General features: G+C 38.1%; 1 protein-coding gene across 1 annotated transcript; it reads right to left on the bottom strand.

Annotated features, from left to right (window-relative positions):
- Nucleotides 1-299: 299 nt before the first annotated feature.
- LOC121313932 (orofacial cleft 1 candidate gene 1 protein homolog) lies at nucleotides 300-59,923 on the bottom strand. Its single transcript, XM_041246708.1, has 10 exons — nucleotides 59,869-59,923; nucleotides 45,103-45,170; nucleotides 29,799-29,865; nucleotides 29,314-29,490; nucleotides 20,799-20,900; nucleotides 13,533-13,619; nucleotides 12,265-12,443; nucleotides 10,215-10,291; nucleotides 9,280-9,388; nucleotides 300-672 (listed from the first exon to the last, which is right to left on the bottom strand). Exons 2-10 carry the CDS (start codon nucleotides 45,121-45,123, stop codon nucleotides 409-411), a joined length of 1,083 nt encoding a protein of 360 aa, XP_041102642.1. The 5' UTR covers nucleotides 45,124-45,170; nucleotides 59,869-59,923; the 3' UTR covers nucleotides 300-408.
- Between the last annotated feature and the right edge of the window lie 61,973 nt (nucleotides 59,924-121,896).

The following is a 121,896-nucleotide window of genomic DNA, read 5'->3' as shown; positions in this document are numbered from 1 at the left end:
CATACCCTGTTCTCCCATTAAATGTAAAACATGACTTTTTGAGGTTTATCTCTTTTTTTCCTTGTATTTCCTGTTCTTTTTTTTTTTTTTTTTTTTTTAAAGGCTATATCTAGTTCTATATCTAACAACCCATACATGCATCAGGATTGTTAACATCTGACAACGAAATACCTTTTTTTCTAAATAATGACTCCTCAAGCTCCAGTGTTGGAATTACTTCAGTATCATAAATCCATGTTTTTATATTTGCATAAGCATCTAAAAATAATTGTTTGATTATTTCCCCAGAATCTTTTTAATAAAGTGAATCTTATCGAATGAATCACAGAACCACACATCACATCCTGTCATTCCCCTCTTGAATACAAACATATTTATCAAAATGTGTCCATTACTTGATGATTTTACTTATGTGAAACAGCTTGTGCTTACAGTGTACACACTCTGGTTGACCTGAAGCTCCAAATTGTAAAAGTTCCCGTTGTGTTGGACTGGCTGTGTTGTCCCAGCCCAGAGTTGTTCTTTTACTTTGGACCAGTAAAGGGCATAGCCTCCAAGTCGGTTGTAAAGTGAGACCTTGAGGGTGACGCTTCCTTGAGGCAGTTTGTCTTTAACACCCCGAAGGCACCATAGCAGGATTTCAACAGGCTGTGGTCTTTTACTCCACTCAACCTAAAAGAATAGATGTTATTATTACTTTTTGTTTAATAATCTGTTATTGAGAACACTCTACATATAAAATCATCCTCCACTGTTTTGTATATATAGACACCCTTTTAAATGTTTTCCCTAGTACGAACAATAGACAGGACCACCTCTCCCAAAAGATGAAGCCACCAAACCATGATGGATACAAATAATAACTGACGATGAACGCAACAAGTCACAATGGTGCACTGCCACCTACTCCCTAAAAATATGGGAAAAGGATAAATGAAAAATGAAGCAGCTGAGACACGGGCCTGCCCCCCAGAACATGACTGCACTGAGGGATAGAGACCAGCCTCTCCAGCCTGACCACGCACCCTGCAGAACTAAATACAAACTGCTCAGTACTCGGAAGGAAAACCCCCTTACTCGTATATTTAAAAAAAAAAAAAAATTGATGGTGGACGGAAACCTCAGGGCTTCCAGGCTCTAAGACAGTCTTCTCCTGTCTTTACCTCACCGCGCGTGACTGAGAGGCCAAAACAAGGGTAACAACATGATTGCAAGCCACATGGAGTTTTATGGAGCTTGGTGATGATGTGTTGGTTAGGGGTGGATTCTCCTTTTCAGAAAAGCAAACATTTTCAAAGAAAACAGGTTGAATTGTCGTCTCCCTGATTCACTTTCTTGTGAAGTCTCCTCTCCTAGATAATTACTTTCTGTGTCCTCACCAAGGCTATGGCTCTGCTTTCTCTTCTTCTATGGAAGCTGGTCTTTTTCCCTTTTCTCTTTTTCACGGTCTGCATCACAACCACCATTACCTATATAACCAAAAAGTTAGTTTGGCTTAATGAAGATGGACAGTTGTGAAAGTTTAATTTAAGAATACATAATTATGACATTCAATCCTGTATATTTCATCATCTTCTTGTTGGTCATCAAAAGGGTTGGTCAACCATATTAGCCAGATACTCTAAATGGTTTCTTCCAATCCACTGTTTTCAATGAATGGGTCCGTAGTGTTTTGTCTCAGACACTGATACCAGATTAAACCTTGCAGGCTGTTCATCAGTACTACTCTCGTTTTCAGTTTCAGCACACATGCAGGCTCTTATATGTCTTCCACTGAGGTAAGCATTGTGTCAAGATCAGAGAGGAGATTATACCTCCCCAGGTTCTCTATCTTCGTCAGTAGTCTCACTTTACCAATGCCATGTGGAAATTATCTTGTCTCACAACCTGTGATGCTGTGCCAGGCTGGAAGAATTTGGCACACATCTTCATCAAATCGGTTATGCACGGCTTTCACACTAACATTCCACTAATGGTCCATTTTCATCAGCCAGGTTTGCATACAGAATAAGCGTAGGTCAGGAGAACCAAGACATCTATATCGGTTGCTTTTATGATCATAGGGTCCTTAAACTTGGATTCCTGACAAACAAGTCTGGTGTCAGCTTTGTGTTAATTGCTGAAATCTAGTTTATAAATACTAGAGATACACTACCCTCCAATTCAGTCACAGTCAGTGGAATCTTTAGTTTGCATCTTACAGCATCATCTTTTTAATAACCAGCAAAAAATCTGATCAGCTGTCCTGTTTTATGCATTTTGTTGGAAGGAGTTGCAATATTTTCCCTTTGGTATACTCTGTGCAAGAGATCGTTGTGCACAAGTTCTTCATCCAGGGGTGTCATGACAAAGTTGAGTGAGCTCCTTCATCATTGTTGTGCTGTACGAGTCTGTAACAAGGGAGACCTGAGCTGGCTATCAGACGCAGGCATGATCCTGCAGGGGGAGGTCGACAGCCCTGTGGGATCCTCATATCAATCATGGCAATGACAGGTTGGGGGAGGGTGTGTCGCCCCTCTCTCTCTGTCTGAGTGGTTGGGAGTTGGGTCTTGGGGGCTCGCTTGACCAATAAAAATTATGCTTTGCTGTGCCTTTGCTCTTATCCGTGTAGGAGAAACTAACAGTGGGAGCAGGTTTTAAAAACCCAGAATAAACATCTGAATCAAAGTATCTAGCCGACAAGCATGGCTGAAGAAGACGCGGGCACCTTTAATAAATATCACGTCCCCACACTGGGACGTTATCTTGTCTTAGCTGGGGAATCCTGGGCAACCCCCTGTGTACTAGTGAAGGAACAGCAAAGCACCACAGAAACCTGAGCCGTACTGGAGAGTGGAGGCTACGGGATACTGTATAAGGCAGCACCTTTTGTTTGGAGTTTTAATACTGTGTTATATTTTCCTTTTTTTTTTTGCTTTCTGTTTTGATTATTATTTCAGCACCTGTGAGTGCATTATAGCTGGACATAGCGGGAATCTTAACATCGATGGTATTGTTCCTCCACGGGTTAACAGCGCCCTCTTGTGTATGCAGCAAAAATAAAAATTGGACTGGTGAGGTGGTCTCAAAAATAAATCTTCTGTCTCCCATGTGCTTAGTGAACCCCACATCCTCCCAAAGAGTCAAATATGATTTCTTGAGGGAAAGGTTTTGCGGGATTCAGCTGCATATTCTTTCGAGGTGTTCTGAGCAGGAACAGATTTGACAGCAGCCAGCAGTCTGATTCTGTTAATCACCAACAAAATCAGACTCTTCCATAAAGTAATTTCTCAATGATGCTTTGGGTCCTTGTCTCATGTGTCTTTCTGATGTTGCTAAAGCCAGTGGAACAAAGGTCAGGGATATGAATAGGCCTCTTCTGGGGAAGTTCCATTTCACACAAGTGAACCAAAGGCCTGTCTATCTTCTTTGAGGATTTTCAAGCCCTTAGTTTTTCCCAGCCTTCGACCTGCCTACAAAAAATAGTAAAGCACGGTAGAGCATAGGTAAGCATTGTAAAGCCCAGAAAGGTATGGAAAAGCATATTACAAAAAATGTCAAAAAAAAATGCAAAATTACAGTGCAAATTTACTGTGATAAACTTTTATAAGGGTATGCTGTGAATGATTAATGCACATTCATGAAATACAGTACATAATGAATGTATTGATTTCCATATTCTCCTAATTACATAACTGAATGCTATATATACTGTGACAAAGTGGGGTATGCGTTGCCACTTTTGGGACCTTTTTCATTGTCTTCTAATGTAAAATGAGAAGCACTCTGAACCACAGGTTGAAACAGGGCAGTGCCTGTATATGTATTTATTTACACAAAATTAAATAGACAAAACAAAAGTCTACGTCCACCAAGGAGCGCTTAGTTAAACTTTTCCGAGTCCTAGCTATCAACCATAAACCATTTACCAATAACCAAACATACTTTTTTATTACAAGTACCACACTACCTTTAGATTTTCCTGGTCTGTCCCCACAGGCTTCCTCCAGGCCTCATAAAGAAGTAGACAGACTACAAACATTTTAGACACTTTAAGTAAACCATAAAACACAATCAATGAAACAAGCCCCAATTTACATTATGCAGCTGTGTAATGGCAGCCACAAAACATGCATTCCTCAGTGTGCAGTGCCTCTGTCCTGTCACAATACATGAGGCCCAATTTTGATAAACGCTAAAAAAATTTAACACAATGCACAAACTCAAGAACACTTCATTGCGTCACTCCGTGTTTCCCATGGAAGGGCTAGGCACTGGCTCAACTTGCTTTTTGCTGTGCATGTGACTGCACAAGTCGGCCTGCTTTTAAATGAGCAAGAATGTACCAGAGTTTAATGGGGTTACTTGAGCCACTTTCATTCTGCATACATTATTAGATTGAATTAAAAAAACTAAAAATATATATATATATATATATATATATATATATATATATATATATATATATATATATATAGTAAGATAGCAGGGAGAGGGTTAGATTCCTCCCTGCCTAAAAACATGTGCAAATGCACATTGGTTTAATTTAATTAGATTTCTGTTAATTGTTTTATTATGTATTATTCATTGCACCTGGTGATCATTGTAAATTAGAGCCAGGTGCAGGGTATTTAAAGAAAGCAGCCGGTGTGCTCAGAGCTGTTGCTGTGTGGAGGGCCCGGTTGATGGTGCTTTCAACCGTTATGAAAATAAAAGTACCGTGTGAAAGCTTTTTTTGTGTTTTGTTAGCTGGTGTAACAGGTAAACAGCTTAGCTGTCCTGCTGTACAGTTTAGGTTCCTGTTCATGTTCAGTTAGTGCTCTAGTAAGAGCTAGGTGTTTGATTTTGTTTATTTTCTGTAATTAAAGTGAAATCAGTGCTGTTCCTTCCAATTGTGTGTGGGGTTGTGACTTTGTAGGGAAAAGAACCCGAGTGAGCCTGTGTGGGGAGTCTCCAGTTCACATATGGTGTCAGAAGTGCCTGTCTGACTCAAAACACAAAAAAGGCTTTCAAACAGTACCCTTTTTTCCTAACGGTTAAATCACCATCAACCGGGCCCTCCACACAGCAGCAGCCCTGAGCACACTGGCTGCTTTCTTTAAATACCTTGCACTGGTTCACTAATTTACAATGATCACCAGGTGCAGGGGATAATACAAAATAAAGCAATTAACAGAAATCTAATTAAATTAAACCAATGTGCATTTGCACATATTTTTAGGCAACAAGGAATCTAACCCTTTCCCTGCTATCTTTAACTAACCCTATATATTATATTATATATATACGATCCCCAATGATCATATATATAATATATATATATATATATATATATATATATATATATATATATATATATATGTATGTATGTATGTAGTGTATAGGTAGTGGACAAAAAAATGGAAAACACCTGGGTAAATGAGGGACACCAAGTATATTGGAAGCAAGGGCTTGTACACAGGTGTGGCTCATGTATTAATTAAGCAAATAACATCCCAGCATGCATAGGGTAATGTATAAAAATGTTGGACAGGCCTAGTTGCCTATAATTATGGCTAGCATAGCTGCAAGAGAAGACCTCAGTGACTCTGAACGAGGGGTGATTGTTGGGGTGCGTTTGATAGGAGCTTCAGTGACCAAGACAGCTCAACTTTCTGACGTTTCACGAGCAACAGTGTCTAAGGTGATGTCGGCATAGAACTCAGAGGGAAAGACATCATCAGCAAAGGGCAACAGTGGGCGGAAGCGCATACTCCAAGATCGTGATATCTGTGCATTAATTTGAAGTGCAAGGCAAAACAGGTGAGCAACTGCAGATCAACTAACTGCAAACTTTAACCTGGTGGCCAATTTTATCAAAAACGGTCTGCAAAGAACTCACAGAGCGGGATCCACAGTCGGGGCGTTAGAACTCCACAGAGCGGGATACCACAGTCGGGATACCACAACTGGCAATGCATGTTTGCGAGTCCAGTGGTACAAAGAGCAAACGCAATGGATACCAAGCAGTGGAGAAATGAGATGTGTTCAGATGAATCATCCTTTACCATGTTCTTGACAAATGGACGAGTGCATGAGTGGCACCAACCTAGTGCTTGGTTCCAACAGTGAATAGTTCTCATGGTTCCGTAATGTTGTGGGGCGCATTTTCCTGGCATGGATTGGGTGCACTCATTCCCTTAGAAGGCAAGGTCAATGCTAATCGCTAGTGAATGGTACTGAGTGATCATCTCACCCCATGTTGCAGCATTTCTTTCCTGCCGGGGAGGGGTGTCTTCCAGGATGACAATGCCCCCACCCACAGAGCATGTGTGGTCGCCCAATGGTTTGATGAGCATGACACTGATGTTATCCATATATTATGGCCTTCTCAGTCACCAGATCTGAACCCTATCAAGCATTTATGGAATATTCTGGAACGACGCAGAATGGTGCTGCATCCCTCCTGCAGAATTCCAGAGGCTGGTAGACTCTATGCCACGGAGCATAGAGGCAGTACTGGCCGCACGTGGTGGCACAACACCCTATCAAGTCACTTTACATTCCAATTTTTTGTCCACTAATATATATATATATATATATATATATATATATATATATATATATATATATATATATATATATATATAATATAGGGCTATAACATATAATAAACAAGCTATACTGAACTTGAAATATTGGGTAGGTATGAAACACAGTCAGATTCTCATAGTTGTTTCCCCTAAGTTTTTAGAACAAAAACATTACCCCTGTTCCTTTATCTCAAGGTAACATTTGCTCTTTGATTAGACTTGCTTGGATGAGATCAGTTTAAAATGCTAAGCAAACCTCTGCCCCATTATCAAAATCACTCAGTTGAACAAGTTAATGAGGCCACGCCCTGAACGTGCGACTGACACCTGGCAGTAGTGTAGGTGTAAAAACTCACAGCAAAGCATGGTACCAAAACCACATTTCAGGGCAAAGCCTGATTGTGCTTTTTTATGCCCAGGTATAACCCCATAATCATGTGCTAACAACATGTTCCTTAGTGTTAGTACCTTGTCCTGTCATCAAAAGTGGGCCCATACTAATTAATGCACAAGAAAATGTCAATTATTAGCATTGTTTAACCATTATTCCTGATTATTTTTGTATTGCCCCAGGAGCCAGACTACTAATATCTGTATGCATATATCTGGGTAGAATAACACTTCAGCTCTGGACAAATAAATACTTACAGGCAGTAGCCCAAATATCACCTATTAAAAGTACAAATCAATCTTCACTGTATGCATTTTAGATGTACATACAGTAAGATTAAGAACAACATATTTATTGTATTGACTGTAATCTAGTTGAACAAAATCCCCCCTCCCCTAACCTGCACCCGCCAAAAACTTAAACAAATTGCAGTAATACTTGAGCTACAAGAAACCAGCCTTGGTTTTCGACCTTGAGGTGTGAAGAGAGGAGACTATGAATGACGTAAGACATGAGTAGAATTTCAAATCGATGCTCTACTAATCTACTTGATAAAGTTGGACTTTCACACTGGAAACAGTCTGACATGATGCCTTGTTTTATGTTACAGGGAATTTACCATAAGAGCAAAGTGAGCTTGGCACTGTCCACTAAATCAGTAACAGTCAGTAAGTAATGATTAGCTTGAACATAATACTGTCGAATCTCCTTGCTGAGCATCCTTGCATACACAAAACCCTTTTAGTAAACTGAAATTAGTATAATTGGTGGTAAAGCGGTTTAGCCCACACATTGCATCCAGAAGGTTGGGGGCTTTAAGCTCGATATGGCTAAGACTAACTAACCCACCTGATATGAATTCTATCTAGATCAGGTTTTGAACAACCTGATCTAGATGCATTGGCTTTAGTATCTAGATACAAATGTTAAATCTTCATGGAAGGTAAAAGGTGAAATTAGTACATTTTCCATTTCAGAGCTAGTTAATTTGCTTAGAGTCCTTATTGTGCCTTAGGTGCCATAATATTACACCACTCCTACAGATGAGATCAAAGATGCTACCAAGTAACCTCAACATTTTTGACGGCCTTAGTTTATTTTTTATTTTTTCAGGGTTCACATTGAGTGATTTTTAAATATCCTTAATATACAGGAAACATAACATAAAATAAACGTATTTTCTTTCTAAGTATAGCCTAATATTTAAAGATTAAGCATTATCGTTAATTATTTTAATTTTAATTAGTCAATCTTAATTAACAATGAACATTTACCCTAAAAAATTTTGGCTGAGGAAATAAAATTTTAAAAAAAGTGAATAAATATGACAATCTTTTTCAAACCTCAAGGCAGGATTACTGATGCAGGCAGACTTGGTTATTAAACACATTCTAAATTAAATGCCTCCATGAATTTAGCACAGAAATATATTTTCATAGTTTTGCATACCAAATGTGACATTTTATATTTTAGATTCATCTGCTGCAGTAATTTTGGAGGTGTCGTATAAACAAAGATTTTGTCATTTACCAATGAAATTACTATGCATGGCAGGTTAGCCATTGCTTTTCTGGCTGTGCTGGTTGTTTCAAGTCAGCAAGCCATAAAAAATCTTTATCTCTCTGAAACACAGCAATTTGGGAGATAATCGAATGGTGACTGGGGGGCAGAAATGCCAGTCTGAGGAATTATACCACAATCTCTCTTGCATTTACAACCTTCCTCAAAGCAAGTTGTCACCCTGGCAGGAAAGGCTGATAGAAGATTCATTACATCTCTAAGCCTGAATAGTGGCATAGCAGCTAATTCACTAGGCTACTACTGAATCAATATTTCTTTTTTTTTTTCCTAAAAAAATCAAAACAAAATAGAAGATGTTATATTTTCAACCAGTGACAATGTAAAGATTTTTGTTTGTTTGCTTTTTTTTTTGGCACACCGCCTTTAACAGTACCTCTATGAACTATAAATTACGGAACCTGTTTTTTATTTCAATCAACTGATTGCTGGTATATCCATATGTTTTTCAATTTTCATTTTATAATTGTTATTTTTATTTTAACTTTTTTTGCTTACTTATATTTTATGATTTTATTTTAAAGGAATTGTTTTTTGAGTGCGTGATTTATTTTCTTTGTTTTAAAACACTATTAACAGTACCACAGTTTCCTCTGCATATTATTGTTTGTTTTGACTGCCATTACATATTTAATAACTTACAGAACAATTCATCATTGAAATAAAAACAAAATAGCCAATTAATCAATGCTCTCTAACCAACATTGAAAACAACATTTCCTGTTTGTTAATGTGTGTTACAGTTCTTACAATTCTTACCTTCCACTTCTTTCCTCGCATTCTGTCAGACCTAGGCTTGGTTTCAGTAAGTTCACCATAGTTGGCAATCACGTCACCTTGGTGTTTTTTCAACAACTGGCTTTCTCCACTGCAATATAACAATGCCTGTGTTAACAGCTACCTGCATTTGGTGGTCTCTTATAGAACACCATCTATTTCAAATGAACACATTGAACATTATGTAGAATTTCAGCTTTTCTCATCTTACTTTCAATAGCTAATTTTTCAAAGCTGTACATGGAATATGAAAACGATAACACTAGCCTTCATTTATGATGAAAGGCTTTACAGACATAATGGTAAATATTTTGTATAAATCTAGATAATGAACTGCTGGATAATTAGTCTCTCATGTCTTTTTAGTCAACTGGTTAAAGCAGTATTTTATTGGGGTGAAAAAGTATGTAGGTCACTTTGGGTTAACATTACTGCAAAAAACATTTCTGGTGTCTTCATTATATCAACAACAAAAAGCATAACACAGTGATGTACATTTTCCCGATTTCACTATTTCAGTCAGCATGGTGGCATAAGGATATTAAAAACTTAAACATGCTCTGCCTTCAGGGAAAGGGAGTAAATGTACATTTCTAGTGTGCATTGGATAAAACATACAGTTGATACTGCTTGTAAACAAAATACTCACAAGTCTACATATTTTACGTTATTACTTTATATTTTATTTATTGATTCAAAAAAAATGTATGACACATTTCATTACAATGAAACATTGTATGAATGAACGAGTGAATGAACGAGTCACAAAGGAACTGAACATTCCAACACAGGGCTCATGCCTAAAACAGGTGTTTACTTATTTAAGGTTCCTGTCAGTAAATTCTTTCCAGGGAGGAGCAGGTGGTCACTCAGTTCAGGACATACTGTATATGTATACAACAACAATTCAAACATACCTTTGGAAACCCACAGAAAGTTTATCATGTAATATACTTATTTTCTGCTGGTTAAGATCCCCTTGTAAATCAATTTCCTTTGAAAAAAAAAAGAAACAAAATGTTTCGATCAACCAAGGCATATGAAAGGACTTCTACCATTACTTAAGTCATCTTTCTATCTTGGCTGCAGTTCACTACCTTTGCATTACTCCCTTAATAATGACATCAGTCTTTGATTAGATTTGTATTCCTTTCTTAGCCTAACAGCCTTTTCTGCTTCACTAAGTGCTCTTCCTGAAATTCAAAACATGCATGTTTTTTAAAGCTATTCTTCTGTTCCAGGATTAGGCATGGCTTTTGCACACTATAAAAACAATATGGTAGGGCCATTTGTGTACCAATGCATTGTTTGGCCATAAACAGAACCTCTGATCGGTAAAAAATTGTTAACTAATTGTACAGAAAACCTTTTGGGTAACTATGAGTGGTCTTGCTATTGCAATTCAAGTACAAAAAAAAAAAAAAAGAATAGTAATCTGTTATCTTACTGCAACAGCTGTCATGAACAAGGTATGTTGGAAGTTATATAAAACCCTACTGCTTAAAAAATAATATTCCAAAATAGAAGCAAAACCTTCCAATGAATAACAAGTTATTTTCAGCATTATGTGGGGGTGGAATTAGTCTATGAGTGAATACAGCATTGAGTGGAATAACACATTTATTACCACTAGTGTAGAGAAAACCCATTATTATTCAACCATTTTGCCAAGCTGTAACAGGGCCGGGAGCCCTGTACATGAAAAGCGGACAGGACCATTAAATGTACTGTTTTGTTTTTATTTAGTATTGTGTTTTTTAGAATGGGGTATCCCCTCTGCCCCTGTGTTTCAATTGTAATATTTTGTATTTGTTTTAGCATCATGATTTATTTATTGTATTTATAAATATGAAGGCAAAGCTGTATGTTTGTTATTGTTTGGTATTTTGTGTTTGTTCTTTGTAAATATCTCGTGGGAGCGCATGACTGTCAGCTAGTGATTGTTAGATTAACCGGCAGTCACGCGTAATTAGTAAACTCGTGCAGATTGTGGCCGAGGGGTAATAGGATAATTAATAGCTAGTTAAGCCCTTGGCCATAGTATAAAAGCCTGCAGCTCCCCATGTTCCGTGTGTAGTGTTTTGGAGCAAGAAAGAGCCAGCGGAGAGAATCTGAAAGCAAACTAAATATAGGTACACTGAAGGCGATTGCCCAGCCTGACCTATATTGTTTAGTGTTCGTGATTTTGTTTTATTTAAAATATTTATTTTGCTCTGTGTGCTTATTTTTGTTGTTTAAAAATAAATGACGCCGTAGCGCCTTTTGCACTGCGGTACCTTGCCTTTGTGTTTTGTTCCTGCACCTGGTCTGACGTCACCACAGCAATATGGGGGGGTCAATAAAGGTCACCTAAAATGCCATATCTTTTTCAAAGTAGAAAGAAAAAATATACAGTATAGGCCCTTAAAATTATTTTGTAAAATCATTATTTCTTATAGCATCCCTTACTCAACTGGAATTATAAAACCTTTCTACAAAATGTAATGGCTTCTGCAAGGTGCTACACATAGTGTACTTCCCCCAGTGTGTATGACTCATTGCAAGTATGCAATTATGTGTAATTATAAACTACTTTTTTTAGTACATATTCAAATGAAACACCATTGCAACAACTGTAATTTTAAACAAATAAATATTGTTGGTCTAAAAGCATAAGTATAAAAGGAAAATGTGCACTGCTTCAAAAAGTGCCGTTGTCCAATGGTATAAGATAATTTACACGTGCCACCCGTCTACATGAACTTCCAATGTTTATCATCTTTCTGATATGTAATTTTCAGTCTTTGACAACACTATCATTCATGAATATTCCAACTGCTCTAATAAAACAAAACAAACAAAAAAAATAGTAACCAGGATATTTTAAGCTGATAAAGGACAAATGTATCCATTAGGTAGAGCACAGAATTGACATCCTAATGCCATAATAGAAACAGTGACATTGTAATTCCAATTTTTAACTCTGACCTGTTCCAGTGAAAGGCTGCCAACTGCGATCATGTCACCCTGCACACATTTCTCGAACTGCTCAACATAATGAGGAATCACCTCATCTTCAACCTCCTGCCGCAGGCTTGCAATACCAGGGAAAACTCCAGAGCATTTCTGAACTCCTGGACCTGCTCTTACCTCTTCTGTAATCATACCTGTGAAATCACAGTCACCAAGACCCTTGCTGTTTATAAGATTCATTCAAAGAACATTTCACACCTTTCACAGTGTATTTCATTAATCAGCAGCTGGCTGAAAACCAACTCGCCCTACTCTGACAGTCTACATGCCTGTGCTTTTATAAACACTGATAGTGTCATGGGAACTATTTATACTATATGTCATTTACAAACTAATTGCTAGGTGCAACGCTATGACGATAGATGCACACTAATATGTTTAGCTTCTTTTAAATACATTTTATTATTATTATTATTATTATTATTATTATATTATTATTATTATTATTATTATTATTATATTAACATATGACTATCTATAAGCACTGGTATACTCATATACACAACCTGAAAAGCTCTACTTTCAGTAGTCTACTGAGAACTTCCGACAAATAGAAAACTGACAATGCCACTTTCTGACAGCTTGCAAATATGCCCTTTAGCTTTTGATGACTACATTGCATCATTTTTACAGATTTTGTTTTGCTGCAACAAGCTGTACGTGGTTAAAGGGCTGAGGGTATATTTTTGCAAAGTAAAAAACGCAGAGTTAATTTATGAGCATAAAATAGACTTTGTAAATACACAGTTTAAAAGATTTATTTAAAGTATTAGCTAGATATTTTAATATATTGGTTGAATGGGTGAGTATTACTGCTCTTATGCTGGAAAAAACATGGATTAATGAGACAAACCTTCATTATTATGGATACCTGCTTATAATTGTTTATCTGTTCTATAACAGTAATACATTCACTGTCCTGACAATTTATTACAAATGTATCTGAAAATATTAGTTTTCTGTGCTGCCATGTAAATGCTTGTGTTACGGTTGTGATGAGCTGTTAATAGCTAGTGGAACTCCCAGTCCCAGAAGGGTGAAAAGCTGAGGACTTTCCATGTTAGTTTCTCCTTTTTAAAAAAAAACCCTAACCTTAGTGAACATTCATACTTACTCTTAAAAAATGTATTTAAATTTAAAGAATGGCAAATAGCATTTCTATTATATTCGTGTCACAAGTATCTGAACATGCAAGGAAATTCAAAATATTTTTTAAAACTTACCAGGTAGGTCTATGACTGTTGTATCTTCTTCTTCAAAAAACTTTGACAGCTTTTTATAGAACTCTCTTTCATCCTCTCTCACTGACCCTGGAGATTAAAAAAAAAAAAAAAAAATAGGAGAGAAACTCACTAAATCTCCTGTCTTGTAACTAAAGACTGGAAGCTGCTAGAGACTGGACAATGTTGGTTGATGTTGGATAACGGCTTATTTTCCCACCAGAAATTGCCACCACTAACCTTCGATCTGATAGTGTCTTGTGGTTTGGATCAGCATGCCTTGTTCACCTAGTAGAGTTAACAGTGCCATGGGAGGATGCTGTGGATGAGGCGTATGAAAGGAAGAAACTTCGGTACACTCAGCTAGCTGCTGAAGCAGAACAGCGAGGATGGAGAGTCCAGGTTAACTCAGTGGAGGTGGGCTGTTGAGGATTTGTGGCACACTCCACAACCCGGTATCTCAGAGACAACGGATTCAGTGATCAAGAGTTGAGAAGCATAGTGAAGAACTTATCTGAAGCAGCAGAGAAAGAGCAGCAACTGGCTCTGGTTGAGATGAAAAGATTCTGGGTGGGGAAGTCAACCATAGTAGAAAGAAAGCAACATCGATGTAAAGGAAGGTAAGTAAGCTAGGCTTAGCAGAGTGGGGGATGGAGGGAGGTGATGCTGGGATGCCAGAATCAATGTCGAGCCCTCTTAAGGTGTTGTGGGCTAGTGGACAAAACACCAAGGATGGAAGATGCCCACTTGAAGATCCCAGAGAAGTACCCTACTCAGCTCAGTCCAGACGGTTTTCATGCTGATGTGCAAGGGATGCCCTGAAGCCAGCATCGCAGCCATTGTGTGCTGATGCGCCAGGGAGGCAAATTAGGCTGATCTCTGGAGGCAGTCAACCTTGGATTGTTATTAACTTTCCTCACAATTCTTCTACTTGTTCATAGTAAAATAAACTTCTTTCTTCTAGACCACGGGAAAGTTGTGACAGTACCATGAGTCTTGCACTACTTGATAATAGAAACGATATTTGAAATTGGGATACTCAAATGTTCTTGTTTATTTCTCCAGCTTTATGACAATAAATCATTTTCTGCCTAAGTTCTTCAGATAGCTCTTTGCTTGTTCCCATATTGACTTTTTGGTTATGACAGCAAACATCCTATGCCTAACCCTTTTATACTTTCTATGACTGTTCACCTACAATCCAGCATTTTCTAGACTTTTCTAGAACTATTATAGCATCAGAGTACTTCAAAATTTTGCTACAAAGAATTTTTCCTGGAATTCTTTGTTTTTGAGAAATTCCTAGAAATTATAAATTTACATTGGGGTATGTAAACTTTTGACTACAACTGTGTGTGTATATATATATATATATATATATATATATATATATATATATATATATATATATATATATATATATATATGCGTATGTGTGTGTGTATGTGGTATAGTGACTTGTAGTGTATGGTCATCTATATATATATATTAATATATATATATATATATATATTATATATACCAAAACATAAGGGATTATGTTATGGGTGTGGGTGTGTCCCTAATACAATACATGGGTATGTCTGAAGAGTCACCAAAAGGGATACAGACTTATGCTGGGTTTCCCTTCTATGTCTACGACCCAACACACTAATTGAAAAGAATGTCATGATTAATTTTTTGTTATTGTAAACGGATCAAGGAACAAATAACGATCAATTAGCTCCTTCAGCAAGCGCTAATTAAACGTCTTGATCGATTCGATGACTGTTTATTAGCTGCTACTTACCTGACAAATAATAAACATACAGTTTTTTACCAAACACGCACACTCATTCACGCCCCTCGACAACTGTGACGCAATCACCTCACACATAGAACTAGAAAGCAGGGAAAATTGAGTTGCTTAATGAGAACCCAAAAACCTCACACAAAAAGTATTGGCCTTGCAAAAATAAGAATTTAAAATCTATATTTCAGGTTTAAATTTTTATATATATATATATATATATATATATATATATATATATATATATATAGGTATATATATATAATATATGTATATATATATAAAAACCTATATGGCAAAATAATACCCATCTGATTGTGTACGAACCTAGCATTTTGGTGTAGGTGTGTGCGATTTAGCGTAGTGTACTGGTCACACATGCATACTAAGAGTCACTGTCACGATAAATAATAAACACCACTACTAAGCAACCGCAACACTACATTGCGGTAGTTTGGATACTGTCATTTTATTTGTTATTAGTTAGAAATTTCCCTACTGCCAGGGAGGATATTGACGTGTGTTTGAAGCATTTCATTATTTCCTTTAATATATTTAGGGATGAAAATCCATATAACTGCAACACTAACTTTCTGCGTGAAGACAGCAATCCATCTGAAAAAATAAATAAATAAATAAAATAAGTGCACCAGCAAAAACAGACACAACAGTTGATGAGGAAAAGCTAAATGAAATAGAAGAAAACAAAGATTGACAAAAAACACATAATAAATAAATAAAAACAACTACAGCATGGGCTGGTTAATATACTTAAAGAAAAAAAAAAGGACATTCATTTTATCGAAATAAATCCAAAAAGATCTCAACAGCATAAGAGAATTTTATGCCAGTGGAAGAATGTTAAACTAAGGTCCAGTAAGGACCAGCGAGTTTAAAACCAGCAGTAATGTATCCATGTCAGTCAGTAAAACTCTTAGAAAAGCAGATAACGACAAGGCCAGACAGGACCCCCAGAATTACCGGCCTGGATTTTAAACATCTGCAGGAAACTGAGGTACTGTCCCCTGACACCGCGGTCGGATTAATGCATAAAGTCTAGTTCGATTGTCAACTTAATCTGGCACGACTTGGACGCGAGGGTGTCTGACTGTGACAGGACTGGAAGGAGTCCCTGTCGTAATTTGCCCTCCCGACCACCGGCAGCGCTGTGTAGGGTTGACCATGATTGGATCAGGAGGCTGAACTCTGACCATGCAGGAAGTTCTGGGTCAGGCAGCCATCTTGGCCCAAGGAAGAACCATGCTGCCGTCGGGTCCCATCATTGCAATCAGCTGTGCTGTTCTCGTTGATTGGCTGACGTGGGGCAGCGTGCTGATTGCAGGGGTGGGACTTGGCAGTATTTAAGCAGTATGGTTTTGCCATTTGCTCTCCCTGGGCTGAACTGAAAACACATGCTGTGCTTGTTGTGTTGCTTTCATTCACTGCTGTTATTCACAGAAGCTTGAAAACCTTGGACACTGTTGGATTACCGGAGTGAGGAACCGAGGACTGGCCATTAATCTGTGAAAGGGAGCTAAGAAGCGGTGAGAGGAAACCCACCGCAGTACCACAACGAAACCCAGTGCTTCCTTTGTTGTTATTTATTTTGTAACCGTGACATTTTTGTTTACTCTTTTTATTTCAAACCTGAGTTTACCATTGCTGGTATTCCAGGTGGTTTTCTTGTTTATTTTTTGCAATACTGGACTGTTCTATTTTTATTGTTTTTTGTAAAATAAAACCCTGCCCTGATAGCATTGATGGTACAAGGCTCTAAGGACTAATCTCCATTTCCGGCTCCTGTGTGCTGTCATTTCTGGTCCTTCCCAAAAGCTCCACCCACTACCCTCCCACACTGACAAATAACAAAAACATATTTTGAGATCCAAAAGAATGAAAACGTACTTGAATATGTATAAACTTTATGGTAAATGCTTGCATATAATGAGTTCGCAAACTCACTTCAAGATCCAGCTTCAATCTCTATCGCAGCTGCTCCCCTTAATTCCTTAGTGTAATTTGAAACTCCGCCAATCATCCATTTTGTGATCAGCACTCTAGTTTCTATTGAGATGGCACTTTTGATGCAGAAATTCACAATAAACGAACATGTGCAACATAAAACAATGAATTAAATTTGGGACTATATTACACTGTGGATGTATACACAATAAAAGTTTATGGTTTTGTCTTAATTTAAATATGTTTTAATTATTTGATATAATTTATCTTCCCAGAAATGACAGGTAGCCGTGTTATAAGCGATATAAACCACTTTCGGCCATGCGGTTCTGATGATATATACCACTTCTGGGGTATCACCACCGCATGGTATATATCATGGGAACGGCACTTCCCTTCGTGGTTTATATCTTACATATTTGGGACTATATTACACTGCGGATATATACGACGAAAGAATATGGTCTGACTAAAAAATGTATTTTTTCATAATGGCCACATTCTTTTTTCATATCAAACATCTGTCCATCTGTATAATATGTAGACAGTTATATATATATATATATATATATATATATATATATATATATATATATATATATATATATAACTATATATTATATATATATACATATATGTAACTTTGACTTTAACTGAAATTTTAACGGACGTTAAAATAAATATAATAATTTATGCATGGAAAAGGTACCAGGTGAATAAATGAAATGTACCTTTTAAAAACCTTGCTAGTGATTTTCAGGTTAGTAGTTTCTGCAGGGTTTATTTTCCACACCATTGAATTTTAGTTGCTTTGCAGTTAAAACACAGCTTTTTTTATTATGGCTTTTTATTGCTAGATTATTTCTCCCATACAAACCTACAGTAGGAATTTGGCAGTTGAATGCAATTATTTAATTTTGATTGAACAGGTGCCATAAAACTGTTCTTACTTAACCAGGGTTCAGCAAGTCACCTAAGTCTCAAAAATATATTACACTACTTCCAAGTTTTGTCAGGCAACACATTGTAAAACTATAAACAAAATGTTAAATACTGTTTTAAGAATGTTTTTAGAGACTGTTCTTTGAGACAAATTAATAAACAGTATGTTAGATTGATAGTGCCATGAAAGATGAAATTAAACATTTACACCCATCAAAACAGGAAAAAAAATTGGAAAAAAAAAATTCTTATAAAAAATTACTTAAAATCATCCTAAAGCTTTAATTTCTGAAGTCTATACATTCTTTATTAAGATCCAATTGTCGGGCTCCCGAGCTGAGCATCCAGTAAAGGCACTCCGTGTGGAGTGCAGGATCCGCCCTATAGTCTGGATCTCGCCGATTCGAGTCCAGGCTATTCCTTTGCCGACCTAGGATGGGAGCTCCCAGGTGGTGGAGCTTAGTTGGCCGAGCGCCATGCAGGGGGAGGGAAGGCTAGGTCGGCCAGGGTGTCCTCAGCTCACCGCACACCAGCGACCCCTGTGGTCTGGCCAGTAGCCGGCGGGCTTGCCTGTGAGCTGCCCATGGCTGCGTTGTCCTCTGACGCTGTAGCTCTGGGTGGCTGCATGGTGAGTCTGCAGTGTGTAAAGAAGAGGGCGGCTGACGGCACACGCATCGGAGGACAGCGTGTGTTCGTCTTCGCCCCTCTCGAGTCAGTGGAGGGTTGGTAGCGGTGGACTGAGCCTAAAAATAATTGGATATTACTAAATTGGGGAGAAAACAATAAAAATAATTGGCGACCACTAAATTAAAATTTAAAAAAAATAAATAAATAAGATCCAGTTGTCCACAGGCCTGACACTGTATTAACACTTGTGTTTATTGACAGGTCAGCAATATACAATTTGCATTATCACTTTGTATTTTACAGTGCGCTGTGTGGCAAAGTGACAAATTAATCTGATAACATAGAGGTATACATTTCCATAGCAATTGCAATCAAATCCCTTTGTGTTTGTCTATATTGAATAAAAAAAAAAAGTGTTATGTCCTTTGATCTAAACAGCAGGTTTACTCAAATAAGAGTTTTTCTTTCTTCCTAATCTCCTAATCTATTTTGAAAACTGATCAGCTTAGGCAAATGCTTTTACATACAGTTTTTGCTAAGATATAGATGGGTGTTTACACATTTGCATGTGCAACTATCCTTTACACGGTATTTAAACAGGTTCTTTTGTGTGTGTGAGTGGTGAACCAGTGAAAATTGTTTTAGACAGCATAGCTCTGTCCTTTGTTTCCTACCATGATGTGTGTTCCATATATTGACACAAATTACTGTTGAAAGTAAGTATTTAAAAATCAGAAGGGGTAAAGCAAACTTATTTGTAGAAAGATCTGCTTACAGGAATACTAGGTAAACTTGTCTCCTCAATACATAATAAGAATGCATAAATGCTATTACAAAAATGTAACATGAACCTTTTCCAAAATTTTGTTGGCAGTTAAACAATGGTTAAGAAAATGTTTATGAATAACACACGTTTGCAGAGCTGTAACACATAAATTGGATTTAGCTCACATTTTCACCTCCCAAACCTAAGCAACAGATGCCATCTAGCTACTGAACCCTGGAGGCGAGGGACCGGCCTGGGAAATCTCTGCCTGGACTCGTCAGGTGCCTGACCAGCAATGTTGCTGACTGTCCTCAGCCTCATTTTCTACAGACCCCACTGCCGCACAAAGGTCAATGCAGATCTCCCTGTGGGTCCAAGCCAAGACAGGCAACTCTGGGCATGAGCAGGTTTAGAACCACCTCCCATGACTCTCCCTGCACTCTAAAAATCCATAGTGACCCCAATTTTGCTAACATTTCAAAAATGAAATTTTATGTTGGCTACCTACAGTATTATTATAGAATGTAAAAATTATTTTTTAACAAACACATGACTACTTGCTGGTGCACATGTGCACAAAAAGGCTATATGTTTACAACTTTTGTATACTGTAAAACTGTACAAATCACATGACATCAGTGGCACCAAAGTACAGCGGGAAGATTTAAATCTGCACTTTTCATTCATACATGTTTATAGCACTATAACATATGCCTGTAAAATGACAGCTGAATTATTCTAAAATAAGCTAACTACATTATCGAATGCTTTATCTTTAAATGGTATGCCTGATATTACTCTACACTGTAACTCCACAAACAGTATTAAAATGCTTTTCAATAATAACCAACATTTCATTATAACATTCATATTTTACTTAGCTCCCAATAGCACATTTTTAATGGAGAGGGGGGTTGTAGATCTCACTATTGTAGGTTTTTTTTTTTTTGTCAGAGCTTGTGCTTCCTATAACAGAATAAGTGCACACAGGTACTGCAACTGACCAACTGATTACTGACCTTCGTCAATGACAGCTAGCTCTGTACCAATTTTAGTCCAGTCCCCATGCATGAGACATTATATTTACAAAGAAAGTCCCAAAAATGTAAATGATAGAGAATGAATGATCTTTTCACCTCATTTTAATGAACTGAGGAGAATATTATGACAAGAAATTGCATACTTAATTCCAACTCATCTTCTGTGCTGACCTCCATCCCACACTGCCTTGGGTTTATTTTCTCATCCATCGGTGGGTCAAAGTAATTTTGTCTGCGTTCATTTCCTGTGGAAAGTACATGAAGTGAGGGGTTATTGATTATTAAAAGCACATGAACTGAAATGTTAATTTTGAAATCAACACCAGCACGGCACGCCACTCCTGCTACCTGATAAGCTTTACCTTCAGTTCTCACAGACCCTCCGAGCTCAGGGGCCTAATTACCATGTTGCGAAAGGTCAGAAAAAGAAATCTTTTAAATATGATTGCCATATGTTACTTCTCTTGAAAAGAACTAATGAGAACATTTACAAGTTAAAGTACCTATGATTCAAAGACAATGCCCACCAAGTGTAGGGGGTCACATGTAAAGTGAAAAGCAGACACGAAAAACCAGTTTCTAATTCCAATGGCACTAATGATAAGTACTGCCCTGTTAGGTGGGTGCCAGGATGGCTCTGCATAATTGAGTAGTTTTTTTAGAAGGGACTTAGAAGTTACTTTGTGAACAGATGTACACTTGTTTTACTGTGCATTAGCACTGTATTTTATGACCACTAATGTTCACCATTCCAAATTTTTCAATCCCAGAGTATTTTAAGCAGTGTACTGGCAAAGTATTGCTGTATTATAACAAATGCATCCTTATATTATTTTCTCAATTACACTAATGTTAACTCTGTGGGGTTTGTAGGCCTGATTTCACCTGCCTATCATCATAACCCCCCTATTTAAACCCAGTCATAGCCCTGCTGCTCTTTCTCTTGCGTTTGCTTTTTCCTCCTCCTCCTCCTCATTTTTGTCATATGCTGTGTGTCTCTGTGTTGGTCTGGCGGGATAGTGAGTCTCACTTCCCTGACCTAGAGCTCCAGTAACTCCACAGGTTCTTCGTGTGGTCAGATGGGACCTCCAGCCACACTATTCTTTCACAGCTCATGCACTCTATCTTGTCTCAAGAAAAAGGCTCTTACTTCCTCCTTTATCCTCCCGGAACATGGCTCTCATACTCTCATAGCTCGAGTCCCATAAGTAACAATTATTTGTGTTCTTTAAGATTCTCTTTTCTTCCTTACGTCAAGGCATCATATGAGCCGCTCCATCCTCTGTGGGTTGAACCTGGTCGGTAACTGGAACACAGTCCTGAGAATCTACCTCTAACAACTCGCTGAAAAGTCAGAGGACTCTGTATTTTCAGGGGCCCGGAGGCCGATAGGGCTAGCCTCGACTCCATAGGAAAGGCTCCCTCAGTTGGAGTCCGGCCCATCCTTTTCTCTCTCACCTGTTCTAGAGGCCAAGCCTCCAATCCTAAGTTGCAAAAACATTTCCTTCCTATTGCAGCCTTGGCACCCGCCCCGTGAATTCACACTAATATTTACCTGGGTACTACACCAGCAACTGTTATCCCTCTTACTACTACACTATTTTTGTCTGTTGTTAGTATCTCAGTTAATAATAATAATAATAATAATAATAAATAATAATAATAATAATAACAACAAAAACAACACCATCATCAATGTAACATCTATAACATAAAGGGTCATATTCATGAAAAATGGTGGTAATTTCCAACCATTAAAAAAAAATTACCAGGCAGTATTTAACACGTGATTTATAAAACTACCACCTGTTTAGTTTACTGGCCAGTACTGGGCTTAGATGTTATTTGCCGTCATGGATTGCTACTCAGGGATTTTATCTAACCAGTTGTCAGATGTATAAAAAAGTGTCCCCTACTTAAGGCGTCAATGGCATACACCGTCTGTTTACATCGTCATGTTATGTCTACGGAACATGTCTGGAGAACATGTCTCAGAAATATCGAGAGGCCAGTTTTAAAAATAATAATAACTGCACACAGGTGCTGGACATGAGTGAGAAGTTATATAGCTTACATGCACACACCTACCTGAAAAAGAACTGTAATTTGTCACAGTTCATGATATTTTACTTTTTGTTGAGAAAAAAAAAGAATACTCTAAACACACATTTCCTTTATAGCGCACAAGATAGTCCAGATATGCACTGGAGTGTCAGCAAGCTCCGGTTATTTTTCTCGTAATTAAACGTTTAACACTTTAATTCGAATTACAAATAGCACAGAAAGGCAGCACCGTACAGTTACATTAAAATACAATTAATTGGAAAAATCAACTATGCTGTTATTTGTTACTGCATTCCCTCAGTTTGCAAATACAGGTCGGTGCCGCTTTATCTGGACGCCTCAGGAGAAGGTAAAATATCCAGAATAAGCTGCTGTCCCAATTAAACGAGGCAGCTAAGATGACCTTAGTCACACTTTTTTGATTCTTAAGGAAAAGAAAAAGAAAGAAATCACATCACATTATTATTAAATGTTAAATACATAACATAAAATACAACATTTTGTTTTTTTTATTCCTAAACAAAATTAATCACATCTGCGATGTTGACACGCCAACTTTCTTTGCAAATGCAGCCTCAAAAATCACAGGAGACTCCTCCTTTTTCAAGAGTGCAACGTGGTTTATTCAAGTCACAGCATAATCTAGTACTCAATGCACTGTGCTATGTGACCTGTCTCGCTCAGTTCATCATTTGAAAATACTGTATCCCAATTAAACAAAGTGACGTCCAAATTAAACAACATAAATAGCATTGGGAAGAACCATCCCCCAGAGTTGTATCTCATTTATGCAGCAATCCTGATTATCAAGGCGGCAACGACTGTACCTGCAGTCCATTCAAATACAATACATACAGTAACATCTTAAATCTGTTTATCATATAGTACACATCACCATACAGAAAATATGTAATAAAAAAAAAAACTACAAAATTATACCCCAAAAGTCTACTGGAAGCCATAATAGTAGTGCAGTATTTCATGTTAGATTTTACAATATCTTTTTAAAATGTTTGACAGTTTTTTTTGCTAAGTACAGTATATAGAATACTGCAATGTTGTATGGAATTCAGTATGTTAAAGTAACATTATTCAGCACGTTTCATTCGACTTAATGAAGCAAAATTAGTTCATTCTATAGGGTGATGCAAAACTTTTAGCCATAGCTGTAAATAGTAAACAAAAGACGTGTTGGAGGGCTTAATAAAATATAAATTATATAATTTACTTTAAAATGACTTGAGCTGCCTCTATCGGTAGATGGAATACTATGAAAAACATGTAAAGCTAAGTAGCCTAGCTTTCTGTGCACGGCATTGATGAACATACAGCAAATGTTTTTTTTGTTTATTTTAAAACTCGCTAACATTATAATCCTAATCATGCACTGAGACCAGGAATAAAGTGAGGAAAGCCTTTGTAGGAACCCCTTGCTGGATGGCTCCGGAGATGATGGAACAGGTCAGAGGTTATGACTTCAAAGCTGATATCTGGAGTTTTGGAATAACAGCTATTGAACTGGCAACAGGAGCAGCTCCCTACAACAAATACCCACCCATGAAGGTTCTAATGCTAACCTTGCAGAACGACCCGCCATGCTTGGAGACAGCCTTGTTTCTATCAGTTCAACACTTCAGTACGTGTTAGTTCTCTACAAAGGTGAATAATTGTGCTGATAAAACAACACCTCGAATCACATCAGCAAAGTAACACAGAGCAAGTCGCAGCTCAAATTCTGCAGTGTCTTCTCATTCTTCTGTTCCAAGATATCTCCCTCCTCTTGATGTACAGTCCACACACACATACAGAAGTCTGGCATTTTCTTAGAGCAATGGCTAGAAAAGTGATTTATGTTTTCCAACCAGTAAGTAGCCTAACCTATTCCGGCAAGATAACAATGTAATGTATGTGTTAGAAATTTTTTAAAAATCCTTGAATTACAGAATTATTGGATAATTAACCCTTTGCAGTCCTATGTCGGACCAGGTCTGACATTACAATTTTCCTTTTCCGGTCCGATGTCAGACCCTGTCCAACATCAACAAAAAGACGTCAAGCATAGGTCTCTAGTTGTTTTTTTCTCCGGAAAAAGGAGAGAAGACCTTTCAATGGCTGAGTGAGGCCAAGAGAAGCTGAAAAACAAGGGTCGGATCTGAGCAATACGCATAGTCCCTGCACCACAGACATAACATGGCCATAAACAAACAAGATAGCTGCTTCCGGAGATGCAGTACTGAGTGTTCTGTTTTACTTTGAATAAAATTACTTTTTATACTGTTAAGATGCATCTCCTCTGTCTAGTCTGAGGCACATGTTAATTATGATGCCGACAAAGTTCAATTAACAGCATAATACAGATGTGCTATTCCCATTTCTATTTTTATTAAATTAGTATATTGAGCATGGGATACATTATGGAACTGGGAGTCAAGAATGAAAAATAAATATTGGGTTATGTACTTTTCATTATCAGCTTTGGTCTTTGTTTCTGCAGAGTATAACCACAGGCTAATTAACACTGGGAACAAATACAATGGATAAAAGAAATTTAGTTGTCAGGGTGGACTATTTGTCATAATTCACAGCCTACAAAAAATGCATAGCATATCATTTACTCATAATTTACAAATATTGGAAGGGTAATATCCCACTACTTATAAGATCTTACATATATCTTTAACAAGAACAAGAACGGGTTCAAGAAAATTATATTCTCTAAGATAAAATTCTAGGATCTGATTTAGATTATAATTAAAATGAGTTTACTGGTCTGAAAAGTACTGGCCAGATTTGTTGTCTATTCAAGCTGTTCTCGGAACTGTACAGGCTCTATTAGAAAAATTAAAAAAAAAACATTACATTGAAAGGCTTGAAAAAAAATTAAGACTGTTCTTTGTAGGGGACAAAAAACATAACATTACACTAAAAAGGTTTGAACATATAACAACAGCACGCATTAAAGTTCAGTAGTTTCAGGACAAACCCACAGACACAGAATATAAGTTTATGATTGTATTCATGAAAATGCAAGGAATTCAAGGTATGTGAGAGTTGACTGGAAAAACAACTTGGCACCGAACCTGCTTGGTTTGAGGGACCACTACTTGGTCATTTGTACGAGGCAGGAGACCACCAGAATATCTGAGCAGGTCCCAATGCCGCAGGATAGATTTAAGTATTAAGTTGAGCGAAAGCCATTTTAAAGAACGTTGATGTTAGTTCTGACACATAATTGGTATGCTTCTGATGACCACCGACCGTGTTGTTTGATGAGGTGACCTGGAATTCTGCAACAGAAAGCTGATGAAGCTGCTCTTATTCGAAAACAATGACCCGAGTAGTTTTCTGCTGGAAGACCCTATCTGAACAGGATCTGGCAGAGGTGAAAGACAAACCAGTGGCAGGTGATGATAGTTCAGTTTTCATTTAGAAACAAGGGATCTGAACTTGAAGCATCTTGCAACAGACATATTTGATGGAAAGGAGAGAGGGATTTGTAAGGACGTATTATTGAATTTAGTCTGAAATAATAAAGTTAAGGGGCCTTTCCTTTCTTGATCGTTTTTTCTCTTATTTTAAAAGGAAGGTCAGAGTATCATTTGAGAGAATTGATAAGTCAGTGATGCATGGATGAATGAGAGAGTTGAACTGGCAAGTGGAAGAAGTGAAATCTTAAAACGAAAAAGCCAGGAGAAATGAGCTTCAGTTTTTATCTAAAATGTTAGCATGGTAACCGGAATGAAGAGTTTGTATGCAGCGAATGAGCATATCTACTGTAATGGGCAAACAAGGCTTATATGTGAAAGCTTCAGTATGTTGGAACCTTTTGAGATGTAAAGAAATTTGACAATCAGCGAGGGCGGGGCTAGGGGAACCAAATATTATTCTTAAAATGTTACACTGCTTAAATATGCATTTCTATGGAAAGAAATGATTAGGCAATTGTTATACATGACAATCAATGCAATTCTTTCTCTAACAGATTTTCACCGTATGCAAATGTTGGTATTAGTTCGGTAAATGAAAGGTTCTTCTCGTGCATAAAAACATACCTGTGTACAGCTACTGGGATGAGAGATTGAGCGATCTTTTGGTTATTGTGAGCTAACCAGACAAGCAAAAAGCATTAGACATACAAATAGTACAGACTGGTGTTGACAAACTTGCCAAGATGAAGCGAGATGACACCTGTTTTATTTTAGTTTGTTTGTAATGTTTACACAGATTTGTATCTGAGTAAACATGTTATTTAAAACTTTGCCACATATTTCTACTTTTGACATGTACAGGAATGTGGTGCTTATTTAGCAGTTTATGTTCATTGGTTTATATTTGATACAATGTGTCATTCTTTGTGGAAAGCAGGTGAAGTGTATCAATCTTAACTCGAGGTTAATCAAATCTGGTGAGACGTATTCGGATGGATGCTCGTAGAAATTTTATGCCTGATGTGACCACTTTAATGGAAGAAGCTTGTGTGTGAGAGTTTTTGAGGTAGGTTAAAAAGATGCAGTGACTGAAACAGCAAACAATGGAAAAAAGAATGTTAAAACTTTTCCAGGCTGACCAGTCTGTCTATAGCGTGCAAGGTGAGATGCTGAGTGAGGCTGTTTCCTGCGCTTGTAAGATAAGGGGAAAGATTGTATGATTTACAGAAAGGTTAGGTCTGAAAAGGGGGGAAATCGGAAATGGAAATGGATCCGCTTCTGGAGCCAAGAGTCTGAATTTCTAAAATTGAAAACAAGAAAGTGCGTCAGCAATCTGGTTCATGTAGCCTGGAATGTGATCTGCTCTTAATAGGAATTGATGGCAAACTGTTAACCAAGTAATTCTTCTGAAAATGTTCATGATGGACAGAAGACGAACAGACTTTGTTTATAATGTTAGCAGTAGCTAAATTGTCTGGAGTGGATGAAGAAAGACTTGTTAGCACAGGAAGACCCTCAAAGAAATATAGCTACTGCAACTGGGTACATTTCGTACAACGCAGATGACTGATCGCAATTGGGAATAAATTTAAACTCTTCAGGCCAAGAAGCAGCAAACCTTTTTATTTTTTTTTTAAAGTACCCTCCAAAACCATGGGAAGGAGCAGCGTTAGTAAAAAGTGTAAATCTTTGGGCTGTAAAAGGCATTCATCATAGAAAAACATATTCCACAAATTATTCCACAAACCTCACAAATTATGCCTCTGAAATGACAATGATAAACTTGGATATCGTAAGCATTTGGAATGTGTGTGGATTTGAGAGTGACGGAGAGTTCTCCCCAATCAGCTGTTCTGTTGGTGATGTTATCTAGTGAATTAATAAGCAAAGACTAAACTGATATCTACAACAGAAAGTATTTGCTGGCGAAGAGAGACAGAGGCAGGCCTTGGATTGAAGATTAGAACGTTATTGAGGGAAGGCAGTGAAAAAGCAGAATATACAGTGGGGGGAAGAAACAGGGTGACTGAAGAGAGACTGACAGACTGCTGGGGCCAGCTGGACGTCCACAGTAGACATGCGACAAGGAAAGTTTGAATGAAAGATGAAACACCTGTGGAGGCCTGTTGGACACCTAAGGAAAGACATTGGTCAGACAGAGTGGATGTGGAGGAAAGTTAACAGCGGGGGTCTGCTGGACGCCTGATGCAGAGTTGAGAGACATGGCTCTTGAGTGAATAGGGATTTCGGCAAAACCCGGGTCCATTGCTGATACCATACATTAACTGTTAAATACATATTTGGCAGCTTTATTTTGTAGACACAGTTTTAATGATTATGTAGTATTAGTTCTGAGGTTATAGAACACATTTTCATATCTTCATTTGCATAATGTTTGCAGCCCTAAAAATCTTACTGTCTTCCAGTATTGTTTCTTACTTAATACAATTTCCATTGACCTGTTTTTACTAGCAGAATAAAAATGAATTTACAGCTGTACGAAGTACAATTCTTAAAAGGAAAATTGGATATCACTGTTAGTACTAGAAACATTTATGAAAGATATTCCACTGATCTATGAAAAAGCTCTGTGTAGCATTAGCCATGAGCTGGTACAAATGAAAAGGCGTTAAGCAAATAAACTATTGATAGCTATAATATTTTAAAAACTATTGTTGAACTAAACTTGTACATTTCTATAACTTAACTAGTTAATTGTTGTATTTATTTCATCATTTCAACTTAAAAAGGCAGTTAACAAAATAAAGTTAACATAATTGTGCTTTGTGCATTGCAATTAATAATATGTCTATAGGCTTTTAAATAACAATAAACATGAACTACATTTTTAGTAATCCTTAAAAAAAGTGATTCAGGTGTGTTTTAACAAATGGTACAGTATCATAATTCAACATTACTGAATACTATTATTGTGACCAATGTATTATCCTGAACTGCTACCAGGCTGTGTACATGGAATGTGTGTATGTAATGTTTAAGGATGTAAAAGGGCTCCCAGTTTGATGATACTTCCCAATCTAAGTTATAGGGGAACTAGTTAGGACGTGCTAGCTGGAATGTAAGTTCAGGCCTTGGAATGCAAGGGTTATATTAGAAACAAAACTACTGTCAGTCAGTTTGAGGTTAATCAAAAATGAAGCTTCACCTCTTGGTTCAGCACGGGCTTGCAGCCCGTTTTTTTGTTGGTGAGCTGCAAGGCTGCTATCTTGCCTGTCATGTTTAATTTCTTTTCCTTCTGAAGCCTGATAAGCTGAAAGGTCTATCTTGCTGATGTTAAAAGCAGGATTTTCAATGCCTTCTGCTGCGGCTCGCTCTTCTTCCCCTGCAAAACAACAAGAAGGTCAGAACAGCACATTATACCAAAGTACATTTCAATGACAGCCAGAAAATTCCTTCTAGTGACTCCTTTTACCAAAAATACCCAAGCGCATCCTCCTCGGATGTCAGTAAAACACAATTAGGTTAAAATTAAATCTGAATCTCAGGAAAAAAAGAAGAATAAATGATTAAAATAATTACAAATTGTGCCCTGACAAGCAAGAGCAAAATTTAGCCCAAAGCCATTTGTCTGTAATTAGTTAATTAATCCTTACACAAATTATGAGCAATAACTCATCAAGCAAGGCTCACCCATCAGAAATTCAGCCGACTTGGATTTCTTCTGCTTAGTTTGCTTCAGAGCCTTCTGCTGGAACTTCTGGAGGGAAATTGTTAAATGAATAAATTAGCTGCAGAATGAAGATCATCATTCATGATCCACAACTAACGCAGTATTTTAAATATGGGACAGCACTGAAATGTCATTTAATTTACTTCTCCGCTAAAGGGGTCAAGCACTAATTCAACAACCGGAGTGGTTTTATCATAAATAGATAAGAAATATTGACGTGAATGCGTTATGAAGGTCACGTTAAAATACTTTGTGTTTCTTTCTTATTTGTTATTAACGTCAAATGTATCCTCACCCTTCAAATTAATGTTCTTATGTTTTTTTGAAGCAGATTTTCAAAACAGTGACAACAATTTCTCATCTAAAGTGTCACGCATTTATTTTAATGCACAACTGTCCCAAGATACAGCTTAATAACGCACATTGTTTTTTTTTTTATTTTTGTTATAAAAAACTGAATATGAAATAAGTTAAACATGGTTATCAAAGAAAAAAGGAACGGTTATAAAAGCACAAATATTCTGTGATCTGCTTTTAGTCCTTTAAGTAAAATATATAATAGCCAATTCAGCACCGGTGCACAAAAAAATCTTTCTTACTGGCTTCTTTGTTGCAGAATGTTTATATAAAACAAAGAACTAAGTCATTAAGATTAATATATTTTCACTGTGAAGGTAATTTAACCCAATTTTGATGCTGAAGTCTACTTGTGTTGTCAATATCAACTTTTTCATTTAAAAACATGCGCACGTTTAGGTGTGTTTCACTTTGCAAAACATACACTACAACAAAGGGCCTAATACACCTATCATGGCTACTGAATAAGTGAAAACAACCTCAGCTAAATATCTTTATCTTTTTGTAGCCCAAGGTCCTAATGCATGTATTTGATATAATATTGTATACAGATGTTGCATGATACAATCTGATATCCACCTACAATATGAGTAGCCGTGTCCAAAGCAGACTTCCTGGCCACTCTGAATTCAAGCAGGGTAAAAATGAACTTGTAATCTACATAACCCTATACTATACTGCCATTTATATAATATACAGTTAAATAAAAATAATTACACATTACTCCAATCTTAATTATATACAAAGTATATGATACAAAACAATAAAAAAATCATCCAGCTGTATTACATTAATTTCAGGGTCTACAACATATTATACTGTATGGGTGGTCTGAAGAAGAGACAAAACAGTAACTGTGTTAAATGTAAGAGAAATATGTTTATTATATTTTCACAAATTTGATAAAATTATAAAACATATGTGGCATCACATACCACTCCTGTAGAATGAAGAAACAAATAAGGAAAAGAAGATAAATACAGTTGGCTTTGCAGTTGTAATATTGAAGATACATAGACGGATTGTACTGTATATTTTAATTATGCAATATATATATATATATATATATATATATATATATATATATATATATATATATATATATATATATATATATATATTTTTTTTTTAAAAACCCCAACCCTTACTTGGACTATGAGTAGGTGACTTGGACTTCCAGTAGGTTCATTAAAGGGACACCATAAATGACTCAAAGTGCAACACATTACATTATACAGAACATGTCAGTCACCATTATGTATTTGTTCCAAAATAATGTAATACCGGGTTATTCTGTTTTAAAAATTTTAACCTTCTCTTTCTAAATAAATCTGTGAAAAGCCCAATTAACCAACATATATATTATTTATTTGGCCTATTGTGCTCAGCAACAAGTCTGTATTTCTGTAGTCACCTATACCAACTTATACAGACTTTTTTTATTAGAATGCAAATCTTTTCAGGCACATGCTATCCAAGAACATCCATCTTTTAATGCAAATGTGTTATGCAAACCAGGTTCAACTCCTTCTAAGGAACAAATAAAAGCTGTTATAAAAACATGATTATCCTTCCTAGCATTCAATGTAAATTGTCTCAGGTTGTTCTAAGGTTGTCCTTGCCCCATCCCAACATACAAAAGGAAAAACAAAAAAAAAAACTCAAACTCGAGTAACCTGTTTATTCAATGTATTCTTAGAAGGATACATATTGTTCTCGTTTTTGTTTTTCTTGATAAGAAGTAACACCCTCAATTAATCTTCTGATACACACAATAGTCAAAATTATTTTCTGATACACTTATGTAGCAGATAAGATGAATAGAAAGAACTCTGGATCTGTGAAGTTTTAGTGACACATACATTCAACTTATAGACTGAATAACATATAGAAAACAGTACACATAAGAACTATCACATAATATACAATATTAGATGAGATACAATTTCCCCAAAGCTCTTCACAACCAGCCTAGAAGACATTTTCAAAACACTGGATTGGGAAAATATGGGGCTGAAGATCAATGGGGGCCTACTTGAATCACCTATGATTTGCTGACGACATCCTTATATTTACAACATGCCCAGAAGAATTACAAACACGAATAAAAGAACTACACGAGGCTAGCATCAAAGTGGGCTTGAATATGAACCTGAAGAAGACTCAAGTCTTCAACAAATATACCACTCCACAGGCAATTAAAGTCAATGGGATAAAGCTTGAAGTCAATAACTACGTATACTAGGACTGTAGTTTTGACAACAGAGAACCAAACGTGCAAAATCAACAGAAGAGCAAAAATGGGCTGGAGTGCCTTAGAAGATTAAGCATGGTTCCGAAAGGGAAACTACCTTTATGCCTCAAGAGGAAAGCCTTCAACCAACTTGTGCGGCCAATGCAAATTACGTATGCAAAACCTGGACCCTCAATGCAAAAATGACTCAAAAATTACAAACAACTCAACGGAGTATGGAAAGATGCATGCTGGGAATAACAAGAAGAGACATGAAAAGGAAGGAATGGATAAGAATGTAAACAAAAGTATGCAATGTTATTATAAGATCGAAAAAACTGAAATGGCAGTGGGCTGGACATGTAGCAAGAAAAAGAGACCATATAGGTTTTTTGATTGTTTGAGTAGTGTTGATCCTTGGGATAACAAATTACTGAGCTCAAGTCATGTGATTTCATAAAAACGCTAGGAGCTCAGTGTTTTGTATTTGAGTTGAGTTTTGCCAAAATTAGTTGATTAAGAATCTGTATAAATAGCCATTTGAAAAGACAAGATTTTAACCTCTTTGGGGCCAAGGACAGTTGCCACCTCCCTGGCCACAGGAATTCTACAATTGTTGCAATACATTCATTTAATCACGATTAGTATCCACCTTTTGGTGTATCCAAGCAAACCTATATATGGTTTTGTTGACACATTTCCACTGGTGCAAACCCCCTGTGGATATCTCTTAATAAGACTAAAATACTGAGCCATAAGTGTAAAAAAAAGAGGAAATTCATGCATTATCATCTCGGTTTTATGATTGTTCCTGTTAATTCATAAGGAAATGCTGAAAGCTATATATTGTTGAATTTTTTTTCAACATGCTTGAATAGGTTTCTAACTTACAAAAAGCACATCTGTAACCACAATAGTCAACAAACAAACTGAAAGTAAAGAAGGGTAAAAACACACACACACACACAAAAACAAACAAGTGTAGGTCACAAAAAAGGATACACTAAAATACAATAAATCTCCTAACTACCTCCAAATAATTATAGATAAATGACATAGGTAAGGAAGATTTAGATTATATTATATTTAGATTATAAATGGTTACTAATAAAAAAAGGTTTCCAACTGAGTAACCGGAAGCAAGTTTTTCTGTAGCTACAGGAAATGCAACAAACAAAAATGTTATGATACAAAATATATAACAGGTTGGGATAAATGAAGTTAAAACTCTGGCAAAAAAACTACTAAAGCACAATAAATTCCCTCAAAACTCAAAAGTATTTCTCAAAAATAGCTTGTGTTACCTAAATTTGTATCTTGATGTGTTCAGCCAAATGTTAGGTGTAATAAACTTGGTAATCAAAAGTTAAATAAGTAAATAAATAAATAAATAAATAAAAAAGAAGAACAAGTTTGATTTTTGGTTTATCCAGATACTGTATGTAAAGGAAAGAAAAAAAGAAACAAACTGATGAAAAAACTTGTAAAAGTATAAACATATATAAATGTCAATTGCAGAAAAGAAAACTGATATAACATATTGATAAATATGCAGAAGACTTTTTTTAAAAAGTTAAGAAACAAGCAGCAGTCTTAACCATTCCTTGTCTCACCACAGAAACGACAACAAAAGAGCGCTCTAGTCATGCCTCCCAAACTTTTTTTCACTCTTTTTTGTCATGCATTTTGAACCAATAAAATGATAAGAAAATCTTCCAGCCCCAATCCCATGGTTCATTTGTTACAGGAATCACGACAAGCTTATTTAAAAAAAAAAAGACATTAGCTTTTCAGGGCACCTTGAAGAGTTGGACTTACTAGGAACATCCTAAGGGCACTTTAGCGACGTATTTTTAGGACGTGTCGGGTACGTCCTAAGGGCACTGAAGTGGTTAATTTACATAAAAACAGAAAAAAATATGACCATGCCCTGCTTGAGTAATGAAGATCGCTTGGTTGTTATCGGCATGATTGAAGATGGGCTGTCTGTTGCCTGGCGAATGAGATGTTCTGCTTCAACAACCAGAAGACTAGTCCAGAGAAACCAGGAAACCAGGAAACCAGCTTTGTGAGGGACAGGCCATGTCCTGGACGGTCACAACACATCGACCCAGGTCCATCACATCCAACTTATCCATATGCGTAATCGTTTTCAGACTGCAGTGGCTATAGCACGAGAAATTGCCATCTGCATGAACATGATTTGCATTCTGCAAGGCCATTCGGGGTAACATGTTGACAGCTGAGAGACAAAATCACTGCCTTCTGTGGGCTAGAGAACATCTGAGGTGGCGGCAGAGAGAGTGGTGGGGTGTTTTATTCACAGATGAATGCCGTTTTGCCCTTGATAGAGCTGATGGAAGACAATGTGTGTGGAGATGTTGTGGTGGGCATTATGCTGACTCTTGCATTGCTCAAGCAACCCATGGAACAGTGGAAGTGTGATGTGGGGAAGAATCTCCTTTAACACAAGAACACCTTTGGTGCAGGGCAAACTTACTGCTCAGCGATACACTGAAGGAGTCCTTGAGGCAAGTTTTTCTGTACCTGCAAGCCAATCTGGAAGTGGCGATTTTCCAGGAGGACAATGTAAGGAATGCAATTCCACAACTTCAAGAAAACTACGTTGAGGTCTTGCCATGGGCAGTTTTTTCTCCTATAGAACACCCATGGGACCAAATCGCCAGTGCCATCCACAGGAGACAACCACGACCAGCCAACATTCGAAAGGTGGCTGCAACTGCACATCCCACAGCAATCTATCCAGAGGCTGTATCAGGTCTATGTGTCAACGCTGCCGGTATTGTGTTACTGCTCAGTGAGGTCATACCCGATACTAACTTTGTAATGTTTTCATTCTGACAATGTGTCACGTTTCAAACTGAAAACGTATCATGATTCTTTGATCTGTATTTTTGTTCACATTTTCTGAGATTTTGTTTGATATCTATGTTTAAAATACTTGATTAAATCCATCAGACCTGAGTGTTGCGTTTCTTTTGTGCATCAGTATATATCTGTGTGTGTGTGTGTGTGTGTGTGTGTGTGTGTGTGTGTGTGTGTGTGTGTGTAATTTTTTTTTCTTTTAAAACAACAGTATGCTTTTAAAACAAGTGTTTTTGCAGTGGTTTGTTTTCTAGTCTCAGATCTAAAATGGCTAAATGTTTTAATCTTTAAATTGCTGATATTCAGTGCAATATGTTTTGAAATTTATCTAGGATATAACAATAGTCATCAAAATGATTGCTCAACTAAATTGTGTTTTTAATTCCAAATGAGAATACAATTAAAAGAGGTGAAGACATATTTCGAATTCAAAAGAAGAGTTTTGTAAATCTGTTTTTACATTCACAGAGCCCTTAAGCTAGACATTCATTTATACTACAAAGATTAATGGGTATCTAATTGTAACTTATTTAAAAACGATTTTCTTTCCACTGCTTTCCAATCAATTTCACCGAGTTACACTTAACAGTGAGACTTTACTGCTCACAAAACAGATTAGTTGACTACAGAATATAGTGTTCTAAATTACTTTCCTTTTTTAACGAGAACATGTTTAGTTGCTCATGGGTTCAAAGGAAACAAAAGTTAATTATTTCTCTTTTCCTATCTTTTCTCAGACTAATCTCCTTAGCATTCTCTTCTTTACACATGGGCCTTTTAAATTTTCAAATATTTTAGTTTTTATAGAACTGACACTAAATGAACCACTACTTGCCTGTTTTATTAATTCTATCTGTCTTCACTAAACTACAGTGAGATACGCATGTATGCAAATGTTTTTTTTTTTTGTTTTGTTTTTTTTTATCTTAATTGTTTTTCGGTCTGCATTGTTAAAGCAAAATCTGAAAATGTAGCTGAAAACATATTTAACAGCATTTCAAAGGAGATGACACCTGACCACAACTATTCAAAGAGTCATTTATGCAGGCACTTTTTTTCAATTAATTTCTTCAGATAAAAGGGAACATGTAATTCTTCATTGCTTCATTTAAAACTACTTCTGCTCTTCAAATGGGTCACTACCGACTTATGAGAAAAATTATCTCTACATAATTCTGTAGAATTGAATACAACATGAAACGTGAACTGTATCAGCCATGAACTACAGCCACATCTTAAAATGTAAGGCAACTGTGAGGAATTACAACACTACCATAAGTGTTTACTGTATGAAAAGGGAAACTCTTATTGACATGACTTCTCACCAAAGATAAACATATTAAAATAGCAGTGCTAATTCTGAGGTATGTGCCAAGTAATTCCAGTGAAATAAAACAAGCACTGAATGCAAAACAGAAAAGCATCGAATTAATTTGGTTGTCATCTTCACACATACAATACTTTGTGATGTTGAATTTTTCCCCCTTTTCTCATAATCTGCACATAAAATGCTTACTTTGTAGCAAAATAAAACTCATTTATAACTGGTGACAAGGGAAATCTATGAAGTTTTTAAAAGAATGTATTGTTGTCAAAAGGAATTGGGTACAACAATGCCTTGTTCAGTTCTGGTTCCATTCAAAGCTGTAGCTAACAGGGCACTGGGAAAGCTGCTGCAAGGCTGGTGGCCACAGACCAGCAAGAAAGTGAATTTTGCATACTGTACGGATCATCGCTCAGTTCAGGGCAGTCACATTGAATCTGTGATCAACCAATTGTGCTTCATGAAACCGTCAGCCCTCATTTATGTCTAGCTGTTTTCTTCTGTCCCATTGTAAACAAGCTCTGCTTTAAGCTGTCTCCATACCTTTATCTACTTACAAAGATCACAGAGACAGACCATGTCAATGGTGTCAGAATTAAAGTTACCACTTCCAGACAGCAGTCCTCGTGCAAGCTGTAAGTCAAAGAGAAGAGCAACTTTGGAATGACAGAGTGTTTGTTTTGTTTTTTTCGTTTTAGGTACGCTTACATTAGATACATACACATACTGGTATATTGTGTCTCTTTCATTAGATTAAATCAGGTGTTCTTAATATGAACAACTGTTTTTCAAATCAGTAATCTAGCAGTATAGATTAGTTCACTGACTTTTCCCTGTCTAAGATTGAGTGTATAATATACAAAGGGAGGCTCTGATGAAAATTTTTTAGACTAACAGGAAAAATAAATGAATACATATTCCAGTTGCTCGGTGTGCTGTTCAACAGTACAGGTGCGTGACTGTGAAAATAAACATACACCCTTTAACCCTTTTCAATCAGATGTCGGACCCTGCTCAACGTCATCAAAAAGACATGTCAAGCACAGGTCATTAGTCATTTTTTCTCTAGAAAAAGCAGAGAAAACCCTTCAATAGCCGAGTGAGACAAATAGGAGCCAAGAGAAGCCGAAAAAAGGGGGAATATATGAGAAATATACATATCCCCTGCACCACAGAGATAACACGGACATAAACAAAGAAGACAGCTGCTTCCGCATCCAGTGATCAAAGAATATCACAGACATTAGCTGTGAATTTGTAATGAAATAATGATTTAGATTGCATTAATGGGGAGTTTGGTGGTAAAACAAGTGATCAGAAGATGATTTATGAGTATGCACGACTATGATGAAGTATGTGAAAAATACATCGAACAGGGGGTGGGGCTTGGCTGGAGATGCAGTACTGAGTGTCCTGTTGATATGCAGTGCCTTTTAACCCTTTGTGGTCCAATGTCTGACCCTGTCTGACACCATCGAAAAGACGTAAAGTACAGGTCTCTAGTCGTTTTTTCTCCAGAAAAAGCCGAGAAAACCATTTAATGGCCGAGTGAGACCAACAGGAGCAGAATAAAACTGAACAAAAGGGACATGTGAGCATTAACCCTAGCAGCTGTACCACACAGAGACAAGCAGACATAAACAAAGGAGAAAACTGCTTCTGAATCCAGCACTCAAAGAATATTACGGACATTTGCAGAGCTTTTTGAGATGTTAAAGTAATAAAATAATGACTTGTACCGCATTATTGAGGAGTTTGGTGATAAAATGAGTGATCATGAGAGGATTTATCAGTATGAACATCTGAAAAGAGGTATGTGAAAAATACAGTGAACACGGGGTGGGGCTTGGCTGGAGATGCAGTACTGATATCGCTTAGCATTGCAATGACCTTTAAACCGGTTTTACTAAAAAAAAAAATAATAATAATTAAACAGCGCGTGTAAAATAAACAGAGCGTGTGAAAATAAATTGGACCTGACGCGCCTGACAGGCGCTGAATAAATGGACCGCTGAGGGTTAAATATTTTGTGACATATAAAATGACTATATATACTGTATATCTTAAAGCATAATCTTTATAAATAGAGACCAACATTCAAAATCAATTGATTCATTATGAGTGATTACTGAAATCCTACTAAGATGAAAAATGATTTGTAACTTGACCTTACATATACAGTTAAATCCGCTTAATGTCACTTCTATTAATGTTATACTCCACTTATTATCATCAAAGAAAAATGTCCCGGCCCGAATATAATGTAAGTCAATGGAAACACACTCCTGATTATATCACTTCTGTTATTGTCACATTCCGGGTAATGTCAATCGAATTTAACAGACACACAATTAATTTCACTCCTACTTAATATCACTTTCAATTGCCAATCTATGACCAACCCATTTTGGCACATTCGGTCTACTTTAGTCTCGAAAGCCTTGCGGTCACGTGATTAATGCGGCTACATTCCGTAACTGTTATTGTAACAGTTAAGGCCTGAGTAAGCGTATGGATACAAAACGTTACTAATCTCGAATGAAAATGGAAAATGCTTGTAAACGATCAGATGTAACTTTAGCCACAAAAGATTAAATAATTGCTCTATTAGAGAAAGGAGAAAAAACCAAAACTCTGTCTGAAAAGTTTTCCATGCATCCATCAACAATTTCAAAGGTAGTTAAAAACAGGGATGCAATTTTAAGTGCCTATCATAATTCTCACGTGGCCTTCACTACTAAACGAATGTGTGCTGGGAAGTATGAGATTTTAGAAGACACTGCTGAACTGGTTTAAATTTGTACGTGGTCGAAACATAACTATTAGTGGGCCGTTGCTTACTGAAAAGGCTGAAGATTTTGCTAAACAACTTGGACTCTCGGACTTCCCCTATTCAAGTGTTTTTTTTAGAACATTTTATAAAGAGACACGGCATCAAGTTCAAAGCGACAGCTGGTGAGTCTGCATCAGTTTCTGAAGATACTGTTTCCGAATTTATTACTGCTTCATGGATACTCTGCAGACGATGTGTATAACATGGATGAGACGAGCCTGTTTTACAGAGCGCTCACTGACAAGACATTTTACTTTGGAAATGAGAAGTGCCATGGAGGTAAATGAGCAAAGGATCGGCTCACTGTTGTAATGTGCACAAACATGTCTGGGAATGACAGATGTAAACTCTCGGTGATCGGTAAATCCAAAAAAAACATGCTGCTTTCACAATATGAAAACTTCTTTTTCAGGAATGGCTTGTAGCCTTTGATCAGCGTATGAAAAACTACCACTGCAAAGTGATCATGTTTGTAGACTATTGTCCCGTCCACCCTGAGGCCAAGAACCTTCAGGCAACAAAATTGTTTTGTTTTTTTTTGCCTCCATATACAACAATGTGCTTCAGCCTTGTGATTAAGGAATCATTATGTCTTTTAAACAGCAGTACCGAAAGCGGCTTGTAAGGTACACTGCAGCTCATTGATGGTGGGGAAGATGCGCCAAAGATTGATGTTAAACAAGCACTTGAAATGGCCCATTCAGCCTAGAACACTGTTTCTCTACTACAATACAACAGTGTTATCACAAGGCTGGTTTTGTCATTCATGGGAAGATGACAACATTTATGAGGATTCTGAGCAAAATTTATGAGCAAGGAAAATCCTGATCTTCCAGTAGCCCCTTAACAATGGGCATGTGTAACTGGAGGTGCCCCTCTAGACTTTTAATGACTACATTCACTTTGACGATGACATGGAGGTAGCAACAATGCCAACTGACACTGAAATCTTAGATATGTCAGTGACACACAGGGATATGGATCCTTAATTTGGACGATGAAAAAGACAACACAGCACAACAATCTTTAGGCCCGCCAAGTGTCGATGATGCAATCCAAGCCTTCGATACATTAACTGAGTATCTGGAATCAAAATCAAATGTACCCAACAATGTTTTCAACTGCTTGTTAGATAGTTAAAGACTTTGTTATGGATAACCTCTCTAAATCTGACCTACTTTTCTTTCCCTCATCTTCCCCCTCTTCTGATCTCTCTATCTCCATTCCTCTGGAATCTACCATGTTCTCTCCCTCCTCCTCAGCCAAGAACCTCAGAGTAACACTTACTTTCCTACTCCCAGCACATCTCCACTCTAGCACGCACCTGCCATTTCTTCCTGAGCAATATACAAAGAATCTGACCCTACCTCACTAACTACTCCACGCAACTCCTCGTCTAGGCCCTTGTACTCTCCCGCCTAGACTATTGCAATTCCCTCCTGGCCGGCCTCCCTGCGTGCATCACCCGTCTGCTCCAGCTCATCCAGAACACTGCTGCTCACCTAGTGTTCTCTCTGCCTCACTTCTCCCATGCTACTCTACTGCTCTGCTTGCTCCACTGGCTCATGATCACCACTCACATCCAGTTCAAGACTTTTGTATTTGTAAACCGATACCTTGACCAGATTGCACCCAGCTACCTCCAAACCCTCATCTCTCACTACACCTACACCCGACCTCTTCGCTCCACATGCACTAGAAGACTGGCTGTACTTCCTCTACACTTCCCTGCCTCCAGATCCCGCTCCTTCTCCACCCTCGTCCCACAGTGGTGGAACAACCTTCCTATGGATGTCAGGACTGCGACATCAAGGTTGGAGTGTTTTGGATTGTGCATGCTGTTTGTAAGTAGGCCTACTGACACTTAAATATTTTTTTGTTTGTTTTTTAAATGTATTACATGCTTTGAAGAGTGCAGTGATAAAATAACTACAACTTTTCGCATGCTTTCCTGTTTAAACATGTTATCGCTCATCTCGATATGCTGACACATTTATATATTAACAGCATTCTCATGCGTTTGGTTTATTAAAGCACACTGGAACTAAATTTAAAAAAAAAAAAAGTGTACAGTATATTAATGCCAAAAAGTACAAGTGGTAGTTTCTGGAGTTTTTCACATGGTAAACAAAGACAGTATTATTAAAGATGTTTGGGGTTTTCTTCTATTTACAGAAGCATAATACACTTATTTTTGCTAAGTTATTGGATAACTTCTGATAATGTCAACTCCACTTATTGTCACAGTTTTTGCTCATCCCTTCAATGTGACATTAAGCGGTTTCGACTGTACATGTAGCTTTTTTGCTTACTGTGGTTTTTTTGTATTTGTTTTTTATTCAGTTATGTTCCAGATGCACAAAATCATGATGTTAGAGTACATAGTTTCAAATGTCTTGTAATTTATTTCTATTTCTCTTATATATGGTGAGTGGTTCTGGTGTACAGATACTGAGTTCTTACAATGTCTTTAATTTGCTTTATTGGACATCGTTGGCATATACAGACTTCTTCATTCAAATAAAATCATGTGACATTGTGATCTTTCAACTCCGCTTTTCACTCAATATGTAGTGTAGTTATAAAATGGAATGATGGAATCTCAGAGCCAAGTTAAGTTTGGTTTTAATATGACAAACTATACATACAGTAATCCTTTGTGTATACATCCGTCACATATCCGCCCCTAACCATTTATCTGCCATGACCAACCTCTTCAGCAACGTCAGTTTATTATTGAACAGAGAAGATTAGTTCAGAGATATTAGATCCTACCAAAGTTTTTGTACACTGTGTTGTATGTGCTCCGTGCACTGCCATTGCTGGTAGTGTCACGTGAGCTGTTCAGTGTGTTGATATGTAAATAAATCCTGTTCGTCTGCAGTATGTATTAACTTCAACTTCCATCTCAATACCTGCCTGTCACACAGCATCGATTGCACCCATCCACACTCTGTCACAAGCATTAATACCCTGTATCCTTCTAAACAAGGGATTTAGGGGAGCTACCTAATCAAAGCTGAATTTAAAAGAGGATTGATTCATCTGAATTTTTACATCTCCACCCTTACTCTGGTCCCACCGCAGTCAGATATGCAACGGATTACATGCACTGGTATACATATAATTATTAAATTGTCATTTATTTATTTTTTATATTATGTAAAGACTGTATAGCTGTTATGTTAAACACTCTAATGGTTAAAACTAAACTTTACTAGTTCTACAAGTTTAATTTATTTTACTACCACACATTATAACTATTAAAATATATCAAAACCGTAGCTTTGGTGAAAATGATGGAATTACAGTTTTGGTGTATTTTACTCGTCAGTATTTTGTGCTCAAAGTGTGCTTAACAAGGTATACTGCAGATGCAATGGCAATTTGTCAATTGGCAACTTTTGTGTAAGTTTCATTCAAGTATTAGTGTAAATTGATGGGCTCAATCCAAAGATTTTACTGACAGAAAAGAACAACATAATAATAATGTCTTATTTATTTATATATTTTTGGAAATGCAAGCCATGGTCTAAACAGGATCAGGATGCAAAATTATTAATCTACACTTTGTTGAGCAACAATTTGCATGGAAAGCTGTAGCAACCACGATAGTGCACACTGGGACGACCTGCATTTTCTGTGGTTTACTTAATGGCTTCTGGTGTTTAGTGATTATGATGCTTTAGTGAAGGAGATGGATTTTCATTCAGGACACAAATATCCCCCAAAACAGACAGTAAGGAATTAGACATGGAAAAATTGCTTGAGTTGACCTCTTCAAAGTACATTCCTGCACAACATTACAAAACCTGTTGCACACTGCCCTCAAATATGTGTCACAGCACCCAAATCTAGCAAGTCTGTATATCGGTGATATTGTACAGACACAGATTAAAGTAGATCATTGCTTCCAACAGTTGACAATACTAATTTAAATTAAAAAGTACTTTTCATAGTTATTTAAACTATAAACAATTGTTATTATTATTTTTGGTTTTGTGTGTGACCATTGCTAGCTACTGCCAGAAACAGTGCTGAGGCTGCATAATGTGTCACGCTAGTTTCCTATTGATGTTATCGTTATTATCTATAAAGAAGGATGTTTAGAAATTATTTAATCTGGCAAGCATTACTGACATATGATGCTTCCAATTTTCCAAATGAAAGGTTTCATGAATCACACAAGATACTTACCAACGGAGCTAATGGTATGGCAAGTACCATAGGAGAAAACCCATTAATAAGCAATCATGAAAATAAAATACATAAATATAGAAACAAGTAAAAATGGACTGTAAACTTAAGAGCTAAAGAAAAAAGAAAACAAAAATCGATTTAGGTTTTACTTGTCAAGAATAGCTTAACAACTTAATACTAGCCTATTCCTTACACAAAAAAGTATTTAAAATATTATGCTCTATTCCTAACTATTTCTTACTATCCCAATGTTTTAAAAAAAAAAATATTTGCAGATCGAATTGAGGTAGAAAATTCCTCTTTATCATCCAATGGATGTTTTTATTTTCTTAAACAGAACACAAGTGTGTTGGCAATAAAATGCTAAAATAATTCCTCAACTGCTGCAGCTCCAAGCTGCACCCTTATCTTGATAGGCCTCGATAATTAGCTTTGTAATCTTTCCAGTTAACTAACGAGTTTGTGAAAATACACCTATATTTTAACTCTTCCAAGCCATCAATACTAACACATTTGTTTTTAACAGACTGTGAACAAAACACAAAATAGCTTGTTATCTGGGTTACTGAACTGTCACATCCCTACAGACATCAAATGAAACCAAATAAGGAGTACATTAATGTGAACAACCTCTTCAGCAGAGCAAAAGCAATGAAAGCATTTAAATCTCACTCTCAGAAACAAAAATGACCTCCAAATGAATCTGTCAGTATGGGGCTGTTTTGTTTTATCATTCTGAATTTAGCATATAATTAACACATTCATAAACGAGTTTAGTATAACTGGTGGAATATTTCATACACCTGCATCTATTCATTATTAATTATGTATCAGAAATGTGCAACACGTACCAATAAGGGTAAAAGAGTATGTTGCTAATGTGACCCAGCGCTAATTAATGTACTTTAGTATTCTTGTTGGCACATGTCTCCCATGGCAGATAAAGTTCTGACATGTCATTGACTAGACCTTTCAGCACTGCTTAAGGAGATACACCAGCCATTTCTATGGCTGGTCAGGTCAAAGGGTTGACCCATTTGTAATACAGAAGAAAGGCAGTCTAACAGTCACTGCACGAAAAACAATTAGACTACCAGTACTTATTTCCTGTCCCCTGCCCCTGACATGGAAACCTCACAATTTCAGTGCAACCCCTTGGGCTATAAAACACATGCAAATATAAGGTAGTGTTTATAAATGTAATAAAAAACAGCAGAAAGGCACAATGAGGTCCTACTACCCCAGATCATGGGAACTCCTTGGGATTCTGAAGAGACGCTTGTTTTACTTCATGAGAACCGCTCTTCCTATTGCATTGTCTAATATGTTCATTTATCATCCACTGGCATGTAAAACTCAGAATGAAAAGAAGCAAAATGGAATAGAACTTTCACAGAACAAATATGTTAAATGTGTTTTATTTATACTTACATCATAGCCAGTCTCATCCATTTGTTCATATGGTGTTGAATGTTTCTTATTATTTACGGGTGTAAAACCTGTAAGGCACAGAAAAAAAAAAAATGTAGGCAAAAACCGAACACAGTATCTGGAGTTGATTTGAAATCTATAGACACCAGTTAAAAAATATTTGCAAAATTTCTGCTAATGTTATTTATTACAACACACTTTTCAGTGGATTTACACACCGTCTTGATTATGTGATTTACAGGGCAAAATCTGCAGTTTTCAATAATCTTCCCCTTCAAACTGAAGGCCCTCCTATTACCGTATTCACTTGAGTAAAAGTCAACCTTGTGAAAAAGTCAAGCCCCCCACTGTAAGGGCGAGATTCGGGTATATATATATATATATATATATATATATATATATATATATATATATATATATATATATATATATATATTAATACATTTGTTATTGAAACAGATGATAAGTTCAGTGAAACAGAAACAAATTAACACTTGAAATTGAAACTGTTGTTAGAGTGCACTTCAGGTGTTAGTTTTACTAAATATATGTATTTAAAAATCCTGATGGCGTTTGAGCGTCAGATCTGCTAAAATAACAACTTTATAAGCAGTTCTACGTAGAATTGCCAGATGCGTAATTTTGACGTGTATTACAATATGGTATTTCTTTTGTTTGTTTTGTTTTTTTGTATGTATTTCAATGGAATGTGGGGGGTGGTGTGGTCTGGCTGTAATTCAATGAAACTGCGTCTGTGTTTTATGCGACAGCTCCTGGATGTAAACAAACCTGGGATAATTTGTTTTATATAGACAATGTTACGGAATTGTTTCAGCCAAATCTTGAGATGCTTGCGTTTTGATTTGAGAGAAGCATTTGCTCTGACAACGAGGGCCACAAGGACTTGCCCATAAGTATGTCAATGGTGGTGCGCTGTTTCCACAGAAGCACTGCTGCAGGGTCACGCTGTATCAATCAGCCCTTACCCTATAGCCAACTATATACATTCCCAGGAATTAGAACTAGTTACTGTGCCAAATATAAGAATATCTCAAATATTTAAGTACAGGTGGATTGGTTGACAGCGAAAAAAACACATAATTTGCACTATTTGCTCAACATAAAAAACTATTTGCATTCCAATAAAGGAGATGAAATCAAGCTTGCAAAAGAAAAACAAAAAAAATGCTGCACTTGCGCAGGCAAGCGCTCGCACTTCAACACAACAACCACAACAAACAATTCATTCAGAATGAATAATATTAACTGGACAGTGTACATTTAAACTTCATCCACAGAGACTTAATTGACTCAGTAGCAATTTTTTTTTTTTTTTTTTTTTTTGCTACTGAGTCAATGAATTCACTGGGGATGAAGTTTAAAAAATAATATCCAAGTTAGCCGTCCAGCAAGAAAAAATGATTCAACTGTGTTTATTTCACCCATTTGGGAGAAGTGTAGCAATGAAATCTTCTGAGTTTTAGCGTCCAGATTAAATCATTAGTTTGTAATCCACAAGGGAGAGACACGGCACTGCAATGCAGGTACACAGCGGCAGTGTAGTGAATCATAACAGCATGTTCAGTGAAACAGAGCGAGTCCGTTCTCTCTGAACTAAGTTAACCTGATCTTAACCAAACTTTCTTTTCAAGCGCCAGTACAAACTATTGAAAAGAAAAATAACAACAAAGCAGCAGTGAGCAAGCCTCTAAATGCATGCCTGCACAGGGCTCCCCTGGTCCTAAACCCTGCGTACAGACGGGGATTGTAGTAACCACATACCCTCCATGACATCTGCAGACATTAAAGGTTTGCTGACAAGTTTTTTATTATTTTTTTACTTGTGTATTTGTCAACCCCCCCAACTTCAGGATTGTGTTTTGGGGTTAAATTGCTCAACTTATACTCGAGCAAATACGGTAATAAATTTTAAACAGAATTGAAAAAACTTTTTTTTTTTTTTTAATGAAATTATAACCTTGTCTGCAAGCTCTGTACAAACTGTTTTATATTTAAAATAAATATGAGACCTTTCACAAACACTTATTTTATTTATGTATTTATGTGGGTCAGTTTTGAGTTATATACCATATACTGTAAACTTAGCAGAAATCTACAAAGTTACCTGGGAGACTGTGATATTTTTGAGTTTCACTTCTCCTGTGGTTGGTATGTTTTGCACTTAATCTCTTTAATATATCTTGATCTACATCAGCTCATATGTATTGAAAAAAATCCCAGATATGACACAATGAACCAGTTATCAAAACTGGCAGAATTTTTAAAATGGGTATTTTGGGAAAACAAGGTTTTGTGCTGAATGACAAAACATCCTTGACATGTATGTGATATTTGTAATACAGTAATATAGACAGCACAGGGTTTGGAACCAACAATTTATAGATCCCTAACTGGTTTTAATAACTTTGAGCTATTGGTACCTTTGGTAATGTAGTCCAATATTAGTCTTAATAGGGCTTTGTAAGATCAGATGTATAGAACATGTGTTTAGCAACATAACAAGTATTTCTCAGGATAGACTCTCAGGAAGCACCACACCCATAAAACCACAAAACTAAACTGACAAAACTGCCACTGAATGCAAGTGTTGACACACACACACACACACACACACACACACACACACACACACACACACACACACACAGCATGACAGCAACCCATAAAAGTAAATATAATCATAGATGTTGATCTATTGTCTGTTTGCAATCTGTGAACTCTGTTTATTTTGTACATTACAACTGTAGCTCTAAACGAACCCAACCCAGAGCCAAGACAAAGATTGTCTGTCTGATTTGCAATGCCCCACTTCTCCACAACCAGTAAGCATTCTCTGGGAAAACTGCTGATTTGATATATGACAGAGAGATTCAAGCTCAGACACAGCATCAGGTTTTTAAATAGAAGATCAGAGTTTCAAGTTTGTAATGTAAAAACTCTATTCACCTGCATTAGGTTAAACAGTGCCCTAGGCAACATTTCAGGTGACGCTCCTTCCGAGTTAAAACTAAAGAACTACTGTTGTGTACTGTATGGGTAAACTCCATTAGTTTCTGGTAAATCTTGGTGAATAGCTGTAAAGTATAACATATTCAAAACATTATTATTATGGATAATTCAATCAGATCTATACAAAGTTGCAGTTGCAGATACAGGTACAGCTACAGTTCCAACACCTTTGTTCTCCCTCCCTTGCATTCTATCAAGCCTAAGCTAGTCAATCCCTGATAACTCAGGCATGGCAAGTTGAATACTACTGAATTAACATTGCATCAAGCTATACAAGTAGTTAACATTAGCTGTTCAGAAATGGCAGTAAATATACTTTAACTAGGAGCATATTAATTAACACACTAAACATTTCCCATAATACTTACAGTAACTTTTATGTAATTTCCGTAAACTCAAAGACACATTTCAATCCTGATAAAATAAATTAAAAAATAAATAATAATAATTAAAAAAACATCTACACAAACAGCAATGCAAAGCTCCAAATTGTCCAGCCAGGCACAGAGACAAACAGAATAAATATTATCATTAACCAGAAAGATGATCAGTTCGCTCTACTCAATGCCTTCCTTTGCATGTACTTTGTAAATTGATAGTGATAATTATGCTATAAATATTACAGCTACATCAACTTGTCTCCTAGGTACCCAGTACAAATGAAAGTTTATTAATCCACGGGGCTCCATATGGTTATTGTTATGGTTTTATATCAGTGTCTATAAATACATCAATGACATTATCCCCAAAATAATACAAGAAAGCAATTATTCCGTTTTCAGGAAATGTATATATATATATATATATATATATATATATATATATATATATATATATATATATATATATATATATATATATATATATATATATATATATATATTCTCAATAAAGAAGTACAAACATCTTACAATAGAGCAACAGTTCAGTAACAGCACATAACAGTTTGGGATGGGCAACTTTGTAGAGCACCACAAACACCACCAATGTACATATAATGTATTAACAGTGTAAAACTATGTATGTGCCTGTAGCAGGACAGAAGCCCTGCTGGTGTAAATAGTGTATGGGGGAATGTAAGGTTGGCAGGGATGGGGCTAAATCTGTCCCTGCCAGCACTCACAGGTGTGGCCATTCCCCAATTAGGTAATTAATGCTAATTGGGGAGTGGTCACATGCATAAAAGGAAGCAAAACCCTCTGTTCACTGGAGGAATTTGTGGGAAGGGGGGTGGTGTTGTAATCTTTGAATTGTATTTTAACAGTGAAGGCTAATGCTCTGCCTATAAATGTTTTGTTCTTTTGTTTTTTATTTTGGCCCCTGTGCTGTGTTTATTTTGTTCCTGTCTTTCAGTTTGTTTTGTTAAATAAACCTGTGCATACATGCTCAAACTGAGGCTTTCTATCTCTGGGTCTCTTTCCTGTCTGTAACAGCTTGGGCTATGACGATACCCTGTCATAATGCCTTATAGCAAACAACATTTCAATAAAAAAATATACATACATATTTATTTCAGTCATACATCTTTTTTTCAATGTGCATTTGAGAAAGGGGGTTATTAAATTATCATAACAAAAAATAAAAACATCTTATTTAATGTTTTTTTTTTTTTTTTTTTTCTCATTTTGGTATCTTGTGGTTCAAGTTATGTTCCATTGGCCCTGCCACACCATGGAGATGCAAGGGATTAAGCTCCATTTTGTTTAATAAATCACACTTCCAGCGTGCATGAAAATGGAAGACCTGTTTTTCTATATCTATCTTTCTTTCATGATAAAAAGAATCCCTGTGTTGTAAATGCTTTGCGTCGCAGTGGCAAAACACACTTCACACAGTGAATTTCTTTCTACTGATAGTAATGTACAGCATGCACGCTACCCAAACAAGCTCACAATTTAAAGGTTCTGGTGGGATGCAGTGTTTAGGGTCAGTAGTCAAGAGACAAATTTCTTAGGTATGAATTATTAGATAAATGATTTTTGATAAAATATAAAAATGCATTTGTTAACCACATAGCACGTTTTCCAAAAAGCGATACCGCGATGACTGCACCACAGTATTGAGACGACTAGCGAGTGTTCTTAATCAGAAAGAAAAATCAGCAACTTCCTGGGTTGTCAGGTGCAAACTTTCCATTCATATTAAACATAGTAGCGCTATACATAAGAAACAGTCTTGAAGCCCAGGTGTTAAACCTGGACAAAGAAAAAAAAAACGAATCAATATGGGTCAGAATAACAGACAAAAATTCAAAAGGCATAATAATAGGAGCATGCTATAGACCGCCAGATTCAGACGGTGAGCACAATAATCTGTTATACAATGACATTAGAAATGTGTGTAGCAAAGGAGAAGCCATACTAATGGGGGATTTCAACTTCCCCCAAATAAAATGGGAAAACCCGGTGGGTAGCGCGAAGGACGAAATAGAAATGGTGGAAATGACAAATGACTGCTTCCTAACACAATTTGTGAAGGCACCCACTAGAGGGGAGGCATGCCTTGATTTAGTCTTTTCAAAAAACGAAGATAGAATAACTAAAACAGAGGTCAGAGAACCACTGGCAAACTCAGACCATAACATGGTCTCATTTGAAGTGTTTTTTAAATCCCCAAAAGTAAAGACTAAAGTTAAGGTTTACAATTTTAGAAAAGCAAACTATGAAGGCATGAAACAGAGACTAACAGAAGTAGATTGGAGTAAAATAGAGAAAACACCCACAGAAGAAGGATGGTTGTTCTTCAAAAATGTAGTACTAGAGGCGCAAAACAATTACATCCCTAAAGTAGACAAATCTAAATGTAAAACTAAATTGCCAAAATGGTTTAATAGATCAATTAAAAAAAAATATTCAGCGAAAAAAGGCACTTTACAGAGCATTAAAAAAGGACCAAAAAGAAAGTACGCAGAAAGAGTACACGGAACTGCAAACGCAAGTCAAAAAGGAAGTTAGAAAGGCCAAGAGAGAAATAGAAATGAACATTGCTAAGGGAGCTAAAACCAATTCCAAAATGTTTTTCCAATATTACAACAGCAAGAGAACATTCAAAGAGGAGATTAAATGTTTAAGAGATACAAATGGCAAAATCGTAGAGGAAGAAAAAAAAATAGCAAATATGTTAAATGATTACTTTTCACAAGTTTTTACAAAGGAAGATACTGACAACATGCCCCACATGTCATCCAGTTCCTATCCAGTTTTAAATAACTTTAGCATAACTGAGGCAGAAGTGTTAAAGGGACTAGGAGCTCTTAAAATAAACAAATCCCCTGGGCCGGATGAGATCCTCCCAGTAGTACTCAAAGAAATGAAAGAAGTAATTTACAAACCGCTAACCAAGATCATGCAGCAGTCTCTTGACACAGGGGTGGTACCGACAGACTGGAAAATTGCAAACGTAATACCGATCCACAAAAAGGGAAACAAAACTGAACCAGGTAACTACAGACCAGTAAGCCTGACTTCTATTATATGCAAACTTATGGAAACTATAATAAGATCCAAAATGGAAAATTACCTATATGGTAACAGGGTACTGGGAGACAGTCAACATGGTTTTAGGAAAGGGAGATCGTGCCTAACTAACTTGCTTGATTTTTTTGAGGATGCAACATCGATAATGGATAATTGCAAAGCATATGACATGGTTTATTTAGATTTCCAGAAAGCTTTTGACAAAGTCCCGCACAAAAGATTAATTCTCAAACTGAACGCAGTTGGGATTCAAGGAAACACATGTACATGGATTAGGGAGTGGTTAACATGTAGAAAACAGAAAGTACTGATTAGAGGAAAAACCTCAGAATGGAGTGTGGTAACCAGCGGTGTACCACAGGGATCAGTATTAGGTCCTCTGCTATTCCTAATCTACATTAATGATTTAGATTCTGGTATAGTAAGCAAACTTGTTAAATTTGCAGACGACACAAAAGTAGGAGGAGTGGCAAACACTGTTGCAGCAGCAAAGGTCATTCAAAATGATCTAGACAAGATTCAGAACTGGGCAGACACATGGCAAATGACATTTAATAGAGAAAAGTGTAAGGTACTGCACGCAGGAAATAAAAATGTACATTATAAATATCATATGGGAGATATTGAAATTGGAGAAGGAATCTATGAAAAAGACCTAGGAGTTTTTGTTGACTCAGAAATGTCTTCATCTAGGCAATGTGGGGAAGCTATAAAAAAGGCTAACAAGATGCTCGGATACATTGTGAAAAGTGTTGAATTTAAATCAAGGGAAGTAATGTTAAAACTGTACAATGCACTTGTAAGACCTCATCTTGAATATTGTGTTCAGTTCTGGTCACCTCGCTATAAAAAAGATATTGCTGCTCTAGAAAGAGTGCAAAGAAGAGCGACCAGAATTATTCCGGGCTTAAAAGGCATGTCATATGCAGACAGGCTAAAAGAATTGAATCTGTTCAGTCTTGAACAAAGAAGACTACGTGGCGACCTAATTCAAGCATTCAAAATTCTAAAAGGTATTGACAGTGTCGACCCAAGGGACTTTTTCAGCCTGAAAAAAGAAACAAGGACCAGGGGTCACAAATGGAGTTTAGAAAAAGGGGCATTCAGAACAGAAAATAGGAGACACTTTTTTACACAGAGAATTGTGAGGGTCTGGAATCAACTCCCCAGTAATGTTGTTGAAGCTGACACCCTGGGATCCTTCAAGAAGCTGCTTGATGAGATTTTGGGATCAATAAGCTACTAACAACCAAACGAGCAAGATGGGCCGAATGGCCTCCTCTCGTTTGTAAACTTTCTTATGTTCTTATGTTCTTATAGCTACGCCACCTCGCGGCTTCCAATATGAAATGCTATAATAAAAATATGACCTAATCCTATTATATCTTTATATTTGTGAGCAGTGTACCCAAAAAAGTACTGAAATTTAAAACGTAAACAATGTGTTTCATATCTTATTATTATTGCAGAACAGGACCCATCCAGTCATTTTTCACAGATACCATTCTCTTTATTTTCTATCCGTACACGACCATACTTTTGTGACAACAAAGCAAATGAAAAACTCTTGCGCACAGAGTTAAAATATGAGCATTTTCACTAAATATCCATGTGGTCACACCTTTGTAGGGTCCTCTGATGTTGGCGGCTCCATCATAGCATTGACCTCTTACAGCTGAAATATCAAGTCCCAAGGCTAATAATGTACTCTTGATCAGTGTGGCATTGCCACAAATCACCTTGATTTGTGGAATCCATTCCTTCGTTGTGTCCCATCAAAGGTATACCCTGGCGAGTGCAAAATAAAGTACTCTCTGGTACAGTCTCTAAATATGCTTGGTTGTCCTCCACTGTTTAATTCTTTTGACTGTCAAGCTGGGATGCAACACTCCCTGTTTTACAGGACTGCAGCTTACCCTTCCGAACTCCAGAACTTCCAGAACAGCCAGTTTCAGTTTCTGTTGATGTCTCTGGCATTGGTGATTTAGCTTTTTTGTTGAAGAAAATCTCCTAATGTAGTTGTCTTTTTGCCATTTTAGCTAAAAACAGGGCTACATCAAATTCAGTCAGTTTTTAACACACATTTTCAAATGCTGCACTACGCGCTCTCATGCGCTGACTCAAAAAGTTAGTCACATCACGTGAGAACAAATATAACGGTTAAGGGTCAAATCGTTGGTTATGTTGTTAAGGTCTGAAAGTTTGAAATAAAATACTACACACTCACCTATTCTAAACTCACTTGATATATATATTATATATATATATATATATATATATATATATATATATATATATATATATATAAAATAAACCCTGGCAGAAATCTGGGGGGGGGCACGTGACCAGGAGTGCCACCCCTACACGTCGCCTATGTGTGGATCTTTGAAATAAGTTACCTTTCAAGTGGAACCGTCCTCTACGCAGATTTACTCGGCCTCAGCTAACTTCCAGCTCGGGCCTGCTTGCCCATCCAAGCCTTGCAGGACTATGCTCAAGAAAGCATATGTGTTAGAGCCGTTATCATACCAGGGGGCTAATGCAATGACCATACTGGTGGTGTACCACTTGGGCTTTCCTAGCAGTGCCGACCCCGAAGCTGATTAAACTCGGCACCTGTCAAAACAGCTTGGCACCAATCGCGCTCTTCCTCGGCACAGACCTCTGCACAGATTGACTCGGCATCAACTGCTCAGGACTCAACCTCGGCGCCGATAGACTTGGCACTGACCTCGGCACCGATATACTCAACAACGACCTCAGCACCGATAGACTCAGCACCAACTGCTCGGCACTGAACATGCTCTACATTGGCATCGATTGACTCGGCACCGACTGCGCTTCCTCGGCGCCTACGCCAATACACTCGGCACCAATTCTCAGCCCAGCTCTGTCCGCGCTTTTCTGGGCACCGACACCCATCGGTGCACCCACGAAGCCGACACCAACGACGATTACCATCAGCTTGGCACTGACACCCCGTGCCATGTCAGTGCTTTCTACTGGGTCCTCCGCTGGGTTCCACCAGTGTGACCAATGTGAGGCAAAGTTCCCCAAGCAGGAAAAACACTCCTCCTGCGCCAGATACCTAGGACCAGACCATGTGGCCAGGGTGCTGGCGAGGGAGTTGGACTCCTCTCCCTGCCGTAGGTTCTCTACACAAACTAAGCTCAGCAGGGCAGCCCTCTCCCCAGCAGAGTCTCTCTCCTCGGGGCAGGGGAGAATGAGATCCAAGGTCCTCCCCAAACGTCCTCGAGAACCCCCCCCGCCATTATGAGCAGGGAGCTCCCCCATACCTTTGGATCACCTTTACCGTCCCCACAACCAGTGTAGAGACAAGATGTTCACCACCTAGGCAACACCGCTCAAGGGGGCATTCCCCAGGAGGCAGGCGGTCACCGAGGAGGTACCGTTCTCCTTCCCCATGAAGGCGCAGGTGCTCTCTATCCTAGTTGCCACAAAGGCACCAAAGCTTGGCTGAGTGGTGCTTTCAGGAGCTTGCGGAGACAGTGAGGGCCCAGCAGACCATGCTGGATACCATCCTGAAGTCTCAGGGGAGACTTCCCCCTATCAACTTCCCCATTCCCGGTCTCCATCCCCAGCCCCACCGAGACCCCATAAGCAGAGGCGAACTGTCATTTACAGTTTCAAGGTCGGAAGTCTCTGACCCCGCCACTTCTTCAATTGGGCAGGCCATAGCGGGGGGCTCCATACCAGCCAGGCATTGGTTCACATTGATTGACCTGCAAGATGCCTACTTCCATGTCCCGATCCGTCCCATGCACAGAAAATATCTGCGCTTCGCCTTGCAAGGCAACGCATATGAATTCTGTGTGCTGCCGTTTGGCCTCTTGCTGGTGCACCGCACATTTTCAAAATGCATGGATGTAGCACTGGCTGTACTCAGGCTGCAGGGTATTCGGATCCAGAAATACCTGGACGACTGGCTAGTTTGCGTGCGTTCCAAAGGATATACCGAGGCGCACACCAGAAAGGTCATAGATCATGTGACAAAGTTAAGGCTCTCCATACAACAGAAGAGCAACTTCACACCGTCTCAGTCCACAGTGTTCCTGGGGATCAAACTGAACTCTGTGAGCATGCTTGCCTCACTGTTGGAAGACAGGATTCGGTCGTTGGAATCACACACTCCCAATTCAGAGAGGATGCACAGGTCAGAATATTTCAAAGGTTGTTGTGGCTGATGGCAGCTGCCTCAAGAATCCTTCCCCTAGAGCTGCTGAGAACGCACTCAAGGTGCACCTGGTCCACGATCGACACCAGACAATGACAGAAGACACTGGAGTAGTGTCTCTGTCCCGGCAATCTGCACCTCGGATCTCCACTCGGCTCCCCTCACAGAAGGGAAGTTGTGTCTACGGATGCATCTAGCTTGGCCTGGGGAGCGGTTTGGAATGGGCGGTGGAATAAGAGGTCAGTGTAAGGGACATTGGCAGCAAGCGCATATAAATACCCAAGAGCTGCAAGCAGTAGCCCTGGCATTATCTCATTTTCACCAGCAGTTGTGCTGGTCCAGACGGACAACACTACAGTGGCAGCCTACATAAACCACCAAGGCGACCTTTGCTTGCCAGGCCTTCACCACAGTGCACAGACTACTGTCCTGTGCGCACAGAAACTTGCGTTCCATCAGGGCAGTTCACCTCCCTGGTGTGGACAACAGTGCAGCAGACCTCCTGTCCAGAGCAGCTCCAGACAGCTCGGAGTGGAGGCTGCACCCTCAGGTGGTGAAACAGATTTGGGAGAGGTTTCGTACTGCACACCTCAACCTCTTCGCCACAGCCGAGTCTACTCATTTCCCCCTGTGGTTCTCTATAGAGAGACGGGGGCCCCCTGGGAGTAGACGCGCTAGCTCACCCCTGGCCACAGGGACTCTTGAATGCGTTCCCTCCACTATTGCTATTACCCCTGACACTAGAGAGGATCAGGGTGGAAAAAGCAAAGGTTTTGCTGGTTGCACCCATGTGGCTGAGGCGCCCCTGGTTTGCTCTCCTCTCCAACATGTTGTTGGGCCAACCATGAAGCTCCCGCTATGCAAGGACCTTCTGAGCCAAGCGGAGGGGTTATTATGCCACCTGAACCCAGCCTAGCTCCAGGTCTGGCCATTGAACGTAGCCGCCAATCCAGACGAGGTTTGCCAGATGCAGTGGTAGAGACACTACAGTCTGCTATGGCACCTAGCACTACAGCCCAGTATTCATATAAATGGAAAGTTTTCCAAGACTGGTGCATTGCTAAGGGTCACGATCCTGTGATCTGCCCTATTGAGACAATCCTAACCTTCTTACAACATCTGTTTGATGCGGGAAAATCCACGTCCACTCTGAAGGTCTACCTGGCAGCAATATCAGTGCGCCACAATAAAACTGACTCTGTGTCCCCTGGGGCACACTTCCTGAAAGTGCAATTTCTTAAAGGGGCTCGGAGGCTCCGTTCGCTGATGAAAATCATGGTCCCTAAGTGGGATCTGGAACTGGTACTGCAGGTCCTTACTTGTCCCCCATTTGAGCCCATGGCATCAGCAGAGCTGCACCCTGTTTCCTTGAAAGTGGTGTTTTTATTTAGTAAGTGAGCTTCATGTGCTGTCCATCAATGACACATGTATGACTTTCACTGGAAAAGACTCACGGGTATCATTAAGAACAAACCCAGCCTTTTTGCCAAAGGTGGTCTTATCACTCCATATTAACCAACCAGTGGTTTTGGACACTTTCAGACCTCCCCCGCACAAGTCAGAGGAGGACTGTAGACAGCACATGCTTTACCCAATGGGTCCCGCTCTAGAGGTCAGCCCTATCGAAGCAACATCTATCGCACTTGGTGGCAGATGCCATACGCTTGGCGTATGAACAGACGGACTCCTTGGATGAGCTTTGCAATGCTGCTACATGGACAGGTAGCCATTTGCACATTTTTACCACCTTGATGTTGCAAACTGAGCGAGGCCCTCTCCGGGCTCTAGGGTGTTGCAGGCGGCATGACCTTAGGCATCATGAGGGCTCTGAGGCGATCACTCGACTTCCTCCTCACAGCAGGGCCCTGATAGGGCAGCTTTTTATATATGCTCAGTGATTGACGGTCAGAGAGGGCTCTTCCCTTTCGGTAATGGTTGTCATTCTTTGCAATGAACCAGAGTTGTGTTAATAACCTAAAGATATTGCCTCACTGACAAAAGACAAAAAATGCATTTACTAATATTCCTCAGTTATTTTTTAAATATTGAATCACACATTAGTTTGTTTCTATCATCTTCCTGACAATGATCAAACCTAATTAATAACTATGGTAATTTGAGTTTTTATGCATTTCTAAGTCCTTATTTACCAGTAATCACAAAATGTTCTAGCCTATTTACTATACTTTGCATGCATATTTCACAACTATGAACAGGCTAGAAATGTAGGAGTGATCATCTCCACACCTACAGCTCTAGTATAGGAAATGCCAGTTTGAAGTCCATGACTATATAATATGTTTTGTTTCCAAGAAAAAAGTTATATATAACACACTTAATATACTATTTCACATAACTCATATATAAAAAATAAATAAAAACACATGGGGTCCTTTTTTATTACATTGGCTCACATTATCAAGGCTGATTTACTAGTAGCACTAAAAAATAGGCTATCCAGATTTAATTGTTTCTTTGTATTTCTACATCTTTGAAAAAGGTGTATATATATATATATATATATATATATATATATATATATATATATATATATATATATATATATATAGTATATATATATATATATAGTTAATCATCAGATGACTCATGTAGCTTCTATGCAATTTTAGACTATGGCACAAGAAGGAAGGTCCTGGCCCCAGATTCTCCAAGCTTCTGGTATTTTACTGAACCCATTAGGTCCACATGGGTCTCATATTTTAAGTTTGCTCAAAGAGAAAAGGTAAACAAAAAGCCTTCCAGCTGTTTCTTCTCAATATGCATTTAATTTAATCAAACATTGTTTGAAATGATGTTTTTAATTTGGTAAATTGTTTTCTTTGTTACCATTATGGTGTGTGTATGAATGTTTTATAGAGGTTATAAAAGACAGTTGGATGTTAAAGTTGTTAGCCTCTCTCTGCCAACTGCTGTTCAATAAATAATTCGATACCAAGCAATTTCAAAACCACGCAACTTCAGGAATAGTCATCTCTGAAAACAGGTCCCTGTGTATTGTATAGTTGCTATCAATAGATTGCATCTTTTATTTTACATGTCAAAACCATTCTACTCTAGCCGCTATAACTTGGTTGTGTATCACAGCATTTGGGTAATGGGGCAATGCCTACATGGTATAACGCAGGGTTTGTTCAGTTGAAAGCAAACAAACCCTGTGTTATACCATGTAGGTATTGCCCCATTCCCCAAAATTGCAACAGTCTATAGTAGTAATATTTCATTTCATCATTCTTTATCTTGTTTATAATAATCATTATAATTACTACATTTGAACTGTTTTATAAAGAAGCAAAAAAAAAAAAATCCCTAATAATACATTGTATTACTAGAAATATGTGCTTGATGGTCTTTGTTGCTTGGCATTAAGAATAAGAAGCAAGTCATTTCACAGCCATCAGCCATGGGACTGGCTCTGCCAGAATGTTTCTAATATAGTATAAAGATTATTATTATTATTATTATTATTATTATTATTATTATTATTATTATTATTATTATTATTAAACCTTGATAGTTCTTGAACATTAAATTTCTGTATCATAAAAAGCCATTTTAGTTGCACACGAGTAAATATATATTTTTAATTGTGAGAATGTACCCGTATCAAAACATAGCAGTAGCTAATACCCATTGAAATATGTGCGTTTTCACGCTACCGTGAAAAATCTCAATTAATGATGTTAATGTACAAAGCTAAATTACAACAGAAGAACAATAAGTGTTTAGTGCCCTATTTCCACACAACCTCGTTCTTCCGCGCATCAATACTGTTATGGTAAGATAATTTTTGGGGGGGTCCTCTTCACTTACATTAAATGTAGTTTTACTATGCATCAACACAACTGCATAGCTGAATAGCAAGTATCAGGTAAAGGAGTATCGACCAGCCATGATTAAATTTAAAGTTTCAGTCCTGTTCTACACAATGCAAAATGTGCTGTTAAGAAAGAACGAAAAAAAAAAAAAAAGAAGCTGCAAAGTAAGACAAACAACAACAGACTGCACTTCACAATATGTCAAAAGTGTACACATTATTATTCTTACCTGGATTGCACCAGTTCCTCTTCACATCCCGTTAGTTGAAACTGTAGCAGGTCTGCGTTGGCATGGTAACGGTGACGCACGCTTTCTGTTGGAGGGTCTGCATCAGGCCAGGTAAGTTTTTTAAAAGTAATTTTTATTGCTCTTGTAGCTATGGTGAACCTTGTAAGTTAATAAGTTAATAACTTACAACAGAAAGAAATACATTTCGATGACAATTGCATTTCTATCCAAAAAGAATGTAATGTTTACAATCAAGCAGCAACAAACCCCCTAAGCTGGCAACTGTAAACTGTAAATCCTCTTGGTCCCCTAAACCTCTTTCTCTAAGCCTGTCACTGCAGGGCAACACTGCTAATAAGAAGAACGTGTTTAGAGTTGTTTGGTGTATTCACTCAATCTAATGCTTACATTTATGTCATCTGTTAAGAAAATACTTTAGATACAAAATCAAACAATGTGAAGCTATAAGTAAATAAATGCAGTTATATATATCTTATATATCTTATAAAGTCACTAGTTGGCTAAAAAGAAACAGTGGAACTGATTAAGGTATAAAAAAAAAGTAAACAGGCAGTTCTTAAGTTCTGACTGCGGCGTGTTTTGAAGGAATAGATAGACAAACAAAAATAACACTTATGCCTATGATTCCTGAATTATGGGCCATCACACTATTCTTTCTCTTCACCAATTGTAATTACATGTCACTGGAGGAAACAACATCTATATGTAGCCAGCATTTTGAGCATTAGCTCTACAAACATTGTGAAAATAGTAATTATACAAACTACTTTATTTCTGCCGATTGCTTAATGTTGACTTTCACAATTGAAACTGTGTTTATATTTTCCTTTGGAAGTGAACAGAGAGTTATTTACTGAATTAGGAAAACAGAAAATCAAACTGTTCTTTATTATAATTAAAATTGCTGAAAAGCAGGAAGCAGTTTGACTTTTTTGAGTCAATTAAATAATTAATCAGTGGCACTTGAACGCCATATGGAGCAGCAATTCATAAATCTTGCAGTTTACTGCATGATTTCAGGAGCTTTATTTTGCAACTGTTTTAGGTTATGATAAATGTATTTTAATAACCATTAGGCTTTTTAATGCTCTTGAAACAGAACAATAGCATTTCAGTTTAAAGTTAATTTGAAAAAAGATTGGAGATTAATGTATTTATTTCATATAACACTTTTAACAAAGTTATGAATTTGCAGAGTGAATAGCAATTGAAAGAGTGAAGGGGAACAATTTTGACCTTGATTGAGCTGGTTGACCACAGATGAGTTCATTGCATCACCACATTGTGCTCTATTGGCTTACTATTTTAAATGTTTTATTTCATGTATTCATTAGTTTGTTAACATGTCAGGATACGCTTACCAGCTGCTGATTCTATTGTATTTGTCTTGTGCCAAAGCTATTGACAAAACTCAACCTGGCATGCTGGAAAAAGAAAATCCTTAAACTGAATAACAAGTACTTTATGTGAAAGATGTCCTTCAGATATCCTTGATTATAACATGCATGTTCCCAAAGTTCCTGAAACTGCAACTTGAGATAATCAACTTTGCATGTGTAAAGTTATTTAATAAGATACAGAAAATGTGTTTTGTTCAAAACAACATAAACAGTATTTAAGCAGGCCCTTTTTTTCTGGTATTCAGGAAGTATATGCCTCTTTCACAAACAGCTATTACCCCCATGGCTCCTTATCCCTGAACAAATAGCCACACACACATATACATACACACATACATATACACATACACACACCTCTATATACATTATAGCCTTTATAACTGGCCCTACAACAGGTATCATTCTCGGTTTTAAAATAATCTATTCCCTGTACTTAGCACCCTCACAGGTCAGGAGGGAGATTCACAGTTACACATTGCAAGGGATGGTTTATGGAATAACTTTTTGTATAATTTGCCTAAAAGTGGTGATTTGGTGCATTCTGGGAGCAAGTTACAATAAGTGTGGGTTGTGGACAATGTACAGATACATTAACCGTTTATGGACCTAGATTTTTCAGTGAGATGCGCCACCAGGAGAGGGTATTTTTGGCTGTATTTTGCATCTTTTTCAGAGCACTTTTAATTTTTTTTTTATTTTATTTTTTTTAATGTTAAGTATTTTGTTATCATTATGTATTTTGCTTAGGGTTTTCAAAGTTACATTTATAACAACATCTGATTCTATCACCTGAGATGCCTTTGTTGAAAAATATGGTAGTAAGGGCAAATAACAAGACATTGGTTCACCTGAGTGATTACAATGCCATAATAAATGTTTATTCTCAGGATTTTTTATAAGCAATAATGGACACTACTGTAGATTTTATTTTCTCAAGTTAAATATTTATAAATAAAATAATAGTTCTTCATTGCGTTATTATCAGTAATAAGGAAAAAATGTAACATATACATTTAGTTAATGTTTGTATCTACTTATATCCAGGTTCTTGATACTATAAATGGTTTACCACACATATATATATATATATATATATATATATTATATATATATATATATATATATATTCATATAAGACAGAATAAACGTTTAATATAAATTATAAGTTGAAAACATTAGATTTATAGTGTTTTTCTGTTTCTTTCTTATCTCTATACAAGTTCCTGTGATGTTTTGTTTCTGTGCACTGCTGTGAACTTTCTCCGCCCATCAAAAAAATTAGAATCAAATGTGTTTCCAACCTGTACGCTAACGTATGGTGGCCCAGTAGGTCAATAAGTTGAAGTGAGTTTGTTATCGTGTTTACCTGATCACAGGCCCAGAAAAACACTTCAGTAGGTAACCATCAGTACATTTACATGACAAAGCGACAAAAAACAGATATTCTTAAAACGTCACTTTTCTGTGTTTACATAATTAACAACAGAAAATCTAATTAGAATTCAACTGTATATATGGATTGAAGTTTTCGGAAAACACAGGATATTTTCGCATGCAAAGTACTGAGCCTGCGTACGATTTGAAGACTGGACATTTCTGCGATAGAACAGAGACCAATCCTATAACTTAAGTTCTTTATCAAAGTGCCGGGTCTTAAATTCAAAGATTACTATCCTATACCTCTATTCAGATTCCCCACAATGTGCAATCAGCCTTTCCAACAGCTCATCCTGTTCTATATTACCAGTTTCTTTTGCAGATATTATTTTAAATTCTCACTTCATTTTAAAGCTGAAAAACATTTGCTGCTTCACTATGGGCTATTAACCAATACATACAGACTTTAACAAATGTATTAGTTTATCCCTAACTAGACGAATAGATGCAGACTGACTGCAGATTATTATTATTTTCTCTGTTTTCTAAAACCACGTGCAGGAGAAAAGGATGAAAGAGTGAACATACGCAGTATGCTATTTCAATAAGTTTTCCAAAAAGTGTGTTTATATGATATACATTTTGTTAGTTTTCAGAGTTTATTTGGAAATTTGTTGTCATGTAAAACTGTGTTTACATGACTTTTAATATCGGAATTCTTATTAGTATCATCCTCACTGCTCACCTTATAGTTACCCTGTTGAACTTTACAATTTGAATATATCTTCCTAACTGAAAAATTGTAATCCAGGCCACACACCCTAATCCAGGTGCAACACTGTTACCCTTGATTCCAGTGACTGCTAGTTAATGGTAGTATTTTTTTAGTTTGTTGTTTTCAAAGAATGTTATGTTAATTAAGAAACTATACACAATTGACAACAATATCTGAATTAATTTAATATAGAATATGTATAAAAATAAATATAAACATTACATATTTTATCATTTTGAGTCATTTGAAACATGCTAACAAAAAAATAGAGTTCTTAAGCAATCACATTTTATTAGGTAGAACAAGTTTAAGCAAGTTGCACAAATGAGTAAGTGTGAGTCATAACATTTCACCCACAGTGCTACCCTTTTCAAGACATTTTACACTGTTTTAGTGCCCCATCTGAGCAGTTTTGTTTTCACCAGGCTTTCACCCACTCCCTAGATAAAGTAAATGCTGTTTCAACTGTTCCATGGTATAGAGATGATATTTAAAAAGGTATTATAAAAAGGTATTATTATTTAAAATTTGAGACAAAGAGCCTATCACTTTAACAGAGAAAGGGTGTCCCAAACAATTCCCATTGAGGATGGGAGCGTTCCAGGCACAGCTACAGTACCATCAGTGCCACCAACGTCTGTTTTTACAGTACCAGTATCTGAAACTGAGAACTTACCTAGGTATCGACATCCTCTGTTGGTGTTTTTGGAGCTGCTGACATCTTAGACGGAATGTACAGACAAATGTATTTATTTTGAAAATATATATATATAGATATATATATATATATATATATATATATATATATATATATATATATATATATATATATATATATATTTTTTTTTTTTTTCTAAATATATATTTTATTTGAAAACAGTATCTTTTTGTATCTTTTTGTGTTTATTTCACTTCTCGTACGGCTCTTAATAACTAGAACTAAAGTTAATACAAAGCTTAGTGAGCTCTAAGCTTCCTCTTGATTGGAGTAAATGGTATTTTAGCTTATTTGGTATTTTATTAAGCAAAGCCAGAAATATGCAACATTGTTTTCCCAAACATTGTGATTTGCGGAAAACTTTTTTGAATTTTTGGAATTTTACACTTGTAGGTGGGCTTGCACAATTATTCAGAAAAAAACACTTGCAATTAAAGAAACGTCAGTGTTTTTGTTATTATTATTATTATTGTTATTGTTTGGAGTTCAGTGAAAAAATCTTGTTTTAGCTTTTTAATGGTACAGTAATTAGATTAATTCCTTGTTTTCTTTAATTTAACATGGTTAATCTGGGCAGTTACGTGAAGTGACAGCATGTAAAAAGTGAAGCTGCATTCCCAAACACTTTTCTTTTTTATTTTTAATCTGCAACTGAATCCATTCTGTCCTCCTAAGAGCTGAATCTACTGTTTTAGACCCTTATACAAGTTTACCATGGTATTTTTGCACTTTTACCATGCTTTTTCCATGGTAATACCATGCATTAACCATAATGTACCCTTTTATACTCTTTACCATACCTCACTGTTCTTTACTTTGCTTTGCTATGTTTTACCATGTTTTCACTATGCTTTATTACACTTTGCTATGCTTTTACTATGGTAAACTTTTATAAGGGGACCCATAATAAAATTTGCATTGATCAGTTTCCATCAGTACTGTTCAGTTCGTAGCAGCATGTATAAATGACATGCCAGAGGTCCATTAGTTAATAGAGGGGGTTGTATCTTATAGGATCAGATATGTTCTACTGTAGATATAGAGGCTAGCAGGCAGCAAACATGATTAACCCAAGTGTTTGTATTATTATTATTATTATTATTATTATTATTATTATTATTATTATTATTATTATTACCTCAGTGAACTAGGCTATGTTTGGCCTTACTACAACATTACAATTGAAAGATACTGTACAGTATTGCTTTATGTTTACTTATTAAATAATTGTGCTTTTTCCAAGACAGCTTTAAGATCAAGAACCTAAGGCACTAACGTTAAATATTTGAGAAAAAAGAAAAAAAAAAATGACATTTTGATACTTTTGGATGAAACTATTTTATTTTAATTGAAAAATATGTCAGCAAGATAAAAGGAGATAAAGGAATTCTCAAGAAGAGCCATTTCACCTTGATGCAGCATTCAATTTATAAGTCTGTAGGAGTTACATTCCAATATAAAGAAACCAAACACATATACACATTAGTGAATGAACTCTCAACTCATCTTGAGGAGTCCTTAAAGCTATTGTACACCTTGATACCTTTCACTTGTCTAGCCATAATCCAGTAAATGATTGAGGGGATTATCTGATAATGAAGGCCCTAACCCTAGTGAACACTGCATGCTGGATTGTATATATGACCAAAAATGTGAGTGGAATATAAGTACAAAAGGATTTTGTTAAACGTAAGAACTAAGGGGCCACAAAAACATGAATTAAGTAGTAGAACAAGTTTTCTTGTTAGTAACAACAGGCTCTATTCACAAAATGCAGGCTTTAGTTTACATTTCCAGACCATACATCTGATTGTGTAGAGTAACCCCTACACTTTTCTCTGGCAGAATCATCAAACAAGAGGTAGAATGTTAACATTTAAATTGTTCAACATTTTTAACAATTTTAAACTGGGTGCTTGCAATTGCCCCTGATGTTTCTAAAGAGGGGTTGGTGTTTATATTTGTCTTTAAAAGCAGATACTTTATAGAACTACAGATTAAGAAACGCTCTTAACAAGAGGAACCAATATAATTGGAACCAATTTAACTAAGAAGTGTTTGTATGTTCACAGCTATTGAAACAAAATACACAAATCATGTATTTTATTTAGCAATACTTCAATCTTAATGTAGAAAGAAGAAAGTTTGTCTGTCTGTTTGTTTATGCATTCGGACCCCGCAGGTCTTTGCATGGCTTCCTGTTTCATCCAGGGGAAGGCCGAGGGCTATGTTTGGATGCAAAATTTTGACCCCCGGGGTACTTTATTTAGTAATCCCATTGCTGGATCACTGCAGTAGCCTTGTATGTCAAATTAAAGAAACACACAAAACAAAAATAAATAAATAAAAAGAACAAATTTAAAGAAAATAAAAAATGGCAAAAATAAAAAAAAAGTTAAAAAAGGGAAAGGGGTGCGAGCGCATTGTGTGACACCCAAGATCAGTAACTTATAGGAAACCATAGGCTACCATTCCCCAGTTTGTCGTGCATGAAATATTGAATGGCAATGTCGGGTACTTCAGCTGGTAACTAATAAAACCCTGGTAAAAAAAAATACAGTCATCTATTATTAATGGATCTAAGTGTGCTAAGCTTTCTAAAAAGAAAAAAAAAACATGAAAACATGCTGTGATTCAGGACACTGCAGTTCTTTGATGTACTGTATGTCAAAATCCATAGTGTTAGGAAGCATGGCTGTCTGTGAGGTACTGGCTGATTTTGCTCAAGATAAGACTAATTACAGAAGATTTTAAATCTTTGATTTCCTGGTTTCCTCTATCAAAAAATAAAATAAAAAAACAAAACAAAAAAAACAGCACTCTGCATTACAGAGCTACTTTTTGTTAGTTTTCTTATTTAGCGAAACAGCGTCAACGTATTAACACTGCAGAGTGCACAGGAATCAATACTCTTCATTGGGTGATGTGTCAGTTGTTAATCGGGTATTGATGAGATTATTGACACACAGCTAATTAATCTCTGAAACCCAGCTCTAGCTTTCATATGTTTCCTTAATTATGTTCTTCATCTTAGTCTGACATTGGCGCTCTCATGCCTTCTAGACAGTGAATGAGGTTAGCTGTCAGGTTATTTTTTACACCATTCTAAACTTTGGCAGTGATTGCTTTTAGTCATATAAATGCATGAAAGCAAATGTTTTTTTTTTTATTTTAAATCAAATTTCAGGTATTGATGTGGAACATACTTTAGATGCTCAAGCACAAAATAATGAACTCTACTCAAAAGCTTCTTAGGTGATGCTTTGTGATACAAAGTTTTTATAATATATTTGAAAATGTTTTTTTTTTTTTGGAAATTGATGCCAGGGTAAGTTCTATTACTCCAGAGATGATAGTGAACATCAATCTCTCTTTCCTACTTTCATCTGAAGAGACCTTTGAGGTCTTGAAAGCTTGTGAATAATTATTATTTAGGTATCACTTCTCCTTCTCTTTGTCTATGCCAGGGTAAGAAACTAACATTGATTCATCTATATCTCAACAAGACCTTGTGTGCAAGATATTAATGTCTTTTTGTTATATATATATATATATATATATATATATATATATATATATATATATATATATATATATATATATATATATATATGCTCCACCTTTATAACTCTGCAGTAGGGAACCATGGAGAAGAGGCTGTGCTATTTGGGAGCAAATCTCCGAGCACGGCCAAAACCGTTTGCCCTCGACCCGGTATTGGACAAGACGTCATTATTACCCGGCTGAATATAAGGGGGAACTATATATATATATATATATATATATATATATATATATATATATATATATATATATATATAGTTCCCCCTTGTATATATATATATATATATATATATATATATATATATATATATATATATATATATATATATAAGAAAGTTTGTCTGCTGCCTGTCTGTTCCTTTATGCATTCAGACCCTGCAGGAGCCAGTGCAACCAAACTTTGCATGGCCTCCTCTTTCATCCAGGGGAAGGTCGAGGGCTATGTTTGGATCCAAAATTTTAACCCCTGGGATACTTTATTCAGTAACCCCATTGCTGGACCACTACAGTAGCCATGTATCTCAAATTAAAGAAACACAAAACCAATAAATTTACATTACATTAATTGTTTTTAAATAAAAAATTTAAATTTAAATAAAAAAATTAAAAAAAAAAAAAAAAAAAAAAAAAAAAAAAAAAAAAAAAAAAAAGGAAAGGGGTCTGAGTGCATTGTGCGGCACCCAAGATCGATAACTTATAGGAAACCATAAGGCTACCGTTCCCCAATTTGTCATGCATGAAATATTGAAATATTGCTTGGTCCTTCAGTCGAGTCACACACACACACATATATATATATATATTATATATATATAATATATATATATATATATATATATATATATATATATAATATATATATTTATATATAGTTGTTGGGTGTTTCATTGACTGACAATTTTAAAAAGGTCTACGTTTTGTTTTTTACATAAAAATAAATTTGCTTCTTAGTCAACTCAATGTAAATTCAGTCATTATTAATAAACATTTAATAAAACTTTATTGGGTTTGGTCCCCAAAACACAAATTGTGTTTTAAACTTTTGTATTGTGTGTGTGTGTGTGTGTGTGTGTGTGTGTGTGTGTGTGTGTGTGTGTGTGTGTGTAATTACTTTACTAGTAATTAAATTACGTTAATATGATCCTTTGGTTGGTTTATATGAATTAAACAATGATATAAAGCATCTTTGGTAGTGAACAGTATTTTTCTTTATTTGCTCTTCCTTTAGATTAGTGGTGCCTAATTGAACAAATGGTTATATTGTTATTTGATATTTGATTATTAGACCAGAATACATTTTTTTTTTTTTTAATATCTTTAAGTTTTGTATATCTTTAGGGATTTTATAAGAATGTTAATCACTGCTAGCTGTTAAATGAAAAACATGCATTACAGCTAAAATGCTTACAATAAACCCCCATTATGATCAAAGCACAAAATATCCTCTATTTTGGTCTGGGTTCAGACTGTGTGCGGATTAGGGATTATTTACCAAACCTCCTACACAGTATTAGTGGTAATAGTTATTTTTCCATTCACAGTTTATTAATTAGGCATATCAAAACCTATTTTCTTTCATTCCATGCAATTGTTTTACTTTATTATATTAGTGTAATATCAACATAAGGATGAATTGTAGAAACAGTTTAGCTACAACTGCATGAAGCCTGACTGTACATTACTCATTAACAAGATGTGGGTTGTAGCAATTACAACGTTTCCTCCTAATGTCCCCATTCATTGAGTCACAGTGGCAGTCCCCCTTTCACACCACAGAAGCTGACAGACAATAATAGCTTTAGTACTTGTAAAGAACAGGCACTGTGCATGCTGCGTGCCTCCAACTTAATCGATAAAAGTACATATTAGCTCTTAGCCTTGCAGGCAGGAGATCCTAGAGGTCAGAATGGTCATGGGCATCCCTATAGGGTGTATAAATCATTTTTACAAACTGTGAACCATAACAGCACAACTTTACTTTGTAGTTTGATTATTGTTTATAGATACAGTGAGCCAGGAATTAAAGCATAGCCTTGAGGCAGTGTAATTATTTACAGCTGAAGACTCATATCATTATCAGCATGCTCCTAATTGCTTGAAGTAATATCAATGTTAGTTGATTAAACAAGTTTATGATAACATGCATGGAAATTGTTTTCTTTCTCCATATGGATGGAAAGAGTAGCAGGGCATGGATTCTATATTTTTTACAATTTCGTTTTTATGATGTTCTGTGCCTTTGTTCTACTACCTATGTACTGAACTTCAACTTTTGAGAGTATGGAAAGTCAACCAAGTGTACTGCCATAAATTTAAATTTAAAAAAGAGTGCAATATTTCATCGCCAATACTTGTTCTACTGTATGTGAGTCATAGTTAAAATGCACAGCTACAGTGAACTGAGCATACACTGCATGACCACTTTATTAGGACCAGTCTTCACGATTGATTTGGCATCACCCAGGTATGGGGGCTCTGTGTTCTGGTGGTTTAAGAAAGGGCCTTGTAACCAGGAGGTTCCTGGTTCAAATCCCAGCTCACTCACTAACTGTGTGATTTTGAACAAGTCACTTAACGTCCTTGTGCTCTTTTGGGTGAGATGTTATTGTAGTGGCTCTGCAGTTCATGTATAGTTCACACACCCTAGTCTCTGTAAGTTGCCTTGGATAAAGGTGTCTGGTAAATAAACAAATCAAGTTCTTGATTAATCTGGAATGCCATAGTTTACTTAAGTATTAACATCCTTCAAGACACCTTCCAGCATGATGGCTGTGACCACAGCAAACAGTCCCAGACTGATTTTAGGTATAGGTTCTAATGAAGTGGCCAGATGGTATATTTTTACTATTTTAAACATTATATATTTGATGATTCAAAAGTCACTTGACCAATTCACAGTTATGTAGAGTTTGGAATTCCTGTCGATTTGCAGAGTTCCTGTCTGTAAGGTCATCTCAAGGAGGTAAGCCATGTTAAGTTGAGCTATTAATGCACTGTGGCAGCTCCTCCTAGTAAGGTGTTAACCATATCCCTTTCATCTTGGACTACTGTTGATACTTTACAAGTTGATGTGGCTCTCAACAGTGAATGACATTTTTTCCCCAGAAAATGTTATACATTGTATGGTCTTTTAACACCTCAGGGAAGAAGAGGCATTAACAATCATACCATTTGTTATTGATAGTTGCTATTTACAGTACATCTTCTCATATATTATTTTTAAATTGGTTGGATTTTTATTGTAATATTTTGTATCATATGATACTTACCTCAAGTTGAGAGGGCCTATATTTCTGTCTTTTAAAAGACTATAACTGGCAATAAGAAAAATGCATTCAGAGTACCTAATCCAGTTTTTGGTGAAAGAGAAAGGGTTGAAAGAGCAAGTTGGAAATAACTGTCATTTAATGTAATTAAGTTAGAAATATGAGACTTTCATCAAGCTTTGTGATGATGTGCTTTTGCTGTTTATTGAAAAAGGTGTCATGTCCCTACTTTTTTTTTTGCAAACAAAGTGTTCTATAGACTGGGATGGGTACCTGTTTATCCTTTTTTATCGTTTATTATTAGTGACGTTTATTTATTTCATCAAATTGACAAATCACTCTATATTACAAATTAAAATCAACCAATAATGATCATGACTTCTGACCACAATAAAAAGCAACTGTGCATGTGTGTGTGGTAGTGGTGGTGGGAGGTTGCAGAGACCTTATATATAAGATCTATGTGACCTTCAATGCAGATGCCTCCCTGTAGCATAAGTGAGTCCTTTCTAAAATGGTCATATTCAACATTTAGATAATAGTTTTCCTCGGGCATCACCATTTCATGCGATTATTAGTGGACAGATGAAATCTTGATTCATCAGTAAACAAAACAGGTGCAGGTGATGGAATGGTCAGTTCTGGTGATCGAGTCAGTAATCAACGGTCTCTTTGGTGTTCTGGAGTCAATTGAGAAGCTTTAGCTGGTCTTCTTGACCTCCATCTAGACTCATGCAATCTGTTTCTCACAGTTTGGTTGCTGTTTCTCATAGTTTGGGGACTCCTGTTGCTGCCTTGGTGGATATTGAGCCCATATGCAATGGATTGGCGATTGTGTAGATGTCGGCCATTGCATAGTGTGGTTGACCTCCCGCAACCTTGTCCAGGACGTCTAGTGTACAGATCTGTAGTTTCATAACATGTCCACAATCTGGAAACAACAGAAGGGGTCACACCCAACCAGCTTCACATCTTTGTGTATCCCCAGATTCCACAATTTGAACATCTCTGGCACCAACTGGCATCATTAGAAGTCGTGATTCCCAAACCAACAACAATGTTATCATCTGTGCAACCATTTGTCTAAAGATCAAAGCGGAAGTTTAAGGGGGGGGCAACTGATGCAAAATGTTTCTCAAGAGCTGACATAATTTATTGAAGAACATATAAAAGATCTCCCTGGTGAATGCCGTAAAAACTGTTTTGAGTGTATGTTCATGTTTAATGTTTGCTCCTTACATTTTTTAAGTAGTGTGTGATTATATGCATTTTCTTTGCTTTCTTTGAGTGTATCTTGCCCTCTATGTGTGAAATAATAACAAATGTGGTCCAACAAGATTATGACTACAAGGCAGAGATGTGGGAAACCATCTTGGGCTTGAAATAAAATTGAGCAAAGAATTGGAATAATTGTTAAAAGGCTAATGCAAATAATTATAAAAATGGCCCCTGAGGTTTGAAAAACATGGAGAATTCAGAGAACATCTTGAGCTCCGTTGAGAACCATTTTTCAAACAATCAAAGTATATACTGTTTAGAAACATTGCCCCAACAAAAATGTATAACCCTTTTCTCAGGCAGATAGTTATTATTTTCTTTTATGAGCCATGAGCCTTAAGCCCATAAGGGTTCACAAAAACAGAACTGAACAAATGTAGCAATACAAGTTATTTTCTAATTAATACTTTGAACATTAAAAACAAAAGTGTCTTAAGATATCTGTCATACCACTATGGTCTGGTAATATCCTTCTCAGTATGTTAAATGCCCTTGGGGTGGGATCACAGTGCTTGACTGCTTGAGTTGCACATTACCAGATGGTAGTGCCCACTTCTTTGGGTCTTATTACTTGAAGAGTCACTTATTAATTGAGTCAGTTTCCATCATAGGTCTTCAAAGTACCATGGTAACCTTGTAGAATGTATTGTTTTTAACCAAGGGAATGCATCAAGTTATTAACAACCCAGCTGCAAAGGATAGCTGCCATTGTTAAAAGTGTCTGTCTTTTTCAGTATTGTCCTGTACACTTTGATCCCTATTAAAAAAAAAAAAAAAAAAAAAAAAAAACCTTTAATGTGTTATGTAAGGTTTTTATGCATTAATGAAGATAAAGCAGTTCAAGACTATTCTTAAAGAAGCCAATAACAGCCTGGAACAGTTTCTGGAATACCAAACACTGCTTGATTAATAATAAAACTTGAATAGAACATTCTTTAAATTACTCACAAGTAAAAGCTTTGGGAACTGGGCCCATTTTAAAGAATCTGCCTGTTTAAGAAATATTTACCACTCACCTCTTAGGAAGCAATAGTTGGAGTTTTTACCATTAATCAAGCAGAGCTTATCCAGGATGTGGAACAGGTGAAGCTATATTTTGATAATGTTGCATCCATTCAGAATTACTTGCACTACCCCGTCACTGGGTATCTTTCAGTGAAGTGTAGCTACTGTAGGCAACCACTAACTAACTATGGGATTATATTTTTTACCAACTGTTAGATTTCTATTTATTTTCTACCATTAAAGGGAAGACATGAACCAACACAAATATTCTTCACAATATTGTTTCTATTTTCTTGCAGGTATATTTATTTGCTTTATAGGGAACAAAGTATGACGTATTTAATGTGTAGCTCTTGTAAATTGTAGTTTAGGTGGTCAGTCTGTACTTTACACAACAAAACAGAAGCGATGAGACCAACCTCCAGATAAGGTTGTGGGCCTAGGAATAACTTCCCCTCTAATTTTAACACTGAGAGTGTAAAATCTACTTTCAAGGGGTAAAATGCAACATTACCTTGAAGTCATGAGTAATCTCGATAAATTTGTTGAAGCCGACACCCTGGGATCCTTCAAGAAGCTGCTTAATGAGATTCTGGGATCAATAAGCTACTAACAACCAAACAAGCAAGGTGGGCCGAATAGATTCCTCTTGTTTGTAAACTTTGTTATGTTCTTATGTTCTTAAATATTGTATAATTTTTAATGCTCATGGGGTAGACATTAACAAAGAGACTTTCAGTTTAACTGCAATGTTACTTTGAACTACTGTACAACCATGCATGTGTTCTACAAGGTTATTTGTCGGCTGTGACTGCAAATTAGTTACTTTCCTTATATTTTAACATTAAATTCTTAAACTTAGTGAACATGTTAAAACTTCAGTATGAAGCCATACAGGTAACTACAATAAGACAATACATTAATAAGTTATAAATCAGATTGTTTAATATTATATCTATTTTTTTATAGCCATGGTTCTAGTTGGATTTTTAGCTAGACTGTGGTGTTTATGCTTCAACCTGTGTAGCTTCAAATTTTTCTTATTCTTACTGTGATTGGCTACAAAGACAAGAGGGCTAGCCAAAGATTGGATAATGTTGTTGGGTTGGTTTTTCTTGTGTAGTTTCCTGGTAACTGAAGACATTGTATTCTGGGAGATGTAATTGTTAGTAGAAGTTTTAGGGAAGGTGGGAGGGGAGGCAGTCAAGCTGTGCAGCAAAATTACTATGTATATTTTTTTATACATTAAATTAATATTTAGTGTGTATTTCTGATTTTTTAATGTGTAAAAGCATTAGGTAAGCAGCTTATCTGGACCACTGGATGAGACTATAAATTGACTGACTAGGTAACACTGGTACTTACAGTCCCTTATTCTGTAATGATTATTTGAATTATAGAATTATAGAGCAGTGTTTTGCATATATACATTATTTTTTATGGAAACATGTGCAAGGTCACTGGGGTCAATATCTATGTTCATCTTTCATTAGTGTGGTAGGATAATTTAGGATAAGGAATGCAGCCGACAACCTTGTTTTAGCATGCTATTTCGATATGTTATCCTGGGTTTTTGGAAGATGCATATCATCAGGATAAAAGCCTGACTTCCATATCAAAAAATATTGAGAGCAGTGAATTAGTGAAGAGCCTTAGACAGTCAAGTATAATACATAAACGTACTAAAAAGCTATTTAGTGAAATACATTAATATACATACGTGTTATTCATCAACATATTTTATATTTTATTAGATTGTATTAGATTTAGATTTATATAACAGTGCATTACCTATAATTATGAATCATGAAATAACAAATAAGCACTGTATTATTTTTTATTAGAATTAGTTTTATTTTATTTATGTAATTCATAAAAAAAAAAAAAAAAAGTGGTCAGAATCCCTTAACTCCATTACACTAAGAGGGGATTAAATACATTTCAGATTAATTTACCTGGTCAGTTGCTGCCTTATCCTACATTTCTACATGTGTGGGAAGTGTGACCTGACCTGGCAATTTCAAATCCTTGTTCAGAGGTGATGACTTCCTTCTTCCCTAGTGATGTGGAATTAGTGGGCAAAATCAATTGCATCTAAGGTTATCCTATCTCCATCAAAGTGTATTTTTTCATAGGAGCGCATTTGAACATTAGGACTTGCAAAAATGTTGTATTATAATCCCTTTTTTCTCAGCAGATCACGGTATATGAAAATGTTGTTTGTCATAACTTGAATGGTGTGATGACTAATGTGCAGGTATTTATTTAACAGAGGAGGAAACTCAGAGTACATAACAGGAGAGAAAAAAATGTTGATACAGTAAATGCAAGCTGCTGTCAGTACAAACCAGATTAGTAAATTCTTATGGCATAACCGTTTTTCACATAGCCGCTCAAGCATGACCACTATGATTACAGGCTAGTGTTTATGCATTCACAAGAACAATGAAGTGACCTGAAAGTTGCTGGATATACATTCCTCAATCTTTCAGGCTATGCCATGCTTAAAATTGTGGTCAGCTCACATGGGAGAAACTGGATCAACTTGGAGTTTGGTGTAGTGACAGTAATTAAATTGTATGTTTTGACATTCTAGAAACCTTTTAGCAGCTTAAGCTTTGAGACATGGAGCACAGTATATGAATCAGAGTATTCTCATGTTATATATTGCAAACAACTAAAAAGGTTGCAGTTGTTTTGTACACTAATAAAGCCGCTGGCATTTTTAGCTCAAGATTCAGACATCGGTCTGACCAAGCGCCATTTCTGTTTGATTCAAGTTTTTTGCTTCAGAAAGCTGAACATTTGGGGGCTGGAATACTGATAGGGGCTCTATGGATACTGTGTTGAGGAATCACTTGTATAAATGTTTGAATTGCCTGTTTGTCATGTATAATATTCAGAATAATCTCTTAGGCAGTGCTCCTTTGCAGCGAGTAACCCTATACTGTACTCACTGCATTCAGCAGGACATTTAATTAGGTGTAGTCCAGATTATTGATGTTTTTACCAGTTTATAGTAATGCGTTCAATATTTTTGAAACAGGGAAAAACAACTCTTTCTGATGGTTCATGATTACAGATTCTTGCTCCATTCTAAAGATTTCAAGATTTTTGCATTTTTGTTTTTCCCCAATTTAGAAAAAACATTTTCAGCAAACTTTGATGGTCAGATAGTAGAGGCAGTAAAAAAAAAAGTAAATGAGAAAACTAAAAAGAGTAAAGAATGTGTAAAAAAGAGTTTTCAATATAAGTACATATATGATTACTGGTAGATTTTAATTATCTATTAAACATTTGTAGTGTTAAGAGTATTTTACTAATTTAGCGGAGAACATCTGTCAACAAACAGTATTCATAAGGTGTTAAGAGATAAATAAGTTATTGCTAAATAAGTAGCATGCATCTGTGTTGTGGTACAAAGAGCTACCTGTATGAGCCATTGTAAATTGAATCTTGAACCTTGAAAGAAAATACCTCAGCAGAGAGGCATGACTTCTTTAATTGCCGAAAAGGTACATGGGAAAATGCACGCAATAGCCTGAAGAATTTAGTGGTTTAAAACAATGTGTTAATATATAAAAAGGTGTAATTGTAATAAATAAGAGACAACAACAATCTAAACAGGTGCTCTACAGGAGAATGTTGATTTTTTTTCTGGGCTTTATTAGCTTGCCGTCTGTTCGTCAGTCGAGAAAAGGCAGAGATTGTCCAGACCAGCTGTCAGGGTCGGCAGCTGCTATCTGTGCTTTTATTGCAGTACATTATGAGATTACCCAGTCTAATACAGCTTGAGCAGGCCAAGTCTTTTCTGGCAGTTTTGTCAACACTGGTTCCCTACCTTTCAGCTATAAAGCATGCTTCTCCTTGGATGTTACAAGTTGACATCATAAATTAAAAATAGGCTGGGGGTTACCTAGTCTCGTGAAACTTAGCAGGATTGGGTTACTAAAAAGCTGATTATGTCTCATCATGCAGTGCATTTCTCACTTTCATTAATACCAATTATTAAGGATTTAGCCATGACTGGGTAGAAAAGGGCGGTTGACACTAAGCCAGGTGAGTTACATTATTAGCAGCCAATGAATGAATACAAATTTTAATATACAAAACAGAAACTGACTGAAACACGTGCCACTAGCAGAATGCTCTTCTCTGCTGTCAGTTTAATTAAAAACAAAGCTAGAAGTTATTCAGTAATAATGGGTTTCTGTCGCAGCCCCCGCCCCTCCCCTTTTATACCACATTACTGTGAAGGTGTAGTGCTGCAAAAGTGACTGCCATTAAACTCCAACCAAATGTATTCTATTTAAAATGACAAAGCAAAATTCAGATCATTGATTACATTTTCATAAAGATTTTGTACAATGATAATAATAATAATAATTAAAAAACATGTTAGTATTGGTAAAAAAAAGAACAGTTTACTATGTTTTTTTTTGTTTGTTTGTTTTTAACTTTTGGGATGAACAAAGCTTTTGTTGTTTTTCTGAGTGAGGAGCGATTTGTTAACAGAGTAATGCAAAGTGGTCTATAGGTTAGAGAATCCTTAGTTTCTGTGATCCCTTTATTGACCCCTTCTAAAAAGATCATGTTGTCTAATGTGCCTCCATTTATAAAAAATTAAGCTTTGGAAATAGTTATGTCCCGTTATGGAAAAAGCATGGGCCCTATCAAAATGATCCTACTTGGGTGCAAAAATCCTGATATAAAAGATGTAATGTCTTTCCATAGGCAAACGTTCATGATATAGCTAATATGGATAACAAATATTATATGATTTACGTAAGCTCTGAAAATATGAAATGTTTTCATTGTGGATAGCATGAGCACGAAAAAATGGCTTGTCCGAGGAATAAGGAAACTGCTGACTCTGCGGACAAGGATAGCGCGGCCGAGAGTGTTCAGACAGGTTAAACTCTGCCAGTGGGGAAGGCGAGTCAGTGTGGGGCCTGGTGAATCAGCCTCATCGCAGTGCGGAATTTTATCTAGGTACTGCGAGTTGGAGCACTGAGAAGCGGAGTCCAACGGCTCTGCTGCAAGCTGCGGCTGTAGTGGACCAGGAATCGGCGTAGGGGAGACTCCCTGTGCATAGAGTGGAGAGACAGGCATGACCAACTCTCACTCAACCACTGATGCTGCCTCCTTGGCTGGCTTACAGCTACAGGGAGAGATGGTAGCAGTGGAAGACGATTATGAGTCGGTGGATGAATGTGAATTTTCAGAAGGAATCAATGAAGAGGACGGGGCTCTTTCCGACACTTCAGTGTTCTGTGACATCTCGGCCCGTCAGCAGGTCAGGAAAAAACTTTATACTCTAAAGTAAATCAGTGATGTTTTGGATAAAACTAAGGGGAAAAGGGGGGTAGAAGTACAATCCTTTTTTTCAGGATTTGCTATAGCATTGTGGTGTTAAAAATAATCTACGCTAGACGAGTTTGATCAGAGAAAGCATTTTCGTTTAAAGAAGTTTGTTAGCAGTGTTAGAAATGTGTTGCAAAGTTTTATTTTAGTGCTTTTTTTAAAATTCAGCCGTTGTTAGATTGCTGTGTTTAAATCTATTTTTAGTCTTGATGCAATCTTTTCAAGTAGGATCCCTTAATGTTAATGGCTGTAGAGATAAAAAAAAAAAAAAAAAAACTTTACTTTTTGAATTTATAGAGCATAAGGGTGGTAACTGTGATGTTCTTACAGAAACTCATGTCTATTGCCATAGGGATTGGAGCGGTGAGGTTTTTTTAAGTCATAGCTCAAATGTGAGTGCTGAGGTTGCTGTTTTGTTTTCTCCAGGGCTTGGGGCTCAGGCAGTTGCTGGACAAGAACTAATTCAGGGGTGGCTTTTGAGGGCAGATGTTAAAATAGGAAATGTCCTTTTTACATTCACAAATATATACACCCCTAATTTGGGGAGTGAACATCTGTTTTTTTTTTTGTTTGTTTTGTTTTGTTTTGTTTTTTAAACACTCTTTGGGATTCTTTCTAAGTGTGATCCTGAAAATGTGATTTTAAAGGCTGGGGATTTTAATTGCACCTTGGATCACGTGGCATACAGAAACCATGAGGAGCCGCACCCTCAGTCAGGGAAAGAGTTAAAAACTATGCTGAATTTGTTTAACTTAGTTGATGTGTGATCTGTATTCTATCCCATAGAAAAAAAGTTATTCTTGGCTGAAAGTCACTGAAAATCGGTTGTCAGGAGAAAGATTAGACCATTTTTATATCTCACATTGCAACATGAACATAGTTGCTAAGAGTAATATTCATCCTAACAATTTATATGATCAGCACTATATTTCTGTTAGTGTTTCCCTGCCGCTACCCACACATGTTAATTCCTTTTGGCATTTTAACTGCAAATTGCTTAAGGATAATAATTTTAAATAGTGCTTTATTTATTTCTAAGAGAGTTGGAGAAGAGAGAAAAAAATGTATGAATCCCAAAGACAATGGTGGGACATTGGAAAAATTCAGATCAACATTGTGTGCCAACAATATACAGAAAATAGTAACAGGGGATTAAAAGGCCATCAGAGAGTTGGAACAGGATATTTTACAGCTCCAGTAGAGTGTGGATGGGGAGAGTGGGGCTAAACTGGGGAACACCCTGAGGGAGAAGAAACACCGGGCAGCCTGCTGGAGGATAGGGTGCAGGGTGTGCTGGTCAGTGTCAGGTTCACACAGATTAAGGACATGGACACATCCACCAGCTTCTTCTTTGGTCTAGAGAAGAAAACTGCTGAGTATAAGCATTTTCATGGTTTAAAACTGCCATGTGGAAGAGAAGTTACTGACCCTGAGGAGATCTGCAGAGCTGCAGTGTATTTCTACAATGAACTATACCAGGCTGAGCACTGTGCTCAGGGGGTAGTGGAGGAGCTGCACCAGGACCTGCCCAGCCTGCTTGACAGTGGGAGGCTCAGCATGGACTGCCCTCTGACTCTGCAAGAACTCACAGCTGCTGTACAGCAACAAAACAATGGTAAAGTGCCCTGCTTTGATGGGCTACCACTCAAATTTTAAAAGTGTTCCTGGATTTTGATGGTAGAATGCACCATAGAGAAAGAACTCCCTTTGAGCTGTCGTAGGGCTATGATAACCCTTCTACCTAAAAAAGGAGACCTGTGCCTATTGAAGAACTAGTGCCCGGTAGCATTGCTCTGTTCAGACTAGAAGATCTTTTCTAAAGCACTAACAAATTGTTTAAAAAGGTACATGGACAATTTAATTCATCCAGATCAAACCTACTGCATCACTGACAGATCTATTTTAATAATTTGTTTTTAACCAGGGGATGTGTTGACTGCTGTAAAGCTTTTCAATGTGGATGTGGGTTTTCTTTCTCTTGATCAAGAGAAAGCTTTTGATAGTGTTGATCATGAGTACCTGTTTAACACAATGCAGTCTTTCAGAGTGGGGCCTGTTTTTATTTCTTATGTAAAACTTCTATATAACAATGTGCAGAGTGTTTTAAAAATTAATAATGTGCTTAGCAGACCTTTCCCAGTGCATGGAGGCATTCACCAAGGGTGTGCTCTGTCTGGAATATTGTACTCACTGGCTATAGAGCCATTCCTACATCAGTTGCGGAAACACCTGAGTGGGCTCAGGGTGCCTGGGATTCCTGACTCTCCTCGGTAAAACTCACAGTATATGCTGATGACATCATAATGTTCATAAGAGATAGCAGTGATGTACTGTTCCTGTCTGCTCAAGCTTGAAATAGCATCTTCTGCTCGAATCAACTGGGGAAAATGTAAGATGTTGCTGGTGGGGTCTTGGCAGGGTGCTGGGCCTCCGTTGCTACCACAACAGCTGCAGTGGAACAGGGAAGGAGGTCTACTTTGGGGGGGAAGGATTTCATGCAGATGAATTGGGAGAGGATTGTGGAAAAGGTTAAAAGTAGACTGCTAAAGTGGCAATGGCTACTGACCCAGATGTCCTTTAAGGGGGGGGGGGTTGTCTCATTACCAACTTGATAGCCTCTATGCTGTGGCACAGGATGGCTGTGTTGATTCCTACTCAAGGGCTGTTGGACACGATCCAAAAGTGTTTAATTGACTTTTTTGGGGGGATGGTTTTCTCTGGTTAAGGCCTGCTGTTTTGTACTTGCCCCTCAGTGAAGGGGCACAGGGACTGATTCACTTGGTCAGCAGAGTGCCGGCTTTCTGGCTGCAGGCAGTACAGAAACTGCTTTATTCTCCAGACTGTGGGATTTGTAGACATCTTACTTTCTCCATCCTCTGCATTGCAGGTGGACTTGGGCTGGACTGGCATCTACTCCTGATAGACAACAACAGACTGAGTGGTAACTTGCCTTCTTTTTATGAGAATCTCTTTAACACCTGGAACATTTTTAGAGTTGCGCGTGAGGAAGAACCTTGGACTTTTCTCTTGGAAGAACCATTGTTTTTTAACCGTTTTTCCCTGTCAGGTTTTTCTTTCTAATACCCTGTTTGTTGCTTTCACACAGGTTGGGGTGACCAAACTCTGTCACCTGTTAGATCTACAGCATTTTCAGTGGATATCTGGCCAGGATATAGCCACACAGGTGGGGGTCCACTCGGTCCGGTTCTAGTCTAGCTACTGCATTCATGTTTCAGTTGGCTATACAGTCTTTAAAATATGTAATGCAGACTTTAATATTCGTTTACAATGTCGAGATTTTTCTTCATAACTTGCTTTTAAAGTTTGGAATACAGTCAAGGGAGGGCTATGTAGGAAAAATCTTCTATGTAATCTAATTTACACTTTACAAAAAAGGCTTTTTGTAAAATGTTTATCCAAAAGATATGATTGACTCCTTTGAAAATTGAAGTTTTCTTATATCCTGAAAAGGTTATATTATACTTAAATTATTAAATAGCAACATTAGAAAAATCTAAAAGCATTTTCCTTGTTTTTTGCCTGATTTATGCCAATAAATTTAATTGATAAAGTTGAAAGTGTCTTTACCAAGTTCTGATATGAATGTGCAACTCCCTCATCAGAATAAAAAACTTTTTGGTCATTCCACCAACTTTTGAAATACATTTATTATGTATTTCGTATATGTGCTGGCAAATCCCCAAACTGGGTTGTTGCTGATTGCATATTTATCAGTCTGTATAATACTGAACGGCTGCTAGAAAGTAATTGTATAAGGAGAATTGCAGAGCAATATGTAGGTAAAGAAATGAGTGTTGCTAAAACCCATGCTAAGTTTGTGCAATTAAAAACTGCTCAGAGAGTTTGTATAGTTGAAGTTGAAAAACAACATTACATAGTACCAGTTACTTGTATGTATAAAGTTGACTCATTTTCATGTCTCCTTCTGGTCTTTTACTTCAGTTCTATAATAAAAGAAAAGCATGGTTCCCCTTTATTGCTGTGGTATTATCAGCACATTTCATTGGTGTTTCTTTAAACTTAGATATATGTTATTTCTCACTACAGTAACATCTTAATTATTACTGTTTTTACAGAGGCAACCTTCTTCATATTCAATTGGAGTCACACTATTTTAAGAAAAGGCCACAACACAACCTAAAGTTAAGCGGACAAGAGCAGTTCATACAATGTGGTTTCACTTATTGAATGATTGAAAACGAGCAGTACCCACAGTTTACTGTTTAGAAGTGCTTGCGCCCCTTTGTTTATTATTATTTTGTATTATGATTTATATGTGTAAATCTGACGGCGAAAAACTGTGTTTTGTATATTGTTTCTATTTTTAAAAACCTTGCGAGGATGCATGACTGATCAGCTAGTGATTATTAAACTAGCTGACAGTCATGCATCCTTATTAATCTCGTGCAGACTATGGCAGAGGGGTAATAAGTTAATTCATTATTTGCTAGTTAACCCCTCGGCCAGAATATAAAAGCCTGTCTGCACTCAGGGTTGTGTGTGTCAGAGGAGAGACGTCTGTTGATTAATAGAACAACTGCTAAGCGTGCTTGTTTAAGCCAGATACTTGTTCGTTAATTGTGTGTCTACTTGTTTGGCCAGCACGCCCTTTGTTTTGTGTGTGTTTTTGGTTAAACTGTTTATTTTTGTTAAATAAATATACTGAGCGCTATGGCTCAGTTTTCACCCACCAGCAAAAGCGTGTTTTGGGTTCTGTTCCTGGTTCTGACGTCACCCCTGCAAAGCCACACTTTCACACATCTGCACACCAAACACGGCACGCAGGATAATAAGCCAGCAGAGTATTTTCAGGGGAAACAAAGAGAAATGAAAGGTCAATGGGATTTTATGAGCAAGCAAACAACTATCCCTGGAAAAGCACTAACGGATTCCTATGAAGTTTCCCATCTGTTAAACGTAAAAAAAAAAAACACACAGTGAGAGAAACGCTCATTCTTCCTGCAATGGTAGCCATGTGTCGCATTATGTATGGGGAAACATTTGCTACTCCACTTCAAGCCATTCCATTGTCAAAAGATAGGTTTGCATGGCGTGTTAATGATATTGCCAATGACATAAAGGATCAGCTGATAGATCAGGTTAAACAGAGCCCCAAACACACCTTGCAACATGATGAGTCTATAGACATATCAAATTCAGGTCAGCTACTTGTGTATTCAAGATACTGCCACAACGGGAAGTTGCAAGAAGATTTATTATTTTGCAATTGACTTTAAGGAAAGACAACAGGACAAAAAATATTTTGCAATCTTGACAACTGCATGTTTAAAGAAGGGCTGCAGTGGTCGTGCTGTGTTGGTATATGTACAGATGGGGCCGATGCAATGATGGGAAAAAGCATTGGACTGAAAGCAAAAGTTCTGGAAGTGGCACGATATGTTGTTTTCACACATTGTGTTGTACATAGGGAAGCTCTGGTTTCCAAGAAGATTGAACCGGAACTTAATTGCATTCTACAAAGCGTAATAAAAATAGTGAACTTTGTTAAGTCTTTCCCCCTGATTTCAAGATGGTTTTCAGTGTTATGCAGGGAAATGGGATCAGAATACGAATCGCTGCTTTTGCATTCAGGAGTTCGGTGACTACCTCAAGGAAAAATCCTGATGCATTTCTTTGAATTGAAAGATAAACTGCGCTTGTTCCTTCTTGACACTGGACCACCAACACCTGCATGATTGGCTTTCAAACCTAACATATTTGGCATACATTTTTGAGAAACTGAATGCGCTTAATGTTTCACTCCCAGGTCCCAACATCAACATTCTGCTATTGACCGACAAAATTGATTGCTTCTGGAAAAAACTTGGGCTGTGGAAAGAACGACTGGAAGAGAGTAATGTGGAAATGTTTCCAGTGTTGTCAAAGTTTCTTCAGGATAATGAGCTTGAACTCAAAACAGTGAAACCAATAGTTGCTCATCATCACACAGGCCTTGAGAAACACTTTGAAAAAATACTACAAAAGAATATTTTGAAGATCTGACTCTCGATAAATATGACTGGATTCGATAGCCGTTTCCCACCACTGCTAGCAATCTGTCGCCTGAGGCAGATGAAACCCTTTTAGACTTTTCAAGTGACCGGTCACTGAAGACCGTATTTGCTTCGATCCCACTGAGTGAGATCTGGCTGTCAGTTGCTGCAGAGTATTCAGTATTTGCCAAAGCTGCAATCAGTGTCTTAATTCCTTTTTTTATCTACCTACTTATGCGAAAACAGTCTTTTATGCTCGTCTGTTTTAGTAAGGCCTAGATGTGTAAAGTAGATCACTGTTGCCACAGCGTTAATGTCAACAGCCGCTATATATAAAACTAACAAGAAGTCTGTAAAGGACACAATCATGGGGATTCCATGCGGGGCAATTTACACATGAAGTGGCGATGCACGTGCACGTTTGGGATAATTACTTGTGTAAATCGGGTTTGTGGCCGAAAAACATGGCCAAAGACAAGGATAGGGCAAATCTCATTTACTCACGGGAAAATCTATGCCCAGTTTTTCATGTGTAAATGTTAATGAGCATATTAATCCATAACTATAAATATTGCAAGGGAGCAGGTCAGTTGTTACGGTGGATTCTAAGACAGCAGAAAGAAGAGGCTGACTGGCGATTACTGACTGGAGCAGTGTAGTTCTCCTTAATTATTTGTTTGTTTTTTGCTGTGTCTGAACTGTCATGTTGTATATCGCTTGAGGGTTTACAGTTCTCTATAAAACCACTTATCATAAACTGCGTTATGCCCTTGTTATAGTATTAAAGCATCTGTCTGAGTATACCCATGCTGTAAAAACTACGCCAAAGTTAAACATGAAGTGCAAGTGAGCTGCTTAATGAGCTGCTGAATTAATTCCCATATTTTTTTTGATCCTAGCTATGTCCAAAGACAATGCGTGTCTGCCCTCCATATTAATAAATATAGTTGGTCAACTGGCTGTCATGATCCAGCTCAAGCACCCAAAATAATGCAACAAACGTCCAACAAGTTGTTGATGCCCTGTCAGAACTGACCAATTAAAATTGGAAATGAGCATATTGATTGTGTTTTATTTGGTTTCATCATTAATATTTAACACTACAGTAAATCCAACACAACTTAAAAGAAAGGAGAGAATCTCTGACAATCTACTCAGATCGCTGCTGTCCAGTTGAAACTGGCAGCTGAGTAACCTTTGCAGTTGTCATCTATCAAACAAAAAAAAGTGCTTGTTTAACAGTGACTGGAATAAATAATATGTATTTATTATGAGGGGCAGGTTGTATATTTGTTTTTATGCTATGTGTCCTGCTGAACAGTTTCCAAATGTTGGCATATGCATCACATATACAGTGTATTATACATATAAATAGGATTAGTAATATGCAAATGTACCATAGCTTACTACAATTTATACCACAAGAGTACAGTGGCTCTCAAAAGTATTCACCCCCCTTAGACTTTTCCACATTTTATTGTGTTATAATATGGAATCAAAATGGATTTAATTAGGAGTTTTTGCCACTGATCAACACAAAAATGTCCTGTCCATCATGTCAAAGTGAAAAATAAAATCTACATTGAACAAAAATCTAAACGCAACTTGCAACAATTTCAAAGATTTTACTGAGGTATAGTTCATATAAGGAAATCAGTCAATTTAAATAAATTCATTAGACCCTAATCTATGGATTTCACCTGACTGGGAATACAGATATGCATCAGTTGGTCACAGATACCTTAAAAAAAAAAGGTAGGGGCGTGGATCAGGAAACCAGTCAGTATCTGGTGTGACCACCATTTGCCTCATGCAGCGCGACACATCTCTTTCGCATAAAGTTGATTAGGCTGTTGATTGTGGCCTGTGGAATGTTGTCCTACTCCTCTTCAATGGCTGTGCGAAGTTGCTGGATATTGGCGGGAACTGGAACATGCTGTCGTACACGACGATCCAGAGCGTTCCAGACATGCTCAATGAGTGACATGTCTGGTGAGTATGCAGGCCATGGAAGAACTGGGACATTTTCAGCTTCCAGAAATTGTGTACAGATCCTTGCGACATGGGGCCGTGCATTATCATGTTGAAACATGAGGTGATGCCGGCAGTTGAATGGCACGACAATGGGCCTCAGGATCTCGTCATGGTATCTCTGTGAATTCAAATTGCCATCAATAAAATGCAATTGTGTTCATTGTCCATAGCTTATGCTTACCCATACCATAATCCAACCGCCACCATGGGGCACTCTTTTCACAACGTTGACATCAGCAAACCGCTCGCCCACACGACGCCATACATGCTGTCCGCCATCTGCCCGGTACAGTTGAAACCGAGACTCATCCATGAAGATCACACTTCTCCAGCGTGCCAGTGGCCATCGAAGGTGAGCATTTGCCCACTGAAGTCGGTTACGACACCAAACTGCAGTCAGATCAAGACCCTGGTGAGACCCTGCAGATGAGCTTCCCTGAGACGGTTTGTGCAGAAATTCTTCATTTGTGCAAACCCACAGTTTCATCAGCTGTCTGAGTGGCTGGTCTCAGATGATCCCGCAGGTGAAGATACTGGATGTGGAGGTCCTGGGCTGGCGTGGTTACACATGGTCTGCGGTTGTGAGGCCAGTTGGACATACTCCCAAATTGTCTTAAATGACGTTGGAGGCAGCTTATGGTAGAGAAATGAACATTCAATTCTCTGGTAACAGCTCTGGTGGACATTCCTGCAGTCAGCATGCCAATTGCATGCTCCCTCAAAACTTGAGACATCTGTGGCATTCTGTTGTGTGACAAAACTGCACATTTTAGAGTGGCCTTTTGTTGTTCCCAGCGCAAGGTGCACCTGTGTAATGATCATGCTGTTTAATCAGCTTCTTGATATGCTAAACCTGTCAGGTGGATGGATTATCTTGGCAAAGGAGAAATGCTCACTAACAGGGAAGTAAACAAATTTGTGCACAAAATTTGAGAGAAATAAGCTTTTTGTGCTTATGGAAAAATTCTGGGATCTTTTATGTCAGCTTATGAAACATGGGACCAACACTTTACGTGTTGCGTTTATATTTTTGTTCAGTGTACAAATTGTTCAAAATTAATTACAAATACAAAACAGAAAATAACTGATTCACCCCCTTAAGTGAATATTTGGTAGAGGCACCTTTGGCAGCAATTACAGCCATGAGTCTATTTGAATAAGTCTCTACCAACTTTGCACATCTGGACACTACAATTTTTGCCCATTCTTCTTTGCAAAATTGATCAAGCTCCGTCAAGTTGGATGGGGACCTTTGGTGAACAGCAATTTTCAACTCTTTCCACATATTCACAATTGGATTGAGGTCCGGGGGTTTTAATGGGCCACTCCAGGGCATTGACTTTTTTGTTTTTAAGCCACTCCAGTGTGGCTTTGACAGTATGTTTGGGGTCATTGTCCTGCTGGAAGATGAATCTTCTCCCAAGTCCCAGGTCTCTTGCAGACTTCAGTAGGTTTTCCTCCAGGATTTTCTCTGTACTTTGTTCCATCCACTTTGCCCTCTATCTTCACAAGCTTTCCAAGCCCTGGCGCAGAGAAGCATCCCCATAGCATGCTGCTGCCACCACCATGCTTCACGATAGGGATGGTATTCTCAGGATGATGTGCGATGTTAGCCTTGTGCCAAACATAACACTTAGTGTTGAGGCCAAAAAGCTCTATTTTGGTCTAATCAGACCGTAGAAATTTCTTTCACTTGGTCTCAGAGTCTCCCACGTGCCTTCTGGCAAACTCTAGCTGAGATTTGATGAGAGTTTTTTTTTTTTTCAACAATGGCTTTCTTTTTGCCACTCTCCCATAAAGGCCAGTTTTGTGAAGCACCCAGGCTATTGTTACCATATGCACAGTGTCTCCCAGCTCAGCCGTGGAAGACTAACTCCTTTAGAGTTGCCATAGGCCTCTTGGTGGCCTCCCTGACTAGTGCCGTTCTCGCCCGGATAGTCAGTTTTTGAGGACAGTCTGTTCTAGACAGATTCACAGTTGTGCCATATTCTTAATGGATTTTACTGTGCTCCAGGGAATATTCAATGCCTGAAATGTTCTTATACCTACCCCTGATTGGTGCTTTTGAAGAACCTTATTCCGGATTTGCTTTGAATGTTCCTTCGTCTTCATGATGTAGTTTTTGTTAGGAAATGTACTAACCAACTGTGGGACCTCCCAGAGACAGGTGTATTTAACCTGAAATCATATGAACCACCTTAATTGCACACAGGTGAACTCCAGTCAACTAACTATGTGATGTCTAAAGACAATTGGTTGCACCAGAGCTTATTTAGGTGTGTCATAGCAAAGGGGGTGAACACTTATGCAATCAATTATTTTCTGTTTTATATTTGTAATTCATTTAGAACAATTTGTAAATTTTATTTTTCACTTTGACGTTATGGATATTTTTGTTTTGATCGTGGCAAAAACTCCTAATTAAATCAATTTTGATTCCATGTTGTAACACAATAAAATGTGGAAAAGTCCAAGAGGGGGTGAATACTTTGATAGCCACTGTAGGTATACCTAGCGTGGGATATTTTTTTGTTATCTCACTCGAGTGGGATAACATGCTACCGGTACTAGTTTTGAATGTGTCTTTGTTTACATTCCAATCCAGTGGTGTGTCAGTTAAATTAATCCTCGAATTAACTGATTTAATATTGCTATTTATTTAAAATATATACTTGTGGTATAAACAGAATACTGAATGACAGTTTGTGATGTGCATTTTGTTTTTTCTCCTTAGGAGTATGTCTGGTTGGAGCTTGTAATTTACTGGGACATATAAAAACCATATACCACGAACGACCAGTACCCTCTATATACAGTATGTAGCTCATAAAGTTTGTTTCTAAAGAATGGCACTGCAAACCATATACTTGCACAGCTCAAGGTGACAGGCAGTTTTGATTACAAATATTCCATATTAATAAATGGCCGAGACCAATACCATTTTTTTCCCAATTTCTGAACACATTACAGATTTTGCTTATTGTATGTATTTTGATAGATTATACATTCTGCTAGAGGTGAATTTAGCAAAACACTGGTAAATCAATAGAATGTGACATGTTTACTGAAATTAAAAATGTATATACTTTAACTGATGGGTGGAGTTATTAAATGGTTGTATTTAGAGGTCAAGCAACATTTAAACCTTACAAATTGTACGGTATTATTCATATTGTATTTCTGTTTAACATTTCAAACATAAAGTACAGTGACATTACCATATGAACTAGTGTACTACTTAAAATAATAAAGACAAGCATTGAAAAAGGTTTTATATTGAAATATTTTAGTATAGAAATATGCTATAATAAGACTACAAAGAAACAGTAAATAATGAAGTGCATCAAACAGACACATAGCCTTACGGAAAAGACAATCACACTATAATTATTCTGGATAATCTCTTCCCAAGATCATAACATAGATTTTTGTTAAAATGTATTATTATAATGCGTTAACATGATACTGATGCTCCTACCCGGGTCCCAACCGAGTTTTGGCTAACTGGGTCACAATCTTGCATAGTGTGAAACCACGTGCCTGGTAGTGACTCACCTCAGGATATGGGTAGATGCGCTTTGACCCAGGTTGAGTGAGACAAAATTCATGATGGCCCTTCGTAAGCAGACAAAGTAACAAACAGCCACACCTGCATGAAGGTTTCACTTCCGCAAGGAACTTTATTCTTTTTATCCATATTTCTGTGGATTGAGCCAGATTGCTGCATAGATGGTGTGGAGCGATAAAGAAACATAAACATTCTTACGTTGCTCTAATCAACATTTGAGCCAGCGATTCAATCCAGAGAAACGTGGATGGAAGCGTCCGTAACAAGTATGCCTGAACAGATGAAACGGTGGTGAATGCTGTTGCTGCTTCTGGGGCATTGTGTACTTTCTTTGTCACCCAGATCAACCCGACACTGCTTCTTCAAAAAGCAGTGTAAAATCATGCAGCCGACCAGCATGACACCGGGTCATGCTAGTGTGAAGGCTGCACTTCCAACCGTGAGCCGCCACATCCACGACAATGTTGAGTTTGCTTGATTGATGGGAAGACCCACAGGTACAGGATGGCAATTGTATAGAGTGTGTGTTAGAACTCAAACCTCTGACCCCCATCTTGAACTTTAAAGTATAACATCACAGATTTCTGACTGAACTTTTGAAGCATGGCTAATCATAGTAATAATAATGTAGCAGGGGCTGGCAGAGGGATTTGCTCATTGCTGTCTGCATCAGCAGAGCTGTGCTTATCCACTCTGCACTTGTGCTGACCTTGCCACATGCAGGAACAAGGGGAGGAAAGGGGGCTTGACGGAAGCACACTGATTGGCCAGCCGGGACAGCCCGGGCCTTTCTATTGGACTAAATTTGAACAGGACTATTGCCTAATCTGTGGCTGGGGTTATAGAAGCGGCCTCGCCAGCTTGTGGGTGCTTGTGGCAGTGTGCCCTGCCCCTGTGCATATTTTTGTGTTATATGTTGTATGTATGGTGTTAATGTAGGTGTACTGTAGTTGGTACATGGGATATAATATGAGTTACAAGCACGAGTGTTTAAAATGTATATTTGTATTTAGGCACAAGGATTGCACAGCACTTCACGTGCAGGTAAAATGTAATAATATGTGAGCACATGGAATTGCACTAAATAAATTCATGTGCAGTTGTACCGAGACTCCAGTTGAATGATTGATTAGCAATCGAGTCTCGGTACAGCTGCATAAAAGCGGCATGTTGTCACTCACTCGGGGTTGTGTGTTTGGGAAGTGGAGAATGGATGAGAGAGAGAAGAGGTAATTTAAAATAAAAACAACGATTGCTGAGTGCTGGAGGGCCAGGACTCTACTTGTGTGTTTAGGGTTCATCCACTGTCTTGTTTAGTGTTGTCAGTTTTGTTTACCTTTTTATTTTGGTCGCAAGTGCCGTGTCCTGTTTTGGTGCTGTGTTTTCTGTACAAATCTTTTATTTCTGTTTAAATAAACGCACAGTAGTGCATTCATCATATCATCAGTCATCTCTGTATTACTTCCTTGTTCTGACATCACCACTCTACTGCCCTTTTGACAGTGCTGTTTAACCTTTATACTCAAAATAAAAGAACCTGCTTCTACAATATTCATTTCACAAGGGCGCTATATATTATATTATAATAATATATTATTATAATAATAATAATAATAATAATAATAATAATAATAGGCAATGACAGTGAAATGCCGATTACAGTTTATGGTATTTTGTTAATAATCGACTCTGATCCGATGATTGGTGCATCCCTAGTTTAACTGTGGGTTGGTGCTGCACATCGTCAACTTAAAATAAAGCAGTGGAACTTGTACAGTAAATATTTTTATTCATGTCACTTGAATTTCTAGAATGCAAAATAAATGTAAAACATGCAGAACTATTATAATTCACCCACACAACAACAAATTAAAACTCCCACTTACCTTTGTACAGTCGCCAGCGAGGGACATGCACTGTCATACAATGGTACAATAGTACTGTATTACTACACATGGTTGAGTGAAACTGCAATTTGTTTGGCAAGACACAAGAGGTATATAAAGAGGTATTGCTGTGTACATTGCAGAAGTGGTGTTTGCTGGTTCCCAGCAACTCTATGCTCTTTAGTTACTGTACCACATAGATGCCGGCACACACTAATCCATGAAGGGTCAGCTTTCCTACAGAATGTTTCACTTTCATTTTACAGGTTGTTAAATATAGTTATGAAGCACATGTCCTATGGACCACCAAGTTCGTTTGAAGCACTTGTCCATGAATGTCGACATTTTTTAATGTCCTGGGCAAACAGACAAACCCTAGACAAGGTCATCTACCAGACAGGAATAAGGACTGTCAGAGATTAGAAAACGATTACCAGTTCATTTATTTTTGAATTGTGGGAAAGATTTCAGGAGGGGCTTTGAAGTTAGGGCAGAGTCATTGCACAGGCTCTAACTGATAACATCTCTGGATTAAGGGTTGTAAGGCTTCAGATATTAGCCTTTCAAGTTGGGCATTCCAGGGTGCAAAATCTATCATTTTACATCTAGGCAAAACTTTGCATTTGTATCTTAAATATATTACTGTACATTACCGTTTTGCTTATAAGTAAATGACTGATTTGGCTCCTGGAAAGTGGTGATATAGGATTGCATAGTAGTATAATTATTAGGTGACTGTTTCACTACATTCTTCCATAGTGCACCATTGTGTTTACACAGAAGAAACACAAACATAAGTAAATCTTACTTAATAGGAATTACTCTCATTTTCTACAGTGCTTTTGACTTATAAAAGATGCACATATGGTGAACATCTATTTTATTTTTAATGGTGTTTTTCTCAGACACATATGAACTTCATTTAGTGAGCCTTCCAGATATTTCAGTGCTGCACTTCTGCTGCATCCCTGCAATTCTAGCGGTCACATAATGAGCAAAGATGCATATTGAAAACATATGAGCCATTCGAAAAGCCACAATGGGTTACTGAAGAGTAATGTTACTTGGCAAACTTTGAGATTTAAAGGAACTGAAACTCTAAGAAGCCTCACGCTTTGCCTCTCCTTAGTAACCAATTGTTGCTACATACTGTTATCAACAAGATACTGTTCAGTAGAATCACATAAGAATTTGCTTGAATCCCCTAATCATTTTAATAACATGGTAATACTTATGCAGGACCACAGAATTAAAAGTTTATTATGACCTCCGCTTTACCTCCCCTTTAAGCCTGTTACTGCTGATTCCAACTGCTTATCATTGCCTAGTTTAGAACTGCAGTTTGTATTGACAACACACTTCCGGTGTAAAAATGTTAGTTGTTGTTAGTTTCAAATGTTAACAGTATAGCAAACCCACCACAGGGGGGGTGGGGGGTGGGGAGTTGGGGGATAGAAGAAGGACCATATCAAACATATCCTTGGTCTTATGCAAGAAGATTCCCTCTTTAATTTGTTTTACATTTTTGAACTTGCCTTCCGAAAGCTTCATGTTCAAATCACCTATAAAAACCATCTGCTTCTGCAGGTAGCAGCAAGACCAGAAAGCAGCTCATGGCTCTGCAGTTGAAATCACCTTTAGGGAATATAAAAGTCTGCTTTCTGAGAAGTGCGCACAATGGGAAATTATGGAAGAATGTAGTAAAGCAATCACCCAGAAGTTATATTATGATACAGTTGAATATGGTTTTTGGATACTGCAGCTTTATCATTGTAAACACGTAATGGATTTTGTCACTGTATGCTGATTGAAAAAAATGCATACATTTGGCTTTGTAAATAATATTATTAACTAATAAACAAACATATATATATATATATATATATATATATATATATATATATATATATATATATATATATATATATATATATATATATATATATATATATAGACAATCATGACTGCATGAAAAGGTTGTACTAAACCCTGCTCTAACGTACAAGAAAAGTTATCAGGGTTCTGTGTTTAAAACACAGGCACCAAAAATCAGTACCTATTTCTGTAGAAATAACCACATTCAAGTGCCATCATTTCATGATGTTCACTTGGCAGCCTACTCCTGCTAAAGTTAGTGAGGGAACCTATGATGTGAGTTCACACAGGTAAGCTATGTCGCCTGACATCACTGTGGTCGATTACAAATGACGCAGAGGTAATAAAAGAGCAGCACTAACTGTCAGAGTAGCCCTTGTAAAAGACAAGACAAAGAAGTTTAATATTAATATTGTTCATTTAATATTATAGGAACCCCTATTAAGCAGCTGCCTCTTGTGATGGTTCCAGTTGGATTTTTAGCTGGACTGGGGTGTTTACTCTTGTGATGGTTCCAGTTGGATTTTTAGCTGGACTGGGGTGTTTACCCTTCAACATGTGTAGCTAAATTTAACTATATGGCCTAAACGCAAAGTGTTATGTCTGGCACAAACCCAACACAGCACATCATCCAGGTAACACCATCCCTGCTATGAAGCATGGTGGTGGCAGCACCATGCTATGGGGGTGCTTTTCATCAGCAGGGACTGGGAAGCTTGTAAGGGTAGAGGGCAAAATGGATGGAGCTAAATACAGGCAAATCCTTGAGGAAAACCACCTTCAGCCAGCAAAAGACCTAAGACTGTAACAGAGATTCACCTTTCAGCTGGACAATGACCCCAAACACACAGCCAAAGCGACACTGGAGTGGCTTAAAAACAAGAAAGTGAATGTCCTAGAGTGGCCCAGTCATAGCCCGGACTTGAATCTGATTGAGAATCTGTGGCAGGACTTGAAGATTGCTGTCTACCAACGATCCCCATGCAACTTGACAGAGCTTGAACAATTTTGCCAAGAAGAATGGGCGAATATTGCACAATGCAGATGTGCAAACCTGGTAAAGACTTAACCCACAAGACTCACAGCTGTAATTGCTGCAAAAGGTTGTTCTACCAAGTATTGACTCAGGGGGGTGAATACTTATCTAACCAAGACATTTCAGGTTTTTTTTTTTTTTTTTTTTTTTTTTTCATTAACTGTTGTTTCACAGTAAAAATGATCTTGCCACTTCAAAGTGTTGAATAATTTGTGTAAATCAAAGGAAAAAAAAAAAAAAACATTTAAATGCATCAAGATTTCAGGTTGTAACACAACAAAACTGTAAAAATGTCCAAGGGGGGTGAATACTTATTATAGGCACTGTTGTTGTTAGTCGAAGCTTTAGGGCAGACAGGAGGGGAGGCAGTCAAGCTGTGCAGCAAAATAGCTATGCGTATTTTTAAGCATTACATTTAAATTTAGTGCGTATTTCAGATTTTTTAATGCTTAAAAAAGGCAGGTACACAGCTCATCTGGACCACTGCCTACAAAGTTTTAATTGAAAGGGTGGGACATCATCTCAAGCTGAACTTGGGAAAGGCAGGAAAATTCAACATTAATAACATTGAAGCTGTAGCACCATTTAATGTTTTATAGAGTTTTTAAATTCATCTTCAGGTGAGCTCCCATTTTGTTGAGGAAAGCTTTAAATTTGTATGCATCAGTAAATTGCACCATGTTCCTGTGGCAGTGTCATGTCTTTAGACAATTTCATTCTGTTGTGTTGATTTTGTTGTGACTAGCTGGACTATTTGGCACCAACTGGTAGATTATGATGAGGTAACCCAAATGCCCACCATCTGGTCAGTTAATTAACTTCATCCCTACTGGTCTTTTTCTTGTCCCCAAAGCATGCTTTTAGAACTTAAAATCAGTTTCAGAAACTATTAGTTATTTCTCCCTTTGAAGACTAGATATGTATCCTGTATAAAGTACAGGTCTTACAGTATTGTACAACCAATTACAGACAACATCATCTATGCTGAATATACCAAATGCCTTCCAAAGCCTCAGTTTACAACCCCCACATACTCACACAAACCCAAATCCAACTTATGTCACCAGGGGATGCTGACAAGATCGAACTGAAAAAAAAAAACAAAACACAAACACTGATTCCCATTGCACTTCTATATCAAGGCTTCTAAGACTTAATTAATTAGCCTGTTCCTGTTTTTGCCTGTCAGAATTATTTACATTTCTGAATCCTAGTCAAACAGTTGTCTCTTTTTTTTCCACAAAAATAATGAAAGTCATTATTACTAGTATTATAATAAGTCCAATAAGGGTGTCATCAATGATGACAATGTTTTGCCAATTAAATAAAGCTACTTAAATAAAAGTTGAACTGAAAACACAAGTAGGTGCATCCAGCAAGCAAGGAGTGACTAAAATATAAAAATATAACTAATGTCACTAAAATGTGACTAAAGTTACCTCTGAAAGCAATTATATTTGAATAGCACAAATTTGCTGTACATGCTACCTTATAAATTAAGCAAAGCGATGGTTCTGGCAGGGAACTCACTTTAACCTCAGTTCAAATCATGTAAATATCAAGCATATATTAAGCTCGTCCAATACCAGACCAAATCGTCAATCAAATACAAGGTTCTTTATTCATCCCTCGATAAACAATATGTCCAATGATTGGCAAGGAAGGATTTATATTTTACCTCAATCCACTACATCCTTCTACTCCTATCAACATTCCACAACTATCTAAGGCTCTTAATGGACATCCTAATATATTTTTCTTAAATCAAGGATTTCAAACAGGGCTTCAATCACAACCATTAAAAACGTACGTTTCTCACACTCTCCAATCTGCTCTTCACGATCCGGAATCTGTCGATAACCTCCTCCTAAAAGAAACATCCAACAGCAACCTAACTAACCCTTTTTCCTCTCCTCCTTTGGAGTAAGCCAATAGGAAGCATAGTTTGCAAATGTAGTAAGCGAAACCATTTTAGTAATCACTACCAATTCTTCAATTATTGACGGGCGTTCCTATCAATTTGCGTACCTCTATATAATACATGCCAGTTTCATTTAGTGAATCAAGCATGCTGTGGTTTGTGTCTGGTCTCCCCCCCCCCCCCCCGCCCCCGCCCGCCCCCCCCCCCACCCCCACCCCGCCCCTCCCCATTGCTAGAACAACAAAGTACCCATCATACTACATCTCCTCGATTGTTTACTTATCAACTTTCCCAGTGCTCCCGTGCTCATTGTATATCCACGGTCGGAGAAACATTCACCCTTTCCCATTTTATTGCGGACCAGGTCTGACATTACAATTTTCCCTTTTCACCCTGTCCCACGTCATCAAAAAGACGTAAAGCACAGGTCTCTAGTCGTTTTTTTTTTCTCCGGAAAAAGCAGAGAAACCCTTCAATGGCTGAATGAAACCGAAAAAAAGGGGTTTATTTGAGATATACAGATAGTCCCTGCACCACAGAGATAACACGGACAAAACAAAGGAGATAGCTGCTTCTGCATCCAGCGCTCAAAGAATATGACAGGCATTTGCAGAGCTTTTGAGATGTTATAGTAATAAAGTAATGATTTGGATTGCATTGAGGAGTTTGGTTATAAAATGAGTGATTAAGAGAGGATTTATTAGTATGCACGTCTATAAAGAGGCATGTGAAAAATACAGCGAACAAGGGGTGGGGCTTGGCTGGAGATGCAGTACTGATGTTTTGCCATGCAAAGCCTTTTAAACCTGTTTTATTCTGAAAAACATTATTTTAAACAGCATGTGTAAAATAAACAGTGTGTGTGTGAAAATAAATTGGACCTGATGCGCCTGACAATAAATGGACCGCAAAGGGTTCATCCAACTAAGAGTACCCCTATCGGAGAAGAAAACAATAGGCGGCTCTTCTACTTTAGAGTCTTCTATGTCGCATTACCTCAGCATGTGACCATGAACGTGTCTGAGGCACCCCGTCTTCCTGACAGTCTCCCTCCGACCCATGTGAAGGAAATGGTTCTTTTCCCACCTCAACCTGTTACTGCGACGGTGTGATTTGTCTCTGCTTCACTACTTCCTCAGAATTGGTGCCGCAACGACCGCAGCTCAACATCACATCTCGTCTTACATGATTAAAATCCTAGGTTGCTGGACTTCCTCAGCTTACAAACTCTACTTAAGAAACAATGTTAGACATTATATCTGCTAAGCCCGAAGCCCAGTAATACTAAAGACTACTTTATGCCTGGAGGGGAGGCAGCTTATGGCCATAGACCTGCAGAGATGTTTTTTCCTGCAAGTTTTGGTCCCTCTCCTGTCTGCCTATGGCTGTCTGTAACCATAATCAACAGTTTGTCCTAATTGTATTAATATCTTGTATTCAGCATATAAGCAGATGGAATATGGCTGGTGGGTAAAAAAAAAAAAAAAGTTCTTATGCCTTATTTCATTACTGTTGCATTCAGTACATCCATAGCTTAAGGGGGTAGCAATTGATCTGTCGCCTTACATTCTAGGTCAGGGCTCTTCAATTGGTGGCCCGCAAGCGATAACCAAGTGGCCTGCTGACAGTCAGCAAAAATTATAAAAATTAACTAAAGTAAATTTGAAAAAAAAAGTAACATCATAAATCCGTTGATTAAAACATGTCTTATTTTTGTTTCCGGCAAAGCAGTGCATGCATCATACCGTCCCTTTCCAGTCACTAAGCTACTCAACGTGACTCAAACCAGTTCCATTTGTGTTCCGCTTTGTGGGTGATTTTAGTTTTTGTTACCTGTGTTGCTATTAAGTTTTTTGTTTTGTTTTTCTGTCTTATTTTGAAATTGATAAACATGGCTCTCTCTACTTTAACTAGTAAGAAGAGAAAACAATGGTGGAAATTGTAGATTCAACAATGAGTGGCCCAGTAAATACTTAGTTATTTTACCAACTGAACCGAATGCAAAACCAAGGTGTTTTTTGTGCAATAAATGTGTGCCAATAGTTAAGGAATACAATGTGAAAAGGCATTTTGAAACTAAACACATAGCTTTTGGAAATAGGTATCCAGACAGCTCAGCAGTTAGAAGCGCAAAAGTAGAGATCTCTTCATACCAACGTGCTTGTGCAACTCTTGTGCAATTTTACATTAATCAATTGTTTTTTGAGATTCAATAAAAAGTATACAATACAAAGGAGATTAACAGTTTGGTCAGAAACATCAAAAGTCATTATTTGGGAAAGTAACCAAGATGTAGAAACATGACTACATCGATTTCCCACGTGCTACTGTTATCCCTTTCCATGGGACTAACCTGTTTATTTATAACTTATTCAAGTTTTCATTTTTGTGTCAGAGATGGAATAGAAACAAAGACACACGTTTATTTGTTTTAAGTGGCACACTCACATATTGTGTGATGAAAGGTTGTGTGTGCATTTTTACTCTCTTTCAGTCACATAATTACCTTCTTTACAACCACTTTGTTGCACAGTTCTCGCTCTCAATCTGTATCTTATATTACCGTAAAACTTTAAATAAATGCCCCAGCGTTTATTTACAATATATCAGTAGCCCCTGCGCCTATTAAAGACGGGCGACTGTTTGAGACTCTGCGTTTATTATGTAAGATCACTAATATCTGCAAATACTTCATATGAAATCATGAAAATGCTGCCTGCACACCACCTTATAGAAACTACATAAGTAAATTAAAACATTCCAGCAACATCATTAAAGGTTGTGTCAGTGGGTAATAACAGTTTGTATTGTAATAATAATAAAAACAGAAAAATCCACTAAAGACAGCCCTGTAAATATTGGAACACATGCTAAGGTGACTTCCAGCACAATAAAAAACAAACAGCTTTAAAATTAATAAAATCAATAAGTATCATCATTATTAACACATTATATTTATTGCTCACATTCAGTATGACGCGCATTATATTATTATTCATAACCTGGCGTTTAAAAGAGACCCAGAGGCTAATGATCATATTTCCAGGCAGCTGTGGCGCTTATTATAGACCCAATGAGTATTGGAGACCGGTGATTATTTAAAGTTTTACTGTATATAATAGTATAAATTCCATCATAACAGTTATACTATTAATATATCACACACGTTTTTTAAATGTTTGTAATGGTACTCTGTAAAACGTCTTGTTCAGTATACCAACATTATGTTACATAATATTTATTATATTGCTTAAAAATGTGCAGAGTAAAATATTTCTGGCCCGCCTACAAAATTTTTTCCAATCTGGCCCCCTTAAAAAACTAGTTGAAGAGCCCTGGTCTAGCTAATCAGCAGGGTTCCTAGTTTTCTGCCCTAAATGGTTGGTTTAAAAAATAAAAATCCACTTTAAAGATTACAAATACTTCTGTGTGGTAATAATAAAAAAAAACAAAAAATAGTATTCATATCAGTTTATCTCCTAGATAGTCTTGGTATTGCCAAACTCATTAACCCTATCTATTTTTGGTATTGTTCAACAGTAACAACACACTGGATACTAAAGTAAACTGCAGCAACGTTTCAACATGAATGTGACAGTGCACACCAGAAGCAGTATGACTTCTGCACACCAGAAGCAGTATGTTTAAGTAAATTTAAAGCAAAATTGTCTGTGTTATGATAAGTGTATTGATTTGGTTATCAAACAAACAAAAAAAAAAGCCTCAAGTGTAAAACAAATTTATCTGACAACATAGAAAATCCACGTTTTGTGAAATATAAAAATTTCCGAGGCTCCCCGGTAATCAGCAGCCGTACTTTTGTCTGCTTCATTCTTCAGAGGTGGCAGTCGTGCCCTCAAGTTGTGCTCTGCAGTTTTGGGCTGTGCTCTCATCCGGAGATCAACAATCGGCACTGTTGTTCCCACCCATGCCAGGGGGTAGCGCGGGCTGGCGGTAGGTAGCAGTTGTGCTCTAGAGCTTAGCATGGGTTCCCTGGGCACACCGGCCCAGGGAGTGCATGTACACTGTCACTACCTCAGTAAACCCAGGGAGCAACCCCATAGGCTGTAGGTAGCTACTGTGCCCTTGGCTGAACATAAATTGAATCATTCTATTATCTGGCTTTTTCCTTGCATTGTTCTAGGGGCAACAACCATACGGTTGCCCTGCCTTCATTACTTCACCAAAGCTTTTGGACCAAGCAATGCTCACTCAGGGATCGACAGTCTGCATTTGTGTTCTCAGCTAGCCAGGGGGCAGCGTTGACTGTTCGGGTGGCTAAAGTGTTTTGACTGAGATTTTTGACTGAGTTTGATATGCGGTCAAACATAATTTCTGGTATTGAATTAAAATTTGGGAAGTTATTTTGGGGAGTGGAAGCTACCTGCCCCATTGCATGGCTGTAAAGGTAAGTTATCTTATAGTGCAGCAGTTAATTAGTTTTGCGGTTTAAATGGCCTTTTTTTTTTAAGGAGGGCAAATGTCTTGGGCATTGTAGTAGTGTTGTCTAGTCTGTTTAAATAAATAATATATAATCTAATCTATCGCATGAGGTTTCTGATTGAACTTTGTTCATTATGTTACAAAACACTTCACTTCTGGTTTTCCCAAATTTTGTCTTTGTAGTGCCATGACAATACATTGGAAGCACAAGTGTATGCCTATGGTATGAACCATTGGTAGAACAGTGGTATACAACAATATTTTGACATACTAGTGATATCATGGTAGTTTGACCAAGTACACTGGTAACTAATTTCAGTTATATGTTACCATCAATAATTATGTGCTACCAATAAGGGTCACTGTGCAATATCTGTTCTGTTTTTATATTTTTAATGGATTTTTATTTGTATTTTAAGTGTCCAGGTGTTATTGTGTTAACCACAACTTTGGCTTGGGTGCATTCTTTATTTAACTCATTTTTTTCTTTTTAAAATAAATAGTTTTTAAGCAAGTCTGAATAGGCAGAATTGTTTCTAACCATAGATGAGAAAAATGTATGTAGGTTTTTTTTTTTCGTTTTGTTGATATTGTGTTGGTAAAGTGTTAAATGCTAGTCGTGCATTGATAATACAGGAGGGCTCTGCGCTGATTTTTTATTTTTATTTTTTTATACCAGACAGACCCCTGTGTAACTGAGTTGTTCTGGGCAGCTGCTAAAAGGAGCAGTTAATTTAAAACAATCTGTTTGTTAATTGCTTTGTACCATGATCAGTTTTCCTGCTGCACTGTGGTAATTTTGAAATGAGTGTGTCTTGGGAGTGTGGAAGGTATTTAATGCAAGCAGGCAACCTCAGCAACAAGACAAGAGGTTAAGAAAGAAAGGGCTGGAGTTGGTGCTTGCATACACTCAGGAATGGACCCAGCAGACTGTTGTTTTTTACCCTTTTGTCTGTGTTTTTCAGTTTAATTCTTTCTAATTCTCCCTTGCCTTCCCTTACGTGCAATAGGGGTCTGGCTGCAGCTGGAACCTGCAGCCAAAACCAGGGGTGTCCCATCAGCCCTCTGACACACTATGTTGATCAGTAGATAAAACTTTCCAGTCAGCAGCAAGCTTGCTCTGCAAGCCCCAGCAGCTAGACTGGATTTACTAAATGCTTTTCCACCTGCTGTCACTACATCTCGTACTACTTCCCCCATCTCCCTGAAGGTTAGATTGCTGTTGGGAGTTACGGTGTCTGCCTGACCCTGGGCCCTATTGCTGGGTTTGTTCCAAAGGTTTGCTGAATGAAAACAAATGTGTGCTAGGCTGTACATTGTGTATTGGATTATATACACAACAGCAGCCTGCTGCAGTCTCGGCTGCAGCTATTCCCTTAAAGGCAAATCTTTTTCCCTCTCTCTGTGCAGTGGGAGGCTCGATTGACCAACTTGAGGCTGAATGGCAGCAAAAGAAAGAAAATTAGTCATTTGTTTTATAGGCAGCCTAAGCTGGGTTTGTTGCATTCTCGAAATGAAAAGCAAGTGAACTATGTGGTACTTAAACATGCGTATAACATTCATAGATGTGTTTTTTTCTTAATTTTTTTTCAGATGCACAGCAAAATAAGGGACTGTTAAACATGGTGTGCTCATTCTATTTATCATAACAGCTGAATTTACTAGAAGCAATCACAATGAAAGAGCCACTTGCTCTGAAAGCACATCCTCCACAATCCTGATTCAATACCTTGAGGTAAGGAAATATTTCTCAAAGCTATCAAGCTAAAACTGACAACTGCCATTCACTGTTACAACTAGTTTCTTATAATTTCTGCCAGCAAGCAGTTATCAGAGCACCAAATTCATTGTACTACCACCAGGACCACCAATTTTTTTCCTGGGGTCCAACGCCTTGAAAATTACAAATATAAAACAGAAAATAATTGATTACATAAGTATTGGCCTCCTTTGCTATGACACACATAAATAAGTTCTGGTGCAACCAATTGTCTTTAGAAGTCACGTAATTAGTTGAATGGAGTCCACCTGTGTGCAATTAAGGTGTTTCCCATGATTTCAGGTTAAATACACCTCTCTGGGAGGTCCCACAGTTGGTTAGTACATTTCCTAACAAAAACTACATCATGAAGACAAAGGAACATTCAAAGCAAATCCAGAATAACGTACTTCAAAAGCGCCAATGAAGGCATTGAATATCCCCCGGAGCACAGTAAAGTCCATTAAGGAGAGAATATGGCACAACTGTGAATCTGTCTAGAACAGGCCGTCCTCAAAAACTGAGTATCCGGGCGAGAAGGGCACTAGTCAGGGAGGCCACCAAGAGGCCTATGGCAACTCTAAAGGAGTTAGTCTTCCACGGCTGAGCTGGGAGACACTGTGCATACGGTAACAATAGCCCAGGTGCTTCACAAAACTGGCCTTTATAGGAGATTTGCTTAAAGAAAGCCATTGTTGAAAAAAACACATCAAATATTGGCTAGTTTGTCAGAAGGCATGTGGGAGACTCTTGAGACCAAGTGGAAGAAGATTCTATGGTCTGATGAGACCAAAATAGAGCTTTTTGGCCTCAACGCTAAGCGCTATGTTTGGCACAAGCCTAACACCACACATCATCCTTAGAACACCCTCCCTACCGTGAAGCATGGTGGTGCAGCATCATGCTATGGGGATGCTTCTCTGCGCCAGGGCCTAGAAAGCTTGTGAAGATAGAGGGCAAAATGGATGCAACAAAGTACAGAGAAATCCTGGAGGAAAAACCTGCTGAAGTCTGCAAGAGACCTGGGACTTGGGAAAATATTTGTCTTCCAGCGGGACAATGATCCCTTACATACTGCCAAAGCCACACTGGAGTGGCTTAAAAACAAAAAGGTCAATGTCCTGGAGTGGCCCAGTCAAAGCCCAGACCTCAATCCAATTGAGAATATGTGGAAAAAGTTGAAAATTGCTGTTCACCAAAGGTCCCCATCCAACTTGACAGAGCTTAAGCAATTTTGCAAAGAAGAATGGGCAAAAATTGTAGTGTCCAGATGTGCAAAGCTGGTAGAGACTTATCCAAATAGACTCATGGCTGTAATTGCTGCCAAAGGTGCCTCTACCAAATATTGACTCAAGGGGGTGAATCAATTATTTTCTGTTTTGTATCTGTAATTAATTTAGAACAATTTGTAGATTTTATTTTTCATTTTGACATTATGGACTTTTTTGTGTTGATCGGTGGCAAAAACTCCTAATTAAATCCATTTTGATTCCATGTTGTAACACAATAAAATGTGGAAAAGTCCAAGGGGGGTGAATATTTTTGAGAGCCACTGTAAAAATAAAAATACTGTGGTAACCTTAATATCACAGTATAGCCTCCAGTACAGCAAGTTATAAAATGAATGCTCCCAAAAAATTCAGTAATACTACAATCCACACATATATGAATGTAACAGGTGTGACTTGGACTTCCCTAAATTGTTTATCAAGGTGTTCATTGTTTCCATTAACGGACATCTCTGGATGATAATGGTGCATAAAATCAAGCATTATAGAGACAGATAGACACAGACCCTCAGGGAAGAGAATCTAGCTGTCGTTTCCACCTGTTCAGATGGGCGACCCATGGTCTTATTGCTGTTGGACTGGTCACTGCTGCAATATGACTCACCTGAGGAGCAGCGTGCCGATCACTGTTCTGCTCTCTCTTTTTTTTTTTGGACAAAAAAAGAGGTATTCACTTACCTAAAAAAGTGTGAATACTGTAAATAACTTAAACATAAGCACTTTGAGAAAAAGTATCCTGCTGCAGATTTTAATTGAGATATTGAAACTTCAACGCGTTGACAGTTTCCTTCAAACCCATTATCAACATACTGTATCAGTTGAGAAGATCTTCTTAGGACACTGCTAAGATTGCAAGTATCATCACTTGGTTTAAAAGCATGTTTGCAGTAATGCCAAGGAAACACCTCTGTTATTGCAATGACCTATCCGTCAATGTGATTTTGCAGGTTAAGAATTATACAGTGCTTGAGTATATTCTTAAATCAGATCTCTTGTCATGATTTTGTGTGGTTGTTTACATTTTGTGAAAAGCTGCCTGCCCATTTAATTTTTTTATGTACGTGTTGTTGACCTAAAACTGAAACTGGCATCAAACTTACAAGTTAACGGTTAAAATGAAGTTGTTATACATATATAAAAGTTTGACTTGTTTACAATCTGCATGTCTTGGACAAGGGGTGGTTTTGTGCATACACCATTCCTGAATGGTTAAATGAATCTGATACTACCATTCCGGCTTTTTTCTACATTTTCAAACGTTAAGTTACGTAAAAAATATAATGATGATTAAACACAGATCAATAAAGAAAATAGAAACCAAACCATTATTGTTTGTGACTGCAACAGAACCTAAAATTTACGCAAACTCCAGACTCTAAACTTGCCCAGGGCCCATGACGTTGTCACACGAAATATGCCCCCCCCCCCCCCCCCCTGGACAGTTTTTCATAGACTAGCCTATGAAAAACAGTCCCTCCCGGTCAGTTTTTCATAGATTGATATGTGTTGTTTACCTCAGCTGGACAACAAAACTGGCATAAAACATACAGACTAGATTAGAGGAGAAACCTCACCATGGCCGCTGTACAGTACTAGATTAGAGGAGAAACCTCAAAATGGAGCGAGGTAACCAGTGGAGTACCACAGGGATCAATATTAAGTCCTCTGCTATTCCTAATCTACGTTAATGACTTAGATTCTGGTATAGTAACTAAACTTGTCAAATTTACAGATGACACAAAAATAGGAGGAGTGGCAAACTCTGTTGCAGCAGCAAAGGTCGTTTAAAATGATCTAGACAAGATTCAGAACTGGGCAGACACATGGCAAATTATATTTAATAAAGGTACTGCACACAGTGCCTTTATATGTATACACACACGAAAAAAGGCCGTACGACTTCAAAAAAGATGCAGCTTGCAGCAATGCGGATGATGTCATTCCAACTGTCTGAGACCACTGACTGAGACCAAAAATTGTGTTGCAGTCGGAAGTATAAACCAGCCTTAACCACTTTGGAGTGTTTTTCTATTTTTTATTATATTTCTCTAAGTTTGTGTTTTTGCCTAAGTGCAACGCACACTGGAAGGCAAAGGAATAAAAAAAGCTATTTACAGCGAAAGGAATGTAGTTTGTGTCTCTTGTGTTGTGCAGTAGTTCACAAGGTTTCTTTCCTCCCCTCACCAACTGAAAGTGTCCCGATTTTTCACTCCTACTATCTGGTTAAACTAGTCACACTTGACATGGTACAAAAAGGTTGTGTTTTTGGTAGACGTGGTCCGTGAACCACATTAATCACATTTTAGTGGCCTATAAAGTGCTTTTTTTTAATAATAATGTTAATATTCTTCATAAACACTGCTGCATCCATTTCAGTGATTAAAAGAAACCTGCAATATACACTTTGAGGCTAAAGCATGGCAGCCCCCGAAGGACAAATATAGAAGTTGTTGAATGCTTTGTGACAACAATGAAGTTAGCAAAATGCTTTATTGTGTTTTTAATAGAAATGTAATTGTCATATACACCTACTTCTCATCAAGTTAAGGTATTTATTATTATTATTATTATTATTATTATATTATTATTATTATTATTATTATTAATAATCACTGGTGAACTCCTTCGGGGAACTCCTTTGAGCTGGGGACCCTGTTCAAGTGCACTGGTTAACACAGGCCTGCGAATAAAGGTCTGATTACACTGGGAGGAGTAGCAGAAAGTGGTAAACCATGTGGCAAAAAAATAGAATCTACTGTTTTGAAGGGGTGCAGTTACACTGAGTGGGGAATGAAAAAATCTCCATCTAGACCAATCAACTGAAGTGTTGTTGTGTGACGTTATCTGCACTATGTACAGTGAGAGATGGCAAAGGTGTTTATTTTGAGGTGCAAAAATGCCCTCAACTGTATGATACGTCCCGTCCACATTATAAGGATACGCTAAAGAAGCAAGACATCTGAGACACCATAGCGGCCAAACTGGACATGTCAGGTAAAACTATTTGCATTTGAAGAGGAACAGAAAACATACACTATATAGCGTACCGCATGCCATAGACCTCCAAGCAAAACACTTCAAAATTGAAAAACAAAAAAGAAGTCTCAATAATGATGGGCTTCTTGCAGTATTTCATGAAGGTTTTTTGTACAGGTTTTTCAATTATACTGTCATAAAACTCTTGGATTTGCCATGCCAGGTAAACAGTTCAGTCAAGCAATGCACACTGTCTTTATATAGTTCTGAATATAATGCGATTATAACATAATGTAATGTGTATATAATATATAACATTGATTGATATTAATTGCAATGCAATAGTACTCAGTAGGTATATTGTAGTGAATCATACTGATCATTTATAGGAAGAAGAAAAACACCTACTGAATTTAATCACATAGCTGATCCTATTTCTGACATTTACAAGCATATGTGAAATCTCAATACATGTGCACTGCCAAAATAAAATTTGATCGGAATAAAAGCTTGGCCAATCAGCATGCAGTGATCATACTAATGTTAATGGTGGCCAATAGCAGCTAACAGAAACAAAATCAGTATAAGGAATCAGAATGCAAGCAGCATGAATTGCGCTCAGTGAAACCGGGATAGCAACACCAATTAAGATCAAGGCTGATTAAGAGAATTGCTGAGGGGCTGTGGCTGCGAAAAATCCTGCTGGTGGCCGCATTTGAGAACGTTGGTTAAGAGGAACATTCACTGCTTTAAGCTAGTATAAAAGAAATGATGCCTAATTTCAAACCTCATCAACCCTTTACGGACTACCTGTAGCCCATGGTATCTTCAGCCTTTGGACAGCCAGATAAAACCCCGGGGGGGGGGGGGGGGGGGGGGGGGGGGGGGGGGGGGGATGTCTTTTAGGCTTTGTTTTTGACACCTCTGAATCAACCCAGCTCTAAATCAAAAGCTACACCACAGATTAATCTTCTCCAATTGCAAATGTGTAAATAAACTTATCTGACCCTTTGTAATTATACTTTCTGCTAGGGTTACAGATGTCTGTGCTTACCTTTGTTTCAATCAAGGCTTTTTAAAAACAGATTTGGGGATCTATCCTCTAATGATTTAACCTAATGATGACCATGGCCTCAGTCTGGATGTGGAGGAGCTGGCAGATGTCCCAGCTGTGCTGCAGCTGCTGCTGTTTGAACTATAAAATTCAGGTTCAAGTGCTTCTGAATCCCACTGCCTATAGGCATTCAAGAAAACTACTGTATGCATAGTTGGTTGTATTCTTTTCTTTCAACAGAAGAGAAATTAGAACTTTAATCTTACAATGTTGCAGTCATTTAGATACGGATGAAGCAGTCCAATATCAGACCAATATATTGGGATTGAGGAGACCATACAAGATGTGCTACTGTCTACCCTGGCAGAAATACCACTGGAACAAAGTGTTTTACCCCTAAGAAACTCTAGCAAGACCATGAGCAAACAACTACATTACCAGCAATGACAATATAATAAATATTGCACAGTTGCACTGATACAGTAGGACACTGGTACTTTGTATTGTACCAAAGTACTACACAGGAAGACCAATATGAATGTTAACATACCATTGCAATACCACCCCCTGGGCAGTTTTATACATTGTGGTACCACTCTATCAATGACCTACAAGGCCTTGTCTTACAATTACTAATTATAATTATTGCACTGCCATTAAAGGTCTTTCTTTTTTTTTTCTTTTTTTTTAAAGTAGGCAATCTAAGCATGTGTTCCTTTTTTTCTATTTATGTACAATTATGTATATTTTCACAAATAATTTGCCAAAGTGCTATTTTTTTTCTAAACAGAAAACAACATATGGATTTGTGAACAGGCTGGCTGTAGGGGTGATGTCAGGCCAGGAAAAAAAACACACAATACTGCGGATGAATGGTAAATGCGCTGTGGCGCTGTTTAATACATGAACAAATAAAACACTTGAAAAGACAAAACACTTTGACAAAACAAATAGGTTGAACAAAAACAGACTAACCCTAAACAAACAGGGACGAACACTCCACAAACAAGTACCGTGCTGATCCTCCAGCACGAAGCAAAAATTGCTGCTGTTGCTGCTGCTATTATTATTATTATTATTATTATTATTTATTATTTTTTTTTTTTTTTTTTTTTTTTTTTTTTTCCTCATTTTTCCTGTTCTTTCACTCTGAACACACAACCCTGAGTGAGTGCTTCGTGACTCTATATATATATATATATATATATATATATATATATATATATATATATATATATATATATATATATATATATAGTTGTGCCAGGATTCAATTACTAATTAATTATTCACTTGAATCCCAGCATGTGAACTAATTTGTGCAATCCTGTGCTCACATACTATTACATACTTTATCTGCACATGAAGTGATTGTGCAATCCCTGTGCCTAAATACAACTATATATTTTAAATCACTCGTGCTACACAGACCCCACATTATATGTTGTGAATTTATACATACACCAACAATAATACACTACATACAACAGATAACACATAAAATACGTACAGAGGCGGGGCACTCTGCCACAGGCTGTTACAAAGCATCACATACAAATCAGTTTATTAAAGAGCTCTTACCTTTGCTGATTCTTACTAGTGTTATAACATTAGCAGTTTATTTATTTATTGAAGTATAACTCGATATAAAAACAATATACTTGTTGTGTGATTGTACCTGCTTCTCATAGCCATTCTTAGGGTTGGCAATATTTCAGTGTGTTTTTGTGTAAATATAGGGAGTGTGGGGCGGAGGTTCACGCCCCTTTGTTTATTATTGTTTTGATTTATGTATTAATGCAACGTCGAAAGCTTCCCAATGTTATTATTTGTTATTATTCTTATGTATTGTTTGGTCCTGACGAGCGAGACTCTGTCTGCCAGGTTATTGTTTTTATTTTTAAAAACCTCGTGAGGATGAGTGACTGATCAGCTACTGATTATTTAACTAGCTGACAGTCACGCATCCTTATTTAATCTTGTGCAGACTATGACCGAGGGGTAATAAAGTAATTTAATTAATAGCTAGCTAACCCCTTGGCCAGAATATAAAAGCCTGCAGCTGTCTACGCTCAAGGTGGAGTGTAAGAGGAGAGACATAAGTCGGGGGCGGGGGGGGCCTGTGCTCTTTTGTTTTGTGTTTGTTTATATCTTTTGAGAATTATTTAATAAAACGTTGGACACCGTAGCCTCTCAGTTTGACCCACCATTCTTCACTGTTCGGAGTCTGTGTTTCTGGTCTGACATCACCACTGCAAGCCACCTTTTCACAGAGCGCCACCATTAATGTTGCTTGACAGTTTTTTTTTTTGTTTTTTTTTTAAATGTATTTGCATGTTCCTAATAAATTCATAAATATTCCCTGGAGCAGGTTATGCAAATTACAGTTTTTAATAGAAGGATGTTTATAACAAACAAACACTTATAATGGAGATATGTTACTTGGTGGTTTGTGAATCTCCAATTTAGAAGTTCATAGCATGAACTTAAAAAAATGTATTTCATTTTATCATACCACACTCTGTGGTCACAGAAGTTGGAAGAACATAAAACACTGGAGCTTTCAACATCTAAACAGCATTTAAGTTTCTTTCTGATGTAAAGCAAGAGTGATATAAATCATGTGTAACGAAGCTGGGCTAGTTCTCAGCAATACAAACTTGTTTATTTATTGCACTGTTTGAAGTGTTGACAGCTAGCAAGTCTCACATTAGTGTTGCAGTAAGGCAGTACAATTAGTTGCAGCCTTACAGCTGCCTCATTATTTTATTTCAGAAGTGTTTTGGGGTGCTGATTGTTTTGTTTGAGATTTATGAAGAGTGAGGTCGTTGGCACTGCATACAGGACCCAATAGTTTACCATAACGAGTTTACAAGAATGCACCTGGTGTACTAAGAATCTTGTTGAGGATGACGAAGGTTGCTCGGATAACAGGTAGTCTCAGGCGCATGGTACAGAGCAGGAGGTGTTTTTATTCACAGAGAAAAATAATGTACTCGCCTTGGCCAATTCGGATCGATTTCCCTGTTAAATGTGGAAAGTAAGACCATCTTCAGCCTTATGGCACAAAAGTTGTCAAACTAGCTATTGAAAAATGCCATGATTGACACCTCCATGCAGAAAGCTAGTATTCAAAGCTGGTCTAGTTTACCACTACTTGGCAGTTTCTCGAAGTCGCACTCCTGGAAGGTTCCACCATTTATCCACTGGCCTTCACAATGTATGGTGAGTGGAGAACAGCTGAATTCTGGCATACAGCTGCCACCACTTAAAGCATGGACATGACCATCATGACGACAATAGTAGCCTACACCAATCAGTTACTTGGTAAACTAGCAGATAACGTCAGATGGGCAAGCATGCAGTTCAAGGCCCCCCAAGTCGAGGAGCAAAGCAGTGGATAAGGTGTTCTATATTGATGGTGAAGCCATTCCAACACTGCCAGAAAAGCCCTTCAAAAGTCTTGTGAGGTGATAAAACAGGAATTTAAAGGACACAGTCTGAGTGAGAGAGGTGAGACAGCAGGTTGTGCAAGGGCTGAAGAGGATCAACAATAATGCTCTACCAGGCAAACTTAAAAGTCTGGTGCTTCAAGATGCCTTAGCAGGGTACAACTCTACGGGGAAACTGCAGCTGCACCAATATTGCAAATATCTGGCACACAGAGAATGACATTACTTCGTCTGGGAGAGCACCCAACAGCAAAGGTTATTGGAATTAAGATTTGTCTATGGCAATTGGAGGCTGTAGAGATTGGAGCATGCAGACAGATGTTTGCCAGCGCCTTATTTTCCCACCAGAGATTGCTGAGGTGCAACAGCAGGATTGGAGAGTCCGGGTTTATCCAGACGATTTTTGGGGAATCGTTGTGCATTCCATGACTGGGCTTCTCCGATATACTGGTTCAGTGGACAGGAGTTGCAGCATATAGTGAAGACTCTATCCGAGGAAGCAGAGAGAAATAGCAACAGGCTACCGTTTGAGAGGATGCTTAATTATTATAGCGGCAATGGTATCTCAGGGAATGGTATGGGGTAGAGTGATAACATGGTCAATAGGATCCATATTTTAGAAGATAGAAGGAGGGTCAAAATATGTACAATATGAATTTTTTTGTGGTAAGGCAAAAGCCCTTGCCAACAATTATAGGTGTGGCCATTCAGTAGTTACGTAATTGAGTGTTAATTGGGGGTTGGCACATGTCTAAAATGGGGAGAAATCCTTCGTCTGGTGGAGTTGTTTGGAGGTGAGTTTATGTTGGTGTTTGGAGAAGGAAAGCCAGTAAATGTGTAGCTCAGTCTGGCTCGTGTAAATTTTGTGTTAACTCTTTATTTTTGCCCTTGTGCTGTATTTGTTTGCTTATTGTTGTTTTGTACCCCTGCGGGATTAATAAACTTGTGCACCAGTGCTTAAACTGCAGCTTTCTTAACGCTTTTTTAACTGCACTTAAAAAAAAAAAAAGTTAGGAGCCTCAGTGAAGACTGGGACAAGGAGAAACAGCGAAAGGAAGCTGAAGGGGCTCCATGGTGCAGAACCTAAAGAGAGTTTGGACACAACAGAGCAGAGTGGCCCTATGAAGACCCCTGCTTCATGCAGGCATTTGCCAGGGATGAGGTGGAGTCCCTGTACGAGTGGCTCCAGCAAAAGGCACAAGACCAGTGGCCTGCTGGAAAGCCAGAGATGGGACACTGTGATTCCAAGGCCATCTGGGGGAGCGGTTTAGATGCCCTCCTCTCATGCCTGGATGACCAAGGTTGATGCCTCGTCTGTGGAGTGTTCGGGCACCCGACAGTGTGCTGCCCCCTTCAGGGTGAAGAGGAGTTGTTACCTGCCTGAAAAAGGAAGAAGGGGAGGGGTGGCCGCTTCATTAGTACTCAAATTGAATTAATTTAATTGATCGATATATGTGGCTGTACATAATTTAATACATACTGTAAATATCGAATGGAATGAAAGCAAAGTGTTGAGCAATTTTTAGGGCTACTTTAATCATTTTAAATACTAGATAGATAGACAGACAGACAGACAGAGACAAAAAAACTGTAATAGCTCCAGCTATAGTATTCGGCACAAAGGTACCAGTCTCTGCTGACGTAATTTCCTATGGTGGTTAAAATTTGATACATTTGGTACATAGCTTGTACATTCAAGTGTTTGGGGGAATATTAAGCCAATCACTTGCAAGGACAGTGATGATATTTTGTTCTGATTGGTTGTTTTGGAAATAGACTTTTCAGAATGCTAGGCTTAAATGCAATGCTCACCAGCCCTGTCGGTGGGTGATATCATCTCTCTGTGGCTGACCTTCTGCAGCTCATTTCAGGCCTTCTGGTGCAGACTTCCATCCCCATTAATTTCCTATGGCGGCAGATTTACCAAACCCATATTTTAATGCAATAGTCATCACTTGCTAAAATTATATGGAATGTGTCTGCTACTGATGATACAAGTCTGCTTTACGTAACGATAAATAAGTATTTTACCAGTCAGCTATATATATTCACAATTGACCATTGAGATGCCGGGACCCAACGAAGTATCAAAAAGCTTGATAACAACAATTTAAAATGTACCTTTAAAAAAAAAAAAACATTTCGTACTTCATATTCATATTGCCCTGAGAAGAAACATAAAGCCTCTGATCTGGCTGTTTAAAATTTAAAGGTGTCATTCTCGTACATAACAATGTGTATGAAAACATATCGGTAAGCAGTTTTATTCTAATTCCAATATTGTCAAGAATGCATTGCTTAAAAAAATATTTAAAGTTTAAAATCTTACTGTTTTTTGTTTTATTTTTACAAATCAAGCTTAAGGACAATAACCCACAACAGCGTGAAGGTACTCAACCAAGGGCCTCATGCATCACAACGCATAGGCTTACTGTATGGTATGTCTTTAACCGCACACCCTGTCATGGGTTATTGCTTACATAACTAAAAAGATTATTACTACAGTTTAAAGGTTAGAAAAATCATTTAAAAAAATTGTGCTAAAAAATTCTTATGGTTTAAAGCTTAAGCCACAAAGTCAGGAAATTCCTTACAAAAAAAAAAAGACAATTAAATTAACTTCAATGGTACAGCTGGTAGCAACAAGTCAGGAAATGCCATACCAGCCATAACTCAGCTGCATCCAGGTTAGAATTTTAGTATAGACACTGAAATGTAATGGGCAGGGTACAGTGGTGTAGTGCTATATTTAGAAGTGAGGGGTCATCATTTTCTAACACCCCCCCCCCCCCCCCACACCCACCCACCTCGCCTGCTCTTTGAACCCTACCATGCCACCTGCATTCCCCACTTCCCCATACACTCAATAGAACCGCAGTTTATCACTAGTAGTTATGATATTTGAAAGGGCTAACAAGTGTACCAATTGATTACAAATTCAGACAATCAGGTATTGAGGTATTATTATAAAGAAACTATACTTACAGCTGTTATATTAAAGATAAATAAATTAACAAATACTGTACATATTTTTACAACCAGTTTCATACACTAATAGACACATGATTAAAACGCTGTCATTATTATTATTAATCCTATGCTAACACTCCCCTACTCCTCCTTCTCGTATATTGAATGGTTTGGTCCAGAATCAGTTCATCTCAAAGTTCTATTGCAGCCGCTTAAGAGCTAATGAGAGGTTTTGAAACAGAAGTGCACACGTTTGCAAAAAAAGATGTGTAAGGCCACAGGTACCCTTTATTTGTTTGTCGCGATGGAGTTGTATCTTTTAAATAAATGTTTAGCTTATATTATCTACATAATTTTGTATATATGGGTGTAAAAATAAGAACTGTTCCAATTATTACATCTAATTGCAAAATGGTGACACCTCAACACAGCGCTGATACATTATTCACACTGGTTGTTCCAGACCAGGCACTCTATATTCAAACTTTTATCTCTCAGGGTGTCTTACAGTTATTGTATTCTTTGCTTATTTGTATGGGTTATACACATGTATATCTCCATATATTAATAGTGGCAATACAGTTCAATATTCTACTGTCACAAAGACGGCCAGAGTGGGTGGCGTCAGACCAGAGCCAGGGAATAGACAACAAGAGAGAGGTGGAGTTTGGTGGAGCTGAGCGAATGGTCTCGCTCAGCATTTAATAAGTGAACAGACACTCAGGAAATAAAAAGGTTGCAACAAACAAAAACCACAGGACACGACAGTCGTTGCCAAAATAAAAAGACAAACAAAACGGACTATACAGACAAAACACGGTGAGCAGGTATTTTAACGATTATGATTATTATTATAATTATTACTATTACCTCCGTCTCCAATGCCATTCAACACTCACTGAACACACAACCCCGAGTGGGTGAAAACATGCAGCTTTTATGCAGCTGTACCGAGACTCGATTAGCAATCAATCATTCAATTGGAGTCACGGTACAACTGCACATGAATTAATAAATTAATGAATAAAGTGCAATTTCCTGTGCTCACATATTATTATGTTTTACTTGCACGCAAAGTGCTGTGCAATCCTCGTGCCTAAATACAAATATACATTTCAAGCACACGTGACCCAGACCCGTTTATATCCCGTGTACCAATGACTATACACCAACATTAACACACAACATAAAATACACACAGGGGCAAGTATCCAAAAGAAGTGGGGGAGCTGCACTCCCCCGTGGCCCCCAAGCACTACACCCCTGGCAGGGTAGCATTCAATGATAAGGGGAGTAGGCAGAGGTAAGGACATTTATTTTAAAACTACATTGTAATGAATATTTCTTAGTTTTTTTTTTTTTTAGTTCTGTGCAATTTTTCTCCTTCTAAAAAAATAAGAGTTAATTAAAGATTGGAGTAGACTTTGAAAACATGGGATTGGTGTCACGACTAAAAATACTGACCCTTTCATAGTTTCTCTTTGTAAATTAAGCTTTGTTCTATTCCACAAGCATAAAGTAAATTAAGTTGTCTCATATGGTGAATGAGGTCCTGTAACAAAGTTGCCGCCCCTGTGAATCTTATCTGTTATGTGTTGCGTTGTGTGTGTTAAATGTTGGTGTATAGTACATTGGTACACGGGATATAAACGGGTCTGTGTAACACGAGTGTTTAAAATGTATATTTGTATTTAGGCATGAGGATTGCACAGCACTTCACGTGCAAGTAAAATGTAGTAATATGTGAGCACGGGGAATTGCACTTTATTAATTCACATGCTGGATTCAAGTGAATAATTAATTGGTAATTGAATCCCAGCACAATAGTATATATAGATGCACGTTGTCACATACTGGGGTTGGGTGTTCGGTGAGCGGAGAACGGGATTGGAGACGGAGGAAATAGTAGTAGTAGTAGTAGTAGTAATGATAAGAGGAGAAAGTATCCGCTCACCGTGTTTGTCAGTGTCTGTCCGTGCACCGTTTTGTTAAGTTTAGTCTGTTTTCGTTTGTCTATTTATTTTGGCGTAGAGTGCCGTGTCCTGTGTTTTTCGTGTTTGTGTAAACCTTTTATTTTGTATTAAACCGGCGCCAACAGGCGTCTTCATCACTTCATTTCATCCGTCCTGTGTTTTGTGTATTTCATTCCTTTTCCTGGTTCTGACGCCGCCCACTTCGGCCGTCTCTGTGACACGTGGTGTCCTGCGTGGGATTTAACAGCGCCTCCAAGCGTCAGACCAGGAGAGGTGTTTTGTCAAAAAAAAAAAAAAAAAAAAACAAAACAAAAAAAAAAAAATAAAACATGGAAGGCTGGGACTGGAGAGATGGCTGCCAGGACCTGGAGGAGTTCCTCGGTGGTCTGGAGGACCAGGGCTGGTGCCTTGCCTGTGGGGAGTTTGGGCACCCGGTGGTGCGCTGCCCCTACCAGGAAGGAGAGGAGGAACTGCCGCAGGAGAGGAAGGTGAGGAGGTGGCAGAGAAGGGGAAAGGGGAAGAGGAAGGCAGAGGTCCCACCGCTGTCTCCACAGCCGCACCAGTCTCCTGCAAGGGAGGAAGAGCCGCACCAGTCCCCTGCAAGTGAGGGAGAGCCGCACCAGTCCCCTGTAATAAGGGTAGACTACACGCCGCTCCCACCTCCACCACCAGGAGACTACACGCCGCTCCTACCTCCACCGGCAGGCGCAGAGCAGCAGGAGCTGCCTCTGCCTCCGCCACCTCCACCGGCAGGGGCAGAGCAGCAGGAGCTGCCTCTGCCTCCGCCACCTCCACCGGCAGGCGCAGAGCAGCAGGAGCTGCCTCTGCCTCCGCCACCTCCACCGGCAGGGGCAGAGCAGCAGGAGCTGCCTCTGCCTCCGCCACCTCCACCGGCAGGGGGAGAGCAGCAGGAGCTGCCTCTGCCTCTGCCACCTCCACCGCCAGGAGGGAGAGCAGCAGGAGCTGCCTCTGCCTCCGCCACCTCCACCGGCAGGGGGAGAGCAGCAGGAGCTGCCTCTGCCTCCGCCACCTCCACCGGCAGGAGCAGAGCAGCAGGAGCTGCCTCTGCCTCCGCCACCTCCACCGGCAGGGGGAGAGCAGCAGGAGCTGCCTCTGCCTCCGCCACCTCCACCGGCAGGGGGAGAGCAGCAGGAGCTGCCTCTGCCTCCGCCACCTCCACCGGCAGGAGCAGAGCAGCAGGAGCTGCCTCTGCCTCCGCCACCACCTGCAGAGGGTGAATGCAGGCGGTGTCCCAATTCGGACGCGATGGCATGTGTTCTGCATCCGTCCACCAGCAGAGGGTGAATGCCTGCTGGGTCCCTGTCCACCAGCAGAGGGTGAATGCCTGCTGGTATCACTTCCCCCACCAGCAGAGGATGAATGCCTGCTGGTATCACTTCCCCCACCAGCAGAGGGTGAATGCCTGCTGGTATCACTTCCCCCACCAGCAGAGGGTGAATGCCTGCTGGGTCCCTTTCCACCAGCAGAGGGTGAATGCCTGCTGGGTCCCTGTCCACCAGCAGAGGGTGAAATGCCTGCTGGTATCACTTCCCCCACCAGCAGAGGGTGAATGCCTGCTGGTATCCCTTCCCCCACCAGCAGAGGGTGAATGCCTGCTGGTATCACTTCCCCCACCAGCAGAGGGTGAATGCCTGCTGGTATCACTTCCCCCACCATCACGAGGAGAGGAGCTGGAGCTTCCTCTGCCTCCACCTCCATCAGGGGGAGAGGAGCAGGAGCTGCCTCTCCCTGCACCACAAGGGCCAGGACTAGATGCTGGCGGTCCTCAGCAGCCCTTGCATAGGCTGCTGAGGGAAGCACGGGGAAGAACCTCCCGGCTGCAGTGGCCGAAAAGAGGGCCAACACCCGCACCCCAGCTTGTCCTGACTGCCAGCCTCGCTTCGCCCAGGGATGCCAGCCTCGCTTCGCCCAGGGATGCCAGCCTCGCTTCGCCCAAGGATGCCAGCCTCGCTTCGCCCAGGGATGCCAGCCTCGCTTCGCCCAAGGATGCCAGCCTCGCTTCGCCCAAGGATGCCAGCCTCGCTTCGCCCAAGGATGCCAGCCTCGCTTCGCCCAAGGATGCCAGCCTCGCTTCGCCCAGGGATGCCAGCCTCGCTTCGCCCAAGGATGCCAGCCTCGCTTCGCCCAAGGATGCCAGCCTCGCTTCGCCCAAGGATGCCTCTGCATCGCCTGGGGTTGCCCGCCGCTCTGCATCGCCTGGGGTTGCCCGCCGCTCTGCATCGCCTGGGGTTGCCCGCCGCTCTGCATCGCCTGGGGTTGCCCGCCGCTCAGCATCACAGCCGGAAGTACTGTGGCCGGAACCCCACGAAGGGGAGCTGCCGGCCACGAAGAAGGGGGGAGGAGGTCTGGAGACCGCCAACCCCAGCAGCAGTTTCGCTGCCGGAGGAGGGGGAGGAGGTCTGGAGACCGCCAACCCCAGCAGCAGTTTCTCCGCCGGAGATCGTGGGGGAGGTCCGGAGACCTGCTCCCTCTGCAGTTTCTTCCCTGCAGGAAGAACGGTGGTTGAAGCCCCACCAAGGGGAGCTGCCGGCGCCGAAGGAGGGGGAAGGTCAGGAGACCACACCCCAAGCAGCCTTTCCGCTGCTAGGACTACCCTGGCAGGAGAATGCTACCCTGCTGACAGCATTACGACCTGTGGGCCCCTGGAAGCCTCTGGTCCTGGCCAAGGACTTTGGGCGGGACTTTTGGGCTTTTAAGGGGGGAGGTGGCCATTGAGGCCATGTGTGCTTTGCACAAGGAGGGGGTATATGTGGCAAAGTGCCCGCCCCTGTGTATATTATCTGTTATGTGTTGCGTTTGGTGTGTTTAAATGTTGGTGTATAGACATTGGTACACGGGATATAAACGGGTCTGTGTAACACGAGTGTTTAAAATGTATATGTGTATTTAGGCACGAGGATTGCACAGCACTTCACGTGCAAGTAAAATGTAGTAATATGTGAGCACGGGGAATTGCACTTTATTAATTCACGTGCTGGGATTCAAGTGAATAATTAATTGGTAATTGAATCCCAGCACAATAGTATATATAGATGCACGTTGTCACATACTGGCGGTTGGGTGTTCGGTGAGTGGAGAACGGGATTGGAGACGGAGGAAATAAGCAGTAATAGTAGTAGTAATAATAATAAGAGGAGAAAGTATCTGCTCACCGTGTTTGTCAGTGTCTGTCCGTGCACCGTTTTGTTAAGTTTAGTCTGTTTTCGTTTGTCTATTTATTTTGGCGTAGAGTGCCGTGTCCTGTGTTTTTCGTGTTTGTGTAAACCTTTTATTTTGTATTAAACCGGCGCCAACAGGCGTCTTCATCACTTCATTTCATCCGTCTCATATGGTGAATGAGGTCCAAACAAATTCAGGCTTATAAATGGTAGCAGTATTATGATCCTTCACTGTTTAGTTTAAAATATACCCCTTAATCATAGTATTCTAATAACCTTGGTCAGTTTGATAAGTATTTACATATTTTGTAATGCATTTTAATACATGAGTAAACACTGTTAAACCCCTAGAGGATGCTAATGTTGCCACAGAACAATCTTGCTTCCAAACTGTGAAGCTGTCGTGCAAAGGCATGTGGTGTTGATGGTCACCATGTAACATTTCCAGTCACACAGAGTTGCAGGGGCATAGCAGATCAGCAACCCCAGATAACTATCAAAATTAGCATCAGCCTCAGGATCACAAATGCCTCGTCTGGGATTCTCAGTTTTAATGAAGTTGCTTCGATTTATGATTAAACAGTTTTTGTATTGTCTGCTGTGGTTCCCCAAGCCTATTCGTCATTTTCCTTTCTGAATGATGCATAGTGTGTGTCTGCCTGCTACAAGACAACGCGAGTTGTGGCAGGCACTGCAGGACAGTGAGGATTCATACTTTGGCAATGGTGGTGTATCTACTATGTGCACATTTTTCTCTGTGAAATCCTTCACTTCCTGTTCTTTATCTATTGCACTCCTAAGAATCATTTGTAATTGCATGCAGGGCATTGCTACCATATTTTTGGGCTCAGCTCACCGCTACCACCCCCACATTGATTCAGAAGCAGCAAAGGTGAACACACGCTGTCCTCTGAAGCATGTGCTGTCAGTCAACTGCTTTTTTCACACTGCAGACTCACCTTGCAGCCACCTCAGAGCTACAGCGTCAGAGAACAAAGCAGCTCTGGGCAGCTTACAGGCAAGCCCGCAAGCGCCCGGACAGACTACAGGGGTTGCTGGTGAGCGATGAGCCGAGGACACCCTGGACGACCTTTTTTTTACAATCTAAGTATGATCTCTAGAACACATCTCACACAGAGCAACAAAGCACAAAAGTTTGCCATTAGTACATATTACTGCATAACTTTACTCCATGAAAAGTGTAATGTGACTGTGCTGTTGCATATGGGGGTGTTTGCATTCTGGGGACAGAAATTACAGCGGAATAGCTAAAACCAACTCGTAACACAAAATACAAACACAAGTCCACAGTGTGTGCTAAAGTGGTTGTGGTGTAAATACAGTTATTTGTGAAACAATGTGCAGTATTTTTCAGGTTTAGTGCTAGCCTTTAGCAACAACTCTAATAACAATAAACAAACAATTTTTAGACACGACAAACAAAAAAAACAATCGTGATTCAAGTCTCCTTCCAGTTTAGCATTTAACCCTAATAAGCCATAGATTACTTTGCTACGCCCCCTTTTATAAAATCAATCATGACCCCTTGGTTAACTAGTGCTGCTGCTCCTCCAATCCATGGCTGTCACGTCATTTCCCTTCCAGGTCGATGATTTAGTGTATCGTAGCTCCGCCCTCTTTCTAGATGACCAGCTTCCTTCCAACCCTGGGAATGCATTGTCTGGCCATCCAGTCCAGGGCACACTGTTCCCTTTACACGGTGGCCTCACAGGTTGGGAGAGAGATTTATCACCAAGAATCATAGTGTCTGTCACACATGCATAAGAACTTAACTTGTATTCAAAGTTTTCTATTTATAATCAAACATACA

Source organism: Polyodon spathula, chromosome 4 (genome assembly GCF_017654505.1).
Source record: "Polyodon spathula isolate WHYD16114869_AA chromosome 4, ASM1765450v1, whole genome shotgun sequence".
NCBI classification, from domain to species: Eukaryota; Metazoa; Chordata; class Actinopteri; order Acipenseriformes; family Polyodontidae; genus Polyodon; species Polyodon spathula.
The sequence above is the reverse complement of the archived record's forward strand: the minus strand, read 5'-3'. Positions and strand labels throughout refer to the sequence as shown.

Bases quoted from the DNA above. Each gene is read 5' to 3' on its own strand.
- LOC121313932 (XM_041246708.1), bottom strand. From the start codon at position 45,123: ATGGATGAGACTGGCTATGAT. The intron at 29,866-45,102 runs GTAAGTATAAAT...ATTTCCCTCCAG, and splicing joins TGGATGAGACTGGCTATGAT to AAGTTCCAGCAGAAGGCTCT. The intron at 20,901-29,313 runs GTGAAGCTTCAT...TACTTTCCACAG, and splicing joins AGCCCGTGCTGAACCAAGAG to GAAATGAACGCAGACAAAAT.